Consider the following 143,765-nt stretch of genomic DNA (forward strand, 5'->3'; position numbering starts at 1 on the left):
CCAGGTCCACTGCCGCCATCCCCGACTTCAGATTAGTGAAGGGCCTCGAGCCCCGCTCATTCTTTTCTAGGTCTGCTCAGGTTCCGACTCCTTCCAGGTCCGCCACTACCATCCCCGATTTCAGATTAGTGAAGGGCCTCGAGCCCCCTTCATTCTTTTCTCGGTCTGCTCGAGTCCCGACTCCTTCCAGGTCCGCTACTGTCATCCCCGATTTCAGATTAGTGAAGGGCCTCGAGACCCCCTCATTCTTTTATAGGTCTGCTCGAGTCCCGACTCCTTCCAGGTCCATTGCCGCCCTCCCCAATTTCAGATTAGTGAAGGGCCTCGAGCCCCGCTCTTTTCTCGGTCTGCTCGGGTCCCGACTCCTTCCTGGTCCGCTGCTGCCGTACCCGATTTCAGAATAGTGAAGGGCCTCGAGCCCCCCCTCATTCTTTTATAGGTCTGCTCGAGTCTCAACTCCTTCCAGGTCCGCTACTGCCATCCCCGGACTGCAGATTAGTGAAGGGCCTCGAGCCCCGCTCATTCTTTTATAGGTCTGCTCGAGTCCCGACTCCTTCCAGGTCCGCTACTGTCATCCCCAATTTCAGATTAGTGAAGGGCCTCGAGCCCCGCTCATTCTTTTATAGGTCTGCTCGAGTCACGACTCCTTCCTGGTCCGCTGCTGTCATCCCTGATTTCAGATTAGTGAAGGGCCTCGAGCCCCCCTCATTCTTTTATAGGTCTGCTCGAGTCCCGACTCCTTCCAGGTCCGCTACTGTCATCCCCAATTTCAGATTAGTGAAGGGCCTCGAGCCCCCCTCATTCTTTTATAGGTCTGCTCGAGTCCCGACTCCTTCCAGGTCCGCTACTGTCATCCCCAATTTCAGATTAGTGAAGGGCCTCGATCCCCCCTCATTCTTTTATAGGTCTGCTCGAGTCCCGACTCCTTCCAGGTCCGCTACTGTCATCCCCAATTTCAGATCAGTGAAGGCCCTCGAGCCCCCCTCATTCTTTTATAGGTCTGCTCGAGTCCCGACTCCTTCCAGGTCCGCTACTGTCACCCCGATTTCAGATCAGTGAAGGGCCTCGAGCCCCCCTCATTCTTTTATAGGTCTGCTCGAGTCTCAACTCCTTCCAGGTCCGCTACTGCCATCCCCGGACTTCAGATTAGTGAAGGGCCTCGAGCCCCGCTCATTCTTTTCTCGGTCTGCTCGGGTCCCGACTCCTTCCAGGTCCGCTACTGCCATCCCCGGACTTCAGATTAGTGAAGGGCCTCGAGCCCCGCTCATTCTTTTCTCGGTCTGCTCGAGTCCCGACTCCTTCCAGGTCCGCTACTGTCATCCCCGATTTCAGATTAGTGAAGGGCCTCAAGCCCCCCTCATTCTTTTATAGGTCTGCTCGAGTCCCGACTCCTTCCAGGTCCGCTACTGTCATCCCCGATTTCAGATTAGTGAAGGGCCTCGAGCCCCCCTCATTCTTTTATAGGTCTGCTCGAGTCTCAACTCCTTCCAGGTCCGCTACTGCCATCCCCGGACTTCAGATTAGTGAAGGGCCTCGAGCCCCGCTCATTCTTTTATAGGTCTGCTCGGGTCCCAACTCCTTCCAGGTCCGCTGCTGCCGTCCCCGATTTCAGATTAGTGAACGGCCTCGAGCCCCGCTCTTTTCTCGGTCTGCTCGAGTCCCGACTCCTTCCTGGTCCGCTGCTGCCGTCCCCGACTTCAGGTTAGTGAAGGGCCTCGAGCCCCGCTCTTTCTTTTATAGGTCTGCTCGGGTCCTGACTCCTTCCAGGTCCACTGCTGCCGTCCCCGATTTCAGATTGGTGAAGGGCCTCGAGCACGCTCTTTCTTTTCTAGGTCTGCTCGAGTCCCGACACCTTCCAGGTCCGCTGCTGCCGTCCCCGACTTCAGATTAGTGAAGGGCCTCGAGCCCCGCTCATTCTTTTCTCGGTCTCTCGAGACCCGACTCCTTCCAGGTCCGCTGCTGCCGTCTCCGGACATCAGATTAGTGAAGGGCCTCGAGCCCCGCTCATTCTTTTCTCGGTCTGCTCGGGTCCCGACTCCTTCCAGGTCCGCTACTGCCCTCCCCGGACTTCAGATTAGTGAAGGGCCTCGAGCCCCCCTCATTCTTTTCTAGGTCTGCTCGAGTCCCAACTCCTTCCAGGTCCGCCACTACCATCCCCGACTTCAGATTAGTGAAGGGTCTCGAGCCCCGCTCATTCTTTTTTCGGTCTGCTCGGGTTCCGACTCCTTCCAGGTCCGCCACTACCATCCCCGATTTCAGATTAGTGAAGGGCCTCGAGCCCCGCTCTTTTCTCGGTCTGCTTTGGTCCCGACTCCTTCCAGGTCCGCTATTGCCATCCCCGACCTCAGATTAGTGAAGGGCCTCGAGCTCCGCTTTTTTCTCGGTCTGCTCTGGTCCCGACTCCTTCCAGGTCCGCTATTGCCATCCCCGACCTCAGGTTAGTGAAGGGCCTCGAGCCCCGCTCTTTTCTCGGTCTGCTTTGGTCCCGACTCCTTCCAGGTCTGCTGCCGCCATCCCCGGACTTCAGATTAGTGAAGGGCCTCGAGCCCCGCTCATTCTTTTATAGGTCTGCTCGGGTTCGAACTCCTTCCAGGTCTGCTGCCGCCATCCCCGGACTTCAGATTAGTGAAGTGCCTCGAGTCCCCCTCTTTTTTAGGTCTGCTCGGGTTCCGACTCCTTCCTTGTCCGCTGCCGCCGTCCCCGGACTTCAGGTTCGATCCTGGCAATTTATCCACTTTCAGTGATTTCAGACCCTCAAGTACTTCCTCTCTCATTATGCTTATTGTATCTAATATTTCATACTCCACCTCTTTAGCTACAATGTCTGCATCAACCCTCTCCTTTGTGAAGACAGAGACAAAAAACTCGTTAAGAACCCTGCCCACATCTTCTGCATCCACGCATAAGTTCCCTTGTATATCTCTGAAAGACCTTACCCTTTCCTTCGTTACCATCTTGCTCTTAATGTACTGATAAAACATCTTGGGGTTTTCCTTGATTTTACCTGCCAATAATTTTTCATGTCCTCTCTTTGCTTTTCTAACTTTCCTTTTTACTTCACCCCTGCACTTTCTATACTCCTCTAGGCATTCTAAAGTATCAAGATATTTGAGATAGTCAGAAGCTTTCTTTTTTTGCTTTAATTTACCCTGTAAGCTTTTAGATGACTAGGGGCTCTAGATTAGGCAGTACCACCCTTTATCTTTGAGGGGACACGCCTGCACTGTGCCCGTAGTATCTCGCTCTTGAAAGCCTTTTTCTTTATTCATTCATGGGATGTAGGGTTCACTGGCCAGGCCAGCATTTATTGCCCATCCCTAATTGCCCTTTGAGAAGGTGGTGGTGAGCTGCCTTCTTGAATCGCTGCGGTCCATTTGTGGTAGGAAGACCCACAGTGCTGTTAGGAAGGGAGTTCCAGGATTTTGACCCAGCGACAGTGAAGGAACGGCAATATAGTTCCAAGTCAGGATGGTGTGTCACTTGGACGGGAACTTGCAGGTGGTAGTATTCCCATGTATTTGCTGCCCTTGTCCTTCTCGTTGGTAGAGGTCGTGGGTTTGGAAGGTGCTGTCTAAGGAGCCTTGGTGCATTGCTGCAGTGCATCTTGTAGATGGTACACACTGCTGCCACTGTACGTCGGTGGTGGAGGGAGTGAATGTTTGTAGATGGGGTGCCAATCAAGCAGGTTGCTTTGTCCAGGATGGTGTCGAGCTCCTTGAGTGTTGTTGGAGCTGCACCCATCCAGGCAAATGGAGAGTATTCCATCACACTCCTGACTTGTGCCTTGTAGATGGTAGTCAGGCTTTGGAGAGTCAGGAGGTGAGTTACTCACCTCAGGATTCCTAGCCTCTGACCTGCTCTTGTAGCCATGGTATTTATATGGCTACTCCAGTTCAGTTTCTGGTCAATGGTAACCCCTAGGATGTTGATAGTGGGGGATTCAGCGATGGTAATGCCATTGAATGTAAAGGGGAGATGGTTAGATTCTCTCTTGTTGGAGATGGTCATTGCCTGGCACTTGTGTGGTGCGAATGTTTCTTGCCACTTATCAGCCCAAACCTGGATATTGTCCAGGTCTTGCTACATTTCTACACGGACTGCTTCAGTATCTGACGAGTTACAAATGGTGCTGAACATTGTGCAATCATCAGCGAACATCCCCACTTCTGACCTTATGATTGAAGGAAGGTCATTGTTGAAGCAGCTGAAGATGGTTCGGCCTAGGACACGACCCTGAGGAACTCCTGCAGTGATGTCCTGGAGCTCAGATGATTGACCTCCAACAACCACAACCATCTTCCTTTGTGCTAGGTATGACTCCAGCCAGCGGAGGGTTTTCCCCCTGATTCCCATTGACCTCAGTTTTGCTCGGGCTCCTTGATGCCATACTCGGTCAAATGCTGCCTTGATGTCAAGGGCAGTCACTCTCACCTTACCTCTGGAGTTCAGCTCTTTTGTCCATGTTTGAACCAAGGCTGTAACGAGGTCAGGAGCTGAGTGGCCCTGGCGGAACCCAAACTGAGCATCACTGAGCAGGTTATTGCTGATCTGCCCAAATCCCTGGTATAATTATTTATGGAATTAGTTCCCATCTCTGAGCGAAGACATTTCTCCCATCTCCCCCGTACATCTTTTACCCATGATTTTAAATCCATGGCCTCTCGTTTTTGACTCACTCTCCAGAGTTTGTCTCTGTCGTCTATGACTCTAGCAGATCCTCTCATCATTTTGCAAACCTCTGGCAGGTCACTTCACAACTTTCTCTGAAGCTGAGTGGCCCTGGCGGAACCCAAACTGAGTGTCACTGAGCAGGTTATTGCTAAGCAAGTGCCACTTGATGGCACTGTCGATGACACCTTCCATCACTTTACTGATGATTGAGAGTAGGCTGATGGGGCGGTAATTGGCCGGGTTGGACTTGTCCTGCTTTTTGTGTACAGGACATACCTGGGCAATTTTCCACATTGCAGGGTAGATGCCAGTGTTGTAGCTGTACTGGAACAGCTTGGCTAGGGGCACGGCAAGTTCTGGAGCACAGGTCTTCTGTACTATTGCCGGAATGTTGTCAGGGCCCATAGCTTTAGCAGTATCCAGTGCCTTCAGTTGCTTCTTGATATCACATGGAATAAATCGAATTGGCTGGAGTCTGGTATCTGTGATGCTGGGGACTTGAGGAGGAGGTCGAGATGGATCATCAACTCGGCACTTCTGGCTGAAGGTTGTTGCAAATGCTTCAGCCTTATCTTTCGCACTGATGTGCTGGTTTACCCCATCATTGAGGATAGGGATATTTGTGGAGCCACCTCCTCCAGTTAGTTGTTTAATTGTCCACCACCATTCATGGCTGGATGTGGCAGGACTGCAGAGCTTAGATCTGATCCGTTGGTTATGGGATTGTTTAGCTCTGTCTATCGCATGCTGCTGACGCAGTTTGGCATACAAGTCGTTCTGGGTTGTAGCTTCACCAGGTTGACACCTCATTCTGAGGTATGCCTGGTGTTGCTCCTGGCATGCCCTCCTGCACTCTTCATCGAACCAGGGTTGGTTTCCGGCTTGATGGTAATGGTAGAGTGGGGGATATGCCAGGCCATGAGGTTACAGATTGTGGTTGAGTACAATTCTGCTGCTGCTGATGGCCCACAGCGCCTCATGGATGCCCAGTTCTGCATTGCTAGATCTGTTCGAAATCTATCCCAATTAGCACGGCGATAGTGCCACACAACACAATTGACGGTATCCTCAATGTGAAGACGGGACTTTGTCTCCACAAGGCCTCCCACTGGTTTGCCACTGATGTTCCTTCAAGTAGCTGTATCCAGTCCACCTTCACCAGGTCACCTCTCAGTGCCATAAAATTTGTCTTCCCCCAATTTAGAACCTTTGCCTCTGTTTTATCTTTGTCCTTTTCCACGATTATGCGAAAACTTACTGTATTATGGTCACTATTTCCAAAATGGTCACCCACTGTTACTTCTTCCACTTGCCCAGCTTCATTACTGAAGACTAGATCTAGAATTGTGCCCCCTCTCGTTGGGCTTGTTACATGCTGGCTAAAAAAGTTCTCTTGAACATAGTTCAAGAATTTGTCCCCTCTGTGGCCTTCACACTGTTTGTATCACAGTTGATATTGGGGTAGTTGAAATCCCCAACTATTATTGCTGTAAGGTTTTTGCACTCAGAAATTTGTCTGCATATTTGTTCTTCTATCTCCCTCTCACTATTTGGGGTCTATAGTACACTCCAAGTAACGTAACTGCCCCCTTTTTATTTCTGAGCTCTGCCTCATTGGATGATTCATTTAGCATATCATCCCTCCTCAAAGCTGTTATTGATTCTTTAACTAATAATGCTACACTCCCTCCTTTTTTATCTCCCTCTCTATCACACCTGAAAACTCTATATCCAGGGATGTTGAGCTGCCATTCTTGCCCCTGTTTAAGCCAAGTTTCCGTTATAGCAACGATATCATGTTGCCATGTGTCTATTTGTGCCCTCAACTCATCAGCTTTATTTACTATACTCCTTGCCTTTAAATAAATACCCTCTAACACTGCCAAATTTCTGTGCTACACACTTTTTAACCTTTGCTTCTTCTGCCTTTCAGAGTCACTCGCTAATTTTCTGCGTCCTGTTCCCTGCCCTGAAAATGTCCTATCTAAGACCGCGCTGAGGTTCCCAACCCCCAGCCATCTAGTTTAAACCATCCCCAACAGCACTAGCAAGCCTTCCTGCAAGGAATTTGTCCCAGTCCTGTTCAGGTGCAGACTGTCCGGCTTGTACAGGTCCCACTTTCCCCAGAACGGGTCCCAATGCCCTAGAAATCTGAAGCCCTCCCTCCTGCACCATCTTTCCAGCCAGGCATTCATCTGGTGTATTTTCCTATTACTGTACTCACTAGCATGTGGCCTTGGGAGTAATCTGGAGATTATTACCCTTGAGGTCCTGCTTGCTAATCTCTTTCCTAACTCCCTAAACTCAGCCTGCCGGACCGTATCCTTCTTACTTGCTATATCGTTGGTAACAATGTGGACCACGACCTCCGACTGCGCACCCTCGCCCTCCAGAATGTTCTGTAGCCGCTCGGTAATATCCATGTCCCTTGCTCCAGGGAGGCAACATACCATCCTGGAATCACGTCTGCAACCACATAAACGCCTATCTATTCCTCTAACCATAGAATCCCCTATCACTATTGCTCTTTTGTCCTTTCTCCTCCCTCCATGCACAGCTGAGTCACCCATGGTGTTCCGATCATGACTCTCTTTGCACTCTACAGAGGAACCCTCCTTCCCATCAGTACTCAGAACTGGATACCGGTTAGAAAGTGGGATGCCCTCCAGGGACTCCTGTACTACCTGCCCTGACCTCCTTGTCTGTCTGGCAGCTATCCAGTCCCTCTCTGTACTTTGTTAAACACCGGTTGACTACCTCCTGAAACATGCTATCCATGAAGTCCTCCACCTCACGGATGTGCCACAGTGGCTCCAGCCGCCGCTCGAGCTCCGAATCCCAAAGCACAAGCTTCTGCAGCTGGAGGCACTTCCTGCAGATGTGCTTGTCAAGGACACATGGTGCATCCATGACTTCCCACATAACACAGGTGACACATTCCACTTGACTTGTGCTGCCTTGCCATTACTTAGCTTTACAATCAATGATTGCTAGTGCAATAAGTGTAATAGCTTACTAGTTATTTACAATCAGCTTTATCCCCTGCACCGTGGAGGCTGAAAAGGCAGAAAAGAAAGAGACCAAAGAGCGCCTCCCCCGCCAGCCAGCGAAATCCCCCACACAAATCACAGTCTCACGCTGTACAAACAGCACTATTCCAGCTAGTCGTCGTCTTCTTTGGCCTCCTTGTCTCGAGAGACAATGGTTAAGCGCCTGGAGGTGGTCAGTGGTTTGTGGAGCAGTGCCTGGAGTGGCTATAAAGGCCAATTCTAGATTGACAGACTCTTCCACCGGCGCTGCAGATAAAATTGGTTGTCAGGGCTGTTACACAGTTGACTCTATCCTTGCACTTTTGTCTTTTTTCCTGCCAACTGCTAGGTCTCTTCGACTCGCCGCACTTTAGCCCCGCCTTTATGGCTGTCCGCCAGCTCTGGCGATCACTGGCAACTGATTCCCACGACTTATGGTCAGTGTCACAGGACTTCATGTCGCGTTTTCAGACGTCTTTAAAGCGGAGACATGGACGGCCAGTGGGTTTGATACCAGTGATGAGCTCGCTTTACAATGTATCCTTGGGGATCCTGCCATCTTCCATGCGGCTCACATGGCCAAGCCATCTCAAGCGCCGCTGGCTCAGTAGGGTGTATATGCTGGGGATGTTGGCCGCCTCGAGGACTTCTGTGTTGGAGATACGGTCCTGCCACCTGATGCTAAGGATTCTCTGGAGGCAGCGAAGATGGAATGAGTTGAGACGTCGCTCTTGGCTGACATACGTTGTCCAGGCCTCGCTGCCGTAGAGCAAGGTACTGAGGACACAGGCTTGAAACACTTGGACTTTTGTGTTCCGTATCAGTGCGCCATTTTCCCACACTCTCTTGGCCAGTCTGGACATAGCAGTGGACACCTTTCCCATGCACGCTTGTTGATTTCTGCATTGAGAGACAGGTTGCTGGTGATAGTTGAGCTGGGTAGGTGAACTCTTGAACCACATCCAGAGCGTGGTCGCCAATATTGATGGATGGAGCATTTCTGACGTCCTGCCCCATGATGTTCGTTTTCTTGAGGCTGATGGTTAGGCCAAATTCATTGCAGGCAGCCGCAGTCCTGTCGATGAGGCTCTGCAGACACTCTTCAGTGTGGGAGGTTAATGCAGCACCGTCAGCAAAGAGGAGTTCCCTGATGAGGACTTTCCGTACTTTGGTCTTTGCTGTAAGATGGGCAAGGTTAAACAACCTGCCATCTGATCTTGTATGGAGGAAAATTCCTTCTTCTGAATATTTGAACGCATGTGAGAGCAGCTGTGAGAAGAAGATCCCAAACAGTGTAGGTAGGAGAACACAGCCCTGTTTCACGCCACTCAGGATAGGAAAGGGGTCTGATGAGGCACTGCTATGCTGAATTGTGCCTTTCACATTGTCATGGAATGAGGTAATGATACTTAGTAGCTTTGGTGGACATTCGATCTTTTCTAGTAGTCTGAAGAGACCACGTCTGCTGACGAGGTCAGAGGTTTTGGTGAGATCTATGAAAGCAAAGTAGAGGGGCATCTGTTGTTCACGGCATTTCTCCTGTAGCTGACAAAGGGAGAAAAGCATGTCAATGGTGGATCGCTGCTCGAAAGCCGCATTGTGCCTCGGTAGACACGTTCAGCCAGCTTCTGGAGCCTGTTTAAAACGACTCGAGTGAAGACTTTCCCCGCTATGCTGAGCCAGGAGATTCCACGGTAGTTGTTGCAGACACCGTGGTCACCCTTGTTTTTATAGAGGGTGATGATATTGGCATAGCGCATGCCCTGTGGTACTGCTCCCTCGTCCCAGCACAGGCAAAGCAGTTCATGGAGTGCTGAGAGTATAGCAGGCTTGGCACTCTTGATTATTTCAGGGGTAATGCCGTCCTTTCCGGGAGATTTTCCACTGGCGAGAGAATCAATGTCATCACTGAGATCCGATTTTGTTGGCTGTTCGTCCAGCTCATCCATGACTGGCAGAGACTGGACTGCATTGAGGGCGGTCTCAGTGACACCATTTTCCCTGGAGTACAGTTCTAGGTAGTGCTCAACCCAGCGGTCAATTTGCTTGCGTTGGTCAGTGATCATTTCCACTGATTTAGATTTGACGGGGGGGGCGCGATCTTGATGGTTGGCTCAATGCCATCATACATTCCTCTGATGTCTCCGGTGTTGGAGGCCAGCCGAATACGACTGCATAGGTGTTGCCAGTAGTCAATTTGCACAGCGCCTGGCTGTTCTTTGTGCAGTGCTTCTGGCTACTTTAAGTGCTACGGATGTTAACTCGCTGGGGGCTTTCTTATAATTCAACAGTGCAGTGCGCTTAGCGGCTATGACAGGTTCCAGCTCTTCAAAGTGAGATTGAAACCAGTCTGCATTTTGCTTCTCACGTTTGTCAAATGTGGTCATTGCTGAGTCATAGATGGCATCTCTGATGTGGGCCCACTTGGTCTCTGCATCCCCTGCAGGAGTGTTTTGAAGGGCTTTTTCAAGTGAATTTAGAAACTTATGTAACGGCTGTGGATAAGAAATTCTTTTCGTGTTGATGCGCGGGCGACCCTTCTGCTTGGAGTGATGTAGCTTCTTTGATTTGAGTCTAACTTTGCTGCACACCAGGGAGGGGTCGGTGTCGCAGTCCACACTGTGGAAGCTGCGTGTGATTTGGACACTGTCACAAGGCGAGCCTCTATAAACAATGAAGTCCAGCTGGTGCCAACAACGTGATCTTGGGTGTCTCCATGAAAGCTGGTGACAGGCTTTAGTATGAAAGAACAAGTTGGTGGTGTAGAGGTTGTGATAGGTACACAACTCCAGCAGTCTCTGTCCATTCTCATTCATCCTTCCAATGCCATAGCGCCCAAGGCAGGAGGGCCATGAGTCATGGTCAGCCCCAACCCTGGCGTTAAAGTTCCCCAGCAGGAACAAATGTTCCAGCTAGTAATTACTAATAAATTACAGGTAGCTATCCTAGGGCTTTATTTAAAAAGAACCTTTTATTTACTCTGCTCTATCTAAGCTATCCACAGGCAACAGCTGCCACCTACCGACCAATCAGCCAACAGAATTTCAGTGATGTCACTGGTAGTTTATTCTCACTTATCAAACAGAGCGCGCACCAACACAGCCAGAGAGCCTGCCGCTGCCCCGGACATCTGGTAAGTGAGGGCCTCGAGCATCGCTCTTTATTTATATGGTTCTGCTCGGTCCCGGCGTCCTCGCAGGTCCGCCGCTGACTGCCACTGCCCCGGACGTCTGGTAAGTGAAGGCCTCGAGACCTGCACTTTATTTATATGGCTGTGCTCAGTCCCGGCGTCCTCGCAGGTCCGCCGCTGACTGCCGCTGCCCCGGACATCTGGTAAATGAGGGCCTCCAGCCCCGCTCTTTATTTTGTTAGACCGACTGCTCAAGTCAAAGCCCCCAATCAAAATATACGATTCTGATTGTTGTGGGAGAGATGCACTGTTAGTTCAATCCCATCCCGCCACAGATCGCTTAACATATCGTTTTAAACTTTCCAAATTATGGAATTTGGAAGGCCCAGCCAAATTGTATCCGCTATTAACCTCTGAATGAGGCTAATCAAACCAGGTGTCTTCAAATCAGCAAATTAACTGTTTAATTAGAAAAACTATATTCTTAAACACTATGAAGATATAAACAACATTTAAAATAGAAAAAATTAGAGTCCTTGCAGATTTATGCTCCTGCCGGATGTGGAACAGTCCGAGGTTGCTTGAAGTCCTCACAGCCGTCCAATAGGGGGGAAAAAAAGGTTCTTCAACAGTAGAACAGTCCGTAGTCTAATATAGAAGTCAAAATTGTTGCTTTCCTTCTCCAGCGATGAATTTCAACAATTAACAACTTGCAAACACTTTTTAATGAATCAATTTGGCTTTAGAGTTTTTGAGGGATAAAAGATTGTCACAGTCTGATTTCCCTTCCTTCAGTTTAAATTCTCAGAGATCTGTGTTTCGGCATGACCTTTTAGAATTTTGAGAGAGAAAAATAATCAGACTAAATCTCTTCCTTCAGTTTAAATGGTCTGAGAGCTCTCCTTTTAGGTGCTAACACACAGCTGTCTGTTTCTCTGAGTTTGAACAGTCTGGTTCCACTATAAGCCAGTTCAAAATTAACGTATCTCTCGATCTCTGGTCCTGAATGTATCCCGGGCAACGGGAATGCACTCTTTGACTCAGTTTTTAGAACTTGCTGCCTTAAAGCAGTACTGCTCCCTTTCCAGCCTTAAAGGCACACCGCATTCTTCCCGGAAAAAAAAACTACAGGATCCTAACAATTTATATAGCTCCGCTCGGTCCCGGTTCCTCGCAGGTCCACTGCTGACTGCCGCTGCCCTGGACGTCTGGTAAGTAGAAATAAGTATAAAGTATTGCAGTCTCTTTTTAATGTTACCATTTGTGTTTTTGTCCTTTTCCAGATTTGAAGATAACTACTTTGAAAGTGCTAGTCAGACAGGTTTGAATATTTTGGGAAGTGTTCACTTGGTTTGATTTAATGTGTAGTTTTGCAAGATGCATACAGCCATTCATGCTGACTGTTGACCGGGGCTGTGCAGCAGCTCTGGTAGCTCGGCCTCGATAAGATCCTGTATGCATGTCAGCCCTCACTTTTTCTGATAAAGTTACTGGGGGAGCTGTCTGGCAATTGGCGTGCAGGGATCTAGCTGAGCTTTAGTCAGATCCCTGAATTTAGTCTCTGTCCACTTGTAATGAATTGTTTAAACATGGCTGGCAGAATGGGTCTCGATTGTGGACAGCACAGCTTCCTCAGGTGCATAGAATGCCATGTTCTCATGACAGAGAACCAGTATCCAAATCCACTTCTTAGGCTTGACCCTAAGAACATTCAAGAAACTTTGTATTTTCCTGAATCGATTACAGTTGGCAAACTGTGCTGCACACTCAGTAGCATTTGCTAAAGCTCCTCCTTTATCTTCTTTTGTGGGCCTGACAGATGCTTTCCCAAGGGATCTATCGAGAAAGCCCTCCAATGTGGGGAAAGATGGTTGTTGTTGATCTGACTCTATATTTCCGCACTGAACTGACAAGTCCATTCCTCGTCATCGATGGTATCCAGAGCTCTGGGCAAGAGCAGCAATAATGTCCCCTCCCATTCCCATTGGGCCAGAAGCTCCTCAAAATTCTTCGGTAATTCATCAATCAATGAGGGAGGCTCCTCTTTCCACAGCCTCACTGTTGCTGGGTGGCTCAGAACTTGCATTAGCCTCAGTGCTGCTGCTCCTCAGCCTCCTCCCTGATATGGGCAACAAGACACTCCGAGGAGCTGAGTCAGCAGTGCCTGGTGTCTTTAGGGAGGTTGGCATTTTCATAGTAAATAAGGAAAAAGCTTTCACTGATTGCTTGTAGTTTATTTTACCCAAGATATGCCAAACAACTGTAGATGATTGTTAAAGTCTTGCTGTAGGGAGCGTAGTGACAAATGGCAGTAAGCATGGCCAGTGACACCCTCCATCCTCACTGCAGTTGTCAAACACACCTTGCTGGACCGTGACAAATATTACCCGGGCAATGGGCTCTTCTCCTGGTTGCTGCTCTTGTTCAGGATCACTGGTTTTGCGGCTGAGCCTTCATTCCCCTTGATATGCTGAGGAGCCTCAGCACGCTGAGTGTTCCTACTCTCACTTGTCCATCTGGGATAAAAGGAATATCACTGGAACTGAATTTGAAGGAATAAGCTGGGGCCAAAACTCTGAAACAGCAAAGACTTTTATTGTGTTTCTTCACAGCAAGATGGTTATTAGACTCCATCGAAACATATATCTGCTGGTGGAGACTTTTAAATAAATTGTCCATCTATGTTTTCAGCCCCAGATTCCTCATCTCTCTGCAATATCCAGTACCTGATATACACATTCTGTGATGGAAAGATGACTTGGTTGTTTCTTGTAGAGAGACAAGAGTTTACCTGAGCAGCTCTTCCTCCAGTGTGTCCTTGGGCAGAAGGGAGATGACATAGCCCAGAGCTTCCACTATTAGAATTTTTTTTTAAATATTCGTTTCATGGGATGTGGGCGTCACTGGAGAGGCCAGCATTTATTGCCCATCCCTAATTGCCCATGAGAAGGTGGTGGGGAGCTGCCTTCTTGAACTGTTGCAGTCCATGTGGGGTAGGTACAGCCCCAATGCAATTAAGAAGGGAGTTCCAGGATTTTGACCCAGGGACAATGAAGGAACGGTGACATAGTTCCAAGTCAGGATGGTGTGTGGTTTGAAAGGAAATTTGCAGGTGGTGGTGTTCTCACGCATCTGCTGCCCTTGTCCTTCCAGGTAGTAGAGGTCACAGGTGCATTTTGTAGATGGTACACACTGCTGCCACTGTGCGTCAGTAGTGGAGGGAGCAAATAAGAACATAAGAAATAGGAGCAGGAGTGGGTCATTCGGCCCCTCAAGCCTGCCGCACCATTCAATAAGATCATGGCTGATCTGCCTCGGACCTAACTCCTCTTTCATGCCAGCTCCTCACAGCCCTCAACTCCCTGATATTTCAAAAATCTATCTACCTCCTCTTTAAATACTTTCAGTGATCTAGCCTCCACAACTCTCTGGGGTAGAGAATTCCAGACATTCACTACCCTCTGAGAGAAGAATTCCTTTGCATCTCAGTTTTCAATGCGTGTCCCCTTATTCTGTAATTATGTCACCTACTTTGAGATTCCCCCACAAGTGGAAACATCTTAACATCTACCCTGTCGAGCCCCCTCAGAATCTTGTACTTTTCAATAAGATCACCCCTCATTCTTCTAAACTCTAATAAATAAAGACCTAACCTGTTTAGCCGTTCTTGATAAGTCAACCCCTTCATCCCAGGAATCAACCGAGTGAATCTCTTTTGAACTGCCTCCAATGTTGGTATATCCTTTCTTAAATACAGGGACCAAAACTGTACACAGTACTCCAGGTGCAGCCTCATCAACACCCTGTGCAGTTGTAACAAGACTTCCCTACTTTTAAACTCCAATCCCCTGGCAATAAAGGCCAAAATTCCATTTGCCTTCCTAATTACTTGCTGCACCTGCATGCTAACTTTTTGTGTTTCATGTACAAGAACACCCAGATCCCTCTGAGCTGCACTTTTTCAGAGTCTCTCTCCATTTAGATAATAGTCTGCCTTTTGATTCTTACTACCAAAGTGCATGACCTCACACTTTCCTACATTAAACTCCATCTGCCAAGTTTTTGCCCACTCACACAACCTATCTTTATCCCTTTGCAGATTCCTTATGTCCTCATCACAGCATGCACCCCCACCTATTTTTATATCATCAGCAAATTTGGATATATTACACTCTGCCCCTCCTCCAAGTCAGTGATATAGTTAGTAAGTAATTGAGGCCCTAGGACTGATCCTTGTGGCACTCCACCAGTTAAATCTTTCCAATCTGAAAAAGATCCATTAATCCCGACTCTCTGTCTTCTGTGAGTTAACCAATCCTAAATCCATGCTAATACATTACCCCCAATACCGTGAGCTCGTATCTTGTGCAATAATCTTTTATCTGGCAGCTTATCGAATGCCTTCTGAAAATCCAAATACTGTACATCTACCAGTTCCCCTTTATCAACTCTGCTTGTTATATCCTCAAAGAACTATGGCAAATTTGTCAAACATGATTTCCCTTTCACAAAACCATGTTGACTCTGTTTGATTGTGTTAAAAGATTTTCTAAATGTCCTGCTATTTCTTCTTTAATAATGGACTCTAGCATTTTCCCAATGACTGATGTTAGACTGCCTGGCCTATAGTTTCCTGCTTTTTGTCTCCCTCCTTTCTTGAACAGGGGCGTCACATCATCAATTTTCCAATCCGCTGGGACCCGCCCGGAATCCAGTGAGATCTGGAATATTTCGACCAATATCTCCACTATCTCGGCAGCCACTTCCTTTAAAACCCTTGGATACAGGCCATCAGGCCCTGGCGACTTGTCTGCCTTTAGTCCCATTAGTTTGTCAAATACTTTGGCACTCGTTACAAGATCTTTCCTCCCATTAGCTCCTTGCTCATCTGATATCTTGGGATGTTTATAGTGTCCTCCACCGTGACGACAGATGCAAAATATTGGTTTGTTATCTGCCATTTCCCTGTTCCCCGTTATCAGCTCTCCAGTCTCATCCTCCAAGGGTCCCACGTTCACTTTCTCTCTTTTTATATATCTGTAGAAGCTCTTGCTGTTTGTTTTTATATTTCTTGTCAATTTACTTTCATAATCTATTTTCTCCCTCTTTATTAGCTTTTTAGTCATCCGCTGCTGGTTCCTAAAAAAATTCCCAATCCTCTGGCCTACCACTAGTTTTCGCCGCTTTGTATGCCTTAGGTTTTGATTGGATACTCTCCTTGACCGTCTTTATTATCAACAGGTGGTTCATCCTTCTCATGGAGTCCTTTTTGACCCGGATAAATTTTTGCTGAGCTTTATGAAATATCTGCTGAAATGTCTGCCACTGCTCATCCACTGACTTTCCCCTTAGTCTATCTTCCCAGCCCGTTTTAGACAACTCTTTCTTCATACCTTTGTAATTGCCCTCGTTTAAGTTGAAGACACTGGTTTGAGAGCTGAGTTGCTCACCCTCAAACTGAATTTGAAATTCTACCATGTTGTGATCGCTACCCCCTAGAGGATCCTTAACTACAATATCTCTTATTAATCCTACCTCATTACACATTACTAGATCTAAAATAGCCTGCTCCAGGGTAGGTTCTGCAATTGTATTGCTCTAAGTAACAATCCCTGATGCACTCTACAAATTCATCTTCCATGTTACCTCTGCCAATCTGATTTGTCCAGTCAATATACAGATCAAAATCACCCATGACAATTGTAGCACCCTTCTTACACACCTCCGTTATTTCCTGATTTATACTTTGTACTACAGCGAGGCAACTCTCGGGGGGTCTATAGACGACTCCTACCTGTGACTTCTTCCCCTTGCTATTCCTTATTTCCACTCAAACTGATTCCACGTCACGATCTATTGCACCTAAATCACTACTCACCACCGCACTGATACCTTCTTTTATTAATAAAGATACTCCACCTCCTTTTCCTTTTTGCTTATTTTTCCAGAACATCGAATACCCTTGAATATTGAGTTACCAGTCTTGGTCACTCAGCAACCACGTCTCTGTAGTAGCTATCGAGTCATATTCATTTATTTCTGTTTGTGCTGTCAACTCATCTATCTTGTTACAAATGCTGTGTGCTTTCAGATAAAGAGCCTTAAGCTTGACTTGTTACAGTTGTTACTCATTCTGGTGCTAATTTCTGCCGCACTCTTCTTATATTTTCTGCCCCTTCCTGTCACACTTTGATTACTGTTCACCTCTTCACTATCCTGCACCTTTGCACTCTGGTTTCTTTTTGACTTTTTAAACTTCCCTTTAGTTGAACCCCACCCACCCCCCCCACTAATTAGTTTAAAGTCCAATCTACAACCCTAGTTATACGATTCACCAGGACACTGGTCCCAGCATGGTTCAAATGAAGCCCATTCCAACGGAACAGCTCTCTCCTTCCCCAGTACTGGTGCCAGTGCCCCATGAATTGCAACCCATTTCTCCCACACCAGCCTTTGAGCCACGCGTTTACCTCTCTAATCTTATTTACCCTACGCCAATTTGCACGTGGTTCAGGTAGTAATCCAGGGATTATTACTTTTATGGTTCTGCTTTTTAATTTAGCTCCGAGCTGCTCATAGGCCCTCAGCAGAACCTCTTTCCTAGTCCTGTCTATGTCATTGATAACAACGTGGACCACGACAACTGGATCCTTCCCCTCCCACTCCAAGTTCCTCTCCAGCCCAGAAGAGATGTCCTTAACCTTGGCACCAGGTAGGCAACACAGCCTTTGGGACTCTCTATCTTTGCTGCAGAGAACAGTATCTATTCCCCTAACTATGCTATCCCCTATTACTACTACATTTCTCTTTACTCCCACCACTTGAATGGCACTCTGAACTACAGTGCTGTTGTCAGTTCACTCATCCTTCCTGCAGTCTGTGCCCTCGTCCACACCAGGAGCAAGAACTTCGTACCTATTGGATAAGGGCACTGACTGAGGCTCCTACAAAGCTAAATTCTGGATCCCCATACCTGCCTCACTCGCAGTCAAACCCTCCTGTCCCTGACCACAGTCCAAATTTGATGTAATTAATCTAAGTGGTGTGACTGTCTCCTGAAACACAATGTCCAGGTAACTCTCCCCCTCCCTGAAGTGTCGAGGTGTCTCCAGCTCGGACTCCAGCTCATAAACTCTGAGCCGAAGCTCCTTGAGCAGCCAACACTTGCTGCAGATGTGGTCACTGTGGATCGCACCAGCATCCACCAGCTCCCACACGCTACACCTGCAACACATCACCTGCCCAGCCATCTCTATTCTATTTAATTAATTAATTTGGATGTTAAATATTTTTGAAGTGAATTTCTTAACTGTTCTCTTCAGCTGTAACAACGTCTCTTGATTTAAACCACTTGGCCAAAAAGAGACACGGAAGAGATACCCACCAATCACCTACCTGTTTTCCTGTGACGTTACACCTTGACTCTGACCAGTAGAAACAGGTAGAAGGGGTTCTCTGCCGCCAGTTTTTATCTCCCACCACCGCTGCCCTTCTCAGTACATAGACTTAAATGTTAGAGATTTCAACCCTCTCAGCTCCTGAAGATAAGTGCAGGCCTCGAGCCTGGCGCTGTATGTGTTCCCTCCCAGGTCTCACTGCTTCCTCGCAGGTCTGGTTCCAGCCCTCTCAGCTCCTGAAGGTCAGTTCAGGCCTCAAGCCTTGCGCTGTATTTATTCTCTCCCAGATCTCGCTGCTTCTTCGCAAGTCTGATTCAAACCCTCTCAGCTCCCGAAGGTCAGTACAGGCTCGAGCCTGGCGCTGTGTTTATTCTCTCCCAGGTCTAGCTGCTTCCTCGCAGGTTCGATTCCAGCCCTCTCAGCTCCCAAATGTTTGTAGATGGGGTGCTAATCAAGCGGGCTGCTTTGTCCTGGATGGTGTCGAGCTTCTTGAGTGTCATTGGAGCTGCACCCATGCAGGCAGGTGGAGATCATTCCATCACACTCCTGTCTTGTGCCTTGTGGACAGCCTTTGGAGTGTCAGGAGGTGAGTTACTCGCCGCAGGATTCCTAGCCTCTGACCTGCTCTTGTCGCCACGGTATTAATATGGCTACTCCAGATCAGTGTCTGGTCAATGGTAGACCCCAGGAGGTTGATCGTGGGGTATTCAGCGATCATAATGTCATTGAATGTCAAGGGGAGATGGTTAGATTCTCTCTTGTTGGAGATGGTCATTGCCTGGCACTTGTGTGGCGCGAATGTTACTTGCCACTTATCAGCCCAAGCCTGGATGTTGTCCAGGTCTTGTGCATTTCTACACGGACTGCTTCAGTATGTGAGGAGTTGCGAATAGTGCTGAACATTGTGCAATCATCAGCGAACATCCCCACTTCTGACCTTGTGATTGAAGGAAGAACATTGATGAAGCAGCTGAAGATGGTTGGGCCCAGGACACCACCCTGAGGAACTCCTGCACTGATATCCTGGAGCTGAGATGATTGACCTCCAACAACTACAATCATCTTCCTTTGCTCTAGGTACGATTCCAACCAGCGGAGAGTTTTCTCCCTGATTCCCATTGACCTCAGTTTTGCTAGGGCTCCTTGTTGCCATACTTGTTCAAATGCTGCCTTGATGTCAAGGGCAGTCACTCTCACCTCACCTCTGGAGTTCAGCTCTTTTGTCCATGTTTGAACCAAGGCTGTAATGAGGTCAGGAGCTGAGTGGCCCTGGCGGAACCCAAACTGAGCATCACTGAGCTAAGCAAGTGCTGCTTTGACACCTTCCATCACTTTACTGATGATTGTGAGTAGACTGATGGGGCAGTAATTGGCCGGGTTGGATTTGTCCTGCTTTTTGTGTACAGGACATACCTGGGCAATTTGCCACGTTGCCGGGTAGATGCCAGGGTCATAGCTGTACTGGAACAGCTTGGCTAGGAGGGCGGAAAGTTCTGGAGCACAGATCTTCAGTACTTCTTCTTTTGGGCCTCCTTATCTCGAGAGACAATGGATACGCGCCTGGAGGTGGTCAGTGGTTTGTGAAGCAGCGCCTGGAGTGGCTATAAAGGCCAATTCTGGAGTGACAGGCTCTTCCACAGGTGCTGCAGAGAAATTTGTTTGTTGGGGCTGTTGCACAGTTGGCTCTCCCCTTGCGCCTCTGTCTTTTTTCCTGCCAACTACTAAGTCTCTTCGACTCGCCACAATTTAGCCCTGTCTTTATGGCTGCCCGCCAGCTCTGGCGAATGCTGGCAACTGACTCCCACGACTTGTGATCAATGTCACACGATTTCATGTCGCGTTTGCAGACGTCTTTATAACGGAGACATGGACGGCCGGTGGGTCTGATACCAGTGGCGAGCTCGCTGTACAATGTGTCTTTGGGGATCCTGCCATCTTCCATGCGGCTCACATGGCCAAGCCATCTCAAGCGCCGCTGACTCAGTAGTGTGTATAAGCTGGGGATGTTGGCCGCTTCAAGGACTTCTGTGTTGGAGATATAGTCCTGCCACCTGATGCCAAGTATTCTCCGAAGGCAGCGAAGATGGAATGAATTGAGACGTCGCTCTTGGCTGGCATACGTTGTCCAGGCCTCGCTGCCGTAGAGCAAGGTACTGAGGACACAGGCCTGATACACTCGGACTTTTGTGTTCCGTGTCAGTGCGCCATTTTCCCACACTCTCTTGGCCAGTCTGAACATAGCAGTGGAAGCCTTACCCATGCGCTTGTTGATTTCTGCATCTAGAGACAGGTTACTGGTGATAGTTGAGCCTAGGTAGGTGAACTCTTGAACCACTTCCAGAGCGTGGTCGCCAATATTGATGGATGGAGCATTTCTGACATCCTGCCCCATGATGTTCGTTTTCTTGAGGCTGATGGTTAGGCCAAATTCATTGCAGGCAGACGCAAACCTGTCGATGAGACTCTGCAGGCATTCTTCAGTGTGAGATGTTAAAGCAGCATCGTCAGCAAAGAGGAGTTCTCTGATGAGGACTTTCCGTACTTTGGACTTCGCTCTTAGACGGGCAAGGTTGAACAACCTGCCCCCTGATCTTGTGTGGAGGAAAATTCCTTCTTCAGAGGATTTGAACGCATGTGAAAGCAGCAGGGAGAAGAAAATCCCAAAAAGTGTGGGTGCGAGAACACAGCCCTGTTTCACACCACTCAGGATAGGAAAGGGCTCTGATGAGGAGCCACCATGTTGAATTGTGCCTTTCATATTGTCATGGAATGAGGTGATGATACTTAGTAGCTTTGGTGGACATCCGATCTTTTCTAGTAGTCTGAAGAGACCACGTCTGCTGACGAGGTCAAAGGCTTTGGTGAGATCAATGAAAGCAATGTAGAGGGGCATCTGTTGTTCACGGCATTTCTCCTGTATCTGACGAAGGGAGAACAGCATGTCAATAGTCGATCTCTCTGCACGAAAGCCACACTGTGCCTCAGGGTAGACGCGCTCGGCCAGCTTCAGTACTATTGCCAGCATATTGTCAGAGCCTGTAGCCTCTGCAGTATCCAGTGCCTTCAGTCATTTCTTGATATCGAGCAGAGTGAATCAAATTGGCTGAAGAGTGGCGTCTGTGATGCTGGTGACTTCAGGAGGAGGCCGAGATGGATCATCCATTCGGCACTTCTGGCTGAAGATTGTTGCAAATGCTTCAGCCTTATCTTTCGCACTGATGTACTGGACTCCCCCATTGTTGAGAACTGGAATATTTGTGAAGCCACCTCCTCCTGTTGGTTGTTTAATTGTCCACCACCATTCAAGCCTGGATGTGATTGGACTGCAGAGCTTAGATCCGATCCATTGGCTGTGGGTTCGCTTCGCTGTGTCTATCGCATGCTGCGTACGCTGTTTGGCATTCAAGTAATCCTGGGTTGTATCTTCGCCAGATTGACACCTCATTTGAGTATGCCTGGTGCTGCTCCTGGCATGCCCACCTGCACTCTTCATTGAACCAGGATTGATCCCCCTGCTTGATGGTAATGGTAGAGTGGGGGATATGCTGGGCCATGAGATTACAGATTGTGGTTGTGTAAAATTCTGCTGCTGCTGATGGCCCAAAGCGCCTCACGATGCCCGCTGGGTTGATCAATCCAGAGAATTCCTTCTCAAGCCACACCTTGAATAACACACTATGGACAGCATTGATCATGATGGAGAAAGTCTCTTTAGTCACTGGAGGGTCTGGGGCTTTCTCCATGTTTCCCAGATAGCTGATGCTCTTGATGAAATTTCCCAGTGTTGAGGCAAATGCAGACTTCAGCTCAGCCTCTTTCGAACATAGAAAAATAGGAGCAGGAGTAGGCCATTCAGCCTTTTGAGCCTGCTCCGCTATTCAATACGATCATGGCTGATCATCCAAACTCAGTACCCAGTTCCCACTTTCTCCTGTATCCCTTGATCCCTTTAGCCCTAAGAATTATATCTAATTCTTTCTTGAATATATTTAATGATTTGTCCTCAACTGCATTCTGTGGTGGAGAATTCCACAGGTTCACCACTCTCTGGGTGAAGAAATCCCTCCTCATCTCAGTTCTAAATGGCTTGCCCCTTATCCTTAAACTGTGACCCCTGGTCCTGGACTCCTCCTCCATCAGGAACATCTTTCCTCCATCTAGTCTGTCCAGTCCTGTTAGAATTTTGTAGGTTTCTATGAGATCCCCCCCTCACTCTTCTAAACTCTAGCGAATACAAGCCTAATCGACCCAATCTCTCTACATACGTCAGTCCTGCCATCCCAGGAATCAGTCTGGTGAACCTTCGCTGCACTCCCTCCATAGCAAGAACATCCTTCCTCAGATAAGGAGACCAAAACTGCACATAATACTCCAGATGTGGTCTCACCAAGGCCTTGTATAATTGCAGCAAGACATCCCTGCTCCTGTACTCGAATCCTCTCACTATGAAGCCCAACATACCATTTGCCTTCTTAACTGCCTGCTGCACCTGCATGCTTACTTTCAGCGACTGGTGTATGAGAACACCCAGGTCTCGTTGCACCTCCTCCTTTCCCAATCAATCATCGTTCAGATAATAATCTGCCTTTCTGTTTTTGCTACCAAAGTGGATAACCTCACACTTATCCACATTATACTGCATCCGCCATGTATTTGCCCACTCACTCAACTTGTCCAAATCACACTGGAGCTTCTCTGCATCCTCCTCACAGCTCACCCAGCTTTGTGTCATCTGCAAACTTAGATATAATTACATTTAATTCCCTCATCTATATCATTAATATATATTGTGAATAGCTGTGGTCCTAGCACTGATCCCTACAGTACCCCACTAGTCACTGCCTGCCACTCGGAAAAAGATCCGTTTATTCCTACTCTTTGTTTCCTGTCTGCCAACCAGTTCTCTATCCATGTCAGTACCTTACCCAATCCCATGTGCTTTAATTTTGCATGCTAATCTCTTATGTGGGACCTGATCGAAAGCCTTCTGAAAGTTCAAATGCGCCACATCCACTGGTTCTTCCTTGTCTATTCTACGAGTAACATACTCAAAAAATTCCAGTAGATTTGTCAAGCATGATTTCCCTTTCGTAAATCGAAATTGACTTTGTCCGATCCTGTCACTGTTGTACAAGCGCTCTGCTATTACATCTTTTATAATGGACTCTAGCAAATTCCCCACTACTGATGTCAGGCTAACTGGTCTATAATTCCCTGTTTTCTCTCTACCTCCTTTTTTAAATAGTGGGGTTACATTAGCTACCCTCCAATCCGTTTGAACTGTTCCAGAGTCTATAGAATTTTGAAAATTGATCAGCAATGCATCTACAATTTCTAGGGCCACTTCCTTAATTTCCCGTCAATTTCCCTAACTCCATTTCCCTACTAATACTGTTTTCATACAGTTCCTCCTTCTCACTAGACCCTATGTTCCCCAACATTTCTGGGAGGTAATTTATGTCCTCCTTTGTGAAGACCGAATCAAAGTATGTATTTAATTGGTCTGCCATTTCTTTGTACCCCATTATAATTCCCCCGTTTCTGACTGTAAGGGACCCACATTTGTCTTCACTAATCTTTTTCTCTTCGCATATCTATAGAAGCTTTTACAGTCAATTTTTAATGTTCTCTGCAAGGTTACTCTCATACTCTATTTTGCCCTTCTTAATCAATCCCTTGGTCCTCCTTTGCTGAATTCTAAACTGCTCCTAATCCTCAGGTTTGCTGCTCGTTCTGGCCATTTTATATTTCTCCTCCTTGGATCTAATACTAGCTCTAATTTGTTCTGTAAGCCACAGTTGAGCCACCCTTTCTGTTTTATTTTTGCGCCAGACAGGAATGAATAATTGTTGTAATTCATCCACGCACTCTTTAAATGTTAGCCATTGCCTATCCACTGTCAACCCTTTAAGTAATGTTCCCCAATCTATCATAGTCAACTCATGCCTCATACCTTAATAGTTTCCTTTATTTAGATTCAGGACCCTAGTCTTGGAATCAACTCTCTCACTCGCCATCTTAATGAAGAATTCTGTCATGTTATGTCATCAGTGTTCCCCAAGGGACCCCGCACAACAAGATTGTTAACTAATCCTTTCTCGTTACACAACACCCAGTCTAGAATGGCCTGTTCTCTAGTTGGTTCCTCAACGTATTGGTCCAAAAGGCCACCACGTACGCACTTCAGGAATTCCTCCTCTACAGTATTATTGCTAATTTGGTTTGCCCAATCTATATGTAGATTAAGGTCACCCATAATTACAGTTGTACCCTTATTGCATGCATCTCTAATTTCCTGTTTAATGCCATCCTGTACATCACCACTGCTGCTGGGGGGTCTCCAAACAACCACCGCCGTTTTCTGCCCTTTGGTGTTTCTTAGCTCCACCCATACAGATTCCACATCAGGATTCTCTGAGCTCAGATTGTATTGATTTCCTTTTTTTACTAACAACGCTACTCCGCCTCCTTTCCCTTTTTGCCTGTCCTTTCTAAATATTGAATACCCCTGGAGGTTCAGTTCCCATCCTTGGTCACCCTGCAGCCATGTCTCCGTAATGGCAACTATAGCGTATTCATTTACATGTATTTGCGCGGTTAATTCGCCGACCTTATTGCAAATACTATGCGCATTGAGACACGATGCCTTTAGGCTTGTCTTTTTAACCATCTTTGTCATCTTAGCATTATTTCGCATTATGACCTTATTTGTTTCTTGCCTTTGATTTCTATGCCGTCCACTTTTGCCTTTTTGTTTCATGTCTTTCGTTTCTAACCTTGTTTCCTTCTCCTCCTCAGTCTCCCTGCTCAGCTTCCCATCCCCTGCCATTCTAGTTTAAATCCTCCCCAACAGCACTAGCAAATGTCCCTGTGAGCACATCGGTTCTAGTCCTGCCTGGATGTAACCCGTCCCGCTTGTACAGGTCCCACCTTCCCCAGAACAGGTCCCGATGTCCCAGGAGTCTAAATCCCTCCCTCCCTCCTGCACCATTTCTCCAGCCACACATTCATCTGGTCTATTCCCCTATTCCTATACTCACTAACACGTGGCACAGGAAGTAATCCTGAGCTTACTACCTTTGAGGTCCTTTTTAATTTAGCTCCTAACTCCTTACATTCATCTTGCAGGACCTCATCTCTTTTTCTGCCTATGTTGTTGGTACCGACATGTACCACAAGCACTGGCTGTTCACCCTCCCCCTTCAGAATGTCCTGCAGCTGCTCCGAGTCATCCTTGACCCTAGCACCAAGGATGCAACATACCATCCTGGAGTCTCGTTTGCAGCCATAGAAATGCCTGTCTGTTCCCCTTACAATTGAATCTGCTATCACTATGGCTCTCCCAGTTTTTTTCCCTCCCTCCTGTGCAGGGAACCATGAATTGGCTGTTGCTGCTTTCCCCTGGGCGGCCACCCCTCTCCCCCCACCCCCCCCCCCCCACCCCCACTGCCCAACAGTATTCAAAGTGATATATCTGTTTGAGAGGGGGATGACCACAGGGGACTCCTGCACTACCTGCCTGTGCCTACTACTCCTACTACTCCACCTGGTGGTCAATCCCTTTTCTGCCTATTGCCTGTGCAGCCATTACTTGTGGTGTGACCACTTCGCTAAACATGCTATCCACGACTTCCTCCTCAGTATCGCAGATGCTCCACAGTGAATCCACACGCAGCTCCAGCTCCGTAATGCAGGTAGCCAGTAGCTGCAGATGGATACATTTCCTGCACACATGGTCGTCAGGGACACTGGAAGCGTCCCTGATTTCCCACATAGTGCGGGAGGAGCAGATCACGGGTGCGAGCTTGCCTGCCATGACTTACCTTCAGGTTACTTTAAAAAATACTAATTACAGTAGGGGCATTGTTCTACTCCAAACACTACCCACTACAATCTAAAGTCCTTAATAAATTACACTAATTTTAAAAAAAAACTTTAATAGTACTCATCGTATCACTGAAATGGTAGGTTTTGAGGTTTTTTTTCCCAAAAAAAAGTCCCCTTTTTCTTAAGCTATTTAAGTGCACTAACAGCTGTTACTTACCCAACCAAACAGCTTACAGGTTTCCCATGATGTCACTGTAAGTCTTTTTTTCCTCTTTTAAATCTCAGCGCGCGGAGACACAGACAGAGCGAAAGAGAGAGAGCCTGCCACCGCTCTGGTCTTCAAATAGGTAAGGGCCTTGAGCCCCACTCTCTCTTTATTCAGGTCCCGCTCCGGATCAGCCTCCTCCCAGGTCCGCCTGCCGCCGCTCCAGTCTTCAGGTAAGTAAGGGCCTCAAGCCCCGCTCTTTCCCTTTCAGGTCCCGCTCCGGATCAGCCTCCTCCCAGGTCCGCCTGCCGCCGCTCCAGTCTTCAGGTAAGTAAGGGCCTCAAGCCCCGCTCTTTCCCTTTCAGGTCCCGCTCCGGATCAGCCTCCTCCCAGGTCCGCCTGCAGTCGCTCCAGTCTTCAGGTAACTCCACTGAACACTGGAATCGTGATGCCTAAGATAGATTTTAGTAAAGGCACCATGCTGGTACGTTTTCCGTTACCATTTTTGTTAAGGTCTTCACCAGCCACAAATGTGGAAGGTGTCCTTGTGAGAAACTCTTTGTTATCAACTGGACAACTTTATTTCTGAACCTGAAGCTGAGGTTAACCAGGAGATTGCTGGCAGCTTCTGTTCCTGTTAACGTTGTCATCCACAAAGCAGACAAGATCATTTTTCCAGCCAGTGCTGGGCTAATTTATCCAAAAAAAAGGGCATCCTTGATAATCATCACCATGTTCTCAGTATTATAACGCCCTGTGGAGCTGTCTGCATGGAGGGGGGTGGCACAGATAGTCATGACAGCTCCTTAACACTACTTCTGGGTGCTGACACCCCTGTATATGCAGGAGCTTTGATATTTTTTGCTGGCCATTTTCTTCTTCATCAGGGTATCTGTGAATGATTCGATGCTGAGAAACATTGAATCAGTCTTTCCAGAGCTCACTGGAAGTTGTTAAAGCTCACTTCTGGATGAGACATTGTTCCTTCCCTCTCTCTCGGCTGTCTGATAGACTCGCAGCAGCTCAGTCCTGTTATTTACACTAAATTCTATGATTCTTAATCCAACGGCTCTTCAATATGAAGAAATAGTTTAACCAATTAGTTTCTGAGAGTGATGAACGATTGAAGAGTACCTTTGCTCACTCACTCAGTTGAAATCAAATAGCTGCTTAACTGACTCTCCTCTCTGACTACTTTCTCTTCAATAATGAACACTTCCTTTGCGCAGTGTTTCTGTTCTCCGGTGAGCTTGCACGGGTTGATGGATTTGCTGAGTGCACTTGTCATTAAACTCTGTCCTTATTACTCTCTCATTGTTGTATTGTGTCCACCCCTGTGAGTTCTGTATTGTCACAGTTTTCACTGTGAGGCCAGGTTATATAACCCCTCAGTTGTGAGGTGGCCCGGGGTCATGTGCCCATATAAGTCCTGCCAGCTGTTTGTGCCAGTTTAAGCTGGATGGTGGGAGCTAAGACCCAGACCTGAGATACAGACCATACGGACAAAACAACATGCACAACCCTTGGCAGCCATGTTGGATCAAGCAGCTATTTGTTCCTAATAAAGATTCTAGCACACCACAGACTCGTAAACTTGGCAAACGATGTAGAAATGGGAATGTAGGACAGACATTTCCAGCGGCATTGCCCCAAATTAAGATGTTCATGTGACTCAAATCAATTTGAAATACACCAGAAATAAAAGATTTGGAATCATGAGATCATTCCGTGACTAGAATGGGGAAGCATCATTTCCAGCTCATCCATGCTTGGTGTTTCGCCTGGTGCAAACTCCGACTTGATCAATCCCAGTTGATCGTCAGATCTGGCTGGACCACATCAAGCACTGTTGGGTCCTGCTGTCCTCTGCCAGGCTAATCATCCTGGAATGCAAAGATAGTCTGAACTTCTCTTCTTCAGTACCAACCATCTTCGTAAACTCCAACCCCCTGTCCGCCCTCCACCCTCATAAACAACAAGTTGGAGGAGCCCATGGATTTCTTTGTCACTAAGATTTGAGACATCCAATTAGCTGCCCCTGACATTTCCCTCCCTTCCCCTAGCCCACCGGGGCAGATTTCCTCTAACGTTCCTCCTGCCCTAGCCCTGAACTCACATCTTGATTTAGTTTCTCTCCTATCTCCCCTCACTCCTTCTCTGAGCTCATTTTGTGCATGCAAGACACTTTCTGCTCTCACTGCAGATACTTAATGTGTGTAGTAGGATGGTCTGAGTGTCTGTGTATCTTTGGCGGGGGTTTAGGGTTGATGCTAAGCGTTTCTGTGCCGGTGGCAGGTTTAAACAATAGAAACTGTCAGCATGTCGGGAAACCAGCAGCAACCTGCTGACTTCTGCCGTTAACTTGAATATGTTCTTCCTCATGTGGGAAACCCCTGTGGGTCAGGCGGGTCCGGCATTTAAATATATTAAGTGGTCATTAACTGCTACTTTAACCCTGGATTTTGACTTTAACTCTGAGTGCACGGGTTTCCTGGAGCTCTTCGGGTGAAACAAGGCGAGTGAGCAGTGGAGGTTGATGGGGCTGAGCAACTGAGAGGCAAAGAAAGGTTTTGAATACTGAGACGTGGCAGCTGAGTCCTTGCCAAATTGCTCACAGGTCTTGCTCTGAGTGTGTGCTTCCACTGCTTTGAGGGTGATTTCTGCTCACCAGGAGTTTTTTGCCTTTGATCTGCACTTCACAGCTCAGCCGAACGGAATCGGCCGATGCAGCTCTACCTTGGACCTCTGATGACAAACAAGAGGAGCAGCAGCAGCAACACCAACAGCAGCAGCTGCCTTCTCAACCACCTGCCACTCAACAGGACAGAAGCGATGGACTCAGAGCTCCAGCTCGCCGGAGACAATAACCCCAACACACGGTTATACAGATAGGGGATTAGCTTTCTGGACATGACTGAACAGCAGTGCCTCAGGAGGCTCAGACTTTCCCATCAAATCGTTGCTGGCATTTTCCGTTACTTGGAAGAAGACCTCCTTCCAAGTGGACCTGCCCTTCTGTCCATCCCTGGCTGCTTTCAGGGATCTGCTTGTGCCATTTGGCGAATCTCTCAATCTTGCCCACAAGTGCTGCTCCGGGGTGATGGATGCCACGTTTGCCAGGAAGCGTGCACTTCGCTACTGCTGAGGGCAGTCAGAGAGGGTCCTCAGATCTGTTGTTCTGGCTGGATTCACACAGGTCCAGGGAGTCATGGAGTGCACATGTGGCAGTCAAGGCTGTCTCAGGTCACATAAGGATGTGGCTGATGACGCCTGTAAGGAGCTCTACAGCCGACACCCTGGACAGAGTCATACAGCACTGAAACAGGCCCTTCGGCCCATCGTGTCTGTGCCGGCCATCAAGCACCTACCTATTCTAATCCTGTTTTCCAGCACTTGGCCCGTAGCTTATGGCGTATCAAATGCTCAGCTAAATACTTCTTAAATGTTGCAATGGTTTCTGCCTCTACCACCTCTTCAGGCAGTGCGCTCCAGATTCCAACCACCCTCTGGGTGAAAAATATTTTCTTCAAATCCCCTCTAAACATCCTGCCCCGTACCTTAAATCTATGCCCCCTGGTTATTGACCCTTCCGCTAAGGGAAAAAGTTTCTTTCTATCTGATCTATCAATGCCCCTCATAATTTTGTATACCTCAATCATGTCCCCCCTCAGTCTTCTTTGCTGTAAGGAAAACACCCCGAGCCTTTTTAGTCTGTCTTCATAGCTGAAACACTCCAGCCCAGACCACACGCTGGTGAGCCTCCTCTGCACCCTCTCCAGTGCAGCACATCCTTCCTTTAGTGTGGTGACCAGAACTGTACACAGTACTGCAGCTATGGCTTAACTAGTGCTTTATACAGCTCCATCCCTGCTCATATTATATGCCTCAGCTAATAAAGGCAAGTATCCCATATGCCTTCCAAACCGCCTTATCTACCTGTGCTGCTGCCTTCAGTGATCTATGGACAAGCAACCCAAGGTCCCTCTGACCTTCTGTACTTCCTAGGGTCCTACCATCCATTGTATATTTCCTTGCCTTGTTAGTCCCCCCAAAATGCATCACCTCACACTTCTCAGGATTAAATTCCATTTGCCACTGCTCCGCCCATCTATATCGTCCTGTAATCTAAGGCTTTCCTCCTCACTATTTACGACACCACCAATTTTCGCGTCATCTGCGAACTTACTGATCATACCTCCTATATTCACGTCTAGATCATGAATGTACACGACAGACAGCAAAGGTTCCAGCACCGATCCCTGTGGTACACCACTGGTCATAGGCGTCCACTCGCAGAAGCAACCCTCGACCATCACCCTCTGCCTCCTGCAACTAAGCCAATTTTGGATCCAATTTGCCAAATTGCCCTGGATCCCATGGGCTCTTACCTACTTAACCAATCTCCCTTATCAAAAGCCTTACTGAAGTCCATGCAGACTACATCAACTGCTTTACCCTCATCGACACATCTCATCACCTCCTCGAAAAATTCAATCAAGTTAGTAAGACATGCTCTCCCCCTGACAAAGCCATGCTGACTATCCCTGATTAACCCTTGCCTCTCCAAGTGGGGATTAATCCTGTCCCTCAGAATTTTTTCCAATAGCTTCCCAACCACTGATGTTAGACTCACTGGCCTGTAATTACCTGGTTTACCCTGGCTACCCTTCTTGAATAATGGTACCATATTCGCTGTCCTCCAGTCCTCTGGTATCTCTCCTGTGACCAGAGAGGATTTGAAAATTTGTGTCAGAGCCCCTTCTATCTCCTCCCTTGCCTCTCATAACAGCCTGGGATAAAGCTCATCTGGGCCTGGAGATTTATCCACTTTTAAGCCCACTAAAACAGCTAATACTTCCTCTCTTTCAATCCTAATATGTTCAAGTATATCACAATCCCCCTCCCTGATCTCTACACCAACATCGTCCTTCTCCATAGTGAACACAGATGAAAAGTAATCATTTAAAACCTCACCTATGTCCTCCGGCTCCACACACAGATTGCCACTATGGCCCCTAATGGGCCCTACTCTTTCCCTGCTTATCCTCTTACCCTTAATATACTTATAAAATGCTTTAGAATTTTCCTTTATTTTGCCCGCCATTGTTTTTTCATGTCCTCTCTTCGCTCTCCTAATTACTTTTTAAAGTAACCCCCTACACTTTCTATACTCCACTAGTCCCCCCGCTGTGTTCAGCGCTCTGAATCTGCCATAGCCTCCTTTTTTTTCCCCCTGATGCAATCCTCTATATCCCTTGAGATCCAGGGTTTCTGGTCTTATTGGTCCTACCCTTCACCTTAACAGGTACATGTTGACTCTGAATTCTCAATATTTCCTCTTTGAATGACTCCCACTGATCTGATGTAGACTTTCCTACAAGTAACTGCTCCCAGTCCACTTTGGCCAGATCCTGTTTTATCATACTGAAATCGGCCTTCCCCCAATTCAGTGCCTTTATTTCCGGTCCATCTTTGTCCTTTTCCATAACTACTTTAAATCTTAAAGTTATGGTCACTTTCCCTGAAATGCTCCCCCACTGACACTTCTACCACTTGTCCAGCTTCATTCCCTAGGATTAGTTCCAGTACTGCTCCTTCTGTTGTAGGTCTTTCTACGTACTGGCTCAGGAAAAAGCTCTCCTGCATACATTTTAAGAATTCTGCCCCCTTTAAACCTTTTGCACTAAGACTATTCCAGTTGATATAAGGGAAGTTGAAATCCCCTACTATTATTACCTTATTATTTTTACAGCTGTCTGAGATTTGCCTACGTATCTGCTCCCATATCTCTCCCTGACTGTTTGGAGGCCTGTAGTACACTCCCAGCCAAGTGGTTGCCCCCTTTTTGTTTTTAAGTCCAACCATATGGCCTCATTGGAGGAAGCTTCTCAGATATCATCTCTCCTTACTGCAGTAATTGACTCATTGATCAACAGTGCAATGCCACCTCCTCTTTTATCCCCTCCCCTGTCACGCCTGAAGATTCTATACCCTGGAATATTGAGCTGCCATCCCTGCCCCTCCCTCAACCAGGTCTCTGTGATAGCAATAATATCATAATCCCATGTGTTAATCAATGCCCTCAATTCATCTGCCTTACTAGTAAGACTCATTGCATTAAAATAGATGCAATCCAGCCTTTCATTTTTCACTTGTACCTTAAGAGGTCGATATTTGCTCTGCCTTCCAGACTGATTTAATTTCTCTTCTATATTTGACTGTGCATCACCCCCTACTGTACCTCCACTCTGTATCCCTTCCCCCTGCCAAATTTGTTTAAACCCCCCCCCCCCCCACCCCCCCAATAGCACTAGCAAACCTCCCAGTAAGGATGCTGGTCCGGTTCAGGTGCAACCCATCCAACTTGTGCAGGTCCCACCTTTGCCAGAAGCTGTCCCAGTGATCCAGGAAACTAAAGCCCTCCCTCCTGCACCATCTGCTCAGCCACGTATTCATCTGCTCTATCCTCCTATTCCTATACTCACTAGCACGTGGCACCGGGAGTAATCCAGAGATTACAACCTTTGAGGTTCTGCTTTTTAATCTGCTACCTAGCTCCCTAAATTCTTGTTGCAGGACCTCATTCCTCTTTCTGCTTATGTCATTGTTACCAATGTGTACCACGACCTCTGACTGTTCACCCTCCCCCTTCAGAATGTCCTGCACCCGCTCTGTGACATCCGTGACCCTAGCACCAGGGAGGCAACATACCATCCTGGAGTCACATTTCAGTCACAGAAACGCCTATCTGTACCCCTTACAATAGAATCCCCTATCACTATAGCTCTCCCACTCCTTTTCCTCCCCTCCTGTGCAGCTGAGCCACCCGTGGTGCCACAGACTTGGCTCTTGCTGCATTCCCCTGAGAAGCTATCTCCCCCAACAGTATCCAAAGTTGAAAATCTGTTAGGAAGAGAGATGGAGCCAGGGGACTCCTGCACTACCTGCTTAATTCATCTACTCTGCCTGGCGGTCACCTATTCCCTTTTTGTCTGAGCAGTCTTTACATGCAGTGTTTCCACCTCCCTGTAAGTGCTATCCACGATGTTCTCAGACTCGTGGATGTTCCACAGTGTCTCATTAGATAGGTACAACAGAAGCCACGTGAGCGCATGAGTTGTAATTGAGTTAGCAGTTGGGATGCTGAAGATGCGATTCAGGTGCCTGGGTGGATCTGGGGACACCCTTCACTATGCAGAAGCAAGGGTTACCAGAATGATCTGCTGTGCCTTGTATAACATTACACAGCGACAAGGACTGGAGCTTCAGGAGGACGAGGGTGATAAGCGCTCTGCATGTTCAGAGGAGAAGGAGTTTGAGGGAGGAGAAGCTTGATGTGGCGAGGGCACCCGTAACCGCTAACTAGCTGCCGGGAATGCCTAAGAAGGCCTGATTCAGTCACGTTTCAAACCATCTGAGGCAGTGCAGCCAGCATCCATTCCTGTCGCAGACGCTATTGCTTGTCTTACTCCTCATACCATTTCTCACAAGGCTGAAAGCCACTTGGCAGGTGGCAGGTAAAACTGGGAAGGACAGGACAGTGGAGCTTTGAAATAAAAGCTTATGGTTTGTAAATGTATCGCAGAAATGTGACAATGTAACATAATGTTAAACATCTGAGTGAATACCCTTGTGCAACCTTTTCCTTCCTCTTCCTCCTTTGTGGTGCAACTTGGAGCTGTGCTCCTTCCTGCTTCTGCACTAATGCACCAAGCATCTCAGTGTGCACGCTCATCAGTGCAGTTGTCTGCAACCTTGCCCAAAGTATCATATCCCAATAGCCTGGCTACAATCCACTCATGCCCAGTCACTCACCAGGTGAACATCCCGAATCTACACTAGCCTCTAAAGTTCGTGCAGTGCCAGTGTCTGAGCTGGTGGCTGCGTGTGTAAGGTCAAGCGACAGTGTTTCTGCAGGAGAGGTCAAGTGTATAGACAGGTGTCCTTCGCCCTTCCTCATGGGGCTGCAGTAGCCGGCCAGGGGATAGTCCTGGGGATTTGAAAGTAGAAATGCAGAAGTGGAGGGTTGGGGTGAAGGCAAGCAAGAGGCTGCCTGGTGATGGACGCCTGGCCAACCAATGCAGCCTCATCCTAAAAGGCACAAGAAAGAGCGCACGTTGGTTGCAAAAACATGGTTACTTCATCTGCACTGACAGCCACAAGCTCAAATACTGGCACTTCAGAGGCTAGTGTAGCAGTGGAATCAGCATATGGTGAATCACGAGTTCCTGTGCCAGCTCACTGGACGATGGGGTGCAGACGGGTTCTGCAGATGAGGACTTCAGTAAGCAGCCTACAGGGGAATGCTGATGGACATACACACAGAGATGCTTGCTGTACTGACAGGCCAGCCACAGAGCCTATTGTCATTGTCAAGGAGCAGGGAGAGGTCCCGCTTCAAATTGGTACAGGGCATCCATCACACAGAGCTATACTTCCAGTGTGGAAGTACAGTCAACTCCGTGACAGCACTTGTGGACACACCTGTCCATGATGCAGCGTCTGGTGGCCATTGCCTCAGCTTCCATTGCAGCACAGGCAGATGCCACCCAATGCCTGAGTGTTACAGTGGAAGCTCAGACGGAGGTCATGAGATTCACGGCTGCTGCCATACATGCTCAGACTGCTGCCATCATGGCTTCGGATCTGGGTCGCGGAGGTGGTAGGAACGTGTCGGGAAGATTCTGGTGGGGTGGGGGGGAGGGGCGGGGTTCCTCCACTATTTAGTGAAGATCAGGGAAGGTGGTTGGGGATAGCCGCCATTTTGTATGGATTGGGAAGGCCCCCATTTTGTGCGAATCGGGGAGGGCCTCCATTTTGTGAAGGCCGGGAAAGGTTTTCTGAGGGATTTGTCATTTTGTTGGGTTGGTAGGGCTGGCATTTTGTGAGGGTGGGTGGAGGGGGGATGTTGATTAGATGGTGGTCTCTACCAAGAGCAGAGCAGGACAAAGAGCGAGGAGCAGAGCAGGACAAAGGGCTATCTTGGTCCTGTCGTACAGATCGGAGCATCAGGAAGACACAGGCCCTGAGGCCGGTGTTGTGTGTCCCCCAGGACCCCTCATAGAGCTGGTAGACTTGGAGCAGGCTTTCAGCTACCCCTTCAAGAACACCCTGACTCAGATCCACATGGCCTGCATCCGGGCTGTCCAGCTGGACATGCTGGCCGTGTGTGTGTATTAGTCCCCGTGCTTGTAGCGGAACCTGGTCTCCAATCATCTCAGCCAGCCCTGCCATTGCTTCGCTTGGACCATGTGGTAGTCGGTGTGCAACGGCCACCCCATGTTAGAAGAACCTACACATGGGCATCTTCCACCCCCTCAAAATGAACTTTGAGACCCGAAATATCAGGACTCTTATGGACAACCCCAAAGGCGACAGATCTGAACGTCGCACCACTATCATAGCCCGGCTGTTCTGCCGCCACAACATTGATATCGCTGCCCTGAATGAAACATGGTGGGCAGGAGCAGGCCAGCTCAAGGAACAAGGTGGTGGATACACCTCCTTCTGGAAAGGTAAACCAGAAGAGTGTGGACTCCACCGGGTGTTGGCTTCACCATAAAACTGAACTTGCCGACTGCCTCAGCAAGTTCCCTTGTGGGATAAATGAGCATCTCATGACCCTTTGGCTCACCTTAGCCCAGAAGCAGCACGCCACAGTCGTCAGTGCGTATGCCCTAACCCTAGAAGCAGGAAACGAGGCCAAAGAGGAATTCTGCTCCAGCCTTGATCGCTTGCTGTCCTGTGTTCCCAAGGAAGACAAGCTCGGAGATTTCAATGCCAGAGTTGGGAGGAACACAAACCTTTGGAAAGATGTGACTGGCAAGGAAGGTGTTGGCAGGGCGAACACCAACAGAGTCCTTCTTCTGACGAAGTGCCTTGAAATGGTCTGATCATAACGAACACCCTATTTTGTCAAAGAGACAACTACAAGACCTCATGGCAGCACCCTCGCTCCAGGCATTGGCATTTGCTTGATGAAATCATCATCCGAGCGAAGGACCACAAGGGTGTTCGCATCACCCATGCTTTGATAGGAGCCGATGACTGCTGGACCAACCATCACATAATCCGAGCTACTATCTCCATGAACCCAGTCTAAAAACGGCCGTAGCAGAAGCACGGCCGCAGGAATATCAATGTCGATGATATCAAGGACTCTGCGAAGAAAGACCTCCTCAGGCAGCATCTTACAAGCAACTTGGCGACGCTCAATGAACAGGAACCACAGAATGTCCACAATGCCTGGTCTGTCCTCAAAGCTACCATAATCAGCACTTACAAAGATTTTCTTGGTTTCTCGATCAGGAAACATCAAGACTGGTTTGATGAGAAAAACCAGGAGATCCAGGAGCTACTACATTGCAAGCACAAGGGGTTTCTGAACTGGAAGCATCACCAAAATTTGAGGGAAAAAAGCAGGTATACAGGCGATTGAAGGCCGAGGTCCAACAAAAAGCCTGTGACCTAAAGAACAGCTGGTGGGCTGAAAGAGCACAGGAAGTACAGCAATTCGCCGACAGCCACGACATGCATGGATTCTTGAGTGCGGTCAAGACCATTTACGGTCCTAGCACCCAAGGACCTATCCCACTGAGAGCAGAAATTGGAGCGGTGCTGATCACGGACAGAGAAGCAGTTAGCACTCATTGGAAGGAGCACTTTGAAGATTTCCTCAATCGCGTCTCAGTCCTTGATGCGAATGCCCTCGACCACATTCCACAGCATGCTACACAGCACGACCTCAGCACAATTCCAGCCCGTCATGAGATTGAAAAGGCCATATGACAGCTAAAATAACAGTAAGGCATAGACGGAATTCCTGCCGAAATTTTAAAATACAGCGGAGAGACACTCTTAACGCAAATACATGGTCTCATCTCCCTCATCTGGAAGGAGGAGAGCATGCCAGGGGATCTCCGAGACACCATAATCGCGACCATCTTCAAAAAAGGTAACAAGACCGACTGTGGTATCTACAGAGGGGTATCCCTGCTGTCCGCCACAGGGAAGGTCATCGCAAGAGTCCTTCTCAACCACCTCCTCCCCGTGGCTGAAGAGCTCCTACCAGAATCACAACGTGGATTCCCTCCATCAAGAGGCACAGTGGACATGATCTTCACAGCAAGACAACTCCAAGAGAAATGTAGGGAGCAGCAGCAACCTTTATACATGGCCGCCTTTGACCTCACAAAGGCCTTCGACTCTATCAACCAGGAAGGATTTTGGAATAGCCTCCTCAAATTTGGTTGCCCGGAGAAATCCGCCACCATCCTCCACCTGCTGCACAACGACATGCAAGCTGTAATCCTTGCCAACAGCTCTGCCGTTGACCCAATCCGAGTACAAACTGGGGTCAACCAAGGCTGTCATTGCACCAATGCTCTTTTCCATCTTCCTCACTGCAACACTCCACTTCATCTCCATGATGCTCCCTGCTGGAGTAGATCTACTCTGCAGGATGAACGGGAAGCTATTTAACCGACGTTGCCTCCAGTCCATAACCAAGATCACCCCAACCTCTGTCATTGAGCTACAGTGTGTTGTATGTGCATGCTCAGAGGCTGAGCTTCAAACCCTCGTCGATGCATTTACATAGGCATATGAAAGAATGGGCTTTAAGCTAAACATCCGGAAGACAAAGGTTCTCTACCAGCCTGCTCCCACAGCACAACACTGCCCCCCTGAATATCAAGATCCACACTGAACCATGGAACAAAGTGGATCACTTGTCATACCTTGGGAGCCTCCTCTCAGCAAGGGCAAACACCGACAATGAAACTCAGCATCGCCTCCAGTGTGCCAGCACATCCTTTGGTCATCTGAGGAAAAGAGTGTTTGATGACAAAGATCTCAAATCTGGCACTAAGCTCATGGTCTACAGGGCCGCAGTGTTATCTGCCCTCCTATATGCATCAGAAACATAGACCCTGTACAGCAAATATCTCAAAACCCTGGAGAGATATCAGCAGCGGTGCCTCCGCAAGTTCCTGCAAATTCAGTGGCACAACAGACACTCCAATATCAGTGGCCTCTCTCAGGCCAGCACCCCCAGTATCAAGACAGTAGTCATGGCTAGTCAGTTTTGTTGGGCGGGCCAGATCGTCCACATGCCTGACACAAGACTCCCAAAACAAGCTTTCTACTCCAATTCCATCAAGGCAAGAGGTTACCAGGAGGGCAGAGGAAACACTTCAAGGATGTTTTTAAAGCCTCCCTGAAAAAATGTGATCCAGTCACCCAAGGACCCGCAACCTAGGAGCGGAAGAAAGTCATCCTCATTCCCGAGGGACTGCCTAAGAAGTAAGAAGAAGGATCTCGGTGCTTAAAGGCACATGCAGGCTCTCACAGCGGGCCAGTAATCTGTGCACCAGCTTATTATGAAGATCACTGAATTGCTCCCCTCCTCGTTTCTATAAAAATAGACAGACTAAAACTGTGGTTGTGGAGTTAGGAGGTGTATGTTTATAATGTGTAACACTTTCAATAAATATAAAAGTGTGTAAAGATTGGTTCCATTTCTATCCTTTGCCAACTGGCTTTCTAGAATAGAACATGCAAGCAGAGAATGGTTGCCTAAATATGAAGGTTGGAAGCTCAGGAAAAAAAAGTTTCACACAGAAAACTACAATCCTAATAGCCATGGTGAAAATTGGCAGAAAGTAAGTGCAAATTGTCAGGGTAGGATTACCTCCAATGTTATCGTCTTAGAGTCATCAGGGCACGGAAGAAAGCCATATGGTCCATTAAGTCCATGCCACCTCTCTCTAGAGCAATTCAGTCAGTACCGTTTCTCCTGTTCTGGCCCTGTAGACTTGCAAGTTTATTTCCCGCAAGCACCTATCCAGTTTCCTTATAAAATAATTGAGTTCTCCATTTCCACCATCCTTGTAGGCAGCAAGTTCCAAGTCATTATCACTCATTGCATTAAAATGTTCTTCCTCACATCTTCCCATGAATCTGCGTCCCCTAGTTCTTGTCCCATCAGCTAATGGGAACAGCTTTTCTTTGTCTATCTAAATCTTATACACCTCTATCAAATCCCCCTCAATCTCCTTTGCTGTAAGGAGAACAAGCCCCACTTCTCCAACCTAACCTTGTAACTAAAACTCCCCGTCCCTGCAGGAAGACCCATAAGAATAAAAGCAAAGTGAATGGTCCTGCCCTGTGCCCCACCTCCCCAAGGAGGATGTGAAAACAGCTCTGTGTTCTAGATTCCCTAGCCAGGAGAAGCAATCTCTCAGTGTCTACCCTGTCAAGCCATTTCAGAATCTTGTTTTAATGAGATGACCTCTAATTCTTCTAAACTCCAACAAGTATGTGCGCAATTTAGTCCGCATAGGACAGCCTTCTCATCTCAGGAAACAGTCTAGTGAACCTTTGCTGTACCGCCTCTAAGGGAAGTATATCCTTCCTTAGATATGGAGACCAAAACTGCACACAGTACTCCAGATGTGGTCTCACCAAAGCCTTGACCAGTTGTAACAAGACTTCCTTATTCTTGTGCTCCAATCCTCTTGCAATACACGCCATTTGCCTTCCTAATTGCTTGTACCTGCACGATAACATTCTGTGTTCCTAGTTTGAGTACACCCAAGTGTCTCTGTACATCAATATTTACATGTTCCACGCCTTTTAAAAAGTATTCTGCTTTTCTACTGTTACTACTAAAGTGAATAACCTCACACTTCCCCACATTATACTCCATCTGCCACCTTGTTGCCAATTCAGTTGACCCCTGTCTAGATCTCTTTGCAGGCTCTCTGTGTCCTCCTCACAGCTGACATTCCCACCAAACTTTGTATTGTCAGCAAACTTAGATACATTGCTCTCAATCTCTTTGACTAAGTCATTAATATAGATTGTAAATAGCTGAGACCTCAGCAGCGATCCTTGCAGCATTTCACTAGTTACAGCCTGCCAACTTGAAAATGCCCCGTTTATCCCCACTTTCTACTTCCCATCCATTAACAAATCTGCCATCCATGCTAATATATTACCCCCAATTCCGTGAGCCCTTAGCTTGCATGTTAACCTTTTGTGTGGCACCTTATCAAATGCCTTTTGGAAATCCAAGTATACTCCATCTATTGGTTCCCCTTTATCTTCATGACTAATTACATCCTCAAAAAACTAATACATTTGTCGAACACTATTTCCATTTGTGGAAGGTGAGGTGAGAGTGACTGCGCTTGATATCAAGGCAGCATTTGACCAAGTATAGCATCAAGGAGCCCTGGCAAAACTGGTGTCAATGGGAATCAGGGGGAAAACTCTCCGCTGGTTGGAATCGTACATAGCGCAAAGGAAGATGGTTGTGGTTGTTGGAGGTCAATCATCTCAGCTCCAGGACATCATTGTAGGTTTCCTCAGGATAGTGTCCTGGGCCCAACCATTTTCAGCTGCTTCATCAATGACCTTCCTTCAATCATAAAGTCAGAAGTGGGGATGTTCGCTGATTGCACAATTTTCAGTACCATTCGCGACCCCTCTCATACTGAAACAGTCTGTGTAGAAATATCCAGGCTTGGACTGATAAGTGGCAAGTAACATTCACGCCACACAAGTGCCAGGCAATGACCATCTCCAACAAGAGAAAATCTAACCATCTCCCCTTGACATTCAATGGCATTACCATTGCTGAATTCCCCCAGTAACAACATCCTAGGGGTTACCATTGACCGCAAACTGAACTGGAGTAGCCGTATAAATACCATAGCTACAAGAGCAGTTCAGAGGCTAGGGATTAAGATTTGGATGTAAAATTAGGGGACACGATCAAGAAGTTTGCAGACGACACAAAGATTGGCTGTGTGGTAGATAGCAAGGAGGATAGCTGTCGGCTGCGGGAAGATAGTGATGGTCTGGTCACATGGCCAGAAAATTGGCAAATGGAATTCAACTTGGAGAAGTGTGAGATGATGCATTTGGGGAGGTCAAACAAGGCAAAGGAATGCACAATTAATGGGAAAATACTGAGAAGTGTAGTGAAAGTGAGGGACCTTGGAGTGAATGTCCACAGATCGCTGAATGTAGCAGGACAAGGTGGTTAAGAAGATATATGGAATCCTTTCCTTTATTAACGAGGTTTAGAATATAAGAGCAGGGAGGTTATGCTAGAACTGTATAACTCATTGGTTCGGCCACAACTTGAGTACTGTGTGCAGTTTGGGTCACCTCCTTACAGAAAGGATGTAATTGCGCTAGGGAGGGTACAGAGGAGATTTACGAGGATGTTGCCAGGACTGGAAAAATGCAACTATGAAGAAAGATTGGATAGACTGGGGATGTTCTCCTTGGAACAGAGAAGGCCGAGGGGAGATCTGATTGAAATGCACAACATTTTGAGGGGCCTGGATCGAGTGGAGGTGAAGGGTCTATTCACCTTAGCAGAGAGGTCAGTGACGAGGGGGCATAGATTTAAAGTGATTGGTAGAAAAATTAGAGGGGAGATGAGGAAAACATTTTCACCCAGAGGGTGGTGGGGGTCTGGAACTCACTGCCTGAAAGGGTAGTTGAGGCAGAGACCCTTAATTAATTCAAAAGGAGTCTGGATATGCACCTCAAGTACTGAAATCTGCAGGGCTACGGACCAAATGCTGGAAAGGTGGGATTAGAATAGGTGGATCGTTTTTCGGCCAGCACAGACATGATGGGCCAAGTGGCCTCTTTCTGTGCCTTAAAAGTTCGATGATTCTATGACTCCTGCAGCAAGTAACTCACCTCCTGACTCTCCAAAGCCTGTCCACCATCAATACTGTCCACTTGCCTGGGATAGGTGGAGCTCCAACAACACTCAAGAAGCTCAACACCATCCAGAACAAAGCAGCCAGTTTGATTGGCACCTCATCCACCACCTTCAACATTCACTCCCTCCACCGCCGATACATAGTGGCAGCAGTGCGTACCATCTACAAGGTGCACTGCAGCAAGGCACAAAGGCTCCTCAGGCAGCACCTTCCAAACCCGCAACCTCTACCACCTAGAAGGGCAAGAGCAGCAGATGTGTGGCATCACCACTACCTGCAAGTTCCCCTCCAAGCCAAACACCATCCTGACTTGGAACTATATCGCAGTTCCTTCACTGTCGCTGGATCAAACTCCTGGAACTCCCTCCCAAACAGCAATGTGTGGGTACCTACCTCACACGGACTGCAGCGGTTCAAGAAGGCAGCTCACCACCTTCAGTTGAAAATGAGGGATGGACAATAAATGCTGGCCTGGCCAGCGATGCCCACATCCCATAAAACATTTTTTTTTAAACCATGTTGACTTTGTCTGATCATCCAATGATTTTCTAGGTGCATTGTTAAGACTTCCTTGATAATAGATTCCAGCATTTTTTCAACAACTGATGTCAGGCTACTTAGCCTGTAGTTCCCTTTGTTCTCTCTCCCTCCTTTCTTGAATAGCGGAGTTACACTTGCTAACTTTCAATATGCTGGGACTGTTCTAGAATCTAGGGAATTTTGGAAAATCATAACCAGTGCATCCATTATTTCTGCAGTTACCTCTTTTAGAACCCTTGGATGTAGGCTATCAGGTCCTGGGATTTGTCAGCTTTTAGTCCCTTAAGTTTTTCCAATACTTTTTCTCTATAATATTACTTGCCTTAACTTCCTCACTCTTATTAGCTCCTTGGTTACCCTCTATTTCTGGTAAGTAATTTGTGGCTTCTACTGTGAAGACAGATACAAAAAAATATTTTATTCATTCATGGGACATGGGCGTCGCTGGCCAGGCCAGCATTTATTGCCCAACTCTAATTGCCCTTGAGAAGGTGATGGTGAGCTGCCTCCTTGAACCACTGCACTCCATGTGAGGTAGGTACACCCAGTGCTGTTAGAAAGGGAGTTCCAGGATTTTGACCCAGCGACAGTGATATAGTTCCAAGTCAGGATGGTGTGTGGCTTGGAGGGGAACTTGCAGGTAGTGGTGATGCCACACATCTGCTGCCCTTGTCCTTCTAGTTGGTAGAGGACGTGGGTTTGGAAGGTGCTGTCTAAGGAGCCTTGGTGAGTTGCTGCTGTGCATCTTGTAGATGGTACACACTGCTGCCACTCTGCGTCGGTGGTGGAGGGAGTGAAAGTTTGTAGATGGGGTGCCAATCAAGCGGGCTACTTTGTCCTGGATGGTGTCGAGCTTCCTGAGTGTTGTTAGCGCTGCACCTATCCAGGCAAGTGGAGAGTATTCCATCACACTCCTGACTTGTGCCTCGTAGATAGTGGACAGGCTTTGGGGAGTCATCAGAACCTTCTGATGAAAGGTCGCAGGCCTGAAACGTTAACTCTGCTTCTCTCTCCACAGATGCTGCTAGACCTGCTGAGTATTTCCAGTATTTTTGTTTTTATTTACCTGAGTTAAATTGTTTCATATTAACCTGATGAAGCTTTTTCAGCCCACAAGCAGATCGAGGAGACAACAGGCCACGATTATGATCATAATTAGGATGCAGTCAGTCTACTGGGATGATATGGAGGAAATGCCCAATGTCATGCCTCCCCAGGTACAGTATCATCCAGGTGTAGATGGACAGGGCACGGGAGCTGTACAAACTTCTGCCCTGGGTCCGGAGCTACCTTCCGCCCACAGATGAGACCCACAGATTTTTATCACCCCGTGACATAGTCAAAGAAAGAAAATGACACCCCTGAAATTTAGACTTTATCAGAAAGTAATGAGGGAATTTACAGATGCCTAAGTCTTAAGTGTGGTAACCGGTGGGTTCAAGTCGGATGACCTGGATAGCTTGTCCATGGCTCAAGAGATTGGAAGGGATGTGACCAGCTGTATGATGGTATAGCAACAATAACAGTGTTGTCACCTATCACATAAAAGGATGTCGTGATAGGAATGTGGTCATACATGCAGTTGAATTAAAGGTTCGTCTGAAAATCCCTCTCCCAATGAATCTTCTTCTTCTTCTTCTTCTTCTTCTTTGGCCTCTTGTCTCGAGAGACAATGGGTAAGCGCCTGGAGGTGGTCAGTGGTTTGTGGAGCAGTGCCTGGAGTGGCTATAAAGACCAATTCTAGAGTGACAGGCTCTTCCACAGGTGCTGCAGAAAAATTTGTTTGTCGGGGCTGTTACACAGTTGGCTTTCCTCTTGCGCATCTGTCTTTTTTCCCTGCCAACAGCTAAGTCTCTTCGACTCGCCACACTTTAGCCCCGCCTTTACGGCTGCCCGCCAGTTCTGGCGATCGCTGGCAACTGACTGCCACGACTTGTGATCAATGTCACAGGACTTCATGTCGCGTTTGCAGATGTCTTTAAAGCGGAGACATGGACGGCTGGTGGGTCTGATACCAGTGGCGAGCTCGCTGTACAATGTGTCTTTGGGGATCCTGCCATCTTCCATGCGGCTCACATGGCCAATCCATCTCAAGCGCCGCTTGCTCAGTAGTGTGTATAAGCTGGGGATGTTGGCCGCCTTGAGGACTTCTGTGTTGGAGATACGGTCCTGCCACCTGATGCCAAGTATTCTTCGGAGGCAGGGAAGATGGAATGAATTGAGACGTCGCTCTTGGCTGTCCAGGCCTCGCTGCCATAGAGCAAGGTACTGAGGACACAGGCTTGATACACTCGGACTTTTGTGTTCCATGTCAGTGCGCCATTTTCCCACACCCTCTTGGCCAGTCTAGACATAGCAGTGGAAGCCTTTCCCAAGCACTTGTTGATTTCTGCATCTAGAGACAGGTTACTGGTGATAGTTGAGCCTAGGTAGGTGAACTCTTGAACCACTTCCACAGCGTGGTGGCTGATCTTGATGGATGGAGCATTTCTGACGTCCTGTCGCATGATGTTCGTTTTCTTGAGGCTGATGGTTAGGCCAAATTCGTTGCAGGCAGCCGCAAACCTGTCGATGAGACTCTGCAGACACTCTTCAGTGTTAGATGTTAAAGCAGCATTGTCAGCAAAGAGGACATCCCTGATGAGGACTTTCCGTACTTTGGTCTTCGCTCTTAGATGGACAAGGTTGAACAACCTGCCCCCTGATCTTGTGTGGAGGAAAATTCCTTCTTCTGAAGACTTGAACGCATGTGAAAGCAGCAGAGAGAAGAAAATCACAAACAGTGTGGGTGCGAGAACACAGCCCTGTTTCATGCCACTCAGGATAGGAAAGGGGTCTGATGAGGTGCCGCTATGCTGAATTGTGCCTTTCATATTGTCATGGAATGAGGTGATGATACTTAGTAGCTTTGGTGGACATTCGATCTTTTCTAGTAGTCTGAAGAGACCACGTCTGCTAACGAGGTCAAAGGCTTTGGTGAGATCAATGAAAGCAATGTAGAGGGGCATCTGTTGTTCGCGGCATTTCTCCTGTATCTGATGAAGGGAGAACAGCATGTCAATGGTCGATCTCTCTGCACGAAAGCCACACTGTGGACAAATAAGACAAAGGAATGACAACAAAAAAACCCGGTTGTCCACCCCAAATATACCCAGGACCAACAAATGAACTGGTGCTAGTCCCAACCTGAATGATATTACAACATGATGTGCATCAAGTGATGGTGCCTGTTAGGGTTAGGGTTGCTGGAATGGTGCAAGTCTAAGACCATACAACTGTATGGACCATTAATGCATAAATTAATGGAGGAATTTCACAAAAGCACACTGGCAGAGGAGAATTTAGAGATCCTATATCACAGAAAAGTTCCAAATTATCATAGGGTGAATGCTTGCTCCAAAACTACTAATACCCAGACTATGAAAGGAACTGGGAAGGGAAATAATGATATGTGGCATACCAGGTGGTGCTTAAATGATGTTACAACCACCCTTAACACTGGTACTTCCTTTATCAATACTCTTGATCTGGCCACATTAAAAGGCTTGGTTAAACAGTTGGAAACCTCTTGATAATCCTGAATGAGATGAACACTTTGCAACAGGGAGAATTGAAGGAGGATGGAATTATGACTATCCACGTTCAAGATATAGTCAAGTATGTAGAGTCCCTTGCTAAAAGAATGAATAAAATTTTACAAGTAAACCATGATGCCTTTGACAAGACCATGCGAAACGATGTATGTATAATGTCAGTTGGCAGAACAAGCCAGGGAAAACCTGCAGCGAATGGCTGAGGGGAAGCTTCCCTTATGGGTGACTGATCAACATTTAAAGGCTATGCTCCCCTGCCAACTTAATCTGATTATATGTCAGGTCAGGAAATTGGTGCAGGCATACTCGGGGAAACATTACTGTGACTGGCTAGAGCAGAGGGATGTCACGCTGTTGGATTCGGTACTGTATTATCCTGTTCTGCAGGAGCGTATAACCGCTATTTTATGTGGAAAACATAGGGGTATGCTGGGGAGGCTATTTAGTATGGTGAACCCCCAAAGTATGTGGCCTGAGGATCATGTATTTGGCCCCAGACCTCACTGGTTGCACCCGAGTCTGGGATGCGTTCATTTGCCTCATGACCTGGCAGAGCATGTAGCCCTCCACTTGCGGGTTTAAGTGGGATCATGTGGCATGTAATTGCGCCATGAAGGTGACAGGGGGAGCACTTCCCAATGAGATCATCATATTGGGAAAAAGGGGTATATTGTGTCACCTTTATACACTGGGGATACCTGTACGGTAATCTGAAATGTCCTATTGCGACAGGAACATTTTGTTTTACTCCGGTCAGACCTTTAACGATTGGAGTGTGGGTGATAATATATATTTAGCTGTTTGGTAGTAGAGAACTTGAGTGTTGCTGAAAATAGAGACATTTTGTCAAAGCTTTTCATCTTGCACTCATCAGGACAATTCGCAAGAATACCAATGTACCAAGGTACATTACCAATACATTGGTATTCTTGCGAATTGTCCTGATGAGTGCACGATGAAAAGCTTTGACAAAGTGTCTCTATTTTCAACAATACTCAAATATAAATTTACATGACCAACTAACCATCGCAGTGGAAGATGAGTTCAAAGAGCAGTTGCATCAATGTCACTAGATTTAGATACAACATACCACCCCTGCCTGAGCATCTGACGGAGTTACTGAAACAGATTAATCACTCTCAAAAATGTTACTACGTTCTGACCCAGAGAAATCATGAAGTAAGAAAGGAAATACCGAAGGGCGGGGATGATTAATCTCGGTGGGATAGTGACATGAATATTGAGGTCCATCCACGGATAAGAATTATCTCCCATGTTTGAGTTGTTGCTCAGCTGGTAGTTGTGTTTTACCTGTTCACAATAGCTTGCCATGACAAGAGATGGTACCAGCAACAAAAAAACAGGCTGCTACAGAAACACAGGGTGCTCTCGAGTAAGTACCTGCAACCCAAAATCTGGGCGTACACGCACTTGAGGATGGATTGTAAGAATGTACAGAGCCTGAGCTCTTGTGGATATTAAAATGCTTTTCCCGACCAAAAGACTTTTTGAAGTAAAAGAGAGCTGATGAATGTAGCGAGCTGCCTTCCAGTGATAAAAGGAGAATAAGCTCATTCTTTATGTGCTACTCTGAGGATTTACTGGAGATGGATAACAAACTTTGATGAATGAAGGCCAAGAGCCTGACTAAATTCACCAGTATGCTTTGAGAACTGATGGGTAAATTCGTTTTGGAAAACTTTCTGTATTGTGGAAGTTGTATTAAACTCATTTTCTAAATGGTTAATAAAGCCAGACAATGCAAGCAGCTTGGATGGCACCATGGGGTTTATGAAACAAGACATCTGCAACTGAGAGGAGATCTGCAAGACAGAACACAAGTTAAAAACAAGTTTTGCACAATGTGTATTGTGACTGAGCAACTCGGGGTCTCGTAAGGCGAGTGAGCAAATTGACAACTCATGACAACTGAAGGTGAGGGGGAGGGCAAAGCCCCTCACAGCCTCTGCATGATGGGAATTTACTGAGCAGGACAAGAACTGTATGCAAGATAGTGACAAAGCAATATCAGCACTGCAGTCAGAAGAGGTGGCCTGGCACTTCATCTCACCTCTGAGGATCTATAACCCATGCTAGTTTGGTCATCTGAGTGGTGGTTGTCTTATTATTGTAACATTATCGCTGTACTGCTCGAATTCATAGCAATAGTGATAGAGGTTTTGAATCTATCTTAAGGACAATAAAATCTTAAAGACAGACCTTGTGTAATTTCCTCAACTCAAGTACGAATCAGTAACCTGTCAGTCTTGGGAGAGAGGTCTTACAATACGAGCTAATAGAAGAGATTAGTGCAAAGTGTGCAATCTGTCAAAAGTATCGGAGGACACCATTCAGTCCAATTGTACATGACTTCAACAAGGTAGTTACCATGGATCTAAAGTTATGGGATAAAGAAAGAAATATTTTCATTTTACATTTTGTAGAACTAGACTTAGTCTTGCTGCAATAATACCTAGTAAGGACAAAATAGGTTATTATAGATAAAATCATGGGTAGGGACTGAACGTGGAGCACCAGTGAAGTTATGACTGGTAATGGTGGGGAATTTGCTGATAATGAATTCAGAGACATGTGTTATGAATGGTTATGAATACGGCAGCTGAAGGTTATTACATCAGTTGTCTCTGTGAAAGGAATCATGTGATCATTGATGAAATCCTGCATAAACAGACTGCAAGTTGACAACTGCCCTGGCATGGGAGGTCTACACAATTGATCCTCTCCAGATGGTTGGAAGGTTTAGTCCCTATCAATGAGTCAATGGGCAAAATTCCAGATTGCCACCTTTGCTGCGCGCTTGATCTCCTGCTCTCGAAGATACTACAATTAGTTCTACTTTCTTCTGCAGCTTTTCATGTGGGGAGACAGGCTTTCATCAAGGCTGAGATCATGGAAAAAATTCGGAGAGCTCTGACGCATCTTATACGACCATCTGAGACGGAATTTAATTCAGGAGCTTTGGTGCATTATAAAGGAGAGAGGGTCACATCCAAAGGCCAAATGCCCAATGTGGGTACCTGGATGACATATTCCAGGTGGATCTAGCGAATGGAGGGATGCGATAATTGTGGGACATGCAGGAAAAGCTACTGGCAAGTTTAAACAATGGTTGAATTTTCAGGATGCTGGCCAAGAAGTGAGGTCCATTGACTGGTAAAATGGGGTGAAAGAGTGGAGTGGGAAAGCACCGTGCGAGTACTGATAGTGGGTTCAGAAGTGACTTGTTGCATCAGAAAAGCACCACATAGTAACGACCCTCCAATAGTGCTGGATTACAATCTCACAGTAGTAGTCACCATAGGCTTACATAAAAATGCAGCAAAGGCCTGAACTTGCTACGGTGATACAATGACAATACAAGGGCAATAGAACAGTCTCAGGACAGAACTGGATACAGAAGTCCTCATGATGGTGATGAACTAATAAGGAGGCAAAGGGAGTTAGATAGTTGGAGAGAGTTTGGAATTTATTCTGAGGTCCAGATAGAAGCTACCAGCTTTGTCAGATCGGTGGATTTGAACTTGAGACTTCTCACGTGTCAATTACTGTAATTTCACCCCAAACCAAGGAATTGCAGGCGAGGGAGCCGCGCAGCCGTTGCATAAAAGTGCTGCCCCCCACAGCCGATCAGTCCGCTTCTGTTGATGCAGTCTGGGCTCCTATTGTCAAGTACAGTAATGATGAGGTTGTACAGTAAATATTTCGAGCCAACATTATCAGCCTCTCTTTAGAAAATTCGATTTGAATGCAGGAGTTTAACTTAACTGAGTCACTCAGTCTGTCTGCGGGCTGGTGGATCTGACAATGTGTTACAATCTTAATACATACGGCGGCCGGTTAGCTCAGTTGGTTAGAGCGTGGTGCTAATAACGCCAAGGTCGCGGGTTCGATCCCCGTACGGGCCATTCGTTTTATAAATGGTCTCTGAGGCTATTTTTACCAGCAATGTCATGTCCGCATTACTGCTTCCTACACTGTGCAACACAGCTTTACATCGAGGCATTGCATTTCTGGAATCTCCCTCGGGCGCTTGTCTGCTGATTTGCATTAATGTCAGGATTCTTTTTGCCACTGCCTCTCTTTGCATCTCCCTTTCCTCCTTTTTCTTTTGAAACTGAAACTCCATTTCTTCCTTTTTTTCACATGTAATTGTATTCCAGCTAGAATTACTTTTTCAGATTCTGATTCTGGTTAAGGGGTAAGTTTAAAACGGTTGGCTAGACTTTTCACCAGTTTGGGTGCCTTTGCTTTTTGTCTGAAAGTGATTCCCACCTCTGCAGCTAAGCTCCTTAAATCCTCAACACTTAATTTGTTTAACTAATCATGGAAACAATAATTTGGGACCAATGGACAAATGCGGGTTAATTAAAGAAAGCCAGCACGATTTGTTAAAGGAAAATCATGTTTAACTAACTTGCTGGAGTTTTTTGAGGAGGTAACAGAGAGGGTTGATAAAGGCAATCCTTTGACGTGGTGTACATGGACTTTCAAAAGGCGTTTGATACAGTGCCCCACAACAGACTTGTGAACAAAATTATAATTCGTGGAACGAAAGAAACAGCAGTAACATAGATATGAAATTGGCTGAGTGACAGGAAACAGAGAGTAGTGGTTAATGGATGTTTTTTCGGGCTGGAGGAAGGTTTGTAGTGGAGTTCCCCAGTCAGTGTTGAGAGCTTTGCTTTTCCTGATATATATTAATGACCTAGACCTTGGTGTGCAGGGCCACAATTTCAAAGTTTGCAGATGATACGAAACTTGGAAGCATTGTGAACTGTGAGGAGGATAGTGGAGAACTGCAAAAGGACATAGACAAGTTGGTGGAATGGGCGGACAGGTGGCAGATGAAGTTCAATGTGGAGACGTGTGAAGTGATTCATTTTGGTAGGAAGAACATGGAGAGATAATAGAACATAAAGGGTACAACTCTAAAGGGGGTGCAAGAGCAGAGGGACCTGGGGGTATATGTGCATAAGTCATTGAAGGTGACAGGAGAGGGCTGTTGTTATGACCAGGTGAGAAAGGGGTCTAGGGTTCCCTTTCAGCCTTCACCTGGTCTTTCTGTAATAGGGTTTATTTTTAAACACACTGTTTTTAGCTCCCCCTTGGTGAATCCTTGTTCACCGCTTTCCAATTATAAGACAAAGAAATGAGCACAAACAGGTTTAAAGAAGAAAGGTGAAATTTTATTAAACTTAAACTCTAATTTGGTTGACGTATGCAGATACACAACGTGCCCATGCTAGCATGCATATGTGATACACACATGCAAATAGAGACAGAAAAGAGCAGAAGAAAAAATAAAGTGGAAAGGTTTGAGACGATATCTGAAGAGTTGTTGTTACAGTTCTTTGAGCTCACTGTAGAGTAGATCTCGCTTTTCGTTGGGGCCCACTATTCTTCTTGAACCTTGTTCACTGTAGGAGACTTTTCTCTCTTGGGGTTCATGTGGCTTCAGTCGGTTTTTGGAGTTCTGTGAGAAAGAGATGGGAGCAGACAGGACAGGAGAGGAGGTCTGCTTCAGTCCAGCAGCAAATGGCTTTCTCCCAGTTCAAACACTGTCTCTCCAATTTAAAACTCCCCAGGTTGGCCAGCAGGGTAGTCACGTGACCGGTATAACCACTTCTGGCTTTGTGTATTGTGTGTGTCAGGGCATGGGCATTTGTCTACACGCACTGTCTGTTAATATGCAAAAATGTCTTTCCAGCCAAGGGCCTGACAACCCCTTGTAACAGGCCTTCTCTCCTTCCCAGCAGCAATTTGAAATTTAATGTCCATGTGGCAAAATTAATGTGCCTCATTCTTGGCAGGTGGGGGCCTGGATGACGGCGGTTAATAAAGCATACAGTATCCTGGGCTTTATTAATAGGGGCATAGAGTGCTAGAGCAAGGAAGTTATGTTAAACTTGTGTAAGAAATTAGTTCAGCCTCAGCTGGAGTATTGTGTCCAGTTCTGGGCTCCGCACCTTATGAAAGATGTGAGGGCATTGGAGAGAGTACGGAAAAGATTCACGAAAATAGTTTCAGGGATGAGGAATTTAAGGTATGAAGGCAGATTGGAGAAGTTAGGACTGTTTTCCTTGGAGAAGAGAAGGCTGAGAGGTAATTTGATAGAGGTATTCAAAATCACGAGGAGTCTGGACAGAGTAGATAGAGAGAAACTGTTCCTACCTGTGACAGGATCAAGAACGAGAGGGCACAGATTTAAAGTATTTGGTAAAAGAAGCAAAAGTGACACGAGGAAAAGCTTTTTTCACGCAGCGAGTGGTTAGGATCTGGAATGCGCTGACAGAGAGTGTGGTGGAGGCAGGTTCAATTGGGGCAGTCAAAAGGGAATTAGACTGTTATCTGAAAAGGAAGAATGTGCAGGGTTACGGGGAGAAGGCAGGGGAATGGCAATAGGTGAATTGCTCATTCGGCGAGCCGGTGCAGACACGATGGGCCGAATGGCCTCCTTCTGTGCTGGAACAATTCTGTGATTCTGTGAATACCTCTCTCCCTGCTCTACAAACTCTTTGGTAATAAATGTGGCCATGTCTGTAGTATTGTAGAGAAAAACCTGAAGAATCCATGAAAACCTGTCTGTTTATTTCTCCATAATTTTAGAGGTCAGTTTTCCGCCCATCTTCCAAATCTCTTGTTTATCTGGCGGTTCAGATCCCGGCTTCGAGCCCCAATTTGTTACGGCCACAGGGTGTCACATGGGTGGTTCCCACAGTTCAATTCCCCAACTGACTGCAACAAATGTATTTGTATTAGAGTTTAGCCCCTTGGTAATTTTATTTTGCAAATAAATAGACAGAAATATGTTTTCTTGCAGGTTTTAAAAATCAGAAAGTCAATTGATTGTTGAATAATATGCCTTATCCCTGAAATTGTTGCAACTGCATCCACTCACATTCGCTTGCACGCACGCACACACACACAAGAAGAAACAGATAGCAAAGGGAAAAAGGAAGGTGCTTTTTAGTGGGGAGAAAGGTTATGATAAACCTGTTGAATTTTCTTGAAAATCAAGTTCCAGATGGGTGCAGGCCTGAGATGATTGTAGATTTGTCTCTAGATTGAAGGTCCTGTTGAAGATGGTGGGTTACTTCTAGCTCTCGCTGCTGTATACTGTAGCTGTTGATTTTTTTTCAGTAGGGCACTGCGCTTCCTGGCTTGGCTGGAACTCAAGCTGTTACAAATAGCTTCACCTTCTGGATAGTCTCTCTCTCTCCCTCTCTCTGGCTGTCTTTTTTTTTTAAGGTAAAACTGTGTCACCTCTCATCTCCTGGGAGAAAACATTCTCATCCCTTCCCCATGATGATGGCACAATGGCCCAGGATGTGGCTACTTTGTTTCAGAAGAAGATGTGGAGTTCTGGAACATTTTAGGATATGTGTAAGGTGAATTCCATTTACATCCTTTGGCTTTGAAGATTGTCCATTGTCTTCGTCATATTTGAATATGCCAAAGGCCACTCCCCTTTTCATCAATGCTCCTTTTGGATTGTTGTTCACTTTTTAAAATAAAGGTTCATTTTTTTAAAGACAAAGTCCATTTTCATAACTCTTCAGAGTTAGTCTGTGATGTATCATCACACTTCCAGTGGTGTGTAACAGTGGTACATATTTATTATCTAAACTTAAATGTAGGGAGCATGATTAAGAAACTTGCAGATAGTTGTTTGCTCGTACAGAACTTGAATATTCAGCCAATTCGATTCACTCCACATGATATCAAGAAACAGCAGAATGCACTGGATGCAGCAAAGGCTAATGGTCCTGACAACACCCCTGCTTTAGTCCTGAAGATTTGTGCTCCAGAACTAGCTGTGCTCCCTTGAGGGCCGATGCCTGCTCCTGTGTTACAGCCTGAAGATGCTGAACAGCCTCCAGCTATTATTATGTAAGAGGTTCGAGCAGGTGAAGAACTTCCTCGTCGGAACATAGAAATGTAGAAAATTAGCAATGGAGGCCATTTGTCCCATCATGTCTGTGCTGGCCCAAAAAGAGATATCGCACCTTCCAGCTCTTGGTCTGTAGGCCAGTCAGTGACAGCACTTCAAGTGCATTTCCAAGTGTTCTCGTACACCAGTTGCTGAAGGTAAGCATGCAGGTGCAACAGGCGGTAAAAAAGGCACGTGGTATGTTGGCCTTCATAGCGAGAGGACTCGAGTACAGGAGCAGGGATGTCTTGCTGCAATTATATTGGGCCTTGGTGAGGCCACACCTGGAATATTGTGTGCAGTTTTGGTCTCCTTATCTGAGGAAGGATGTTCTTGCTATAGAGGGAGTGCAGCGAAGGTTTACCAGACTGATTCCTGGGATGGCGGGACTGACGTATGAGGAGAGATTGAGTCGGTGAAGATTATATTCACTGGAGTTCAGAAGAGTGAGGGGGGATCTCATAGAAACCAATAAAATTCTAACAGGACTTGACAAGGTAGATGCAGGAAGGATGTTCCCAATGGTGGGGGAGTCCAGAACCAGGGGCATAGTCTAAGGATACGGGGTAAACCTTTCAAGACTGAGATGAGGAGAAATTTCTTCACCCAGAGAGTGGTGAGCCTGTGGAATTACCACAGAAAGCAGTTGAGGCCAAAACATTGTATGTTTTCAAGAAGGAGTTAGATATAGCTCTTGGGTCTAAAGGGATCAAAGGGTATGGGGGGGGGGGGGGGGGGGAAAGTGGCAACAGGCTACTGAGTTGGATGATCAGCCATGATCATAATGAATGGCGGAGCAGGCTCGAAGGGCCGAATGGCCTACTCCTGCTCCTTGGTCGTCCAAGGTCAAAACACATCGCGTAGTGGATTTAACGCTATGCACGTTAATCGAAGCAATCTTTATACTCATTTTAAAGTTGGGTATTGCTTCCCACACCATTTGTCCTTGCTAGTCCCAGTTCTTTGGTATGTTCCTACATACCCATAGTGTACACAAGCTGTTTCACATTTGTTGGGCTCAAAAACCCCTCCTAGTTACTAAGCGGGGGTGACATTGGTGGGGGGGGCGGGGTCCAGTAGGCAGCAAAGCTTGGGTCATCCTCTGCTGGTGTCGTCTTTCACCTCTGTTCCACCTCGAAGACATCACTGCTCCCGGCTTCCCAGAGCCGGAGTGCGCCCGACGCTTCACTACTCTCGGTCTCCCGGAGCTGGGATGCGCTGGGCATCTCGCTGGGTTCGGCACTTTGGGTTTGGGGCGTGCCAGGCCCATCACAGCTTCCAGTGCCCGTGGGCTAGGGGGCTTTATCTTCCAGCTCCTTTGAGTTCTGCCGCCTCTTTTGAAGGGGCCGTCATTCCGGCCCTTCCTCGTCCAGTGAAGAGGAGCTGTTGTAGTCTGTCTCAGACAGTAGCCTCCTCTTGGTTTGGGTGGTGGCCTGTTCTGCTTTAGGTGGTTTTTTTCTTTGTGGTTTTCCTTTGTACCACTTGCCATTGACCAGTTTGTCCATCTGCTGCCTCCTCCTCCATTGATTCTGTCTGTGGAGGAGGGGTTTCCAGGCACAGGGCAGGTGTTGGGTTGCTGGTTTCAGCTGCTTCCCCTTTCTTCTCCTTCTCAGGTAGACTTTCCTCGCTGTGGAGAGGATTGCTTGTTTCCTTCCCAGCACCAGATGCATTCGCCGTTCCTTCTCCCAGTCTTTCCTTGGACCTTGCCACCTGAGTATAACTGAGGCAGTGTTTGGGGCAGGTTTTGTAGAGGTGGCCTGCCTCACCGCACAGGTTGCAACACTTAGTCTGCTTACAGTCCTTGGTCTGATGGCCTTCCTTCTTGCAGTTCTTGCAGACGACTGTGTTGCAGTTGGCCGCCACGTGACCAGATTTGCCACAGGTGCGACAAACTCTGGGCTGCCCAGCGTAGACCAAGAATCCTCGACTTCCCCCGATAGCGAAGCTGGAGGGAGGACGGACGATGGCTCCGTTGACATCGACCTTCAAGGTCACCTTGACCTGCCGCTTGCTGGTCCAAATCCCAAATGGGTCCTTGACATCAGTGCTGCTGCCGACCACCTCGATGTACCTGGTGAGAAAGGTGAGTACATCCACCACAGGAACATGGGGGTTGTAGAGGTGAATCGTCACCACCCAGTCACGTTGTGATGGCAGCGTGAAGAGTGGCTCCACTGTGAGGATCGACAGCGGCGCCCGGTCCCCTTTCTCCTTGAACGCCTTCAGGAACTTGATGCCTGGCAAGTCATGTTGCAGCTGTACAGAACCTTAGTTAGGCCACACTTAGAATATTGCATGCAATTCTGGTCGCCACACTACCAGAAGGACGTGGAGGCTTTGGAGAGGGTACAGAGAGGTTTACCAGGATGTTGCCTGGTCTGGAGGGCATTAGCTATGAGGAGAGGTTGGAAAAACTCGGATTGTTTTTACTGGAACGACGGAGGTGGAGGGGCGACATGATAGAGGTTTACAAAGTTATGAGTGGCATGGACAGAGTGGATAGTCAGAAGCTTTTTCCCAGGGTGGAAGAGTCAGTTACGAGGAGACATAGGTTTAAGATGCGAGGGGCAAAGTTTAGAGGGGATGTGCGAGGCAAGTTTTTTACACAGAGGGTGGTGAGTGCCTGGAACTTGCTGCCAGGGGAGGTGGTGGAAGCAGATACGATAGCGACGTTTAAGAGACATCTTGACAAATATATGAATAGGATGGGAATAGAGGGATATTGCCCCCGGAAGTGCAGAAGGTGTTAGTTTCGGCAGGCATCAAGATCGACGCAGGCTTGGAGGGCCGAATGGCCTGTTCCTGTGCTGTACTGTTCTTTGTTCTTTGTTCATCCCGCCACGTTCTTAAACGTCACGTCGAAATATCCACTGCTGGGGAAATCCTGCAGGCAGAAGATGTCTGCAGCTTGGAATCCACAGCAATCAATAAGGATTTTCTTAATGAAGAAGGTACAGTCAACCGTAGGCACCACCTTCCTTATCCTTCACCACCCGAACGGTGTTACACACTCCCTGGCCTGAAGCTCTAGAATTGGTTACAGCCATCTTACTCAAAAACTTACCTTGGACAGGATCTAAGGACACTGATCATGGTCTCTTCCCAGCCAGGTAAGTATTCAACCAATGTCCAGTACAGCTGTAGCAAGTCACTACCGCCCTGTACAACTGTAACAAGTCACTACCGCCCTGTACAGCTGTAACAAGTCACTACCGCCCTGTACAGCTGTAGCAAGTCACTAACACCCTGTACAGCTGTAGCAAGTCACTAGCGCCCTGTACAACAGTAGCAAGTCACTACCGCCCTGTACAGCTGTAGCAAGTCACTAGCGCCCTGTACAGCTGTAGCAAGTCACTACCGCCCTGTACAACTGTAACAAGTCACTACCGCCCTGTACAACTGTAACAAGTCACTACCGCCCTGTACAGCTGTAGCAAGTCACTAGCGCCCTGTACAACAGTAGCAAGTCACTACCGCCCTGTACAGCTGTAGCAAGTCACTAACACCCTGTACAGCTGTAGCAAGTCACTAGCGCCCTGTACAACAGTAGCAAGTCACTACCGCCCTGTACAGCTGTAGCAAGTCACTAGCGCCCTGTACAGCTGTAGCAAGTCACTACCGCCCTGTACAACTGTAGCAAGTCACTACCGCCCTGTACAACTGTAACAAGTCACTACCGCCCTGTACAGCTGTAGCAAGTCACTAGCGCCCTGTACAACAGTAGCAAGTCACTACCGCCCTGTACAACTGTAGCAAGTCACTACCGCCCTGTACAACTGTAGCAAGTCACTACCGCCCTGTACAACAGTAGCAAGTCACTAGCGCCCTGTACAGCTGTAGCAAGTCACTAGCGCCCTGTACAGCTGTAACAAGTCACTACCGCCCTGTACAGCTGTAACAAGTCACTACCGCCCTGTACAGCTGTAGCAAGTCACTAGCGCCCTGTACAACAGTAGCAAGTCACTACCGCCCTGTACAGCTGTAGCAAGTCACTAGCGCCCTGTACAACAGTAGCAAGTCACTAACACCCTGTACGGCTGTAGCAAGTCACTAGCGCCCTGTACAACAGTAGCAAGTCACTAACACCCTGTACAGCTGTAGCAAGTCACTACCGCCCTGTACAACTGTAACAAGTCACTACCGCCCTGTACAGCTGTAGCAAGTCACTAGCGCCCTGTACAACAGTAGCAAGTCACTAGCGCCCTGTACAACTGTAGCAAGTCACTACCGCCCTGTACAACTGTAGCAAGTCACTAGCGCCCTGTACAACTGTAGCAAGTCACTAGCGCCCTGTACAACTGTAGCAAGTCACTACCGCCCTGTACAACAGTAGCAAGTCACTACCGGCCTGTACAACTGTAGCAAGTCACTACCGCCCTGTACAACAGTATCAAGTCACTACCGCCCTGTACAACTGTAGCAAGTCACTAGCGCCCTGTACAACTGTAGCAAGTCACTACCGCCCTGTACAACTATAGCAAGTCACTACCGCCCTGTACAACAGTAGCAAGTCACTACCGGCCTGTACAACTGTAGCAAGTCACTACCGCCCTGTACAACTGTAGCAAGTCACTACCGCCCTGTACAACTGTAACAAGTCACTACCGCCCTGTACAACTGTAGCAAGTCACTACCGCCCTGTACAACTGTAGCAAGTCACTACCGCCCTGTACAACTGTAGCAAGTCACTAGCGCCCTGTACAACTGTAGCAAGTCACTAACACCCTGTACAACTGTAGCAAGTCACTAACACCCTGTACAACAGTAGCAAGTCACTAACACCCTGTACAACTGTAGCAAGTCACTAGCGCCCTGTACAACTGTAGCAAGTCACTAACACCCTGTACAACTGTAGCAAGTCACTAGCGCCCTGTACAACTGTAGCAAGTCACTAACACCCTGTACAACTGTAGCAAGCCTGTCCATGTCCTCTTGAAGTTTCTCACTATCCTTCTTACAGTTTACAATACTTCCAAGTTTTGTGTCATTGACAAATTTTGACATTGTGCCACCCAAGTCTAGGTCATTAATATATATCCGGAAAAACAGGAGTACAAACACCAAGCCCTGGGGAACCCAACGACATCCCTTCCTTGTTCCTGCCGTCAGATAAACAACCCTTTCTGTTTCCTGTCACTCAGCCAATGCTCCCACCGTCCCTTTCATGGCAGAGCCTTTAAACTTTGCAGACAAGCCTGTTAAGTGACGCTTTAACAAACGCCTTTTAAAAGCCCATGATAGATAGAATATGACTTTAACCGGGATTAAATAGCGGGTCAGCTTGAATATTTTTTGTGGCGTTAACCAAAACCGTGTGCATCCGCCCCCCCCGGGAGGATGAAGCAACCCTGCCATCCACAACGCTCACACTTGAGCTGGCAACAACAACAAAAAAAAGTGATGCCACCCACAGCCGATCAGCCCGCTCCTGTGGACGCAGTCTGGGCTCCTATTGCCATCTAACAGCAATGATGTGGAGTAAATATTTCGAGCCAGCAATATCAGCCCTCTCTAAGAGACTTGGCTGAGTCAGTGAGTCTTGTCTGCGGGCTGGTTGATCCGCCAACTTGTTACAATAGGTTGATGCACATGGCGGCCGGTTAGCTCAGTTGGTTAGAGCGTGGTGCTAATAACGCCAAGGTCGCGGGTTCGATCCCCGTACGGGCCATTGATATTTTATAAAGGGTCACCGAGACCGTTTTTTTATATATATCAGCAATGCCATGTGAGCATTGCTGCTTCCTCGACTGTGCAACACAGTTTTTTTTTTAATGAGAAGCAATAAAGTTCTGGAACCTCTCCATGTGAGTATTTTATATTAGTGTCAGGTATTGGTGCCTGTATTGCTATGTGGCTGCGATGGCCGAGTGGTTAAGGCGTTGGACTCGAAATCCAATGGGGTTTCCCCGCGCAGGTTCGAACCCTGCTCGCAGCGACCTGCAAATTTTCTTTAACTCAACCCGCACCCATCCACCTCTGTTCTGCTTTCTCACGGCAAACACGCGTTCATTTGATGAGGCATCTCTTTGATACCGTGCTTTTTTTTTTTATTTAAACAAAGATGCGAAGACGAGCTTGGGAAACGCGTTTTGACAAGCAGCCCTGTTCAGTTGCATTCAGCTGAAGCAGATCTCTGTGCCCCCCAACTCCTCCAACTCTCTGCAACTCTCTTTGCCTATTAACCACCCCTCCCAAAACAAATCTGCAAGGAAATTACAGAGGGGTGCAAGAATTGTAGTGAAAATGGGAGACTTAAACTATCCTAAAAAGACTTGTAAAGGGCAGAGAGGGGACAGAGTTTCTGGAGTGTGTTCTGGAGAATGTGCTACGTGTTTCCAGTATTTGTCCCAAAAGTTCACTTTATTCATAAAATTTGTAAAAACAATTCAAACCCAGACATTTCAGAAAGTGCAATACAGATTATTTCACAGAAGGTCCACTCGACTGATATCTGGGATGGGGAGGGAGTCTGAGATGGGAAGAAAGGTGGAGCAGGTTGGGCTGATACTCATTGGAGTTTTGAAGAATGAGAGGTGATCTTATTGAAACATGTAAGATCCTGAGGGGATTTGATAGGGTGGATACTGAGAGGATGTTTCCCCTTGTGTCCTCGCGTACACGGTTTAAAAATAGGGGTCACCCATTTAAGATGCAGACTTTTTCTCTCAGAGGGTTGTGAGTCTGTGGAACTCTCTTCCCCAGAGAGTAGTGGAGGCTGTGTCATTGAATGTTGTTATGTCGGAGGCGGATAAATTCTTGGCTAACAAGGGAGTCAAAGGATATCGGGGGTAGACGGGAAAGTGAAGTTGAGGCCGCAATCAGATCAGCCATGGTCTTATTAAATGGCAGAGCAGGCTCGAGGGGCCGAATGGCCTACTCCTGCTCCTATTTCTTATGTTCGTAATACATAACATGAGATGCATCACCACATTACCATTTGCATTACATACCAGAAACATTCTGTGGTGCATAAAGCCTAAGGGGGTTTTACACAGGTTCCACCCCCCTCGGTTCACTATGACAGCAGGGCCTTACACAGTGGTCTTTCCCCATTGAACCTTTGCTGCGGCTGCCCCAAGCTTTAGTGCGTCCCTCAGCACGTAGTCCTGGACCTTGGAATGTGCCAGTCTGCAACACTCGGTCGTGGACAACTCTTTGCGCTGGAAGACCAGCCAGTTTTGGGCAGACCAAAGTGCGTCTTTCACCGAATTGATAGTCCTCCAGCAGGACTATCTCGGTGTGTGTCCCTGGGAACAGCCCGTAGAGCACAGACTCCTGTGTTACCGAGCTGCTTGCGATGAACCGCGACCAAAAACCACTGCATCGCTTTCCACACCTGCTTTGCAAAGACATGTGTTGGGTTCAGGTCGGGTCGGGTCTCTCTTCTGGGGTCTGGCATTCGGGCTCGGGTCGGATCGGGTCAGGTCGGACACAGGGACAGCCAGGACGTCAGAGCGGCAAACACTCCGCACTAGTCTGCAGTGAGCGATTGCATCCAAGGTAGAGCACAACCTCTTCAATAAAGTTGATTATATTCCGGTGGTTGGGTTGGGGTCGGGTCGGGCGCGGGAAAAAATGAAAGGACTTGGGTCAGGTCGGATGTGGAAAGGACTTGGGTCAGGTCGGATGTGGAAAGGACTTGGGTCAGGTCGGATGTGGTTCTGTTGGGCTCGGGTCGGATTTCATTTGCAGACCTGATTAGGCCTTTAGGCTGGTGGGACGGGCGGACAAGTGGTGGATGAAATTTAATGCAGAAAAGTGTGAAGTGATTCATTGTGGTAGGAAGAATGAGGAGAAGCAATATAAAATAAAGGATATAATTCTAAAGGGGGTTCAGGAGCAGAGGGACCTGGGGGGTATATGTGTACAAATCATCAAAGGTGGCAGGGCAGGTTGAGAAAGTGGTTAATAAATCACACGGGATCCCGGGCTTTATAAATAGAGGCAGAGAGTACAAAAACAAGGACGTTATGATAAACCTTTATAAAACACTGGCTCGGCCTCAACTGGAGTATTGTGTCCAATTCTGAGCCCCGCACTTTAGGAAGGAGGTTAAGGCATTAGAGAGGGTGTAGAAAAGATTCAGGAGAATGGTTCCAGGGATGAGGAACTTCAGTTACGACGATAGATTGGAGAAGCTGGGGCTGTTCTCCTTGAAGAAGAGAAGGCTGAGAGGAGATTTGATAGAGGTGTTCAAAATCACGAGGGGTCTGGACAGAGTAGATAGGGAGAAACTATCTGTCCAGAACCACAGGACACCGATTTAAGGTGATTAACAAAAGAAGCAATCAGGAAATATTTTTTCACACAGCGAGTGGTTCGGATCTGGAATGCACTGCCTGAGAATGCGGTGAAGGCAGATTCAATCGAGGCCTTCAAAAGGGAATCGGATAATTATCTGAAGAGGGAAAATTTGCAGGGCTACGGGGGAAAAGGCCGGGGAGGGGGGTAGTGGGATTAGGTGGGTTGCTGTTGCAGAGAGCCGGCACGGAGACGACATTATTACAGAGCAGAAGGAGGCCATGCGGCCCATCGTGTCTACACTGGCTCTCCGAGCGAGCGATTCACTGCGTGAAGAAGTTTTCTCTCGGGGTGCCGCTGCCTTTTTTTTTTTGACAATTGTTTTAAATCTGTGCTGTGCCCATTCCAAGATTCTACAATCTTCAAAAGGAATTTATTGGCTGCATGAAAAGTGCTCTGGGAGTGAAACAGGCAAAAATAAAAGCTTCAAAAGGGACTGGCCCGTACGGGGATCGAACCCGCGACCTTGGCGTTATTAGCACCACGCTCTAACCAACTGAGCTAACCGGCCAGATTGCAAAATTTGCTTTATGTCAAACACAAAACTTTAGCAGACAGCTCAAAGATGATAGTATTTCTGGTCACAGTGCAGGGGATGGAAGACACAAACGTTCCTCACCTTCCCCTTACTGAACTAGTGACAATAAAACGTAGTCACTATCAATAAATAACCAATCTATTCACCTTTGATACAACCTCCCCCATATGGGGAATATAAGACAGCTTCATGTAACGTGGCTCTGTGGCGCAATGGATAGCGCGTTGGACTTCTAGTCAATAGTCGATAGGACATTCAAAGGTTGTGGGTTCGAGTCCCACCAGAGTCGGGTTTTAGGTCAAGTTGCGGGACATTTTGCAACAAGTCAGTCAAGTGTAAAAAAACTTTGCCTGCACTTTCCTGGTACAAGGGCTGCCTCCAATAATGTGGTTAAGAAGGCACATGGATACCTTTCCTTTAGTGGCCGAGCTGTAGAATATGAGAGCAGGGAGGTTGTGCTGGAATTAGAAACAAGAGAAGTGCTGGAAATATTTGGCAGCATCTGGGCAGAGAGAAGCAGAGTTAACGTTTCAGGTCAGTGACCCTTCGCCAGAACTGGCAAATGTTAGAAATGTAAAAGGTTTTAAGAAAGTAAAGCGGGGGGAGGTAAGAGATAACAAAAGAGAAGGTGTTGATAGGACAAGGTCACAGAGTGGCTGACCAGAAGGTCGTGGAGCAAAGGCAAACAATATGTTAATGGTGTGTTGAAAGACAAAGCGTTCGTGCAGATAGGGTGTTAATAGACTGTAAACTGAACAGCCCCAAGCACAAACACGAAAAATCACAGTGTGGTAGGCATAGTAGAAACAAACTAAACAAACTAAAATAAAATTAAAACAGAAAAAATAACAAAAAACGAAAAGGGGGGGCCCGTCATGCTCTGAAATTATTGAACTCTGTGTTCAGTCCGGCAGGCTGTAGTGTGCCTAATCGGTAAATGAGATACTGTTCCTCAAGCTTGCGGTGATGTTCACTGGAACACTGCAGCACGCCCAGGACAGAGATGTGAGCATGAGAGCAGGGGGGAGTGTTGAAATGGCAAACAACCGGAAGCTCAGGGTTCTGCTTACGGACTGAGCGGAGGTGTTCCGCAAAGCGGTCACCCAGTCTGCATTTGGTCTCTCCAATGTAGAGGAGACTGCATTGTGAGCAGTGAAGGGGAAGGGGAAGGGATGAGGGTAGAGGTGCGGGAAATGGGCCAGACACGGTTGAGGACCACAGTGGGGGGGAGGGGGGGGGGGGGATCCTCGGCTGACGAAAATGGAAGAGATATCGGAAGTGATGTCATGGAAGGTAGCATCATCAGAGCAGATGTGTTGGAGACGGAGAAACTGGGAGAATGGAATGGAGTCCTTACAGGAGGCAGGGTGTGAAGAAGTGTAGTCGAGGTAGTTGTGCGAGTCGGTGGGCTTATAATAGATATTAGTAGACAGGCTATCCCCAGAAATGGAGACAGAGAAGTCAAGGAAGGGAAGGGAAGTGTCGGAGATGGACCATGTAAAGGTGAGAGAAGGGTGGAAATTAGAAGCAAAGTTGATAAAGTTTTCCAGTTTGGGGCGGGAGCAGGAAACGGCACCAATATAGTCATCAATGTACCAGTTATGCTGGAACTGGTATATCGCATTGCTTAGTAAAGCCTGGTGTCCAGGCCCGAACGCGACCAAACCTGACTACATGTATCCTGTTCGGGTCGGGTTGGGTCTCAATCCAGAGTCCAGCATTCGGGCTCAGATTGTGTCAGGCTGGACTGCACTGTTTTGTTCCGTATTTTTTTTGTTTTAGTCAAGATCTTTTACTGTTTCCAAAATATGTTCATTATCTTCGGGATGGGTCGGGCATTTAAAAAAATTAAAGGACTCAAGCCCGGGTCAGGTTCGGGTTGGCTGTTGTCGAGTCGGGCACGGGTCAGGTTTTAATTTTATACCCGAGCCAGACTTTATTGTTTAGGCCACAAGTTGAGTGCTGTGTGCAGTTCTGGTCACCTCATTACAGAAAATATGTCAGTGCATTAGAGAGGGTACAGAGGAGATTTACCAGGATGTTGCCAGGACTGGAAAAATGCAGCTATAAGGAAAGATTGGATAGACTGGGGTTGTTCTCCTTAGAACAGAGAAGGCTGAGGGGAGATCTGATTGAAATGTGCAACATTTTGCGGGGCCTGGATAAAGTGGAGGTGAAGGGTCTATTCATCTAAGCAGAGAGGGGCGTAGATTTAAAGTAGAAAGATTAGAGGGGAGATGAGGAAAAAGCTTTCACCCAACGGGTGGTGGGGGTCTGGAACTCACTGCCTGAAAGGGTAGTTGAGGCAGAGACCCTCAACTTATTCAAAGGGAGTCCGGATATGCACCTCAACTGCCGTAATCTGCAGGGCTACGGACCAAATGCTGGAAGGTGGGATTAGAATGGGTGGCTCGTTTTTCAGCCAGCACAGATACGATGGGCCAAGTGGCCTCTTTTTTGTGCCGTAAACTTTCTATGATTTGCTGCACGTCCATAATCTTTCATAGATGGCAGGTGCCGACCACAATCCATAATTGCAAAAGCGGTAGCGGGGAGGGGGGGGGGTTCACCCCAGTGTCCTGAGGCCAATATTTACCCCTCAACTAGCATCACAGATTAGGCACTCTGCAGCCTGCCAGACTGAACATTGAGTTCAATAATTTCAGAGCTTGACGAGCACCCCCCCCCCCCATTTTATGTTTAGTTTTTAAAAAATTTATTAGTTGGTTATTTTATTTTAGCTTGGTTAGTTTGTTTTTACTGTGCCTACCCATTGTTCTGTTCTTTTAAAAAAAAAGTAATGTTTGTGCTTGGAGTGCTTTGTGCTTTACAGTCTATTAACACCCTCTCTGTACTAACGCTTTGTCTTTCAGCACACCATGGAGCCTTTGCTTCATGATCTTCTGGTCAGCTCTTCTGTGAACTTGGCCTATCAATAGCTAATCTTGTGTTATCTCTCAAGACAAGTCTCCCCCCCCACAGTCAGTAAAATGATGAATAGCCAGTACGGGGATCGAACCCGCGACCTTGGCGTTATTAGCACCACGCTCTAACCAACTGAGCTAACCGGCCAGTACACTGGATACGTTTGACACCGTCCCGGAAACCTGCAAGTAAACATTCAGCTTTCAATCAGATACAGTCCTTTTCCATTCAGACTTTCACAGGGCAACTTTTCTCATTCGCCGCCTGCTCTGGGGCGCAGCATTAAAGGTTTAGCCGGACCTGCGTGAGGAGACAGGGCCCTCAGGCACCCTCTCGTCCTGCACACATGCAGCCTCCCCCAGCTGAACAGCCATCCCGACCTGCAAACTCTTTCCAGAAGGTAGCTTGACTCAGGACCCCAACATTTTTTTTTTTACAGACACCCTGCAATTTAAAGGAAGAGGCTGTTTGACAATTTAAAAAGAAAATGAATGACTGCAGGTAGTGAGCCCCACAGAAAGTCATCAGGATAACTGCAGGTTTCATCCCTGACCTGGCGAATCTCAGCCACTGAGCCCCAGACACAGAGATATGGGGAGTGTCCGACAAGGTGCAGCTGCCCTGGGATGAAAAGGAGTGGCCCGTACGGGGATCGAACCCGCGACCTTGGCGTTATTAGCACCACGCTCTAACCAACTGAGCTAACCGGCCGCCATACATAACACATTTTACACTCGAATATATTGTCATTCATGTACTTTTCAGCAGGAAAGATACACTCCCTATGCCCTCCTTTTATACAAGTGCTTCCAATCACACTCACATTTCCCTCTCAGCTACTTGGCCAACTACCTTTTTTTTTTATTCATTCATGGGATGTGGGCATCACTGGCCAGGCCAGCATTTATTGCCCATCCCTAATTGCCCCTTGAGAAGGTGGTGGTGAGCTGCCTTCTCGAACCGCTGCAGTCCATATGGGGTAGGTACACCCACAGTGCGGTTAGGGAGGGAGTTCCAGGATTTTGACCCAGCGACAGTGAAGGGACGGCCGATATAGTTCCAAGTCGGGATGGTGTGTGGCTTGGAGGGGCACTTGCAGGTGGTGGTGTTCCCATGCATTTGCTGCCCTTGTCCTTCTAGGCGGCAGAGAGAATATACAATGGATGGTAGGACCCTAGGAAGTACAGAGGGTCAGAGGGACCTTGGTGTACTTGTCCATTGAACACTGAAGGCAGCAGCACAGGTAGATAAGGTGGTTAGGAAGGCATATGGGATACTTGCCTTTATTAGCCGAGGCATAGAATATAAGAACAGGGAGGTTATGATGGAGCTGTATAAAACACTAGTTAGGCCACAGCTGGAGTACTGTGTACAGTTCTGGGCACCACACTATAGGAAGGATGTGATTGCACTGGAGAGGGTGCAGAGGAGATTCACCAGGATGCTGCCTGGGCTGGAGCATTTCGGCTATGAACAGACACTGAAAAGGCTCGGGTTGTTTTCCTTGGAGCAGAGAAGGCTGAGGGGGGACATGATTGAGGTATACAAAATTATGAGGGGCATAGATAGGTTAGATAGGAAGAAACTTTTTCCTTTCGCGGAGGTGTCAATAACAAGGGGGCATAGATTTAGCGAAAGGGGCAGGAAGTTTGGGGGGATCTGAGGAAAAATCTTTTCACCCAGAGGGTGGTTGGAATCTGGAACGCACTGCCTGAAGGGGTGGTAGAGGCAGGAACCCTCACAACATTTAAGAAGTATTTAGCTGAGCACTTGAAACGCCATAGCATACAAGGCTACAGGCCAAGTGCAGGAAAATGGGATTAGAATAGATAGGCTTGATGGCGGGCACAGGCATGATGGGCCGAAGGGCCTGTTTCGGTGCTGTATAACGCTATGACTCTATGAGCTGCCGCTGTGAACTGCTGCAGTCTATCAGCGTTTCATTTGAAGGGAGAGTTTTCTGTTTCCAGTGGTACACTTGATATAGATTCTGCACCAGAACAGGACCAGGTTTGTTAATGTACTTCCTTAGTAAGCCAACTGATGGAAATTTCTGAATGAGGTTTCATTTTTTAAACATTGTTGCACTGTTTCTTTCAATGTTTCCCACTGTTTATTTACCGCTGTACCTTTCAGTCTATTTACCCCATCAATCTTCGCTCTCTCCTTATTCCTAAGTTTTTTTATTTGTTCATGGGATGTGGGCATCGCTGGCGAGCATTTATTACCCACTGAAGGCATTTAAGAGTCAACCACATTGCTGTGGGTTTACAGTAACATGTAGGCCAGACCTTTCCTTCCCTAAAGCACATTAGTGAACCAGATAGGTTTTTGCAACAATGGTCTATGGTCATCATTTGACTAGCTTTTAATTCCAGATTCATGAATTAAATTTAAATTTCACCATTTGATGTGAAGTTAATGCCATTAATGCTCCCAGAGCCTTAGGCTAGGGAGCTGACTTACTGACATTACCACTACACCACCATCTCCCCTCATTGGCTTTGTTCAAGTTTAAGGTTCGTATTTGGGACTGGAGTATGTCGCTCATCACTTTCCTGTGGAACCGGCTCTAAGCGCAAATCAGGCATACGCCTGCTCCTGTGCAACAGGCTCGAGGGGCTGAATGACCTCTAACTATTCCTGTGGGAACTGACGCAAGGGTTTGAATGGGCTCCTCTTGGTCCTGTACAATCGGCTCAAGAAATCAGAATGGGCATCTCCTGTTCCTGTTAAACATGCCCAAAGGGAATAAGTAGCACGGAATCCAGTACTGCTTCTACAGAGTATTAAACTTGGGGAAGTTTGCCAACTGAGGGAATTTCAAGGCTTTTAATGGTTGATCTCTTTATAAATTTTAGTTAAGCTTTGTATTTAGCTTTTAACTTAACTTCAAGTGGATTCTTTCACGGTGTTAGTGTTAAGCTGCCTGCTAGTTGCAGTTATAAAGTCATAAAGGCACAGAATGAGGCAATTCGGCCCATCAAGTCTGTGCTGGCTCTCTGCAGAGCAATCCCGTCAGTCCCGCTCCCCCTCTCAATCCCCATAGCCCTCAAGTGCCCATCCAATTTCCTTCTGAAACCATTCATTGTCTCCACTTCCACCTTAGTAATCAGTGAGTTCCAGGTCATTACCATCGGCTGCTTAAAAAATTGCTTCCTCACATTCCCCCTCTATCTCTTGCACAAAACCTTCAATCTGTGTTCCCTAGTCCTTGTACCATCAGTTAATGGGAACAGTCTTTCTTTATCTACCCTGTCGTAATCTTGTACACTTCGATCAAATCTCCCCTCAATCTCCTTTGCTCCTGGGAGAACAACCCCAGCTTCTCCAACCTAACCTTGTAACGAAAATCCCCCATCCCTGGAACCATTCTGGTAAATCTCCTCTGCACCCTCTCAAGGACCCTCACATCCTTCCGAAAGTGTGGTGACCAGAACTGGACACAATACTCTAGTTGGGGCCTAACCAGAGCTTTATAAAGGTTCAGCATAACATCCCTGCTTTTGTACTCAATGTCTCTATTTATGAAGCCCAAGATCCCATATACTTTACTAATCACTCTCTCAATATGTCCTGTCACCTTCAAAGATCGATGCACATGAACCCCCAGGTTCCTCTGTCCCTGCACACTCTTTAGAACTGTGCTATTAAGTATCTATTGCCTAAATGCATCACCTCGGACTTGTCTGTATTAAATTCCATCTGTCACCTCCCTGCCCATTCTGTCAGCCTATCAATGTCATGTTATAGGCGGTTTGTATTATGCTTACTGTCAGCAGGCGGTGGGTTAGGGAGTGGGGGGGAATGGGCCTGGGTTCCATTGCAGCTGCTGCTTCAGACAGTGGACAGTTGCCACATTGCGTTCCAACAACACGTGCATACACAGTCCCATCCATCCTCCTCATGGCCAGCTTTCACTTGTTCTTCTCCTTTTTGAGGTGAAACTTCCATTTACTTCATGCAATGCCGAAACCACATCCTGTCTGATTGTCATTGCAGAACCATTGCATTTTCAGTCTCAGCTTCCAGCTCCCAACACTCTACATCGCAGAACTCCAACAACGGGTGAGATTTAGCCCCTCTGTATGATCAAAAAAACCTTTCGCAGTCAAGTGTCAGTCAAGTGCTATGTTGTTAAAGTCAACATTAGATGTCGAGGCCTCGGAGAGGGTGCGGAGGGAGATTTACCAGAATGGGAGCAGGGACGAGGGACTTCATTTAATGTGGAGAGACTGGGAGAAGCTGGCATTGTTCTCCTTAGAGCAGAGAAGGTTAAGGGGTGATTTAATCGGAGCGTTCAAAATCAGGAAGGGAGTAAATAAGGAGAAACTGTTTCGACTGGCAGGAGGGTCGGTAACCAGAGGGACACAGATTGAAGATAATTGGTTAAAGAACCAGAGGGGGGGAGAGGAGGAGAATGTATTTTTAACGCAGCGAGTTGTTGTGATCTGGAACGCGCTGCCTGAAAGGGCGGTGGAAGCAGATTCAATAGTCACTTTCAAACGAGGGAAAATATTTACAGGGCCATGTGGAATGAGCAGGAGAGCAGAATTAATCAGATAGCTCATTCAAAAAACCAGCACAGGGCTATGGGGAGAGAACAGGGAAGTCAGATTAGCTTGATACAGCACTATGGGCAGAGAGTGGGGCAGCATGATTAGTTTGGGATTGATAAAGAGCTTTGGGCAGAGAGTGGGGCAGCATGATTAGTTTAGGATTGATAAAGAGCTTTGGGGAGAGAGTGGGGCAGCATGATTAGTTTGGGATTGATAAAGAGCTTTGGGGAGAGAGTGGGGCAGCATGATTAGTTTAGGATTGATAAAGAGCTTTGGGGAGAGAGTGGGGCAGCATGATTAGTTTGGGATTGATAAAGAGCTTTGGGGAGAGAGTGGGGCAGTGGGATTAGTTTGGGATTGATAAAGAGCTTTGGGGAGAGAGTGGGGCAGTGGGATTAGTTTAGGATTGATAAAGAGCTTTGGGGAGAGAGTGGGGCAGCATGATTAGTTTGGGATTGATAAAGAGCTTTGGGGAGAGAGTAGGGCAGTGGGATTAGTTTGGGATTGATACATGGCTAAGGGGAGAGAGCAGCACAGTGGGATTAGTTTGGGATTGATACAGGGCTATGGGGAGAGAGTGGGGCAGTGGGATTAGTTTTTGATTGATACAGGGCTATGGGGAGAGAGCGGGGCAGTGCGATTAGTTTGGGGATTGATACAGGGCTATGGGGAGAGAGCAGGGCAGTGGGATTAGTTTTTGATTGATACAGGGCTATGGGGAGAGAGCGGGGCAGTGCGATTAGTTTGGGGATTGATACAGGGCTATGGGGAGAGAGCAGGGCAGTGGGATTAGTTTTTGATTGATACAGGGCTATGGGGAGAGAGCGGGGCAGTGCGATTAGTTTGGGGATTGATACAGGGCTATGGGGAGAGAGCAGGGCAGTGAGATTAGTTTGGGATTAAAACAGGGCTATGGGGAGAGAGCGGGACAGTGAGATTAGTTTGGGGATTGATTTTGGGCTATGGGGAGATAGCAGCACAGTGGGATTAGTTTGGGGATCGATACAGGGCTATGGGGAGAGAGCGGGGCAGTGAGATTAGTTTGGGGATTGATACAGGGCTATGGGGAGAGAGCGCGATAGTGGGATTAGTTTGGGGATTGATACAGGGATATGGGGAGAGAGCGGGGCAGTGGGATTAGTTTGGGGATTGATACAAGGCTGTGGGGAAAGAGCGGGGCAGTGAGATTAGTTTGGGATTAAAACAGGGCTATGGGGAGAGAGTGGGGCAGTGAGATTAGTTTGGGGATTGATACAGGGCTATGGGGAGAGAGCGCGACAGTGGGATTAGTTTGGGGATTGATACAGGGATATGGGGAGAGAGCGGGGCAGTGGGATTAGTTTGGGGATTGATACAGGGCTGTGGGGAGAGAGCGGGGCAGTGAGATTAGTTTGGGATTAAAACAGGGCTATGGGGAGAGAGTGGGGCAGTGGGATTAGTTTGGGATTGATACAGGGCTATGGGGAGATAGCAGGGCAGTGGGATTAATTTGGGATTGATACAGGGCTATGGAGAGAGAGCGGGGCAGTGAGATTAGTTTGGGGATTGATACAGGGTTATGGGGAGAGAGTGGGTCAGTGAGATTAGTTTGGGATTGATGCAGGGCTATGGGAGAGAGAGTGGGGCAGTGTGTTTAGTTTGGGGATTGATGCAGGGCTATGGGGAGAGAGTGGGGCAGTGAGATTAGTTTGGGGACTGATACAGGGCTATGGGGAGAGAGTGGGGCAGTGAGATTAGGTTGGGGATTGACACAGGGTTATGGAGAGAGAGCGGGGCAGTGGCAATAGTTTGGGGACTGATACAGGCCTATGGAGAGAGAGCGGGGCAGTGAGATTAGTTTGGGGACTGATGCAGGGCTATGGGGACAGAGTGGGGCAGTGGGATTAGTTTGGGGATTGATACAGGGCTATGGAGAGAGAGCGGGGCAGTGAGATTAGTTTGAGGACTGATACAGGGCTATGGGGAGAGAGTGGGTCAGTGAGATTAGTTTGGGGACAGATACAGGGCTATGGAGAGAGAGCGGGGCAGTGGGATTAGTTTGGGGACTGATGCAGGGCTATGGGGAGAGAGTGGGTCAGTGAGATTAGTTTGGGATTGATACAGGGCTATGGGGAGAGAGTGGGGCAGTGGGATTAGTTTGGGATTTATACAGGGCTATGAGGAGAGAGTGGGGCAGTGAGATTAGTTCGGGGATTTATACAGGGCTATGGGGAGAGAGTGGGGCAGTGGGGTTAGTTCGGGGATTTATACAGGGCTATGGGGAGAGAGTGGGGCAGTGGGATTAGTTCGGGGATTTATACAGGGCTATGAGGAGACAGTGGGGCAGTGGGATTAGCTTGGGATTGATACAGGGCTATGGGGGGAGCGGGGCAGTGAGATTAGTTTGGGATTGATACAGGGCTATGGGGAGAGCGGAGCAGTGAGATCAGTTTGGGGATTCATACAGGGCTATGGGGAGAGCGGGGCAGTGGGATCCGTTTGGGGATTGCGACAGGGCTATGGGGAGAGAGCAGGGCAGTGGCATTCGTTTGAGATTGATATAGGGCTAAGGGGAGAGAGTGGGGCAGTGGGATTAGTTTGGGATTGATACAGGGCTATGGGGAGAGAGCGGGGCAGTGGGGTTAGTTTGGGAATGATACAGGGCTATGGGGAGAGAGTGGGGCAGTGGGATTAGTTTGGGATTGATACAGGGCTATGGAGAGAGAGCGGGGCAGTGGGATTAGTTTGGGAATGATACAGGGCTATGCGGAGAGAGCGGGGCAGTGGGGTTAGTTTGGGATTGATACATGGCTAAGGGGAGAGAGCAGGACAGTGGGATTAGTTTGGGATTGATACATGGCTAAGGGGAGAGAGCAGCACAGTGGGATTAGTTTGGGATTGATACAGGGCTATGGGGAGAGAGCGGGGCAGTGCGATTAGTTTGCGATTGATACAGGGCTATGGGGAGAGAGCAGGGCAGAGGGATTAGTTTGGGATTGATACAGGGCTATGGGGAGAGAGCGGGGCAGTGGGATTAGTTTGGGGATTGATACAGGGCTATGGGGAGAGAGTGGGGCAGTGCGATTAGTTTGGGGATTGATACAGGGCTATGGGGAGAGAGCGGGGCAGTGAGATTAGTTTGGGGATTGATACAGGGCTATGGGGAGAGAGCGGGGCAGTGAGATTAGTTTGGGGATTGATACAGGGCTATGGGGAGAGAGCAGCACAGTGGGATTAGTTTGGGATTGATACAGGGCTATGGGGAGAGAGCAGGGCAGTGGGATTAGTTTTTGATTGATACAGGGCTATGGGGAGAGAGCGGGGCAGTGCGATTAGTTTGGGGATTGATACAGGGCTATGGGGAGAGAGCGGGGCAGTGAGATTAGTTTGGGGATTGATACAGGGCTATGGGGAGAGAGCGCGATAGTGGGATTAGTTTGGGGATTGATACAGGGATATGGGGAGATAGCAGCACAGTGGGATTAGTTTGGGGATCGATACAGGGCTATGGGTAGAGAGCAGGGCAGTGGGATGAGTTTGGGATTGATACAGGGCTATGGGGAGAGAGCGATGCAGTGAGATTAGTTTGGGGATTGATACAGGGCTATGGGGAGAGAGCGCGATAGTGGGATTAGTTTGGGGATTGATACAGGGATATGGGGAGAGAGCGGGGCAGTGGGATTAGTTTGGGGATTGATACAGGGCTGTGGGGAGAGAGCGGGGCAGTGAGATTAGTTTGGGATTAAAACAGGGCTATGGGGAGAGAGTGGGGCAGTGAGATTAGTTTGGGGATTGATACAGGGCTATGGGGAGAGAGCGCGACAGTGGGATTAGTTTGGGGATTGATACAGGGATATGGGGAGAGTGCGGGGCAGTGGGATTAGTTTGGGGATTGATACAGGGCTGTGGGGAGAGAGCGGGGCAGTGAGATTAGTTTGGGATTAAAACAGGGCTATGGGGAGAGAGTGGGGCAGTGGGATTAGTTTGGGATTGATACAGGGCTATGGGGAGATAGCAGGGCAGTGGGATTAATTTGGGATTGATACAGGGCTATGGAGAGAGAGCGGGGCAGTGAGATTAGTTTGGGGATTGATACAGGGTTATGGGGAGAGAGTGGGTCAGTGAGATTAGTTTGGGATTGATGCAGGGCTATGGGAGAGAGAGTGGGGCAGTGTGTTTAGTTTGGGGATTGATGCAGGGCTATGGGGAGAGAGTGGGGCAGTGAGATTAGTTTGGGGACTGATACAGGGTTATGGAGAGAGAGCGGGGCAGTGGCAATAGTTTGGGGACTGATACAGGCCTATGGAGAGAGAGCGGGGCAGTGAGATTAGTTTGGGGACTGATACAGTGCTTTGGAGAGAGAGCGGGGCAGTGAGATTAGTTTGGGGACTGATGCAGGGCTATGGGGACAGAGTGGGGCAGTGGGATTAGTTTGGGGATTGATACAGGGCTATGGAGAGAGAGCGGGGCAGTGAGATTAGTTTGGGGACTGATGCAGGGCTATGGGGAGAGTGGGTCAGTGGGATTAGTTTGTGATTGATACAGGGCTATGGGGAGAGAGTGGGAGAGTGAGATTAGTTTGGGGACAGATACAGGGCCATGGAGAGAGAGCGGGGCAGTGGGATTAGTTTGGGGACTGATGCAGGGCTATGGGGAGAGAGTGGGTCAGTGAGATTAGTTTGGGGACTGATACAGGGCTATGGAGAGAGAGCGGGGCAGCGGGATTAGTTTGGGGACTGATGCAGGGCTATGGGGAGAGAGTGGGTCAGTGGGATTAGTTTGGGATTGATACAGGGCTATGGGGAGAGAGTGCGGCAGTGGGATTAGTTTGGGGACTGATACAGGGCTATGGAGAGAGAGCGGGGCATTGAGATTAGTTTGGGGATTGATGCAGGGCTATGGGGAGAGAGTGTGGCGGTGAGATTAGTTTGGGGATTGATGCAGGGCTATGGGAGAGAGAGTGGGGCAGTGAGATTAGTTTTGGATTGATTCAGGGCGATGGGAGAGAGAGTGGGGCAGTGTGTTTAATTTGGGGATTGATGCAGGGCTATGGGGAGAGAGTGGGGCAGTGAGATTAGTTTGGGGATTGATACAGGGTTATGGAGAGAGAGCGGGGCAGTGGGATTAGTTTGGGGACTGATACAGGGCTATGGAGAGAGAGCGGGGCAGTGAGATTAGTTTAGGGACTGATGCAGGGCCATGGGGAGAGAGCGGGGCAGTGAGATTAGTTTGGGGACTGATACAGGGCGATGGAGAGAGAGCGGGGCAGTGAGATTAGTTTGGGGACTGATGCAGGGCTATGGGGAGAGAGTGGGTCAGTGAGATTAGTTTGGGGACTGATGCAGGGCTATGGGGAGAGAGCAGAACAGTGGGATTAGTTTGGGGATTGATACAGGGCTATGGGGAGAGAGCAGGACAGTGGGATTAGTTTGGGGCTTGATACAGGGCTATGAGGAGAGAGCGGGGCAGTGAGATTAGTTTGGGACTGATACAGGGCTATGGGAAGAGAGCGGGGCAGTGAGATTAGTTTGGGGATTGATGCAGGGTTATGGGGAGAGAGTGGGTCAGTGAGATTAGTTTGGGATTGATGCAGGGCTATGGGGAGAGAGTGGGGCAGTGAGATTAGTTTGGGGATTGATACAGGGTTATGGAGAGAGAGCGGGGCAGTGAGATTAGTTTGGGGACTGATACAGGGCTATGGAGAGAGAGCAGGGCAGTGAGATTAATTTGGGGACTGATACAGGGCTATGGAGAGAGAGCCAGGGAAGTGAGATTAGTTTGGGGACTGATACAGGGCTATGGAGAGGGAGCGGGGCAGTGAGATTAGTTTGGGGACTGATACAGGGCTATGGAGAGAGAGCGGGGCAGTGAGATTAGTTTGGGGACTGATACAGGGCTATGGAGAGAGAGCAGGGCAGTGAGATTAGTTTGGGGACTGATACAGGGCTATGGAGAGAGAGCGGGGCAGTGAGATTAGTTTGGGGATTGATACAGGGCTATGGGGAGAGAGTGGGTCAGTGAGATTAGTTTGGGGACTGATACAGGGCGATGGAGAGAGAGCGGGGCAGTGAGGTTAGTTCGGGGACTGATGCAGGGCTATGGGGAGAGAGCGGGGCAGTGAGGTTAGTTTGGGGATTGATACAGGGCTATGGGGAGAGAGTGGGGCAGTGAGATTAGTTTGGGGATTGATGCAGGGTTATGGGGAGAGAGTGGGTCAGTGAGATTAGTTTGGGATTGATGCAGGGCTATGGAGAGAGAGCGGGGCAGTGAGATTAGTTTGGGGACTGATACAGGGCGATGGAGAGAGAGCAGGGCAGTGAGATTAGTTTGGGGACTGATACAGGGCTATGGAGAGAGAGCAGGGCAGTGAGATTAGTTTGGGGACTGATACAGGGCTATGGAGAGGGAGCGGGGCAGTGAGATTAGTTTGGGGACTGATACAGGGCTATGGAGAGAGAGTGGGTCAGTGGGATTAGTTTGGGGACTGATACAGGGCTATGGAGAGAGAGCGGGGCAGTGAGATTAGTTTGGGGATTGATGCAGGGCTATGGGGAGAGAGTGTGGCGGTGAGATTAGTTTGGGGATTGATGCAGGGCTATGGGAGAGAGAGTGGGGCAGTGAGATTAGTTTTGGATTGATTCAGGGCGATGGGAGAGAGAGTGGGGCAGTGTGTTTAGTTTGGGGATTGATGCAGGGTTATGGGGAGTGAGTGGGTCAGTGAGATTAGTTTGGGATTGATGCAGGGCTATGGAGAGAGAGCGGGGCAGTGAGATTAGTTTGGGGACTGATACAGGGCTATGGAGAGAGAGCAGGGCAGTGAGATTAGTTTGGGGACTGATACAGGGCTATGGAGAGAGAGCAGGGCAGTGAGATTAGTTTGGGGACTGATACAGGGCTATGGAGAGGGAGCGGGGCAGTGAGATTAGTTTGGGGACTGATACAGGGCTATGGAGAGAGAGTGGGTCAGTGGGATTAGTTTGGGGACTGATACAGGGCTATGGAGAGAGAGCGGGGCAGTGAGATTAGTTTGGGGATTGATGCAGGGCTATGGGGAGAGAGTGTGGCGGTGAGATTAGTTTGGGGATTGATGCAGGGCTATGGGAGAGAGAGTGGGGCAGTGAGATTAGTTTTGGATTGATTCAGGGCGATGGGAGAGAGAGTGGGGCAGTGTGTTTAGTTTGGGGATTGATGCAGGGCTATGGGGAGAGAGTGGGGCAGTGAGATTAGTTTGGGGATTGATACAGGGTTATGGAGAGAGAGTGGGGCAGTGGGATTAGTTTGGGGACTGATACAGGGCTATGGAGAGAGAGCGGGGCAGTGAGATTAGTTTAGGGACTGATGCAGGGCCATGGGGAGAGAGCGGGGCAGTGAGATTAGTTTGGGGACTGATACAGGGCGATGGAGAGAGAGCGGGGCAGTGAGATTAGTTTGGGGACTGATGCAGGGCTATGGGGAGAGAGTGGGTCAGTGAGATTAGTTTGGGGACTGATGCAGGGCTATGGGGAGAGAGCAGAACAGTGGGATTAGTTTGGGGATTGATACAGGGCTATGGGGAGAGAGCAGGACAGTGGGATTAGTTTGGGGCTTGATACAGGGCTATGAGGAGAGAGCGGGGCAGTGAGATTAGTTTGGGACTGATACAGGGCTATGGGGAGAGAGTGGGGCAGTGAGATTAGTTTGGGGATTGATACAGGGCTATGGAGAGAGAGCGGGGCAGTGAGATTAGTTTGGGGATTGATGCAGGGTTATGGGGAGAGAGTGGGTCAGTGAGATTAGTTTGGGATTGATGCAGGGCTATGGGGAGAGAGTGGGGCAGTGAGATTAGTTTGGGGATTGATACAGGGTTATGGAGAGAAAGCGGGGCAGTGAGATTAGTTTGGGACTGATACAGGGCTATGGAGAGAGAGCAGGGCAGTGAGATTAGTTTGGGGACTGATACAGGGCTATGGAGAGAGAGCAGGGCAGTGAGATTAGTTTGGGGACTGATACAGGGCTATGGAGAGGGAGCGGGGCAGTGAGATTAGTTTGGGGACTGATACAGGGCTATGGAGAGAGAGCGGGGCAGTGAGATTAGTTTGGGGATTGATACAGGGCTATGGGGAGAGAGTGGGTCAGTGAGATTAGTTTGGGGACTGATACAGGGCGATGGAGAGAGAGCGGGGCAGTGAGGTTAGTTTGGGGACTGATGCAGGGCTATGGGGAGAGAGCGGGGCAGTGAGGTTAGTTTTGGATTGATTCAGGGCAATGGAGAGAGAGTGGGGCAGTGAGGTTAGTTTGGGGACTGATGCAGGGCTATGGGGAGAAAGCGGGCAGTGAGGTTAGTTTGGGGATTGATGCAGGGCTATGGGGAGAGAGTGTGGCAGTTCGATTAGTTTGGGGATTGATGCAGGGCCATGGGGAGAGAGTGGGGCAGTGAGATTAGTTTGGGGATTGATGCAGGGCCATGGGGAGAGAGTGGGGCAGTGAGATTAGTTTTGGGATTGATAAAGGGCTATGGGGAGAGCGGAGCAGTGAGATCAGTTTGGGGATTCATACAGGGCTATGGGGAGAGCGGGGCAGTGGGATACGTTTGGGGATTGCGACAGGGCTATGAGGAGAGAGCAGGGCAGTGGCATTAGTTTGGGATTGATGCAGGGCTATGGGGAGGGAGTGGGGCAGTGAGATTAGTTTGGGGACTGATACAGGGCTATGGGGAGAGAGCAGCACAGTGGGATTAGTTTGGGATTGATACATGGCTAAGGGGAGAGAGCAGCACAGTGGGATTAGTTTGGGATTGATACAGGGCTATGGGGAGAGAGCAGCACAGTGGGATTAGTTTGGGGATTAATACAGGGCTATGGGGAGAGAGTGGGGCAGTGCGATTAGTTTGGGGATTGATACAGGGCTATGGGGAGATAGCAGCACAGTGGGATTAGTTTGGGATTGATACAGGGCTATGGGGAGAGAGCGCGACAGTGGGATTAGTTTGGGGATTGATACAGGGCTATGGGGAGAGAGCGGGGCAGTGGGATTAGTTTGGGGATTGATACAGGGCTGTGGGGAGAGAGCGGGGCAGTGAGATTTGTTTGGGATTAAAACAGGGCTATGGGGAGAGAGTGGGGCAGTGGGATTAGTTTGGGATTGATACAGGGCTATGGGGAGATAGCAGGGCAGTGGGATTAATTTGGGATTGATACAGGGCTATGGAGAGAGAGCGGGCAGTGAGATTAGTTTGGGGATTGATACAGGGCTATGGGAGAGAGAGTGGGGCAGTGTGTTTAGTTTGGGGACTGATGCAGGGCTATGGGGAGAGAGCGGGGCAGTGAGATTAGTTTGGGGATTGATACAGGGTTATGGAGAGAGAGCGGGGCAGTGGCAATAGTTTGGGGACTGATAAAGGCCTATGGAGAGAGAGCGGGGCAGTGAGATTAGTTTGGGGACTGATACAGGGCTATGGAGAGAGAGCTGGGCAGTGAGATTAGTTTGGGGATTGATGCAGGGCTATGGGGAGAGAGTGGGTCAGTGGGATTAGTTTGGGATTGATACAGGGCTATGGGGAGAGAGTGGGTCAGTGAGATTAGTTTGGGGACTGATACAGGGCTATGGAGAGAGAGCGGGACAGTGGGATTAGTTTGGGGACTGATGCAGGGCTATGGGGAGAGAGTGGGTCAGTGGGATTAGTTTGGGGACTGATACAGGGCTATGGAGAGAGAGCGGGGCAGTGAGATTAGTTTGGGGATTGATGCAGGGCTATGGGGAGAGAGTGTGGCAGTGAGATTAGTTTGGGGATTGATGCAGGGCTATGGGAGAGAGAGTGGGGCAGTGAGATTAGTTTTGGATTGATTCAGGGCGATGGGAGAGAGAGTGGGGCAGTGTGTTTAGTTTGGGGATTGATGCAGGGCTATGGGGAGAGAGTGGAGCAGTGAGATTAGTTTGGGGATTGATACAGGGTTATGGAGAGAGAGCGGGGCAGTGGGATTAGTTTGGGGACTGATACAGGGCTATGGAGAGAGAGGGGGCAGTGAGATTAGTTTGGGTACTGATGCAGGGCCATGGGGAGAGAGTGGGTCAGTGAGATTAGTTTGGGGACTGCTACAGGGCTATGGAGAGAGAGCGGGGCAGTGAGATTAGTTTGGGGATTGATACAGGGCTATGGGGAGAGAGTGGGTCAGTGAGATTAGTTTGGGGACTGATACAGAGCGATGGAGAGAGAGCGGGGCAGTGAGATTAGTTTGGGGACTGATGCAGGGCTATGGGGAGAGAGTGGGTCAGTGAGATTAGTTTGGGGACTGATACAGGGCTATGGGGAGAGAGCAGAACAGTGGGATTAGTTTGGGGATTGATACAGGGCTATGGGGAGAGAGCAGGACTGTGGGATTAGTTTGGGGCTTGATACAGGGCTATGAGGAGAGAGCAGGGCTGTGAGATTAGTTTAGGACTGATACAGGGCTATGGGGAGAGAGTGGGGCAGTGAGATTAGTTTGGGGATTGATACAGGGCGATGGAGAGAGAGCGGGGCAGTGAGATTAGTTTGGGGATTGATACAGGGTTATGGGGAGAGAGTGGGTCAGTGAGATTAGTTTGGGATTGATGCAGGGCTATGGGGAGAGAGTGGGGCAGTGAGATTAGTTTGGGGACTGAAACAGGGCTATGGAGAGAGAGCGGGGCAGTGAGATTAGTTTGGGGACTGATACAGGGCTATGGGGAGAGAGTGGGTCAGTGAGATTAGTTTGGGGACTGATACAGGGCGATGGAGAGAGAGCGGGGCAGTGAGGTTAGTTTGGGGACTGATGCAGGGCTATGGGGAGAGAGCGGGGCAGTGAGGTTAGTTTGGGGATTGATACAGGGCTATGGGTAGAGAGTGGGTCAGTGAGATTAGTTTGGGGATTGATGCAGGGCTTTGGGGAGAGAGTGGGGCAGTTCGATTAGTTTGGGGATTGATGCAGGGCTATGGGGAGAGAGTGGGGCAGTGAGATTAGTTTGGGACTGATACAGGGCTATGGGGAGAGAGTGGGGCAGTGAGATTGGTTTGGGGATTGATGCAGGGCTATGGGGAGAGAGTGGGGCAGTGAGATTAGTTTGGGACTGATACAGGGCTATGGGGAGAGAGTGGGGCAGTGAGATTAGTTTGGGGATTGATGCAGGGCTATGGGAAGAGAGCGGGGCAGTTAGATTAGTTTGGGGATTGATACAGGGCTATGGGGAGAGAGTGGGGCAGTGAGATTAGTTTGGGAATTGATGCAGGGCTATGGGGAGAGAGCAGGACAGTGGGATTAGTTTGGGGCTTGAGACAGGGCTATGAGGAGAGAGCGGGGCAGTGAGATTAGTTTGGGATTGATGCAGGGCTATGGGGAGAGAGCGGGGCAGTGAGATTAGTTTGGGGACTGATACAGGGCTATGGAGAGAGAGCAGGGCAGTGAGATTAGTTTGGGGACTGATACAGGGCTACGGAGAGAGAGCGGGGCAGTGAGATTAGTTTGGGGATTGATACAGGGCTATGGGGAGAGAGTGGGTCAGTGAGATTAGTTTGGGGACTGATACAGGGCGATGGAGAGAGAGCGGGGCAGTGAGGTTAGTTTGGGGACTGATGCAGGGCTATGGGGAGAGAGCGGGGCAGTGAGGTTAGTTTGGGGATTGATACAGGGCTATGGGGAGAGAGTGGGGCAGTGAGATTAGTTTGGGGATTGATGCAGGGTTATGGGGAGAGAGTGGGTCAGTGAGATTAGTTTGGAATTGATGCAGGGCTATGGGGAGAGAGTGGGGCAGTGAGATTAGTTTGGGGATTGATACAGGGTTATGGAGAGAGAGCGGGGCAGTGAGATTAGTTTGGGGACTGATACAGGGCTATGGAGAGAGAGCAGGGCAGTGAGATTAGTTTGGGGACTGATACAGGGCTATGGAGAGAGAGCAGGGCAGTGAGATTAGTTTGGGGACTGATACAGGGCTATGGAGAGGGAGCGGGGCAGTGAGATTAGTTTGGGGACTGATACAGGGCTATGGAGAGAGAGCGGGGCAGTGAGATTAGTTTGGGGACTGATACAGGGCTATGGAGAGAGAGCAGGGCAGTGAGATTAGTTTGGGGACTGATACAGGGCTATGGAGAGGGAGCGGGGCAGTGAGATTAGTTTGGGGACTGATACAGGGCTATGGAGAGAGAGCGGGGCAGTGAGATTAGTTTGGGGATTGATACAGGGCTATGGGGAGAGAGTGGGTCAGTGAGATTAGTTTGGGGACTGATACAGGGCGATGGAGAGAAAGCGGGGCAGTGAGGTTAGTTTGGGGACTGATGCAGGGCTATGGGGAGAGAGCGGGGCAGTGAGGTTAGTTTGGGGATTGATACAGGGCTATGGGGAGAGAGTGGGGCAGTGAGATTAGTTTGGGGATTGATGCAGGGCTATGGGGAGAGAGTGGGTCAGTGAGATTAGTTTGGGGATTGATGCAGGGCTTTGGGGAGAGAGTGGGGCAGTTCGATTAGTTTGGGGATTGATACAGGGCTATGGGGAGAGAGTGGGGCAGTGAGATTAGTTTGGGGATTGATAAAGGGCTATGGGGAGAGAGTGGGGCAGTGAGATTAGTTTGGGGATTGATGCAGGGCTATGGGGAGAGAGCAGGACAGTGGGATTAGTTTGGGACTGATACAGGGGTATTGGGAGAGAGTGGGGCAGTGGGATTAGTTTGGGATTGATACAGGGCTATGGGGAGAGAGTGGGGCAGTGGGATTAGTTTGGGATTGATACAGGGCTATGGGAAGAGAGCGGGGCAGTGGGATTAGTTTGGGATTGATACAGGGCTATGGGAAGAGAGCTGGGCAGTTAGATTAGTTTGGGGATTGATACAGGGCTATGGGGAGAGAGCAGGACAGTGGGATTAGTTTGGGGCTTGATACAGGGGTATTGGGAGAGAGTGGGGCAGTGGGATTAGTTTGGGATTGATACAGGGCTATGGGGAGAGAGTGGGGCAGTGGGATTAGTTTGGGGCTTGATACAGGGGTATTGGGAGAGAGTGGGGCAGTGGGATTAGTTTGGGATTGATAAAGGGCTATGAGGAGAGAGCGGGGCAGTGAGATTAATTTGGGACTGATACAGGGGTATTGGGAGAGAGTGGGGCAGTGGGATTAGTTTGGGATTGATACAGGGCTATGGGGAGAGAGTGGGGCAGTGGGATTAGTTCGGGGATTTATACAGGGCGATGAGGAGAGAGTGGGGCAGTGGGATTAGCTTGGGAATGATACAGGGCTATGGGGGGAGCGGGGCAGTGAGATTAGTTTGGGATTGATACAGGGCTATGGGGAGAGCGGAGCAGTGAGATCAGTTTGGGGATTCATACAGGGCTATGGGGAGAGCGGGGCAGTGGGATACGTTTGGGGATTGCGACAGGGCTATGGGGAGAGAGCAGGGCAGTGGCATTAGTTTGGGATTGATGCAGGGCTATGGGGAGGGAGTGGGGCAGTGAGATTAGTTTGGGGATTAATACAGGGCTATGGGGAGAGAGCGGGGCAGTGCTATTAGTTTGGGGATTGATACAGGGCTATGGGGAGAGAGTGGGTCAGTGAGATTAGTTTGGGGATTGATACAGGGCTATGGGGAGAGAGCGGGGCAGTGGGATTAGTTTGGGGATTGATACAGGGCTGTGGGGAGAGAGCGGGGCAGTGAGATTTGTTTGGGATTAAAACAGGGCTATGGGGAGAGAGTGGGGCAGTGGGATTAGTTTGGGATTGATACAGGGCTATGGGGAGATAGCAGGGCAGTGGGATTAATTTGGGATTGATACAGGGCTATGGAGAGAGAGCGGGGCAGTGAGATTAGTTTGGGGATTGATACAGGGCTATGGGAGAGAGAGTGGGGCAGTGTGTTTAGTTTGGGGATTGATGCAGGGCTATGGGGAGAGAGTGGGGCAGTGAGATTAGTTTGGGGATTGATACAGGGTTATGGAGAGAGAGCGGGGCAGTGGCAATAGTTTGGGGACTGATACAGGGCTATGGAGAGAGAGCTGGGCAGTGAGATTAGTTTGGGGACTGATGCAGGGCTATGGGGCCAGAGTGGGGCAGTGGGATTAGTTTGGGGATTGATACAGGGCTATGGAGAGAGAGCGGGGCAGTGAGATTAGTTTGGCGACTGATGCAGGGCTATGGGGAGAGAGTGGGTCAGTGGGATTAGTTTGGGATTGATACAGGGCTATGGGGAGAGAGTGGGGCAGTGAGATTAGTTTGGGACTGATACAGGGCTATGGGGAGAGAGTGGGGCAGTGAGATTAGTTTGGGACTGATACAGGGCTATGGGGAGAGAGTGGGGCAGTGAGATTAGTTTGGGGATTGATACAGGGCTATGGGGAGAGAGTGGGGCAGTGAGATTAGTTTGGGAATTGATGCAGGGCTATGGGGAGAGAGCAGGACAGTGGGATTAGTTTGGGGCTTGATACAGGGCTATGAGGAGAGAGCGGGGCAGTGAGATTAGTTTGGGGATTGATACAGGGCTATGGGAAGAGAGCGGGGCAGTTAGATTAGTTTGGGGATTGATACAGGGCTATGGGGAGAGAGTGGGGCAGTGAGATTAGTTTGGGAATTGATGCAGGGCTATGGGGAGAGAGCAGGACAGTGGGATTAGTTTGGGGCTTGATACAGGGCTATGAGGAGAGAGCGGGGCAGTGAGATTAGTTTGGGGATTGATACAGGGTTATGGGGAGAGAGTGGGTCAGTGAGATTAGTTTGGGATTGATACAGGGCTATGGGAGAGAGAGTGGGGCAGTGTGTTTAGTTTGGGGATTGATGCAGGGCTATGGGGAGAGAGTGGGTCAGTGAGATTAGTTTGGGATTGATACAGGGCTATGGGGACAGATTGGGGCAGTGGGATTAGTTTGGGGATTGATACAGGGCTATGGAGGGAGAGTGGGGCAGTGAGATTAGTTTGGGGACTGATACAGTGCTATGGAGAGAGAGTGGGGCAGTGGGATTAGTTTGGGGACTGATGCAGGGCTATGGGGAGAGAGTGGGTCAGTGGGATTAGTTTGGGATTGATACAGGGCTATGGGGAGAGAGTGGGTCAGTGAGATTAGTTTGGGGACTGATACAGGGCTATGGAGAGAGAGCGGGGCAGTGGGATTAGTTTGGGGACTGATGCAGGGCTATGGGGAGAGAGTGTGGCAGTGAGATTAGTTTGGGGATTGATGCAGGGCTATGGGAGAGAGAGTGGGGCAGTGAGATTAGTTTTGGATTGATTCAGGGCGATGGGAGAGAGAGTGGGCCAGTGTGTTTAGTTTGGGGATTGATGCAGGGCTATGGGGAGAGAGTGTGTCAGTGAGATTAGTTTGGGGATTGATACAGGGTTATGGAGAGAGAGCAGGGCAGTGGGATTAGTTTGGGGACTGATACAGGGCTATGGAGAGAGAGCGGGGCAGTGAGATTAGTTTGGGGACTGATGCAGGGCCATGGGGAGAGAGTGGGTCAGTGAGATTAGTTTGGGGACTGATACAGGGCTATGGAGAGAGAGCGGGGCAGTGAGATTAGTTTGGGGATTGATACAGGGCTATGGGGAGAGAGTGGGTCAGTGAGATTAGTTTGGGGACTGATACAGGACGATGGAGAGAGAGTGGGGCAGTGAGATTAGTTTGGGGACTGATGCAGGGCTATGGGGAGAGAGTGGGTCAGTGAGATTAGTTTGGGGACTGATGCAGGGCTATGGGGAGAGAGTGGGTCAGTGGGATTAGTTTGGGGACTGATGCAGGGCTATGGGGAGAGAGTGGGTCAGTGGGATTAGTTTGGGATTGATACAGGGCTATGGGGAGAGAGTGCGGCAGTGGGATTAGTTTGGGGAAAGATTCGGGGCTATGGGGAGAGAGTGGGCAGTGAGATTAGTTTGGGGATTGATGCAGGGCTATGGGGAGAGAGTGTGGCAGTGAGATTAGTTTGGGGATTGATGCAGGGCTATGGGAGAGAGAGTGGGGCAGTGAGATTAGTTTTGGATTGATTCAGGGCGATGGGAGAGAGAGTGGGGCAGTGTGTTTAGTTTGGGGATTGATGCAGGGCTATGGGGAGAGAGTGGGGCAGTGAGATTAGTTTGGGGATTGATACAGGGTTATGGAGAGAGAGCGGGGCAGTGGGATTAGTTTGGGGACTGATACAGGGCTATGGAGAGAGAGCGGGGCAGTGAGATTAGTTTGGGGACTGATGCAGGGCCATGGGGAGAGAGTGGGTCAGTGAGATTAGTTTGGGGACTGATACAGAGCTATGGAGAGAGAGCGGGGCAGTGAGATTAGTTTGGGGATTGATACAGGGCTATGGGGAGAGAGTGGGGCAGTGGGATTAGTTTGGGGATTGATACAGGGCGATGGAGAGAGAGCGGGGCAGCGAGATTAGTTTGGGGACTGATGCAGGGCTATGGGGAGAGAGTGGGTCAGTGAGATTAGTTTGGGGACTGATGCAGGGCTATGGGGAGAGAGTGGGTCAGTGAGATTAGTTTGGGGACTGATGCAGGGCTTTGGGGAGAGAGCAGAACAGTGGGATTAGTTTGGGGATTGATACAGGACTATGGGGAGAGAGCAGGACAGTGGGATTAGTTTGGGGCTTGATACAGGGCTATGAGGAGAGAGCGGGGCAGTGAGATTAGTTTGGGACTGATACATGGTTATGGGGACAGAGTGGGGCAGTGAGATTAGTTTGGGATTGATACAGGGCTATGGGGACAGAGTGGGTCAGTGAGATTAGTTTGGGATTGATACAGGGCTATGGGGACTGATTGGGGCAGTGGGATTAGTTTGGGTATTGATACAGGGCTATGGAGGGAGAGTGGGGCAGTGAGATTAGTTTGGGGACTGATGCAGGGCTATGGGGAGAGAGTGGGTCAGTGGGATTAGTTTGGGATTGATACAGGGCTATGGGGAGAGAGTGGGTCAGTGAGATTAGTTTGGGGACTGATACAGGGCTATGGAGAGAGACCGGGGCAGTGGGATTAGTTTGGGGACTGATGCAGGGCTATGGGGAGAGAGTGGGTCAGTGGGATTAGTTTGGGATTGATACAGGGCTATGGGGAGAGAGTGGGTCAGTGAGATTAGTTTGGGGACTGATACAGGGCTATGGAGAGAGAGCGGGGCAGTGGGATTAGTTTGGGGACTGATGCAGGGCTATGGGGAGAGAGTGCGGCAGTGGAATTAGTTTGGGGACTGATACAGGGCTATGGAGAGAGAGCGGGGCAGTGAGATTAGTTTGGGGACTGATACAGGGCTATGGAGAGAGAGCGGGGCAGTGAGATTAGTTTGGGGATTGATACAGGGCTATGGGGAGAGTGTGGGTCAGTGAGATTAGTTTGGGGACTGATACAGGGCTATGGAGAGAGAGCGGGGCAGTGAGATTAGTTTGGGGATTGATACAGGGCTATGGGGAGAGAGTGGGTCAGTGAGATTAGTTTGGGGACTGATACAGGGCGATGGAGACAGAGCGGGACAGTGAGATTAGTTTGGGGACTGATGCAGGGCTATGGGGAGAGAGTGGGTCAGTGAGATTAGTTTCGGGACTGATGCAGGGCTATGGGGAGAGAGCAGAACAGTGGGATTAGTTTGGGGATTGATACAGGGCTATGGGGAGAGAGCAGGACAGTGGGATTAGTTTGGGGCTTGATACAGGGCTATGAGGAGGGAGCGGGGCAGTGAGATTAGTTTGGGGATTGATGCAGGGCTATGGGGAGAGAGTGGGTCAGTGGGATTAGTTTGGGATTGATACAGGGCTATGGGGAGAGAGTGGGTCAGTGAGATTAGTTTGGGGACTGATACAGGGCTATGGAGAGAGAGCGGGGCAGTGGGATTAGTTTGGGGACTGATGCAGGGCTATGGGGAGAGAGTGGGTCAGTGGGATTAGTTTGGGATTGATACAGGGCTATGGGGAGAGAGTGGGGCAGTGAGATTAGTTTGGGGACTGATGCAGGGCTATGGGGAGAGAGTGGGTCAGTGGGATTAGTTTGGGATTGATACAGGGCTATGGGGAGAGAGTGCGGCAGTGGGATTAGTTTGGGGAAAGATTCAGGGCTATGGGGAGAGAGTGGGCAGTGAGATTAGTTTGGGGATTGATGCAGGGCTATGGGGAGAGAGTGTGGCAGTGAGATTAGTTTGGGGATTGATGCAGGGCTATGGGAGAGAGAGTGGGGCTGTGAGATTAGTTTTGGATTGATTCAGGGCGTGGGAGAGAGAGTGGGGCAGTGTGTTTAGTTTGGGGATTGATGCAGGGCTATGGGGAGAGAGTGGGGCAGTGAGATTAGTTTGGGGATTGATACAGGGTTATGGAGAGAGAGCAGGGCAGTGGGATTAGTTTGGGGACTGATACAGGGCTATGGAGTGAGAGCGGGGCAGTGAGATTAGTTTGGGGACTGATGCAGGGCCATGGGGAGAGAGTGGGTCAGTGAGATTAGTTTGGGGACTGATACAGGGCTATGGAGAGAGAGCGGGGCAGTGAGATTAGTTTGGGGATTGATACAGGGCTATGGGAAGAGAGTGGGTCAGTGAGATTAGTTTGGGGACTGATGCAGGGCTATGGAGAGAGAGCGGGGCAGTGGGATTAGTTTGGGGACTGATGCAGGGCTATGGGGAGAGAGTGGGTCAGTGAGATTAGTTTGGGGACTGATACAGGGCTATGGGGAGAGAGTAGGTCAGTGGGATTAGTTTGGGATTGATACAGGGCTATGGGGAGAGAGTGCGGCAGTGGGATTAGTTTGGGGAAAGATTCAGGGCTATGGGGAGAGAGTGGGCAGTGAGATTAGTTTGGGGATTGATGCAGGGCTATGGGGAGAGAGTGTGGCAGTGAGATTAGTTTGGGGATTGATGCAGGGCTATGGGAGAGAGAGTGGGGCAGTGAGATTAGTTTTGGATTGATTCAGGGCGATGGGAGAGAGAGTGGGGCAGTGTGTTTAGTTTGGGGATTGATGCAGGGCTATGGGGAGAGAGTGGGGCAGTGAGATTAGTTTGGGGATTGATACAGGGTTATGGAGAGAGAGCAGGGCAGTGGGATTAGTTTGGGGACTGATACAGGGCTATGGAGTGAGAGCGGGGCAGTGAGATTAGTTTGGGGACTGATGCAGGGCCATGGGGAGAGAGTGGGTCAGTGAGATTAGTTTGGGGACTGATACAGGGCTATGGAGAGAGAGCGGGGCAGTGAGATTAGTTTGGGGATTGATACAGGGCTATGGGGAGAGAGTGGGTCAGTGAGATTAGTTTGGGGACTGATGCAGGGCGATGGAGAGAGAGCGGGGCAGTGAGATTAGTTTGGGGACTGATGCAGGGCTATGGGGAGAGAGTGGGTCAGTGAGATTAGTTTGGGGACTGATGCAGGGTATGGGGAGAGAGCAGAACAGTGGTATTAGTTTGGGGATTGATACAGGGCTATGGGGAGAGAGCAGGACAGTGGGATTAGTTTGGGGCTTGATACAGGGCTATGAGGAGAGAGCGGGGCAGTGAGATTAGTTTGGGACTGATCCAGGGTAATGGGGAGAGAGTGGGGCAGTGAGATTAGTTTGGGGATTGATACAGGGCTATGGGGAGAGAGTGGGGCAGTGAGATTAGGATTGGATTGATTCAGGGCTATGGGAGAGAGAGTGGGGCAGTGTGTTTAGTTTGGGGATTGATGCAGGTCGATGGGGAGAGAGTGGGGCAGTGAGATTAGTTTGGGGATTGATACAGGGCTATGGAGAGAGAGCGGGGCAGTGAGATCAGTTTGGGGACTGATGCAGGGCTATGGGGACAGAGTGGGGCAGTGGGATTAGTTTGGGGATTGATCCAGGGCTATGGAGAGAGAGCGGGGCAGTGGCAATAGTTTGGGGACTGATACAGGGCTATGGAGAGAGAGCGGGGCAGTGAGATTAGTTTGGGGACTGATACAGGGCTATGGAGAGAGAGCGGGGCAGTGAGATTAGTTTGGGGACTGATGCAGGGCTATGGGGACAGAGTGGGGCAGTGGGATTAGTTTGGGGATTGATCCAGGGCTATGGGGAGAGAGTGGGTCAGTGAGATTAGTTTGGGATTGATACAGGTCGATGGGGACAGAGTGGGGCAGTGAGATTAGTTTGGGATTGATACAGGGCTAAGAGGAGAGAGCGGGGCAGTGAGATTAGTTTGGGACTGATACTGGGGTCTGGGGAGAGAGTGGGGCAGTGAGATTAGTTTGGGGATTGATACAGGGCTATGGAGAGAGAGCGGGGCAGTGAGATTAGTTTGGGGATTGATACAGGGTTATGGGGAGAGAGTGGGTCAGTGAGATTAGTTTGGGATTGATACAGGGCTATGGGGAGAGAGTGGGTCAGTGAGATTAGTTTGGGGACTGATACAGGGCTATGGAGAGAGAGCGGGGCAGTGGGATTAGTTTGGGGACCTTTGCAGGGCTATGGGGAGAGAGTGGGTCAGTGGGATTAGTTTGGGATTGATACAGGGCTATGGGGAGAGAGTGGGTCAGTGAGATTAGTTTGGGGACTGATACTGGGCTATGGAGAGAGAGCGGGGCAGTGGGATTAGTTTGGGATTGATACAGGGCTATGGGGAGAGAGTGCGGCAGTGGGATTAGTTTGGGGAAAGATTCAGGGCTATGGGGAGAGAGCGGGACAGTGAGATTAGTTTGGGGATTGATGCAGGGCTATGGGGAGACAGTGGGGCAGTGAGATTAGTTTGGGGATTGATACAGGGTTATGGAGAGAGAGCGGGGCAGTGGGATTAGTTTGGGGACTGATACAGGGCTATGGGGAGCGAGCGGGGCAGTGAGATTAGTTTGGAGATTGATGCAGGGCTATGGGAAGAGAGTGGGGCAGTGAGATTAGTTTGGGGATTGATGCAGGGCTATGGGAAGAGAGCGGGGCAGTGAGATTAGTTTGGGGATTGATGCAGGGCTATGGGAAGAGAGCGGGGCAGTTAGATTAGTTTGGGGACTGATGCAGGGCTATGGGAAGAGAGTGGGGCAGTGAGATTAGTTTGGGGATTGATGCAGGGCTATGGGAAGAGAGCGGGGCAGTTAGATTAGTTTGGGGATTGATGCAGGGCTATGGGAAGAGAGTGGGGCAGTGAGATTAGTTTGGGGATTGATGCAGGGCTATGGGAAGAGAGCGGGGCAGTGAGATTAGTTTGGGGATTGATGCAGGGCTATGGGAAGAGAGCGGGGCAGTTAGATTAGTTTGGGGATTGATGCAGGGCTATGGGAAGAGAGTGGGGCAGTGAGATTAGTTTGGGAATTGATGCAGGGTTATGGGGAGAGAGTGGGTCAGTGAGATTAGTTTGGGATTGATACAGGTCTATGGGGACAGAGTGGGGCAGTGAGATTAGTTTGGGATTGATACAGGGCTATGAGGAGAGAGCGGGGCAGTGAGATTAGTTTGGGACTGATACTGGGGTCTGGGGAGAGAGTGGGGCAGTGAGATTAGTTTGGGGATTGATACAGCGTTATGGGGAGAGAGTGGGTCAGTGAGATTAGTTTGGGATTGATACAGGTCTATGGGGACAGAGTGGGGCAGTGAGATTAGTTTGGGATTGATACAGGGCTATGGGGACAGAGTGGGTCAGTGAGATTAGTTTGGGATTGATACAGGGCTATGGGGACAGATTGGGGCAGTGGGATTAGTTTGGGGATTGATACAGGGCGATGGAGAGAGAGTGGGGCAGTGGGATTAGTTTGGGATTGATACAGGGCTATGGGGAGAGAGTGGGTCAGTGGGATTAGTTTGGGGAAAGATTCAGGGCTATGGGGAGAGAGTGGGCAGTGAGATTAGTTTGGGGATTGATGCAGGGCTATGGGGAGAGAGTGTGGCAGTGAGATTAGTTTGGGATTGATACAGGGCTATGGGGAGAGAGTGCGGCAGTGGGATTAGTTTGGGGAAAGATTCAGGGCTATGGGGAGAGAGTGGGGCAGTGAGATTAGTTTGGGGATTGATGCAGGGCTATGGGAGAGAGAGTGGGGCAGTGAGATTAGGTTTGGATTGATTCAGGGCGATGGGAGAGAGAGTGGGGCAGTGTGTTTAGTTTGGGGATTGATGCAGGGCTATGGGGAGAGAGTGGGGCAGTGAGATTAGTTTGGGGATTGATACAGGGTTATGGAGAGAGAGCGGGGCAGTGGGATTAGTTTGGGGACTGATACAGGGCTATGGAGAGAGAGCGGGGCAGTGAGATTAGTTTGGGGACTGATGCAGGACCATGGGAGAGAGAGTGGGCAGTGAGATTAGTTTGGGGACTGATGCAGGGCTATGGGGAGAGAGCAGAACAGTGGGATTAGTTTGGGGACTGATACAGGGCTATGGAGAGAGAGCGGGGCAGTGAGATTAGTTTGGGGAATGATGCAGGGCTTTGGGGAGAGAGTGGGGCAGTGGGATTAGTTTGGGGACTGATACAGGGCGATGGAGAGAGAGCGGGGCAGTGAGATTAGTTTGGGGAATGATGCAGGGCTATGGGGAGAGAGTGGGTCAGTGAGATTAGTTTGGGGACTGATGCAGGGCTATGGGGAGAGAGCAGAACAGTGGGATTAGTTTGGGGATTGATACAGGGCTATGGGGAGAGAGCAGGACAGTGGGATTAGTTTGGGGCTTGATACAGGGCTATGAGGAGAGAGCGGGGCAGTGAGATTAGTTTGGGACTGATACAGGGCTATGGGGAGAGAGTGGGGCAGTGAGATTAGTTTGGGGATTGATACAGGGCTATGGAGAGAGAGCGGGGCAGTGAGATTAGTTTGGGGATTGATACAGCATTATGGGGAGAGAGTGGGTCAGTGAGATTAGTTTGGGATTGATGCAGGGCTATGGAGAGAGAGCGGGGCAGTGAGATTAGTTTGAGGATTGATGCAGGGCTATGGGGAGAGAGTGGGTCAGTGAGATTAGTTTGGGATTGATGCAGGGCTATGGAGAGAGAGCGGGGCAGTGAGATTAGTTTGGGGATTGATGCAGGGCAATGGAGAGAGAGTGGGGCAGTGAGGTTAGTTTGGGGACTGATGCAGGGCTATGGGGAGAAAGCGGGCAGTGAGGTTAGTTTGGGGATTGATGCAGGGCTATGGGGAGAGAGTGTGGCAGTTCGATTAGTTTGGGGATTGATGCAGGGCCATGGGGAGAGAGTGGGGCAGTGAGATTAGTTTGGGGATTGATGCAGGGCCATGGGGAGAGAGTGGGGCAGTGAGATTAGTTTTGGGATTGATAAAGGGCTATGGGGAGAGAGTGGGGCAGTTAGATTAGTTTGGGGATTGATGCAGGGCTATGGGGAGGGAGTGGGGCAGTGAGATTAGTTTGGGGATTGATAAAGGGCTATGGGGAGAGAGTGGGGCAGTTAGATTAGTTTGGGGATTGATGCAGGGCTATGGGGAGAGAGTGGGTCAGTGAGATTAGTTTGGGGATTGATGCAGGGCTATGGGGAGAGAGTGGGGCAGTGAGATTAGTTTGGGAATTGATGCAGAGCTATGGGGAGAGAGCGGGGCAGTGAGATTAGTTTGGGACTGATACTGGGGTCTGGGGAGAGAGTGGGGCAGTGAGATTAGTTTGGGGATTGATACAGGGCTATGGGGAGAGAGCGGGTCAGTGGGATTAGTTTGGGGATTGATACAGGGTTATGGGGAGAGAGTGGGTCAGTGAGATTAGTTTGGGGATTGATACAGGGTTATGGGGAGAGAGTGGGTCAGTGAGATTAGTTTGGGATTGATACAGGTCTATGGGGACAGAGTGGGGCAGTGAGATTAGTTTGGGATTGATACAGGGCTATGGGGACAGAGTGGGGCAGTGAGATTAGTTTGGGTTTGATACAGGGCTATGGGGACAGAGTGGGTCAGTGAGATTAGTTTGGGATTGATACAGGGCTATGGGGACAGATTGGGGCAGTGGGATTAGTTTGGGGATTGATACAGGGCTATGGAGAGAGAGTGGGTCAGTGAGATTAGTTTGGGGACTGATGCAGGGCTATGGGGAGAGAGTGGGTCAGTGGGATTAGTTTGGGATTGATACAGGGCTATGGGGAGAGAGTGGGTCAGTGAGATTAGTTTGGGGACTGATACAGGGCTATGGAGAGAGAGCGGGGCAGTGGGATTAGTTTGGGGACTGATGCAGGGCTCTGGGGAGAGAGTGGGTCAGTGGGATTAGTTTGGGATTGATACAGGGCTATGGGGAGAGAGTGGGTCAGTGAGATTAGTTTGGGGACTGATACAGGGCTATGGAGAGAGCGGGGCAGTGGGATTAGTTTGGGGACTGATGCAGGGCTATGGGGAGAGAGTGGGTCAGTGGGATTAGTTTGGGATTGATACAGGGCGATGGGGAGAGAGTGCGGCAGTGGGATTAGTTTGGGGAAAGATTCAGGGCTATGGGGAGAGAGTGGGCAGTGAGATTAGTTTGGGGATTGATGCAGAGCTATGGGGAGAGAGTGTGGCAGTGAGATTAGTTTGGGGATTGATGCAGGGTTATGGAAAGAGAGCAGGGCAGTGGGATTAGTTTGGGGACTGATGCAGGGCTATGGGGAGAGAGTGGGTCAGTGAGATTAGTTTTGGATTGATTCAGGGCGATGGGAGAGAGAGTGGGGCAGTGTGTTTAGTTTGGGGATTGATGCAGGGCTATGGGGAGAGAGTGGGGCAGTGAGATTAGTTTGGGGATTGATACAGGGTTATGGAAAGAGAGCAGGGCAGTGGGATTAGTTTGGGGACTGATGCAGGGCTATGGGGAGAGAGTGGGTCAGTGAGATTAGTTTGGGGACAGATGCAAGGCTATGGGGAGAGAGCAGGACAGTGGGATTAGTTTGGGGCTTGAGACAGGGCTATGAGGAGAGAGCGGGGCAGTGAGATTAGTTTGGGACTGATACAGGGCTATGGGGAGAGAGTGGGGCAGTGAGATTAGTTTGGGGATTGATACAGGGCTATGGAGAGAGAGCGGAGCAGTGAGATTAATTTGGGGATTGATACAGGGTTATAGGGAGAGAGTGGGTCAGTGAGATTAGTTTGGGATTGATGCAGGGCTATGGGGAGAGAGTGGGTCAGTGAGATTAGTTTGGGGACTGATACAGGGCTATGGAGAGAGAGTGGGGCAGTGAGATTAGTTTGGGGATTGATACAGGGTTATGGAGAGAGAGCGGGGCAGTGGCAATAGTTTGGGGACTGATACAGGCCTATGGAGAGAGAGCAGGGCAGTGAGATTAGTTTGGGGACTGATGCAGGGTTATGGGGAGAGAGTGGGTCAGTGGGATTAGTTTGGGATTGATACAGGGCTATGGGGAGAGAGTGGGTCAGTGAGATTAGTTTGGGGACTGATACAGGGCTATGGAGAGAGAGTGGGGCAGTGAGATTAGTTTGTGGACTGATGCAGGGCTATGGGGACAGAGTGGGGCAGTGGGATTAGTTTGGGGATTGATACAGGGCTATGGAGAGAGAGCGGGGCAGTGAGATTAGTTTGGGGACTGATGCAGGGCTATGGGGAGAGAGTGGGTCAGTGGGATTAGTTTGGGATTGATACAGGGCAATGGGGAGAGAGTGGGGCAGTTCGATTAGTTTGGGGATTGATGCAAGGCTATGGGGAGAGAGTGGGGCAGTTCGATTAGTTTGGGGATTGATGCAGGGCTATGGGGAGAGAGTGGGGCAGTGAGATTAGTTTGGGGATTGATGCAGGGCTATGGGGAGAGAGTGGGGCAGTTCGATTAGTTTGGGGATTGATGCAGGGCTATGGGGAGAGAGCGGGGCAGTGAGATTAGTTTGGGGATTGATAAAGGGCTATGGGGAGAGAGTGGGGCAGTGAGATTAGTTTGGGGATTGATGCAGGGCTATGGGAAGAGAGCGGGGCAGTTAGATTAGTTTGGGGATTGATAAAGGGCTATGGGGAGAGAGTGCAGGGCAGTGAGATTAGTTTGGGGATTGATAAAGGGCTATGGGGAGAGAGTGGGGCAGTGAGATTAGTTTGGGGATTGATGCAGGGCTATGGGAAGAGAGCGGGGCAGTTAGATTAGTTTGGGGATTGATAAAGGGCTATGGGGAGAGAGTGCAGGGCAGTGAGATTAGTTTGGGGATTGATGCAGGGCTATGGGAAGAGAGCGGGGCAGTTAGATTAGTTTGGGGATTGATAAAGGGCTATGGGGAGAGAGCGGGGCAGTGGGATTAGTTTGGGGATTGATGCAGGGCTATGGGAAGAGAGCGGGGCAGTTAGATTAGTTTGGGGATTGATAAAGGGCTATGGGGAGAGAGCAGGGCAGTGGGATTAGTTTGGGGATTGATGCAGGGCTATGGGAAGAGAGCGGGGCAGTTAGATTAGTTTGGGGATTGATGCAGGGCTGTGGTGAGAGTGGGGCAGTGAGATTAGTTTGGGATTGATACAGGGCTGTGGTGAGAGTGTGACAGTGGGATTAGTTTGGGGATTGATACAGGGCTGTGGTGAGAGTGTGACAGTGGGGTTAGTTTGGGATTGATACAGGGCTGTGTTGAGAGTGTGACAGTGGGATTAGTTTGGGGATTGATACAGGGCTGTGGTGAGAGTGTGACAGTGGGATTAGTTTGGGGATTGATACAGGGCTGTGGTGAGAGTGTGACAGTGGGATTAGTTTGGGGATTGATACAGGGCTGTGGTGAGAGTGTGACAGTGGGATTAGTTTGGGGATTGATACAGGGCTGTGGTGAGAGTGTGACAGTGGGATTAGTTTGGGGATTGATACAGGGCTGTGGTGAGAGTGTGACAGTGGGATTAGTTTGGGGATTGATACAGGGCTGTGGTGAGAGTGTGACAGTGGGATTAGTTTGGGGATTGATACAGGGCTGTGGTGAGAGTGTGACAGTGGGATTAGTTTGGGATTGATACAGGGCTGTGGTGAGAGTGTGACAGTGGGATTAGTTTGGGATTGATACAGGGCTGTGTTGAGAGTGTGACAGTGGGATTAGTTTGGGATTGATACAGGGCTGTGGTGAGTATTGGGGAGTATTGCTGTGACAAAGACCCAGAATTGTCACGAAAATAAAAGCAAATACTGCGGATGCTGGAAATCTGAAATAAAAACAAGAAATCACTCAGCAGGTCTGACAGCATCTGTGGAAAGAGAAGCAGAGTTAATGTTTCGGGTCAGTGACCCTTCATCCCAGAATTGTCACAATGGGCCAAATGGCCTGCTTCTGTTCTGCAAATATCTATTGTTCTGGACCTCACATCTTATTTTATAATTTCACCATTTGGTGTATGCTTCCTCTCCATATTCTTCCTGTCTGAATGTTTCCTGATAATTTCCTTCGCAGCTACCCAGACTCCTTACTTTTGTCTCAACCACAAATGCTGAAGCTACTGCCTCCTCTACCCACATCCATATTGCTGAAATATCAAGATAGGTAAATGATCTGAGCAGTGACTCAGGGCGGTCCTGCTATTTTACCTCCTTCAGTCCAGGAAGCGTCCATTGGCCATTTGCCACTGCACCCTGATCCTTGTCCTGTAACCAGCTTCTCATCCCTTCATTTCATCTACAAGTCTGCTTTGGTAGGTTATCATGAAGCCTTTTCAAACTCCATAAACTCAGCCTTCATTTCCTGTATCGATACACTGCTAGTTTCTCAAACATGTCTATTATATTTCCCTTCATTTGAATTTCTAGATGATCCTTAATTTTATCCCATTTCTTGGCTCTCGAGGCAGTCCCCAATACCGATGTTAGGATGACTGGGAATCACCCAATGCCGATGTTAGGATGACTCTCCTGCAGTTATGTTATTCATCCCTTTTAGCTCTTTCTCAACCAAGTGGTTATATTGGTAACTGCAGGGATCTGGCACTTCTTCCATATCCAAGGCCTCCATAGGAATTTTAGAGCACAAAAAACAGGCCATTCGGCCCAGCTGGTTTGTGCTGGTGTTTATGCTCCACATGAGCCCCTTCCCACCCTTCTTCATTACATCCTATCAACATATCCTTCCATTCTTTTCTCTTTCATGTGCTTACACATGAGCATAAGAAATAGGAGCAGGAGAAGGCCATTCGGCCCATCGAGCCTGCTCCACCATTCAATAAGATTATGGATGATCTGATTGCGGCCTCAACTCCACTTTCCTGCTTGTCCCCCATGACCCTTGACTCCCTTGTCAATTAAAAATCTATCTAACTCAGCCTCCACTGCTCTCTGGGGGAAGGGAATTCCAAAGATTGACAACCCTCTAAGAGAAGAAATTCCTCCTCATCTCTGTCTTAAAAGGGAGACCCCTTATTCTGAAATTGTGCCCCCTAGTTCTAGATTCCCCCCATGAGGGGCAACACCCTCTCAGCATCCACCCTGTCAATCCCCCTCAGAATCTTATACTTTCAATAAGATCACCTCTCATTCTTCTAAACTCCAATGAGTATAGGCCCAACCTGCTCAACCGTTCCTCATAAGACACCCCCTTCATCCCAGGAATCAGCCTAGTGAACCTTCTCTGAACTGCTTCCAATGCAAGTATGTTCCTCCTTAAGTAAGGAAACCAAAGCTGTACTCAGTACTCTAGGTGTGGTCTCACCAATGCCCTGTATGGTTGTAGCAAGACTTCCCTACTTGTGTACTCCATCCCCCTTGCAATAAATGGCGACATTCCCTTTGCCTTCCCAATTACTTGCTCTACCTAATGTTTTGTGATTCATGTACAAGAACACCTCTGGACCGCAGCATTCTGCACTCTCTTTCCTTGTAAATAATATTCTGCTTTTCTACTCTTCCTGCCAAAGTGGACAACCTCACATTTTCCCACATTATACTCCAACTGCCAAATTTTTCCACACTCACTTAACCCTATCTATATCCCTTTACAGACACTTTGCTTTCGAAACATAGAAAGTAGGAGCAGGAGTAGGCCATCTGGCCCTTCGAGCCTGCTCCACCATTCAAAAAAGATCATGGCTGATGGTCTAATTCAGTACCCTGCTCCCGCTTTCTCCCCATCTCCCTTGATCCCTTTGGCATTAAGAAATATATCTATCTCCTTCTTGAATATATTTAATGACTTGGCCTCCCCTGCCTTCTGCGGTAGAGAATTCCACAAGTTCACCACCCTCTGAGTGAAGAAATTTCTCCTCATCTTGGTTCTAAATGGTCTACCCCGTATCCTGAGACTGTGACCCCTGGTTCTGGACTCCCAGCCATTGGGAACATCCTCCCTGCATTGAGCCTGTCTAGTCCTGTTAGAATGTCATAGGTTTCTATGAGATCCCCTCTCATTCTTCTAAACTCTAGTGAATATAGGCCTAGTTGGCCCAATCTCTCCTCATACGTTAATCCTGCCATCCCAGGAATCAGCCTAGTAAATCTTCTTTGCACTCCCTCCATGGCAAGAACATCCTTCCTCAGATACGGAAACCAAAACTGCACACAATACTCCAGACGTTTCACCAAGGCTCTGTATCACTGTCGTAAGACATCCTTGCTCCTGTACTCAAATCCTCTTGCAATGAAGGCCAACATACCATTTGCTTTCCTAACTGCTTGCTGCACCTGAATGCTTACTTTCAGCGACTGGTGTACAAGGACACCCAGGTCTCGTTGCACCTCCCCCTTTCTCAATCTATCACCATTCAGATAATAATCTGCCTTTCTGTTTTTACAACCAATGTGGATAACCTCACATTTATCCACATTATACTGCACCTGCCATTCATTTGCCCACTCACCCAACTTTGGAGCCTCTTTGCAACCTTCTCTTTACAGCCTCCTCACATATGTTCCTCGCAAGTTTACTCTCATACTCAATTTTCTCTGCTTAATCAGCCTCTTTGTCCTCCTTTGCTGAATTCTAAACTGCTCCCAATCATCAGACTTGCTGCTTTTTCTGGCAATTTTATATGCCTCCTCTTTGGATCTAATACTATCCCTAATTTCTTTTGTAAGCCACCTTTCCGGTTTTATTTTTGCGCCAGACAGGAATGAATAATTGTTGTAATTCATGCATATGTTCTTTAAATATTATCCATTGCCTATCCACCATCAACCCTTTTCGTAAAGTTCCTCAATCTACCATAGCCAACTCGTGCCTCATACCTTCATAGTTTCCTTTATTTAGATTCAGGAGCCTAGTTCCAGATTCAACTACTGCACTCTCCATCTGAATGAAGAATTCTATCATGTTATGGTCACTCCTCCCCAAGGGACCCCGCACAACAAGATTGTTAATTAGTCCTTTCGCATGGCACAATACCCAGTCTAGGATAGCCTGTTCTTTAACAAAAACAAGAAATGCTGGATTCACTCAGCAGGTCTGGCAGCATCTGTGGAAAGAGAAGCAGAGTTAACGTTTCGGGTCAGTGACCCTTCTTCCGAAGAAGGGTCACTGACCCGAAACGTTAACTCTGCTTCTCTTTCCACAGATGCTGCCAGACCTGCTGAGTGAATCCAGCATTTCTTGTTTTTGTTTCAGATTTCCAGCATCCGCAGTATTTTGCTTTTATTTTAGCCTGTTCTTTAGTTGGTTCTTCAACGTATTGGTCTAAAAACCATCACATACACACTCCAGGAAATTCTCCTCCACAGTATTATTGCTAATTTGGTTTGACCAATCTATATGTAGATTAACGTCACCCATGATTACATTTGTACCCTTATTGCATGCATCTCTAATTTCCTGTTTAATGCCATCCCTTACATCTGCACTACTGTTTGGGGGCCTATAGACAACACCCACCAATGTTTTCTGCCCCTTGGTGTTTTTTAACTCCACCCATACAGGTTCCACATCATGATTTTCTGAGCCAATATCCTTCCTGACTATTGCATTGATTTCCTCCTTTACTAACAATGTTACCCCTCCTCTTTTCCCTTTTTGCCTGTCCTTTCTAAGTATTGAATACCCCTGGATGTTCAGTTCCCATCCTTGGTCACCTTGCAGCCATGTCTCCGTAATCGCTACTATATCATAACCTTTTATATCTATTTGCACTGTTAATTCATCTACCTTATTGCGAATACTCCGTGCATTAAGACACAATGCCTTTAGACTTGTCTTTTTAACATTGTTAGTCATCTTAGCTTTATTTTGCGCTATGGCCCCATTTGTTTCTCATCCTTGTTTTCTCTATCTTCCACTTTTGCTTCTTACCGTTCTGTCTTTCATTCCTATCCTTGTTTCCCTCTCCTCTGTTTCCCTGCTCAGATTCCCATCCCCCTGCCATTCTAGTTTAAACCCTCCCCGACAGCTCTAGCAAACAGCACCCCGACCCCTCAAGGAAATTGGTTCCGGTCCTGCCCAGATGCAACCCGTCCAGCTTGTACTGGTCCCACCTTCCCCAGAACTGGTCCCAATGTCCCAGGAATCTGAATTTCACCCCCCGCCCCCCCGCCCCACCCCCCCAACAACACCATTTCTCCAGCCACGTATTCATCTGATATCTCCTGCTATTTCTGCTCTCGCTAGCATGTTGCGCTGGTAGTAATCCTGAGATTACTACCTTTGAGGTCCTACTTTTTAATTTACGTTCTATCTTCCTATATTCAGCTGTAGGGCCTCATCCCTTTTTCTACCTATGTCGTTGGTACCGATATGTACCACGACAACTGGCTGCTCACCCTCCCCCCTCAGAATGCCCTGCAGCCACTCAGAGACACCCTAGCACCAGGGATGCAACATACCATCCTGGAGTCTCTTTTGCGGCCGCAGAAAAGCCTGTCTGTTCCCCTTATGATTGAATCCCCTATCACTATAGCCCTGCCACTCTTCTTCCTCTCCTCCTGTACAGCAGAGCCACCCATGGTGCCATGAACTTGGCTGTTGCTGCTTTCCCCTGCGCCATCTCCCCCAACAGTATCCAAGATGGTATATCTGTTAGAGAGGGGGACAGTCACAGGGGACTCCTGCACTACCTGCCTTCCTCTACACTGCCTGGTGGTCACCCATTCCCTTTCTGCCTTTGCAGCATTTGCCTGCGGTGTGACCACCTCACTAAACGTGCTATCCATGATGGCCTCAGCATCACGGATGCTCTACAGTGAATCCTCCCACAGCTCCAGCTCCGTAATGTGGGTAGCCAGTAGCTGCGGATGGATACACTTCCTGCACACATAGTCGTCATGGACACTGGAAGCGTCCCTGATTTCCCACATAGCGCAAGAGGAGCATATCACGGTTGCAAGTCCTCCTGCCATGACTTACCTTTAGATTACTTAGTCACTCCCTTTAATTAAAAAATACTAATTACGCTAGGGGCCTTGTTCTACTCCAAACACTACCCACTACAATCTAAAGTCCTTACCTTAATTTTTGAAGCTACTGATAAAATCCTACTAAAAATCAATACAGTTGACTAGTTAAAATAAACCTTACTCAAAAAAAAAGCTACTCACTCATTCCTTATTATTAAGCTATTTACACACGCACCCTAACACTGGTGTACTAACTCAGCTATTTAGAGTCATTCCCTAACAGGGGTTACTCACCAACCAATCACCTTGCAGCTTTCCTGTGACGTCACTGCTCACTTTGTTTCCGAACTCCGGCGCGCCCGGACTCCTCTCCGCTGCTCTCCCAAAAGGTAAGTGATCCAGGCCGTGATCCTCGGGCTCTATTTTTTTTAATTCATTCACGGGATGTGGGCGTCGCTGGCCAGGCCAGCATTTATTGCCCATCCCTAATTGCCCTTGAGAAGGTGGTGGTGAGCTGCCTTCTTGAACCGCTGCAGTCCATGTGGGGTAGGTATACCCACAGTGCTGTTAGGAAGGGAGTTCCAGGATTTTGACCCAGCGTCAGTGAAGGAACAGCTCCAGCGACCCGGGTTCAATTCTGGGTACTGCCTGTGTGGAGTTTGCAAGTTCTCCCTGTGTCTGCGTGGGTTTTCTCCGGGTGCTCCGGTTTCCTCCCACAAGCCAAAAGACTTGCAGGTTGGTAGGTAAGTTGGCCATTATAAATTGCCCCTAGTATAGGTAGGTGGTCGGGAAATATAGGGACAGGTGGGGATGTGGTAGGAATATGGGATTAGTGTAGGACTAGTATATATGGGTGGTTGATGGTCGGCACAGACTCGGTGAGCCGAAGGGCCTGTTTCAGTGCTGTATCTCTAAAACTAAAAATCAACGTTCACATAGTTCCAAGTCAGGATGGTGTGTGAACTGGAGAGGAACTTGCAGGTGGTGGTGTTCCCATGTATTTGCTGCCCTTGTCCTTCTGGTTGGTAGAGGTCGCGGGTTTGGAAGGTGCTGTCTAAGGAGCCTTGGTGCATTGCTGCAGTGCATCTTGTAGATGGTACACACTGCTGTCACTGTGCGTCGGTGGTGGAGGGAGTGAATGTTTGTAGATGGGGTGCCAATCAAGCGGACTGCTTTGTCCTGGATGGTGTTGAGCTTTTTGAGTGTTGTTGGAAATGCACCCATCCAGGCAAGTGGAGAGTATTCCATCACACTCCTGACTTGTGCCTTGTAGATGGTGGACAGGCTTTGGGGAGTCAGGAGGTGAGTTACTCGCCTCAGGATTCCTAGCCTCTGACCTGCTCTTGTAGCCACAGCATTTACATGGCTGGTCCAGTTCAGTTTCTGGTCAATGGTAGCCCCTAGGATGTTGATAGTGGGGGATTCAGCGATGGTAACGCCGTTGAATGTCAAGGGGAGATGGTTAGATTCTCTCTTGTTGGAGATGGTCATTGCCTGGCACTATTTATCCGCTCCTCGCTCCGTGTTCTTCCCGCAGGTCCGCTCCTCTCCCGGAAGGTAAGCCTTTCCTACCTATCTTTGTATCACGAGCAGATTTATCTACAATACACTCGGTCCCTTCATCCAAGTCATTAATATTGATCGTAATATAGATTATCATTAATATAAGTCCACTAGTTACAATTTTCCACCCGGTAAATGACCCATTCATCCCGACTCTCTGCTTCCTGTTAGCTAGCCAATCCTCTATCCATGCTAATATATTACCCCCAACACCATGAGATTTATATTGTGTAGTAACCATTTATGTGGCACCTTATCGAATGCCTTTTGGAAATACAAATGCACAACATCTACTGGTTCCTCTTTATCAACCCTGCTCGTTAAACCCTCAAACAAATCTGTCAAACACAGCTTCCCCTTAAATGTATCTCTGCCAGTCACCTCAACCACTCCCTGTGGTAGCGAGTTCCACATTCCCACCACTCTCTGGGTGAAGAAGTTTCTCCTGACTTCCCCATTGGATTTATTAGTGACTCTCTTATATTGATGGCCCCCTAGTCCTGGTCTCTCCACCAAGTGGAAAAAGCTTCTCTACGTCGACCCTACCGAACCCCTTTCATCATTTTAAAGACCTCGATCAGGTTGCCCCGAGAAAAGAGCCCCAGTCTGTTCAACCTTTCCTGATATTTCTAACTGCTCAAGTGCTGGTGTCATGCTTCCAAATCTTTTTTCCACCTTCTGCAGTGCCTCAATTTTCTATTTTGTAATGTGGACACCAGCACCATGCACAAGATGCATCATCAGTGGCCTTGGGGCTTTTTAACTTCAATACAAAGAGAATGGCGACTTTAATGAGAAAGTAGCTGTGGCCGAGTATCAGAGGTATTAAATATGGGGATGTTGTTTCAGAACAGTGGTGAAGAGCAGTAGCTGTGGTGAAATGATTTGTTTAATTTCTATTGAAATGACAATGTGAACCGTCTCTCGCTTGTTGCATTGTGACAGGGGCGGAGAAAATACACCTCAAGCCGACGGCACTTTTCTCAAGCAACCTCCCGCCAAACATCTGGAGCTTCGGATAGAAGGCTGAGCCTGAGATGTTGAGAATAGCCATTGGCTGGCCACTGCTTCTCTGTGCCCTCTCCTGCAATGTGCCCACCGTGCCCGGCTACAGTTTCAATAACTGCATTCAGGATGCCAATCACCAGGGTACCTTCCAGTGCATCCACCGCTTCCTGACGCAGGTCTCCGCCGCCGTGTCGGACCTCCCGGCCAGCACCATGCACTTGAACATCTCCCACAACCTGTTTAGCCAACTGGGAGCGGGCAGCTTCCGCAGCCTGCCCAAGCTCAACACCCTGCGACTGGATTACAATCGGATTGAGAGAGTTCGTCAAGGGGCATTCAGCAACCTCACCAACCTGCTGGTCCTCAACCTGTCCTGCAACTGCATCAGTCATCTGACACCTCTGGGCTTCTCCGGACTCGGAGGGTTAGCTCACCTCCTGCTGCACCACAACCGCTTGACCACCATTGTACCCCTTGCCTTTGCCCCACTGGCAAACCTACAAACACTCGTCTTGCGTTCCAACCATCTCCACAACTTCTCCCATCTGGTGAGTGCCGTCACTGCCCTCAGTAACCTGACACTCCTAGATCTGAGCAATAACCACCTGGACTCCCTACAACATTCCACCACCCTCCCACCCTCTCTCCAGTCCCTCTACCTCTGTAACAACTTGCTCACAATCTTTCACTGCAAAAGAAATTTCCTCCACAATGTCTCCACCTTGAATCTGTCCAATAACAAACTCTCCAATGCGTTGGAATTTTCCAAAGTTGACCTGAGAAACATTTCCAATTTGATCCTCAAGAACAACCCCTTAAACATCACTGAGTTTCTCAAATATGGAGAGGTGGACTTGCAGAAGGTACAATACTCGGGCTTAGGGTTGCACAGCCAGAGGCAGCTGTCCAACCTGTGCCATCACCTGGGTAACAAGACCATGAAACGCCTGGTTCTTCAGAGCAATAAAATCTCATCCCTCACTGCCCATTCCCTATCCCAGTGTCCGCCGATCACCAGCTGGGATTTGTCCCACAATCTCCTCACTTCCGTCGGCTGCCTTGAGTTTGCATCCAAAAGGAAGCAAGTCGTTTCGTTCATTCTGGAACACAATAGAATCCAGACATTACCTTCCTGCTACAAAGATGGGAAGGCGGAGCCTGTTTTTCCAAAGCTGTTGTACCTATCCTTTCGCTACAACAGGATTTTCACCATTTCCAGTCACGCCTTCGCCTACGCCCTCCATCTCCAGACCCTGATGTTGAACATTAACAACATCGCTGTCATCAAAAAGACCGCCTTTTCCAACCTCACCAGCCTACAGCTACTCCGACTCGACAACAACCTCATCACGGACATCTACGAAGACACCTTCAGCGACCTCAGAAGTCTCCGGATCCTCAACCTCAGAAACAACAGGATCTCAATTGTCTTCAGCAAAGTCTTTGCAAACCTCAACAACCTGGAAATTTTGGACTTGGGAGGCAACAAAATCCGAAGCCTCACCAATCTGTCTTTCAGTGGATTATACAACCTGACAAAGCTTTATCTTGATAGGAACTACATAATCCATATCAGCAGGGATATTTTCAGCAATCTTCTGTTATTAAAAGTGTTGGACTTGACCAGTAATCAGATCAGGTACAATACTGGCTTGATCACAACATCTCCATTTGTTAACCTGACACATCTCCACAGCCTCAAACTACAAGCCCAGCAACCCCATGGCATTAACATTATTCCTCCAGAGTTTTTCAAAGGCCTCGTCTCTTTAAGTGATCTGTATATAGGCGGGAATAAACTGTCGCTGTCCAAAGATGTATTCGAAGACCTGAACAAATTGCGATTCCTCTCTATGCCTGATACTTGCAATGGGATCCATAGTTTGAGTCCGGGAATCTTCAAGAATCTCCAGAATCTAGAGAGACTCGACCTGGAAAATGTCGGCCTCCGATCCATGTCTCTTGACATTCTTGGAAACCTTTCTAACCTCAGGACATTGGTCTTGGGGAAAAACGCCATTCAGACCGTCAACAGCACAGTGGTGGAACACCTACCCTCCCTCACATACCTGGATTTACGGAAGAATCCCTTCCCCTGTACCTGTGCCAACAGCTGGTTCCAGAACTGGTCCCTGACCAACCCCAGGGTCCAAGTTGTCTATTTTTACAACCAGACCTGTGCAGACCGGCCGACCGAATACTTGTACAAATTCAACAATCAGGTTTGCTACTTGGACATTGGGCATCTCATGTTCCAAATAACCATGCCAGTCTTGATCATATTCATGTTCATCCCCATATTCTACGACAAAGGATACTGGCACATCAAGTATGGGTTTTATATTTTTCGCTCCTGGTTGAATGACTACAGGTGGCGAGAAGAGAGTCAGCAGAACTACATGTACGATGCATTCATCTCCTATAACTCCAACGACGAAGACTGGGTTCTGCAAGAGTTGGTGCCCAACCTGGAGACGAAAGGACCGCAGGGCTTCAAGCTCTGCCTCCACCACCGGGATTTTGAGCTGGGCAAATACATTGTTGACAACATCGTGGACAGCATCTACCAGAGCAGGAAGACCATCTGCGTGATGAGTCGCAACTACCTGGACAGCGAGTGGTGCTCGATGGAACTGCAGCTGGCGAGTTACAGGCTCTTTCATGAGTTGAAAGACATCGTCATACTCATCTTCTTGGAGAAGGTTCCGGACGCCGAGCTCTCAGCCTACCACAAGATGAGGAAGGTCATGAAAAAGAAGACCTACATCCAGTGGCCATCAGACATGGAAGCTCAGAAACTCTTTTGGGTCAAAGTGAGGGAAGCCATTAAAGGCAGCAGCTGCGCCAAAGAGGGGGAACCCGCCGTTGAAAGTTGAACTTCAAGTTTCTAAAAGCCCCCGCTGGTTTCCAGTTCCCTCTGATCTCAGAATTCGCTGCCTTGTGTCTTCATCCCCCTCCTACAGTCCCTCCTTATTGTTAATCTTGTCATTACTATTGTAGTGACCCAGGATAAGGTTAAAGAGACAGACGTAAAATGTAAGCACAGGATAAAGTTAATAATGTGGAACATCTGGCCCCCTATGACAGCTCCATATTGTCTTTCCATCCAGGATCTAGGCCAGACTTCATGTGGTGCATCTCCCTTTCACACCCCTCTCAGTCCGAAAGGGCCAACCCCTTATTCTGAGACTGTGACCCCTATTTCTAGATTCCTCAGGCAGGGAAACATCCTCCCAACACCTACCAGGTCAAGACCCTTAAGAAATTTATATGTTTCAATGAGATCACCTCCCATTCTTCTAAACTCCAGAGAATATAGGCGTAGTCTACTCAATGTCTCCTCACAGGGCGAGCCCCTCATCCCATGAATCTGTCTAGTGAACCTTCATTGCACTCCCTCTAAGATAAGTATTTCCTTCCTTTTGAGGAGAGATCAAAACTGTACACAATACTCCAGATATGGGGATCACACCGAGGCCCTATATAATTGCAGAAAGACCTCTTTACTCCTGTATTCCAATCCCTTTGTAATAAAGGTTAACACACCATTTGCTTTCCTAATTGCTTGCTGTACCTGCATGTTAATTTTCTGCGATTCGTGTACAAGGAAACCCAGGTCCCCCTAAATACCAACATTTCCCAATCATTCACCATTGAAAAAAATATTCTGCTTTTCTATATTTCCCACCAAAGTGAACAACTTCACACTTCCCCACATTATACTCTGTTTACCACGTTCTCGCCCATTCACTTAACCTGTCTATATCCCTTTGCAGTCTCATTGTGTCCTCCTGACAGTTTACTTTCCCTCCTAACTTTGTACCATCAGTAAACTTGGATACATTACACTCAGTCCCTTCATCTAAGTTGCTGATATAGATTATAAATAGCTGAGGCCCTGGCGCTGATAGAATCAGCACGGAAAGAGGCCATTCGGCCCATTGCGTCCATGCCAGCTCTCTGCAAGAGCAACTCACCTAGTCCCGCTCCCCCGCCTTTTCCCCTTAGGCTTTCAGATTTGTTCTCTTCTTATCCAATTACCTCTTAAAAGCCATGGTTAGATCCGCCTCCACCACATTTTCAGGTAGGGCATTTTTGAAGACCTCTATCAAATCTCCTCTCAATCTTCTCTTGTAAAGGAGAGCAGCCCCAGCTTCTCTGATCTAAAGATGTAACTGAAGTCCTTCGTCCCTGGAAACAGTCTTGTGAATCTTTTCTGCGCCTTATCTAATGCCGTCACATCTTTCCTAAAGCGCGGAGCCCAGAATTTGACGCAATACTCCAGCTGAGGCCGAAACATGCTCTTTGAAAGCTCACCAGAACTTCCTTGCTTTTGTACTCCATGCCTCTATTTATAAAGCCCAGGATCTTGTATTAACCACGCTCTCAGCCTGTCCTGCCACCTTCAACGACTTATGCAAATCTGATCAATGTGAAACCACTTGAGCAGCTCGACTGCATACACCCTACATTGGTTCAAACACTCCCATTCTAGCATAATTTCGAAACTAGATCTCCCACACCCCGCTGCTGAGGTTTCAGTGGTTCCAAGTTCAGACGGTTCCGCTGGTGACTGTGACCTATAGTTGTTGCGGCGTTGAGATACAGGGAACGCAATGTCTGCCACAACTCAGCTGTAAATTTGTCCTTGGCCACTTCCCTGACCTGTGTCTCGGTTAAGGGGTAGGCACCAGTAGATGCACTGGCGTTCTCATCTGACGTCCAGTGACTAGTTCATGAGGGGATACCCCGTCACTTTGCATCTTGTACCTTGTATACCCATGAGTATCAGTGGGAGGACTTCATTCCACTTATGGTCCTGAGCAAGGAGATTTTTATGGATAGGATTTTTGAGGGTACGGTTCATGCATTCCACAATACCTGAAGACTGGGGGTTGTACGCAACAAATCCCTAATAGCTTTAAGGTAACCTGCATTACCTGCCCTGCGAAGTGATCTGACTCCACCATCTACAGTAGCCCCCATCGAGAAAACACTTCCCTAACTAGGGTGTTACGACCGGGTGAGGAAGGGGTCTCAGGCTCCCCCATTCGCCTCTTTCCTGGTTGGCCAGGGTTTAACTTTTAAAACTCTATTTTTTTAGCTTCACCTTGGCCAGTCCTCACTCACTGCCCTCTAATTGCTAACGCAAAATAAACCAATCAGACAGGTTTTCTTATGTTTAAACAAAAAAGGTGTGTGTTTATTAGCCTTAACACTCTAACTCAGTTAAAATTATTCAAAATACATGATGCAACCATGCTAGCATGCATACGAGATAAACATACACACAAATGGATACAGAGGGGGAGAAAGAATAAAAAAGGGGGGGTGTTGGAGTAGTAAATGGAATTCAGTTACCGTCTTTAGTTTGGATGTAAAGTCCTTGATTGGAGTTACGTCTTGCAGTTCACGTTGGGGCCCAGTGTACACTTTCAAACTTGTTTCACTGGTACCAGAAGGCTGAAGAGGTCCTCTGTCTTGCGGCTTAAGCTGCTTCCATGGGTCCCTGGGACTTTACTTGAGAGAGAGGCGGGGAGAGAGCGGCGCTTTCTTCTTTAAAGTTCAGTTGAAGTCTGCCTTTCTGTGAGGCACAATTCAATCAATTCCCAGGTTGGCCAGCAGGTTAGTCATGTGACCAGCTCTTTGTTTGAAACAGCATTGCCTGAGAGGGTTGTTGATTCTTCAAAGCTTACTGGACACACTTGGTGGGTGTGGGGGATGGAGCAGGATGGGAAGGCGGCGGGGCAGAGTGCTAGCTATTACACAGACAATGGCTCTCAATGTCTTTTGATCATCACTATTGACAAAACCCATCCCGCTAATTGAATCACTGTCTCTATGCAACTGTCTCTCAGAATACAAATGTGCAGCCATGTTTTCAGCCGTTCAGCTCTGTGGTCTTTTTAAACAAGTTATGTTCAATGTCCAGTAAAAGTTCAAATAGTGTTCCGTATGATGAAATTTATATGTTTCATTTGGCAGGTGTGGTTTCCATCACAGGGGTCTTGGCAGTCCACAATGCAGTGGCTTCCACCCACTTGGTGAAATTGTCGACTAAAACAAGACACAACTTGTTACCTTTCTGCGTGGTAGGTCGGGACCAATAAAATCAATCTGAACACCCTATCAGGGTCCCTCTATGTGCCTGGTATGACTCATGGAAACCTTGCAATGGTGAGGATCAGGATTCTTCGCTGCATAGACCAAACAGGCTTTACAGTGGTTGACAACGTCCTGGCAGACATTGGGCCATCTAGCCACAGGCCTGATCCATTCCCAGGTAGTCTCGGGGCCGGGGTGACTGGTCCCGGACACCATGTACGAGATTAATAAGCTCTTGATGATATCTCTTGGGGACAACCCACCTATCATCTTGAAACAACATTTCTTCCCCAAATGGCCCTCACACACTGAATATCCCTCCTCTACCTCAGTGAGGATCCTCGACGCGTACGCTACTGGCCGCTGGAGCCTGTGTACCTCCTGTGTTAGGACTGCGCGTAGGCTGGTGTAACTTGCAGCAACTTCCAAAGTGAATTCCTTGCTTGGGTCCACCATACCCAGTGCAGGGGCTGACTGTAAATCTCCCTTCAATTGGACAAAAGCCTCCTCACATTGCGGTGTCCACTCCCAGTCTACTCCCTTCTTAAGCAAGGTTAACAGTGGCACTGACCCGTCCCCCTGGTCTGATCATCAAGCCTAGTAACTGGACTTCCTTCTGTCCTATCTGCAGCTTCTTGGGGTTTACTTTAAAACCTGCCTTTCTGAACAAAACCAGCAATTCTGCCAGGAGCTCCTTATGGTCCCCCTTTAGTCTTAGAGAAGAGGAGCAAGTTGTCCACATATTGGACGAGGTGGCCCGGACAACTAAATCCTTTCAGGACATCAGCGATACGCTGGTGGTAGATGGAGGGTCAGTAATGGAAACCCTGGGGCAAACATGCCCAGTTATACTGCTGACCATTAAATCCGAAGCGAATTTGTACTGATGGACAAATGGACCAAAACCCATTCGATATATGGAAAACAGTAAAAATCGGGGCATCGACTGGGATAGTAGCTATCCAGTCTGCCACAGCAGCAACCATGGGGGCAAAGGCTGGGACATTCTTATTCAAGAAAAAGTGTGCTTATGTCAGATGCCAGGTAGAAAATACTGTTGAGAACCAGGCTGAATATAGACGGTCCCGAGGGGAAGTGAAAAAGCAAATAAGAGAAGCAAAGAGAGAGCATGAAAAGAGACTGGCAGCGAACATTGAAGGAAATCCAAAGTTTTCTATAGGCATATAAATAGTAAAAGGGTGGTAAAAGGAGGAGTGGGGCCAATTAGGGACCAGAAAGGGGATTTACACATGGAGGTAGAGGGCACAGCTGAGGTATTAAATGAATACTTTGCATCTGTCTTTACCAAGGAAGAAGATGCAAACCAGGCAATGTTGAAAGAGGAGGTAAGTCAGACCCTAGAGGGGTTTAAAATTGATAAAGAGGAAGTATTAGATAAGTTGTCTGTACTTAAAGTGGATAAAGCACCAGGACCAGATGAGATGCACCCAAGTATACTAAGGGAAGTGTGGGTGGAAATTGCAGAGGCACTGGCTATAATTTTTCAGTTTTCCTTAGACTCAGGGGTGGTGTGAGAGGACTGGAGAATTGCAAACGTTACACCCTTGTTCAAAAAAGGGTGTAAAGATAAGTCCAGCAATTATATGCCAGTCAGTTTAACTTCGGTGGTGGAAAAACTTGTAGAAAAAATAATTCGGGACAAAATCAATAGTCACATGGACAAATACGAGTTAATTAAGGAAAGCCAGCATGGATTTCATAAGGAAACAAAATGTTTAACTAACTTGCTGGAGTTTTTTGAGGAGGTAACAGAAAGGGTTGATGAGGGCAATGCAGTTGATGTGGTGTACATGAACTTTCAAAAGGCATTTGATACAGTGCCACACAGCAGACCGATGAGCAAACTTGTAGCTCATGGAATAAAAGGGACGGTAGCAACATGGATACGAGATTGACTGAGTGACAGGAAACAAGAGTAGTGGTTAATGAATGTTTTTTCGGGCTGGAGGAAGGTTTGTAGTGGAGTTCCCCAGGGATCAGTGTTGGGACCCTTGCTTTTCCTGATATATATTAATGACCCAGGCCTTGGTGTACAGGGCACACTTTCAAAGTTTGCAGATGATACAGATGGAAGCATTGTGAACTGTGAGGAGGATAGTGTAGAACTTCAAAAGGACATAGATAAGTTGATGGAATGGGCAGACAGGTGGCAGATGAAGTTCAATGCAGAGAAATGTGAAGTGATTCATCTTGGTAGGAAGAACATGGAGAGACAATATAAAATAAAGGGTACAATTCTAAAGGGGGTGCAGGAGCAGAGGGGCCTGGGTGTATATGTGCATGAGTCATTGAAGGTGGCAGGACAGGTTGAGAGAGCGGTTAATAGGGACATAGAGTACAAGAGCAAGGAAAGTTATGTTGAACTTGTATAAGACACTAGTTTGGCCTCAGCTGGAGTATTGTGTCCAGTTCTGGGTGCCGCACTTTAGGAAAGACGTGAGGGCATTGGAGAAAGTACAGAAAAGAATGGTTCCAGGGATGAAGAATGTCAGTTATGAAGATAGGACTGTTTTCCTTGGAGAAGAGAAGGCTGAAAGATGATTTGATAGAGGTATTGAAAATCATGAGGGGTCTGGACAGAGTAGATAGAGAGAAACTGTTCCCATTCATGAAAGGATCAAGAATGAGAGGGCACAGATTTAAAGTATTTGGTAAGAGAAGCAAAAGTGACATGAGGAAAAATTGTTTCGTGCAGCGAGTGGTTGGGGTCTGGAATGCGCTGCCCGAGAACGTGGTGTAGGCAGGTTCGACTGAAGCATTCAAAAGGCAATTAGACAGTTCTATGAAAAGGAAGAATGTGCAGGGTTACGGGGAGAAGGCAGGGGAATGGTGCGAATATGATGGGCCGCCTTCTGTACTCTAACAATTCTGTGTGTGACACATTCAGTTTCTTCACAGGTCAAATGGGGGAACTGACGTGGGGAGCTATTGGTCAGAGAACTCCCTGTTCCACTAGGGATTTCACTGCTTTCTCGAAGTTGTCCTCTGCCTCTTTTTGGGAAGGTGTATTGCTTCTGGGGTCACACCATAGCTTCCCCATCGACCTGTACCCCCATCGCAGTCACCCTCCCACAATCATGTTTATATGTGGTGAACGAGGCCCTTTGTCAATTAAATCTTTATATTCGAAAGGGTTATGGGATCTCAATGAGGTGATGGGCCGCCTTTTCCGGGTTCTCCCCGGGAAGACCATAACCTCGTCTTCTCCGACTACCCCACCCCACAAGCAACTATTCCCCATATCTACTCCTGTGTCTCAGCACTTGGCCAGAATATTGGTCCATCAAGTGGTCAGAGATCCGACCCAGACGGCTAAGGGTTTGGATATAGCCCCACAGATCAGTCACCTGTGAAACTCTCTAAAGTGTAGAGATCTCCACTGGACCGTGGAGATTTGAGGGGGAAACAAGGGTAGACACTATGTGGGAAGCTCCCTTATCAACCAGGCACCTAGCCTCCTGCGCCTCCAACCAAATCTTCACACAGGGTCTCCTGTACTCGTCGTACCTGAGTGGACACAGATACCCAAGCTGGGCAAAGTCCTGTCAACTCCGATCCCCCTCAAGGGTGCCGGCGTCATTCCTCAAGTTGCCCTCTTGCTGCCTCCTTTCTAGAGCAGCTAGACCTCCCAGGATGGCACTTCTATGGGCACTTTATCAGGCGCTTCTCCTGCCTGCTCAGCTTTTATTCTTCACTTGTTCGAAGGGGTTTCTTACATTCCCATTTAAAGGGAGCCTTAACCCCACAGTGGGAGCAGTCCGGGGCTCTCGATTCTCGCCTCCCTTTTGACGCCGACTTTCCCATTGATCTCGTGGACTTTCCCCTTTTCCAGAGGGAATTCCCCTTTAGTTGCCTGTTCCCCCTATCTCCTTTCAAATCCAAGGGTCATTTTCCATAGGACTCCTGCCTCCATATTGTTATCAACTTCTACGTCAAAGAGCACAAAGGCTGCCTGCAGATAGGGTAGAGAGTGGGTTATAATCTGCAGACAGGGTAGAGAGTGGACTCCAACCTGCAGATAGGGTAAAGAGTGGGTTATAATCTGCAGATAGGGTCGAGAGTGGACGACAACCTGCACACAGGGTAGAGAGTGGGTTATGATCTGCAGATAGGGTCGAGAGTGGACGACATCCTGCACACAGGGTAGAGAGTGGGTTATGATCTGCAGATAAGGTAGAGAGTGGATTACAACTTGCAGATAGGGTAGAAAGTGGACGAGAACCTGCAGATAGGGTAGAGAGTGGGTTATAACCTGCAGATAGGGTATAGAGTGGGTTATAACCTGCAGATAAGGGAGAGAGTGGACTATAACCTGCAGACAGGGTAGAGAGTGGGTAATAAACTGCAGATAGGGAATAGAGTGGACTATAACCTGCAGACAGGGTAGAGAGTGGACTATAACCTGCAGATAGGGTAGAGAGTGGACTATAACCTGCAGATAGGGTAGAGAGTGGGTTATAACCTGCAGATAGGGTATAGAGTGGGTTATAACCTGCAGATAAGGTAGAGAGTGGACTAAAACCTGCAGATAAGGTAGAGAGTGGACTAAAACCTGCAGATAGGGAATAGAGTGGGTTATAACCTGCAGAAAGGGTATAGAGTGGGTTATAACCTGCAGATAGTGCAGAGAGTGGACTATAACCTGCAGAAAGGGTAGAGAGTGGGTTATAACCTGCAGATAAGGGAGAGAGTGGACTATAACCTGCAGATAGTGCAGAGAGTGGACTATAACCTGCAGATAGTGTAGAGAGTGGACTATAACCTGCAGATAGTGTAGAGAGTGGACTATAACCTGCAGATAGGGTAGAGAGTGGGTTATAACCTGCAGATAGTGTAGAGAGTGGACGATAACCTGCAGATAGGGTAGAGAGTGGGTTATAACCTGCAGATAGGGAAGAGAGTGGACTATAACCTGCAGATAGTGCAGAGAGTGGACTATAACCTGCAGATAGGGTAGAGAGTGGACTATAACCTGCAGATAGTGTAGAGAGTGGACTATAACCTGCAGATAGTGTAGAGAGTGGACTATAACCTGCAGATAGTGTAGAGAGTGGACTATAACCTGCAGATAGTGTAGAGAGTGGGTTATAACCTGCAGATAGTGTAGAGAGTGGACTATAACCTGCAGATAGGGTAGAGAGTGGACTATAACCTGCAGATAGTGTAGAGAGTGGACTATAACCTGCAGATAGGGTAGAGAGTGGACTATAACCTGCAGATAGGGTAGAGAGTGGACTATAACCTGCAGATAGTGTAGAGAGTGGACTATAACCTGCAGATAGTGTAGAGAGTGGACTATAACCTGCAGATAGGGTAGAGAGTGGACTATAACCTGCAGATAGTGTAGAGAGTGGACTATAACCTGCAGATAGTGTAGAGAGTGGACTATAACCTGCAGATAGGGTAGAGAGTGGACTATAACCTGCAGATAGTGTAGAGAGTGGACTATAACCTGCAGATAGGGTAGAGAGTGGACTATAACCTGCAGATAGGGTAGAGAGTGGACTATAACCTGCAGATAGTGTAGAGAGTGGACTATAACCTGCAGATAGTGTAGAGAGTGGACTATAACCTGCAGATAGTGTAGAGAGTGGACTATAACCTGCAGATAGGGTAGAGAGTGGACTATAACCTGCAGATAGTGTAGAGAGTGGACTATAACCTGCAGATAGGGTAGAGAGTGGACTATAACCTGCAGATAGGGTAGAGAGTGGACTATAACCTGCAGATAGGGTAGAGAGTGGACTATAACCTGCAGATAGTGTAGAGAGTGGACTATAACCTGCAGATAGTGTAGAGAGTGGACTATAACCTGCAGATAGGGTAGAGAGTGGACTATAACCTGCAGATAGTGTAGAGAGTGGACTATAACCTGCAGATAGGGTAGAGAGTGGACTATAACCTGCAGATAGTGTAGAGAGTGGACTATAACCTGCAGATAGGGTAGAGAGTGGACTATAACCTGCAGATAGTGTAGAGAGTGGACTATAACCTGCAGATAGGGTAGAGAGTGGACTATAACCTGCAGATAGTGTAGAGAGTGGACTATAACCTGCAGATAGGGTAGAGAGTGGACTATAACCTGCAGATAGTGTAGAGAGTGGACTATAACCTGCAGAGAGTGTAGAGAGTGGACTATAACCTGCAGATAGTGTAGAGAGTGGACTATAACCTGCAGATAGGGTAGAGAGTGGACCATAACCTGCAGATAGGGTAGAGAGTGGACCATAACCTGCAGATAGGGTAGAGAGTGGACTATAACCTGCAGATAGTGTAGAGAGTGGACTATAACCTGCAGATAGTGTAGAGAGTGGACTATAACCTGCAGATAGTGTAGAGAGTGGGTTATAACCTGCAGATAGTGTAGAGAGTGGACTATAACCTGCAGATAGGGTAGAGAGTGGACTATAACCTGCAGATAGTGTAGAGAGTGGACTATAACCTGCAGATAGTGTAGAGAGTGGGTTATAACCTGCAGATAGTGGAGAGAGTGGACGATAACCTGCAGATAGGGTAGAGAGTGGGTTATAACCTGCAGATAGGGTAGAGAGTGGGTTATAACCTGCAGATAGTGTAGAGAGTGGACTATAACCTGCAGATAGGGTAGAGAGTGGACTATAACCTGCAGATAGTGTAGAGTGGACTATGACCTACAGATAGGGTAGAGAGTGGGTTATAACCTGCAGATAGTGTAGAGAGTGGACTATAACCTGCAGATAGTGTAGAGAGTGGACTATAACCTGCAGATAGGGTAGAGAGTGGACTATAACCTGCAGATAGGGTAGAGAGTGGACCATAACCTGCAGATAGTGTAGAGAGTGGACTATAACCTGCAGATAGTGTAGAGAGTGGACTATAACCTGCAGATAGTGTAGAGAGTGGACTATAACCTGCAGATAGGGTAGAGAGTGGACCATAACCTGCAGATAGTGTAGAGAGTGGACTATAACCTGCAGATAGTGTAGAGAGTGGACTATAACCTGCAGATAGTGTAGAGAGTGGACTATAACCTGCAGATAGTGTAGAGAGTGGACCATAACCTGCAGATAGTGTAGAGAGTGGACTATAACCTGCAGATAGTGTAGAGAGTGGACGGGAACCTGCAGATAGGGTAGAGAGTGGACCATAACCTGCAGATAGTGTAGAGAGTGGACTATAACCTGCAGATAGGGTAGAGAGTGGACTATAACCTGCAGATAGTGTAGAGAGTGGACTATAACCTGCAGATAGGGTAGAGAGTGGGTTATAACCTGCAGATAGTGTAGAGAGTGGGTTATAACCTGCAGATAGGGTAGAGAGTGGACTATAACCTGCAGATAGTGTAGAGAGTGGACTATAACCTGCAGATAGTGTAGAGAGTGGACTATAACCTGCAGATAGTGTAGAGAGTGGACTATAACCTGCAGATAGTGTAGAGAGTGGACTATAACCTGCAGATAGTGTAGAGAGTGGGTTATAACCTGCAGATAGTGTAGAGAGTGGACTATAACCTGCAGATAGGGTAGAGAGTGGACTATAACCTGCAGATAGTGTAGAGAGTGGACTATAACCTGCAGATAGTGTAGAGAGTGGGTTATAACCTGCAGATAGTGGAGAGAGTGGACGATAACCTGCAGATAGGGTAGAGAGTGGGTTATAACCTGCAGATAGGGTAGAGAGTGGGTTATAACCTGCAGATAGTGTAGAGAGTGGACTATAACCTGCAGATAGGGTAGAGAGTGGACTATAACCTGCAGATAGTGTAGAGTGGACTATGACCTACAGATAGGGTAGAGAGTGGGTTATAACCTGCAGATAGTGTAGAGAGTGGACTATAACCTGCAGATAGGGTAGAGAGTGGGTTATAACCTGCAGATAGTGTAGAGAGTGGACTATAACCTGCAGATAGGGTAGAGAGTGGACTATAACCTGCAGATAGGGTAGAGAGTGGGTTATAACCTGCAGATAGTGTAGAGAGTGGACTATAACCTGCAGATAGGGTAGAGAGTGGACTATAACCTGCAGATAGTGTAGAGTGGACTATAACCTGCAGATAGTGTAGAGAGTGGACTATAACCTGCAGATAGTGTAGAGAGTGGACCATAACCTGCAGATAGTGTAGAGAGTGGACTATAACCTGCAGATAGTGTAGAGAGTGGACTATAACCTGCAGATAGGGTAGAGAGTGGACTATAACCTGCAGATAGGGTAGAGAGTGGGTTATAACCTGCAGATAGTGTAGAGAGTGGACTATAACCTGCAGATAGGGTAGAGAGTGGACTATAACCTGCAGATAGTGTAGAGTGGACTATAACCTGCAGATAGTGTAGAGAGTGGACTATAACCTGCAGATAGTGTAGAGAGTGGACCATAACCTGCAGATAGTGTAGAGAGTGGACTATGACCTACAGATAGGGTAGAGAGTGGGTTATAACCTGCAGATAGTGTAGAGAGTGGACTATAACCTGCAGATAGTGTAGAGAGTGGACTATAACCTGCAGATAGGGTAGAGAGTGGGTTATAACCTGCAGATAGGGTAGAGAGTGGACCATAACCTGCAGATAGTGTAGAGAGTGGACTATAACCTGCAGATAGTGTAGAGAGTGGACTATAACCTGCAGATAGTGTAGAGAGTGGACTATAACCTGCAGATAGGGTAGAGAGTGGACCATAACCTGCAGATAGTGTAGAGAGTGGACTATAACCTGCAGATAGTGTAGAGAGTGGACTATAACCTGCAGATAGTGTAGAGAGTGGACTATAACCTGCAGATAGTGTAGAGAGTGGACCATAACCTGCAGATAGTGTAGAGAGTGGACTATAACCTGCAGATAGTGTAGAGAGTGGACGGGAACCTGCAGATAGGGTAGAGAGTGGACCATAACCTGCAGATAGTGTAGAGAGTGGACTATAACCTGCAGATAGGGTAGAGAGTGGACTATAACCTGCAGATAGTGTAGAGAGTGGACTATAACCTGCAGATAGGGTAGAGAGTGGGTTATAACCTGCAGATAGTGTAGAGAGTGGGTTATAACCTGCAGATAGGGTAGAGAGTGGACTATAACCTGCAGATAGTGTAGAGAGTGGACTATAACCTGCAGATAGTGTAGAGAGTGGACTATAACCTGCAGATAGTGTAGAGAGTGGACTATAACCTGCAGATAGTGTAGAGAGTGGACTATAACCTGCAGATAGAGTAGAGAGTGGGTTATAACCTGCAGATAGTGTAGAGAGTGGACTATAACCTGCAGATAGGGTAGAGAGTGGACTATAACCTGCAGATAGTGTAGAGAGTGGACTATAACCTGCAGATAGTGTAGAGAGTGGGTTATAACCTGCAGATAGTGGAGAGAGTGGACGATAACCTGCAGATAGGGTAGAGAGTGGGTTATAACCTGCAGATAGGGTAGAGAGTGGGTTATAACCTGCAGATAGTGTAGAGAGTGGACTATAACCTGCAGATAGGGTAGAGAGTGGACTATAACCTGCAGATAGTGTAGAGTGGACTATGACCTACAGATAGGGTAGAGAGTGGGTTATAACCTGCAGATAGTGTAGAGAGTGGACTATAACCTGCAGATAGGGTAGAGAGTGGGTTATAACCTGCAGATAGTGTAGAGAGTGGACTATAACCTGCAGATAGGGTAGAGAGTGGACTATAACCTGCAGATAGGGTAGAGAGTGGGTTATAACCTGCAGATAGTGTAGAGAGTGGACTATAACCTGCAGATAGGGTAGAGAGTGGACTATAACCTGCAGATAGTGTAGAGTGGACTATAACCTGCAGATAGTGTAGAGAGTGGACTATAACCTGCAGATAGTGTAGAGAGTGGACCATAACCTGCAGATAGTGTAGAGAGTGGACTATAACCTGCAGATAGTGTAGAGAGTGGACTATAACCTGCAGATAGGGTAGAGAGTGGACTATAACCTGCAGATAGGGTAGAGAGTGGGTTATAACCTGCAGATAGTGTAGAGAGTGGACTATAACCTGCAGATAGGGTAGAGAGTGGACTATAACCTGCAGATAGTGTAGAGTGGACTATAACCTGCAGATAGTGTAGAGAGTGGACTATAACCTGCAGATAGTGTAGAGAGTGGACCATAACCTGCAGATAGTGTAGAGAGTGGACTATGACCTACAGATAGGGTAGAGAGTGGGTTATAACCTGCAGATAGTGTAGAGAGTGGACTATAACCTGCAGATAGGGTAGAGAGTGGACTATAACCTGCAGATAGGGTAGAGAGTGGGTTATAACCTGCAGATAGTGTAGAGAGTGGACTATAACCTGCAGATAGTGTAGAGTGGACTATAACCTGCAGATAGTGTAGAGAGTGGACTATAACCTGCAGATAGTGTAGAGAGTGGACCATAACCTGCAGATAGTGTAGAGAGTGGACTATAACCTGCAGATAGTGTAGAGAGTGGACTATAACCTGCAGATAGTGTAGAGAGTGGACCATAACCTGCAGATAGGGTAGAGAGTGGACCATAACCTGCAGATAGGGTAGAGAGTGGGTTATAACCTGCAGATAGTGTAGAGAGTGGGTTATAACCTGCAGATAGGGTAGAGAGTGGACTATAACCTGCAGAGAGGGTAGCGAGTGGGTTATTACCTGCAAATAGGGTAGAGAGTGGACGATAACCTGCAGATAGGGTAGAGAGTGGATTATAACCTGCAGATAGTGTAGAGAGTGGGTTATAACCTGCAGATAGTGTAGAGAGTGGACTATAACCTGCAGATAGTGTAGAGAGTGGACTATAACCTGCAGATAGTGTAGAGAGTGGACGATAACCTGCAGATAGGGTAGAGAGTGGACGATAACCTGCAGATTGGGTAGAGAGTGGATTATAACCTGCAGATAGTGTAGAGAGTGGACTATAACCTGCAGATAGTGTAGAGAGTGGACTATAACCTGCAGATAGTGTAGAGAGTGGACTATAACCTGCAGATAGTGTAGAGAGTGGACTATAACCTGCAGATAGGGTAGAGAGTGGACTATAACCTGCAGATAGTGTAGAGAGTGGACTAAAACCTGCAGATAGTGTAGAGAGTGGACTATAACCTGCAGATAGTGTAGAGAGTGGACTATAACCTGCAGATAGGGTAGAGAGTGGACTATAACCTGCAGATAGGGTAGAGAGTGGACAATAACCTGCAGATAGGGTAGAGAGTGGACTATAACCTGCAGATAGGGTAGAGAGTGGATTATAACCTGCAGATAGTGTAGAGAGTGGACTATAACCTGCAGATAGTGTAGAGAGTGGACTATAACCTGCAGATAGTGTAGAGAGTGGACTATAACCTGCAGATAGTGTCGAGAGTGGACTATAACCTGCAGATAGTGTAGAGAGTGGACTATAACCTGCAGATAGGGTAGAGAGTGGACTATAACCTGCAGATAGTGTAGAGAGTGGACTATAACCTGCAGATAGGGTAGAGAGTGGGTTATAACCTGCAGATAGTGTAGAGAGTGGACTATAACCTGCAGATAGGGTAGAGAGTGGACTATAACCTGCAGATAGTGTAGAGAGTGGACTATAACCTGCAGATAGTGTAGAGAGTGGACCATAACCTGCAGATAGGGTAGAGAGTGGACCATAACCTGCAGATAGGGTAGAGAGTGGGTTATAACCTGCAGATAGTGTAGAGAGTGGGTTATAACCTGCAGATAGGGTAGAGAGTGGACTATAACCTGCAGAGAGGGTAGCGAGTGGGTTATTACCTGCAAATAGGGTAGAGAGTGGACGATAACCTGCAGATAGGGTAGAGAGTGGACGATAACCTGCAGATAGGGTAGAGAGTGGACGATAACCTGCAGATAGGGTAGAGAGTGGATTATAACCTGCAGATAGTGTAGAGAGTGGGTTATAACCTGCAGATAGTGTAGAGAGTGGATTATAACCTGCAGATAGTGTAGAGAGTGGACCATAACCTGCAGATAGTGTAGAGTGGGTTATAACCTGCAGATAGTGTAGAGAGTGGACTATAACCTGCAGATAGGGTAGAGAGTGGACTATAACCTGCAGATAGTGTAGAGAGTGGACTAAAACCTGCAGATAGTGTAGAGAGTGGACTATAACCTGCAGATAGTGTAGAGAGTGGACTATAACCTGCAGATAGGGTAGAGAGTGGACTATAACCTGCAGATAGGGTAGAGAGTGGACTATAACCTGCAGATAGGGTAGAGAGTGGACTATAACCTGCAGATAGGGTAGAGAGTGGATTATAACCTGCAGATAGTGTAGAGAGTGGACTATAACCTGCAGATAGTGTAGAGAGTGGACTATAACCTGCAGATAGGGTAGAGAGTGGACTATAACCTGCAGATAGTGTAGAGAGTGGACTATAACCTGCAGATAGTGTAGAGAGTGGACTATGACCTGCAGATAGGGTAGAGAGTGGACTATAACCTGCAGATAGTGTAGAGAGTGGACTATAACCTGCAGATAGTGTAGAGAGTGGACTATAACCTGCAGATAGTGTAGAGAGTGGACTATAACCTGCAGATAGTGTAGAGAGTGGACTATAACCTGCAGATAGTGTAGAGAGTGGACTATAACCTGCAGATAGTGAAGAGAGTGGACTATAACCTGCAGATAGTGTAGAGAGTGGATTATAACCTGCAGACAGTGTAGAGAGTGGACTATAACCTGCAGATAGTGTAGAGAGTGGACTATAACCTGCAGATAGGGTAGAGAGTGGACTATAACCTGCAGATAGTGTAGAGAGTGGACTATAACCTGCAGATAGGGTAGAGAGTGGACTATAACCTGCAGATAGTGTAGAGAGTGGATTATAACCTGCAGATAGTGTAGAGAGTGGACTATAACCTGCAGATAGTGTAGAGAGTGGACTATAACCTGCAGATAGTGTAGAGAGTGGACCATAACCTGCAGATAGGGTAGAGAGTGGACCATAACCTGCAGATAGTGTAGAGAGTGGACTATAACCTGCAGATAGGGTAGAGAGTGGACTATAACCTGCAGATAGTGTAGAGAGTGGATTATAACCTGCAGATAGTGTAGAGAGTGGGTTATAACCTGCAGATAGTGTAGAGAGTGGACTATAACCTGCAGATAGTGTAGAGAGTGGACTATAACCTGCAGATAGTGTAGAGAGTGGACTATGACCTACAGATAGGGTAGAGAGTGGACTATAACCTGCAGATAGTGTAGAGAGTGGACTATAACCTGCAGATAGTGTAGAGAGTGGATTATAACCTGCAGATAGTGTAGAGAGTGGGTTATAACCTGCAGATAGTGTAGAGAGTGGACTATAACCTGCAGATAGTGTAGAGAGTGGACTATAACCTGCAGATAGTGTAGAGAGTGGACTATGACCTGCAGATAGGGTAGAGAGTGGACTATAACCTGCAGATAGTGTAGAGAGTGGACTATAACCTGCAGATAGTGTAGAGAGTGGACTATAACCTGCAGATAGGGTAGAGAGTGGACTATAACCTGCAGATAGTGTAGAGAGTGGATTATAACCTGCAGATAGTGTAGAGAGTGGACTATAACCTGCAGATAGTGTAGAGAGTGGATTATAACCTGCAGATAGTGTAGAGAGTGGACTATAACCTGCAGATAGGGTAGAGAGTGGACTATAACCTGCAGATAGTGTAGAGAGTGGACTATAACCTGCAGATAGGGTAGAGAGTGGACTATAACCTGCAGATAGTGTAGAGAGTGGATTATAACCTGCAGATAGTGTAGAGAGTGGACTATAACCTGCAGATAGTGTAGAGAGTGGATTATAACCTGCAGATAGTGTAGAGAGTGGGTTATAACCTGCAGATAGTGTAGAGAGTGGACTATAACCTGCAGATAGTGTAGAGAGTGGATTATAACCTGCAGATAGTGTAGAGAGTGGGTTATAACCTGCAGATAGTGTAGAGAGTGGACTATAACCTGCAGATAGTGTAGAGAGTGGATTATAACCTGCAGATAGTGTAGAGAGTGGGTTATAACCTGCAGATAGTGTAGAGAGTGGATTATAACCTGCAGATAGTGCAGAGAGTGGGTTATAACCTGCAGATAGGGTAGAGAGTGGGTTATAACCTGCAGATAGTGTAGAGAGTGGGTTATAACCTGCAGATAGGGTAGAGAGTGGACTATAACCTGCAGATAGTGTAGAGAGTGGACTATAACCTGCAGATAGTGTAGAGAGTGGACTATAACCTGCAGATAGTGTAGAGAGTGGACTATAACCTGCAGATAGTGTAGAGAGTGGACTATAACCTGCAGATAGTGTAGAGAGTGGACTATAACCTGCAGATAGGGTAGAGAGTGGGTTATAACCTGCAGATAGTGTAGAGAGTGGACTATAACCTGCAGATAGGGTAGAGAGTGGACTATAACCTGCAGATAGTGTAGAGAGTGGACTATAACCTGCAGATAGTGTAGAGAGTGGACCATAACCTGCAGATAGGGTAGACAGTGGACCATAACCTGCAGATAGGGTAGAGAGTGGGTTATAACCTGCAGATAGTGTAGAGTGTGGGTTATAACCTGCAGATAGGGTAGAGAGTGGACTATAACCTGCAGAGAGGGTAGCGAGTGGGTTATTACCTGCAAATAGGGTAGAGAGTGGACGATAACCTGCAGATAGGGTAGAGAGTGGACGATAACCTGCAGATAGGGTAGAGAGTGGACGATAACCTGCAGATAGGGTAGAGAGTGGATTATAACCTGCAGATAGTGTAGAGAGTGGACTATAACCTGCAGATAGTGTAGAGAGTGGACTATAACCTGCAGATAGTGTAGAGAGTGGACTATAACCTGCAGATAGTGTAGAGCGTGGACTATAACCTGCAGATAGGGTAGAGAGTGGACTATAACCTGCAGATAGTGTAGAGAGTGGACTAAAACCTGCAGATAGTGTAGAGAGTGGACTATAACCTGCAGATAGTGTAGAGAGTGGACTATAACCTGCAGATAGGGTAGAGAGTGGACTATAACCTGCAGATAGGGTAGAGAGTGGACTATAACCTGCAGATAGGGTAGAGAGTGGACTATAACCTGCAGATAGGGTAGAGAGTGGATTATAACCTGCAGATAGTGTAGAGAGTGGACTATAACCTGCAGATAGTGTAGAGAGTGGACTATGACCTGCAGATAGGGTAGAGAGTGGACTATAACCTGCAGATAGTGTAGAGAGTGGACTATAACCTGCAGATAGTGTAGAGAGTGGACTATAACCTGCAGATAGGGTAGAGAGTGGACTATAACCTGCAGATAGTGTAGAGAGTGGATTATAACCTGCAGATAGTGTAGAGAGTGGACTATAACCTGCAGATAGTGTAGAGAGTGGATTATAACCTGCAGATAGTGTAGAGAGTGGACTATAACCTGCAGATAGGGTAGAGAGTGGACTATAACCTGCAGATAGTGTAGAGAGTGGACTATAACCTGCAGATAGGGTAGAGAGTGGACTATAACCTGCAGATAGTGTAGAGAGTGGATTATAACCTGCAGATAGTGTAGAGAGTGGACTATAACCTGCAGATAGTGTAGAGAGTGGATTATAACCTGCAGATAGTGTAGAGAGTGGGTTATAACCTGCAGATAGTGTAGAGAGTGGACTATAACCTGCAGATAGTGTAGAGAGTGGATTATAACCTGCAGATAGTGTAGAGAGTGGGTTATAACCTGCAGATAGTGTAGAGAGTGGACTATAACCTGCAGATAGTGTAGAGAGTGGATTATAACCTGCAGATAGTGTAGAGAGTGGGTTATAACCTGCAGATAGTGTAGAGAGTGGATTATAACCTGCAGATAGTGCAGAGAGTGGGTTATAACCTGCAGATAGGGTAGAGAGTGGGTTATAACCTGCAGATAGTGTAGAGAGTGGGTTATAACCTGCAGATAGGGTAGAGAGTGGACTATAACCTGCAGATAGTGTAGAGAGTGGACTATAACCTGCAGATAGTGTAGAGAGTGGACTATAACCTGCAGATAGTGTAGAGAGTGGACTATAACCTGCAGATAGTGTAGAGAGTGGACTATAACCTGCAGATAGTGTAGAGAGTGGACTATAACCTGCAGATAGGGTAGAGAGTGGGTTATAACCTGCAGATAGTGTAGAGAGTGGACTATAACCTGCAGATAGGGTAGAGAGTGGACTATAACCTGCAGATAGTGTAGAGAGTGGACTATAACCTGCAGATAGTGTAGAGAGTGGACCATAACCTGCAGATAGGGTAGAGAGTGGACCATAACCTGCAGATAGGGTAGAGAGTGGGTTATAACCTGCAGATAGTGTAGAGTGTGGGTTATAACCTGCAGATAGGGTAGAGAGTGGACTATAACCTGCAGAGAGGGTAGCGAGTGGGTTATTACCTGCAAATAGGGTAGAGAGTGGACGATAACCTGCAGATAGGGTAGAGAGTGGACGATAACCTGCAGATAGGGTAGAGAGTGGACGATAACCTGCAGATAGGGTAGAGAGTGGATTATAACCTGCAGATAGTGTAGAGAGTGGACTATAACCTGCAGATAGTGTAGAGAGTGGACTATAACCTGCAGATAGTGTAGAGAGTGGACTATAACCTGCAGATAGTGTAGAGCGTGGACTATAACCTGCAGATAGGGTAGAGAGTGGACTATAACCTGCAGATAGTGTAGAGAGTGGACTAAAACCTGCAGATAGTGTAGAGAGTGGACTATAACCTGCAGATAGTGTAGAGAGTGGACTATAACCTGCAGATAGGGTAGAGAGTGGACTATAACCTGCAGATAGGGTAGAGAGTGGACTATAACCTGCAGATAGGGTAGAGAGTGGACTATAACCTGCAGATAGGGTAGAGAGTGGATTATAACCTGCAGATAGTGTAGAGAGTGGACTATAACCTGCAGATAGTGTAGAGAGTGGACTATAACCTGCAGATAGGGTAGAGAGTGGACTATAACCTGCAGATAGTGTAGAGAGTGTACTATAACCTGCAGATAGTGTAGAGAGTGGACTATAACCTGCAGATAGTGTAGAGAGTGGACTATGACCTGCAGATAGGGTAGAGAGTGGACTATAACCTGCAGATAGTGTAGAGAGTGGACTATAACCTGCAGATAGTGTAGAGAGTGGACTATAACCTGCAGATAGTGTAGAGAGTGGACTATAACCTGCAGATAGTGTAGAGAGTGGACTATAACCTGCAGATAGTGTAGAGAGTGGACTATAACCTGCAGATAGTGTAGAGAGTGGATTATAACCTGCAGATAGTGTAGAGAGTGGACTATAACCTGCAGATAGTGTAGAGAGTGGATTATAACCTGCAGATAGTGTAGAGAGTGGACTATAACCTGCAGATAGGGTAGAGAGTGGACTATAACCTGCAGATAGTGTAGAGAGTGGACTATAACCTGCAGATAGGGTAGAGAGTGGACTATAACCTGCAGATAGTGTAGAGAGTGGATTATAACCTGCAGATAGTGTAGAGAGTGGACTATAACCTGCAGATAGTGTAGAGAGTGGATTATAACCTGCAGATAGTGTAGAGAGTGGGTTATAACCAGCAGATAGTGTAGAGAGTGGACTATAACCTGCAGATAGTGTAGAGAGTGGACTATAACCTGCAGATAGTGTAGAGAGTGGGTTATAACCTGCAGATAGTGTAGAGAGTGGACTATAACCTGCAGATAGTGTAGAGAGTGGATTATAACCTGCAGATAGTGTAGAGAGTGGGTTATAACCTGCAGATAGTGTAGAGAGTGGATTATAACCTGCAGATAGTGTAGAGAGTGGGTTATAACCTGCAGATAGGGTAGAGAGTGGACGATAACCTGCAGATAGGGTAGAGAGTGGACTATAACCTGCAGATAGGGTAGAGAGTGGACGATAACCTGCAGATAGGGTAGAGAGTGGACTATAACCTGCAGATAGTGTAGAGAGTGGACTATAACCTGCAGATAGTGTAGAGAGTGGACTATAACCTGCAGATAGTGTAGAGAGTGGACTATAACCTGCAGATAGTGTAGAGAGTGGACTATAACCTGCAGATAGGGTAGAGAGTGGACTATAACCTGCAGATAGGGTAGAGAGTGGACCATAACCTGCAGATAGGGTAGAGAGTGGGTTATAACCTGCAGATAGTGTAGAGAGTGGACTATAACCTGCAGATAGGGTAGAGAGTGGACCATAACCTGCAGATAGTGTAGAGAGTGGACTATAACCTGCAGATAGGGTAGAGAGTGGACCATAACCTGCAGATAGGGTAGAGAGTGGACCATAACCTGCAGATAGGGTAGAGAGTGGGTTATAACCTGCAGATAGTGTAGAGAGTGGACTATAACCTGCAGATAGGGTAGAGAGTGGACCATAACCTGCAGATAGTGTAGAGAGTGGGTTATAACCTGCAGATAGTGTAGAGAGTGGACTATAACCTGCAGATAGTGTAGAGAGTGGACCATAACCTGCAGGTAGTGTAGAGAGTGGGTTATAACCTGCAGATAGTGTAGAGAGTGGACTATAACCTGCAGATAGTGTAGAGAGTGGACTATAACCTGCAGATAGTGTAGAGAGTGGACTATAACCTGCAGATAGTGTAGAGAGTGGACTATAACCTGCAGATAGTGTAGAGAGTGGACCATAACCTGCAGATAGGGTAGAGAGTGGACCATAACCTGCAGATAGTGTAGAGAGTGGACTATAACCTGCAGATAGTGTAGAGAGTGGACTATAACCTGCAGATAGTGTAGAGAGTGGACTATAACCTGCAGATAGTGTAGAGAGTGGACCATAACCTGCAGATAGGGTAGAGAGTGGGTTATAACCTGCAGATAGTGTAGAGAGTGGACTATAACCTGCAGATAGGGTAGAGAGTGGGTTATAACCTGCAGATAGTGTAGAGAGTGGACCATAACCTGCAGATAGTGTAGAGAGTGGACTATAACCTGCAGATTGGGTATAGAGTGGACTATAACCTGCAGATAGTGTAGAGAGTGGACTATAACCTGCAGATAGTGTAGAGAGTGGACCATAACCTGCAGATAGGGTAGAGAGTGGGTTATAACCTGCAGATAGTGTAGAGAGTGGACTATAACCTGCAGATAGGGTAGAGAGTGGGTTATAACCTGCAGATAGTGTAGAGAGCGGACCATAACCTGCAGATAGTGCAGAGAGTGGACTATAACCTGCAGATTGGGTATAGAGTGGACCATAACCTGCAGATAGTGTAGAGAGTGGACTATAACCTGCAGATTGGGTATAGAGTGGACTATAACCTGCAGATAGGGTAGAGAGTGGGTTATAACCTGCAGATAGTGTAGAGAGTGGACCATAACCTGCAGATAGTGTAGAGAGTGGGTTACAACCTGCAGATAGGGTAGAGAGTGGACGAGAACCTGCAGATAGTGTAGAGAGTGAGTAATAACCAGCAGATAGGGTGCAGAGTGGACTAAAACATGCAGATAAGGTAGAGAGTGGGTTATAACCTGCTGATAGGGTAGAGAGTGGGTTATAACCTGCTGATAGGGTGGAAAGTGGAGTAAAACCTGCAGATAGGGTATAGAGTGGGTTACAACCTGCAGATAGGGTAGAGAGTGGAAAATAACCTGCAGATAGTGTAGAGAGTGAGTAATAACCAGCAGATAGGGTGCAGAGTGGACTAAAACATGCAGATAGGGTAGAGAGTGGACGATAACCTGCAGATAGGGTAGAGAGTGGACGATAACCTGCAGATAGGGTAGAGAGTGGACGATAACCTGCAGATAGTGTAGAGAGTGGACTATAACCTGCAGATAGTGTAGAGAGTGGGTTATAACCTGCGGATAGTGTAGAGAGTGGGTTATAACCTGCAGATAGTGTAGAGAGTGGACTATAACCTGCAGATAGGGTAGAGAGTGGACTATAACCTGCAGATAGTGTAGAGAGTGGACTATAACCTGCAGATAGGGTAGAGAGTGGACTATAACCTGCAGATAGGGTAGAGAGTGGACGATAACCTGCAGATAGTGTAGAGAGTGGACTATAACCTGCAGATAGTGTAGAGAGTGGACCATAACCTGCAGATAGGGTAGAGAGTGGACGATAACCTGCAGATAGTGTAGAGAGTGGACTATAACCTGCAGATAGTGTAGAGAGTGGACGATAACCTGCAGATAGGGTAGAGAGTGGACTATAACCTGCAGATAGTGTAGAGAGTGGGTTATAACCTGCAGATAGGGTAGAGAGTGGGTTATAACCTGCAGATAGTGTAGAGAGTGGACTATAACCTGCAGATAGTGTAGAGAGTGGACTATAACCTGCAGATAGTGTAGAGAGTGGACTATAACCTGCAGATAGTGTAGAGAGTGGACTATAACCTGCAGATAGTGTAGAGAGTGGGTTATAACCTGCAGATAGGGTAGAGAGTGGGTTATAACCTGCAGATAGTGTAGAGAGTGGACTATAACCTGCAGATAGTGTAGAGAGTGGACTATAACCTGCAGATAGTGTAGAGAGTGGGTTATAACCTGCAGATAGTGTAGAGAGTGGACTATCACCTGCAGATAGTGTAGAGAGTGGACTATAACCTGCAGATAGTGTAGAGAGTGGGTTATAACCTGCAGATAGGGTAGAGAGTGGGTTATAACCTGCAGATAGTGTAGAGAGTGGACTATAACCTGCAGATAGTGTAGAGAGTGGACTATAACCTGCAGATAGTGTAGAGAGTGGACTATAACCTGCAGATAGTGTAGAGAGTGGACGATAACCTGCAGATAGTGTAGAGAGTGGACTATAACCTGCAGATAGTGTAGAGAGTGGGTTATAACCTGCAGATAGGGTAGAGAGTGGGTTATAACCTGCAGATAGTGTAGAGAGTGGACTATAACCTGCAGATAGTGTAGAGAGTGGACTATAACCTGCAGATAGTGTAGAGAGTGGACTATAACCTGCAGATAGGGTAGAGAGTGGGTTATAACCTGCAGATAGTGTAGAGAGTGGACTATAACCTGCAGATAGTGTAGAGAGTGGACTATAACCTGCAGATAGTGTAGAGAGTGGACTATAACCTGCAGATAGTGTAGAGAGTGGGTTATAACCTGCAGATAGGGTAGAGAGTGGGTTATAACCTGCAGATAGTGTAGAGAGTGGACTATAACCTGCAGATAGTGTAGAGAGTGGACTATAACCTGCAGATAGTGTAGAGAGTGGGTTATAACCTGCAGATAGTGTAGAGAGTGGACTATAACCTGCAGATAGTGTAGAGAGTGGACTATAACCTGCAGATAGTGTAGAGAGTGGGTTATAACCTGCAGATAGGGTAGAGAGTGGGTTATAACCTGCAGATAGTGTAGAGAGTGGACTATAACCTGCAGATAGTGTAGAGAGTGGATTATAACCTGCAGATAGTGTAGAGAGTGGGTTATAACCTGCAGATAGGGTAGAGAGTGGACTATAACCTGCAGATAGTGTAGAGAGTGGGTTATAACCTGCAGATAGTGTAGAGAGTGGACTATAACCTGCAGATAGTGTAGAGAGTGGACTATAACCTGCAGATAGTGTAGAGAGTGGATTATAACCTGCAGATAGTGTAGAGAGTGGGTTATAACCTGCAGATAGTGTAGAGAGTGGACTATAACCTGCAGATAGTGTAGAGAGTGGACTATAACCTGCAGATAGTGTAGAGAGTGGATTATAACCTGCAGATAGTGTAGAGAGTGGGTTATAACCTGCAGATAGTGTAGAGAGTGGACTATAACCTGCAGATAGTGTAGAGAGTGGACTATAACCTGCAGATAGTGTAGAGTGTGGACTATAACCTGCAGATAGGGTAGAGAGTGGACCATAACCTGCAGATAGGGTAGAGAGTGGACTATAACCTGCAGATAGGGTAGAGAGTGGACGATAACCTGCAGATAGTGTAGAGAGTGGACTATAACCTGCAGATAGTGTAGAGAGTGGACCATAACCTGCAGATAGGGTAGAGAGTGGACGATAACCTGCAGATAGTGTAGAGAGTGGACTATAACCTGCAGATAGTGTAGAGAGTGGACGATAACCTGCAGATAGGGTAGAGAGTGGACTATAACCTGCAGATAGTGTAGAGAGTGGGTTATAACCTGCAGATAGGGTAGAGAGTGGGTTATAACCTGCAGATAGTGTAGAGAGTGGACTATAACCTGCAGATAGTGTAGAGAGTGGACTATAACCTGCAGATAGTGTAGAGAGTGGACTATAACCTGCAGATAGTGTAGAGAGTGGACTATAACCTGCAGATAGTGTAGAGAGTGGGTTATAACCTGCAGATAGGGTAGAGAGTGGGTTATAACCTGCAGATAGTGTAGAGAGTGGACTATAACCTGCAGATAGTGTAGAGAGTGGACTATAACCTGCAGATAGTGTAGAGAGTGGGTTATAACCTGCAGATAGTGTAGAGAGTGGACTATAACCTGCAGATAGTGTAGAGAGTGGACTATAACCTGCAGATAGTGTAGAGAGTGGGTTATAACCTGCAGATAGGGTAGAGAGTGGGTTATAACCTGCAGATAGTGTAGAGAGTGGACTATAACCTGCAGATAGTGTAGAGAGTGGACTATAACCTGCAGATAGTGTAGAGAGTGGACTATAACCTGCAGATAGTGTAGAGAGTGGACGATAACCTGCAGATAGTGTAGAGAGTGGACTATAACCTGCAGATAGTGTAGAGAGTGGGTTATAACCTGCAAATAGGGTAGAGAGTGGGTTATAACCTGCAGATAGTGTAGAGAGTGGACTATAACCTGCAGATAGTGTAGAGAGTGGACTATAACCTGCAGATAGTGTAGAGAGTGGACTATAACCTGCAGATAGGGTAGAGAGTGGGTTATAACCTGCAGATAGTGTAGAGAGTGGACTATAACCTGCAGATAGTGTAGAGAGTGGACTATAACCTGCAGATAGTGTAGAGAGTGGACTATAACCTGCAGATAGTGTAGAGAGTGGACTATAACCTGCAGATAGTGTAGAGAGTGGGTTATAACCTGCAGATAGGGTAGAGAGTGGACTATAACCTGCAGATAGTGTAGAGAGTGGACTATAACCTGCAGATAGTGTAGAGAGTGGACTATAACCTGCAGATAGTGTAGAGAGTGGGTTATAACCTGCAGATAGGGTAGAGAGTGGGTTATAACCTGCAGATAGTGTAGAGAGTGGACTATAACCTGCAGATAGTGTAGAGAGTGGACTATAACCTGCAGATAGTGTAGAGAGTGGGTTATAACCTGCAGATAGTGTAGAGAGTGGACTATAACCTGCAGATAGTGTAGAGAGTGGACTATAACCTGCAGATAGTGTAGAGAGTGGGTTATAACCTGCAGATAGGGTAGAGAGTGGGTTATAACCTGCAGATAGTGTAGAGAGTGGACTATAACCTGCAGATAGTGTAGAGAGTGGATTATAACCTGCAGATAGTGTAGAGAGTGGGTTATAACCTGCAGATAGGGTAGAGAGTGGGTTATAACCTGCAGATAGTGTAGAGAGTGGACTATAACCTGCAGATAGTGTAGAGAGTGGACTATAACCTGCAGATAGTGTAGAGAGTGGACTATAACCTGCAGATAGGGTAGAGAGTGGGTTATAACCTGCAGATAGTGTAGAGAGTGGACTATAACCTGCAGATAGTGTAGAGAGTGGACTATAACCTGCAGATAGTGTAGAGAGTGGACTATAACCTGCAGATAGTGTAGAGAGTGGGTTATAACCTGCAGATAGGGTAGAGAGTGGGTTATAACCTGCAGATAGTGTAGAGAGTGGACTATAACCTGCAGATAGTGTAGAGAGTGGACTATAACCTGCAGATAGTGTAGAGAGTGGGTTATAACCTGCAGATAGTGTAGAGAGTGGACTATAACCTGCAGATAGTGTAGAGAGTGGACTATAACCTGCAGATAGTGTAGAGAGTGGGTTATAACCTGCAGATAGGGTAGAGAGTGGGTTATAACCTGCAGATAGTGTAGAGAGTGGACTATAACCTGCAGATAGTGTAGAGAGTGGATTATAACCTGCAGATAGTGTAGAGAGTGGGTTATAACCTGCAGATAGGGTAGAGAGTGGACTATAACCTGCAGATAGTGTAGAGAGTGGGTTATAACCTGCAGATAGTGTAGAGAGTGGACTATAACCTGCAGATAGTGTAGAGAGTGGACTATAACCTGCAGATAGTGTAGAGAGTGGATTATAACCTGCAGATAGTGTAGAGAGTGGGTTATAACCTGCAGATAGTGTAGAGAGTGGACTATAACCTGCAGATAGTGTAGAGAGTGGACTATAACCTGCAGATAGTGTAGAGAGTGGATTATAACCTGCAGATAGTGTAGAGAGTGGGTTATAACCTGCAGATAGTGTAGAGAGTGGACTATAACCTGCAGATAGTGTAGAGAGTGGACTATAACCTGCAGATAGTGTAGAGTGTGGACTATAACCTGCAGATAGGGTAGAGAGTGGACCATAACCTGCAGATAGGGTAGAGAGTGGACTATAACCTGCAGATAGGGTAGAGAGTGGACGATAACCTGCAGATAGTGTAGAGAGTGGACTATAACCTGCAGATAGTGTAGAGAGTGGACCATAACCTGCAGATAGGGTAGAGAGTGGACGATAACCTGCAGATAGTGTAGAGAGTGGACTATAACCTGCAGATAGTGTAGAGAGTGGACGATAACCTGCAGATAGGGTAGAGAGTGGACTATAACCTGCAGATAGTGTAGAGAGTGGGTTATAACCTGCAGATAGGGTAGAGAGTGGGTTATAACCTGCAGATAGTGTAGAGAGTGGACTATAACCTGCAGATAGTGTAGAGAGTGGACTATAACCTGCAGATAGTGTAGAGAGTGGACTATAACCTGCAGATAGTGTAGAGAGTGGACTATAACCTGCAGATAGTGTAGAGAGTGGGTTATAACCTGCAGATAGGGTAGAGAGTGGGTTATAACCTGCAGATAGTGTAGAGAGTGGACTATAACCTGCAGATAGTGTAGAGAGTGGACTATAACCTGCAGATAGTGTAGAGAGTGGGTTATAACCTGCAGATAGTGTAGAGAGTGGACTATAACCTGCAGATAGTGTAGAGAGTGGACTATAACCTGCAGATAGTGTAGAGAGTGGGTTATAACCTGCAGATAGGGTAGAGAGTGGGTTATAACCTGCAGATAGTGTAGAGAGTGGACTATAACCTGCAGATAGTGTAGAGAGTGGACTATAACCTGCAGATAGTGTAGAGAGTGGACTATAACCTGCAGATAGTGTAGAGAGTGGACGATAACCTGCAGATAGTGTAGAGAGTGGACTATAACCTGCAGATAGTGTAGAGAGTGGGTTATAACCTGCAAATAGGGTAGAGAGTGGGTTATAACCTGCAGATAGTGTAGAGAGTGGACTATAACCTGCAGATAGTGTAGAGAGTGGACTATAACCTGCAGATAGTGTAGAGAGTGGACTATAACCTGCAGATAGGGTAGAGAGTGGGTTATAACCTGCAGATAGTGTAGAGAGTGGACTATAACCTGCAGATAGTGTAGAGAGTGGACTATAACCTGCAGATAGTGTAGAGAGTGGACTATAACCTGCAGATAGTGTAGAGAGTGGACTATAACCTGCAGATAGTGTAGAGAGTGGGTTATAACCTGCAGATAGGGTAGAGAGTGGACTATAACCTGCAGATAGTGTAGAGAGTGGACTATAACCTGCAGATAGTGTAGAGAGTGGACTATAACCTGCAGATAGTGTAGAGAGTGGGTTATAACCTGCAGATAGGGTAGAGAGTGGGTTATAACCTGCAGATAGTGTAGAGAGTGGACTATAACCTGCAGATAGTGTAGAGAGTGGACTATAACCTGCAGATAGTGTAGAGAGTGGGTTATAACCTGCAGATAGTGTAGAGAGTGGACTATAACCTGCAGATAGTGTAGAGAGTGGACTATAACCTGCAGATAGTGTAGAGAGTGGGTTATAACCTGCAGATAGGGTAGAGAGTGGGTTATAACCTGCAGATAGTGTAGAGAGTGGACTATAACCTGCAGATAGTGTAGAGAGTGGATTATAACCTGCAGATAGTGTAGAGAGTGGGTTATAACCTGCAGATAGGGTAGAGAGTGGACTATAACCTGCAGATAGTGTAGAGAGTGGGTTATAACCTGCAGATAGTGTAGAGAGTGGACTATAACCTGCAGATAGTGTAGAGAGTGGACTATAACCTGCAGATAGTGTAGAGAGTGGATTATAACCTGCAGATAGTGTAGAGAGTGGGTTATAACCTGCAGATAGTGTAGAGAGTGGACTATAACCTGCAGATAGTGTAGAGAGTGGACTATAACCTGCAGATAGTGTAGAGAGTGGATTATAACCTGCAGATAGTGTAGAGAGTGGGTTATAACCTGCAGATAGTGTAGAGAGTGGACTATAACCTGCAGATAGTGTAGAGAGTGGACTATAACCTGCAGATAGTGTAGAGTGTGGACTATAACCTGCAGATAGGGTAGAGAGTGGACCATAACCTGCAGATAGGGTAGAGAGTGGACCATAACCTGCAGATAGGGTAGAGAGTGGACGATAACCTGCAGATAGTGTAGAGAGTGGACTATAACCTGCAGATAGGGTAGAGAGTGGACTATAACCTGCAGATAGTGTAGAGAGTGGACGATAACCTGCAGATAGTGTAGAGAGTGGACTATAACCTGCAGATAGTGTAGAGAGTGGACTATAACCTGCAAATAGTGTAGAGAGTGGGTTATAACCTGCAGATAGTGTAGAGAGTGGACTATAACCTGCAGATAGGGTAGAGAGTGGACTATAACCTGCAAATAGTGTAGAGAGTGGGTTATAACCTGCAGATAGTGTAGAGAGTGGACTATAACCTGCAGATAGTGTAGAGAGTGGACTATAACCTGCAGATAGTGTAGAGAGTGGGTTATAACCTGCAGATAGTGTAGAGAGTGGACTATAACCTGCAGATAGGGTAGAGAGTGGACTATAACCTGCAGATAGTGTAGAGAGTGGACTATAACCTGCAGATAGTGTAGAGAGTGGGTTATAACCTGCAGATAGTGTAGAGAGTGGGTTATAACCTGCAGATAGTGTAGAGAGTGGACTATAACCTGCAGATAGGGTAGAGAGTGGACTATAACCTGCAGATAGTGTAGAGAGTGGACTATAACCTGCAGATAGGGTAGAGAGTGGACTATAACCTGCAGATAGGGTAGAGAGTGGACGATAACCTGCAGATAGTGTAGAGAGTGGACTATAACCAGCAGATAGTGTAGAGAGTGGACCATAACCTGCAGATAGGGTAGAGAGTGGGTTATAACCTGCAGATAGTGTAGAGAGTGGACTATAACCTGCTGATAGTGTAGAGAGTGGACCATAACCTGCAGATAGGGTAGAGAGTGGGTTATAACCTGCAGATAGTGTAGAGAGTGGACTATAACCTGCAGATAGTGTAGAGAGTGGACTATAACCTGCAGATAGGGTAGAGAGTGGACTATAACCTGCTGATAGTGTAGAGAGTGGACCATAACCTGCAGATAGGGTAGAGAGTGGGTTATAACCTGCAGATAGTGTAGAGAGTGGACTATAACCTGCAGATAGTGTAGAGAGTGGACTATAACCTGCAGATAGTGTAGAGAGTGGACTATAACCTGCAGATCGGGTAGAGAGTGGACTATAACCTGCAGATAGTGTAGAGAGTGGACTATAACCTGCAGATAGTGTAGAGAGTGGACTATAACCTGCAGATAGTGTAGAGAGTGGACTATAACCTGCAGATAGTGTAGAGAGTGGACTATAACCTGCAGATAGTGTAGAGAGTGGACTATAACCTGCAGATAGTGTAGAGAGTGGACTATAACCTGCAGATAGGGTAGAGAGTGGACGATAACCTGCAGATAGTGTAGAGAGTGGACTATAACCTGCAGATAGTGTAGAGAGTGGACCATAACCTGCAGATAGGGTAGAGAGTGGGTTATAACCTGCAGATAGTGTAGAGAGTGGACTATAACCTGCTGATAGTGTAGAGAGTGGACCATAACCTGCAGATAGGGTAGAGAGTGGGTTATAACCTGCAGATAGTGTAGAGAGTGGACTATAACCTGCAGATAGTGTAGAGAGTGGACTATAACCTGCAGATAGGGTAGAGAGTGGACTATAACCTGCTGATAGTGTAGAGAGTGGACCATAACCTGCAGATAGGGTAGAGAGTGGGTTATAACCTGCAGATAGTGAAGAGAGTGGACTATAACCTGCAGATAGTGTAGAGAGTGGACTATAACCTGCAGATAGTGTAGAGAGTGGACTATAACCTGCAGATCGGGTAGAGAGTGGACTATAACCTGCAGATAGTGTAGAGAGTGGACTATAACCTGCAGATAGTGTAGAGAGTGGACTATAACCTGCAGATAGTGTAGAGAGTGGACTATAACCTGCAGATAGTGTAGAGAGTGGGTTATAACCTGCAGATAGGGTAGAGAGTGGACCATAACCTGCAGATAGGGTAGAGAGTGGGTTATAACCTGCAGATAGTGTAGAGAGTGGACTACAACCTGCAGATAGTGTAGAGAGTGGACTATAACCTGCAGATAGTGTAGAGAGTGGACTATAACCTGCAGATAGTGTAGAGAGTGGACTATAACCTGCAGATAGTGTAGAGAGTGGACTATAACCTGCTGATAGGGTAGAGAGTGGACTATAACCTGCTGATAGGGTAGAGAGTGGACTATAACCTGCAGATAGGGTAGAGAGTGGACTATAACCTGCAGATAGGGTAGAGAGTGGACTATAACCTGCAGATAGTGTAGAGAGTGGACTATAACCTGCAGATAGTGTAGAGAGTGGGTTATAACCTGCAGATAGTGTAGAGAGTGGACTATAACCTGCAGATAGTGTAGAGAGTGGACTATAACCTGCAGATAGTGTAGAGAGTGGGTTATAACCTGCAGATAGTGTAGAGAGTGGACTATAACCTGCAGATAGGGTAGAGAGTGGACCATAACCTGCAGATAGGGTAGAGAGTGGACCATAACCTGCAGATAGGGTAGAGAGTGGACGATAACCTGCAGATAGTGTAGAGAGTGGACTATAACCTGCAGATAGTGTAGAGAGTGGACTATAACCTGCAGATAGGGTAGAGAGTGGACTATAACCTGCAGATAGGGTAGAGAGTGGACTATAACCTGCAGATAGTGTAGAGAGTGGACTATAACCTGCAGATAGGGTAGAGAGTGGACGATAACCTGCAGATAGTGTAGAGAGTGGACGATAACCTGCAGATAGTGTAGAGAGTGGACTATAACCTGCAAATAGTGTAGAGAGTGGGTTATAACCTGCAGATAGTGTAGAGAGTGGACTATAACCTGCAGATAGTGTAGAGAGTGGACTATAACCTGCAGATAGTGTAGAGAGTGGGTTATAACCTGCAGATAGTGTAGAGAGTGGACTATAACCTGCAGATAGGGTAGAGAGTGGACTATAACCTGCAGATAGTGTAGAGAGTGGACTATAACCTGCAGATAGTGTAGAGAGTGGGTTATAACCTGCAGATAGTGTAGAGAGTGGGTTATAACCTGCAGATAGTGTAGAGAGTGGACTATAACCTGCAGATAGGGTAGAGAGTGGGTTATAACCTGCAGATAGTGTAGAGAGTGGACTATAACCTGCAGATAGTGTAGAGAGTGGACTATAACCTGCAGATAGGGTAGAGAGTGGACTATAACCTGCAGATAGGGTGGAGAGTGGACGATAACCTGCAGATAGTGTAGAGAGTGGACTATAACCTGCAGATAGGGTAGAGAGTGGACTATAAACTGCAGATAGTGTAGAGAGTGGACTATAACCTGCAGATAGTGTAGAGAGTGGACTATAACCTGCAGATAGTGTAGAGAGTGGACTATAACCTGCAGATAGTGTAGAGAGTGGACTATAACCTGCAGATAGTGTAGAGAGAGGACTATAACCTGCTGATAGTGTAGAGAGTGGACTATAACCTGCAGATAGGGTAGAGAGTGGACCATAACCTGCAGATAGGGTAGAGAGTGGACCATAACCTGCTGATAGTGTAGAGAGTGGACCATAACCTGCAGATAGGGTAGAGAGTGGACCATAACCTGCAGATAGGGTAGAGAGTGGACCATAACCTGCTGATAGTGTAGAGAGTGGACTATAACCTGCAGATAGGGTAGAGAGTGGACCATAACCTGCAGATAGGGTAGAGATTGGACCATAACCTGCTGATAGTGTAGAGAGTGGACTATAACCTGCTGATAGTGTAGAGAGTGGACTATAACCTGCAGATAGTGTAGAGAGTGGACTATAACCTGCAGATAGTGTAGAGAGTGGACTATAACCTGCAGATAGTGTAGAGAGTGGACTATAACCTGCAGATAGTGTAGAGAGTGGACTATAACCTGCTGATAGGGTAGAGAGTGGACTATAACCTGCTGATAGGGTAGAGAGTGGACTATAACCTGCAGATAGTGTAGAGAGTGGACTATAACCTGCAGATAGTGTAGAGAGTGGACTATAACCTGCAGATAGTGTAGAGAGTGGACTATAACCTGCAGATAGTGTAGAGAGTGGACTATAACCTGCTGATAGGGTAGAGAGTGGACTATAACCTGCTGATAGTGTAGAGAGTGGGTTATAACCTGCAGATAGGGTAGAGAGTGGACTATAACCTGCAGATAGGGTAGAGAGTGGACTATAACCTGCTGATAGGGTAGAGAGTGGACTATAACCTGCTGATAGGGTAGAGAGTGGACTATAACCTGCAGATAGGGTAGAGAGTGGACTATAACCTGCTGATAGGGTAGAGAGTGGACTATAACCTGCAGATAGGGTAGAGAGTGGACTATAACCTGCTGATAGGGTAGAGAGTGGACTATAACCTGCAGATAGGGTAGAGAGTGGACTATAACCTGCAGATAGGGTAGAGAGTGGACTATAACCTGCAGATAGGGTAGAGAGTGGACTATAACCTGCAGATAGGGTAGAGAGTGGACTATAACCTGCTGATAGGGTAGAGAGTGGACTATAACCTGCAGATAGTGTAGAGAGTGGGTTATAACCAGCAGATAGGGTAGAGAGTGGACTATAACCTGCAGATAGTGTAGAGAGTGGACTATAACCTGCAGATAGTGTAGAGAGTGGGTTATAACCTGCAGATAGGGTAGAGAGTGGACTATAACCTGCAGATAGTGTAGAGAGTGGGTTATAACCTGCAGATAGGGTAGAGAGTGGGTTATAACCTGCAGATAGGGTAGAGAGTGGACTATAACCTGCAGATAGTGTAGAGAGTGGACTATAACCTGCTGATAGGGTAGAGAGTGGACTATAACCTGCAGATAGTGTAGAGAGTGGACTATAACCTGCAGATAGTGTAGAGAGTGGACTATAACCTGCAGATAGGGTAGAGAGTGGACTATAACCTGCAGATAGTGTAGAGAGTGGACTATAACCTGCAGATAGTGTAGAGAGTGGACTATAACCTGCAGATAGTGTAGAGAGTGGACTATAACCTGCAGATAGTGTAGAGAGTGGACTATAACCTGCAGATAGTGTAGAGAGTGGACTATAACCTGCAGATAGTGTAGAGAGTGGACTATAACCTGCAGATAGTGTAGAGAGTGGACTATAACCTGCAGATAGGGTAGAGAGTGGACTATAAACTGCAGATTGGGTAGAGAGTGGACTATAACCTGCAGATAGGGTAGAGAGTGGACCATAACCTGCAGATAGGGTAGAGAGTGGACTATAACCTGCAGATTGGGTAGAGAGTGGACTATAACCTGCAGATAGTGTAGAGAGTGGACTATAACCTGCAGATAGTGTAGAGAGTGGACTATAACCTGCAGATAGTGTAGAGAGTGGACTATAACCTGCAGATAGTGTAGAGAGTGGACTATAACCTGCAGATAGTGTAGAGAGTGGACTATAACCTGCAGATAGTGTAGAGAGTGGACTATAACCTGCAGATAGTGTAGAGAGTGGACTATAACCTGCAGATAGGGTAGAGAGTGGACTATAACCTGCAGATAGGGTAGAGAGTGGACTATAACCTGCAGATAGTGTAGAGAGTGGACTATAACCTGCAGATAGGGTAGAGAGTGGACTATAACCTGCAGATAGGGTAGAGAGTGGACCATAACCTGCAGATAGTGTAGAGAGTGGACTATAACCTGCAGATAGTGTAGAGAGTGGACTATAACCTGCAGATAGAGTAGAAAGTGGACCATAACCTGCAGATAGGGTAGAGAGTGGACCATAACCTGCAGATAGGGTAGAGAGTGGACTATAACCTGCAGATAGGGTAGAGAGTGGACTATAACCTGCAGATAGGGTAGAGAGTGGACGAGAACCTGCAGATAGTGTAGAGAGTGGAATATAACCTGCAGATAGGGTAGAGAGTGGACTATAACCTGCAGAAAGTGGAGAGAGTGGAATATAACCTGCAGATAGGGTAGAGAGTGGACTATAACCTGCAGATAGTGTAGAGAGTGGACTATAACCTGCAGATAGGGTAGAGAGTGGACTATAACCTGCAGATAGTGTAGAGAGTGGACTATAACCTGCAGATAGGGTAGAGAGTGGACTATAACCTGCAGATAGTGTAGAGAGTGGACTATAACCTGCAGATAGTGTAGAGAGTGGACTATAACCTGCAGATAGTGTAGAGAGTGGGTTATAACCTGCAGATAGTGTAGAGAGTGGACTATAACCTGCAGATAGGGTAGAGAGT

The 143,765-nt window shown here is 47.7% G+C and overlaps 2 protein-coding genes and 7 non-coding genes across 11 annotated transcripts in view; 5 read left to right on the forward strand and 4 right to left on the reverse strand.

Moving 5' to 3' along the window:
* The first annotated feature begins 49,993 nt into the window (after nt 1-49,993).
* On the forward strand, nt 49,994-50,067 carry trnai-aau (transfer RNA isoleucine (anticodon AAU)). The gene has a single exon. It is a non-coding gene; the product is annotated as a tRNA-Ile (tRNA).
* Nucleotides 50,068-59,686: 9,619 nt separating this feature from the next.
* Nucleotides 59,687-59,760, forward strand: trnai-aau (transfer RNA isoleucine (anticodon AAU)). The gene has a single exon. It is a non-coding gene; the product is annotated as a tRNA-Ile (tRNA).
* Nucleotides 59,761-59,945: 185 nt separating this feature from the next.
* trnas-cga (transfer RNA serine (anticodon CGA)) lies at nt 59,946-60,027 on the forward strand. The gene has a single exon. It is a non-coding gene; the product is annotated as a tRNA-Ser (tRNA).
* A 2,803-nt stretch (nt 60,028-62,830) lies between these two features.
* trnai-aau (transfer RNA isoleucine (anticodon AAU)) lies at nt 62,831-62,904 on the reverse strand. The gene has a single exon. It is a non-coding gene; the product is annotated as a tRNA-Ile (tRNA).
* A 225-nt stretch (nt 62,905-63,129) lies between these two features.
* Nucleotides 63,130-63,220, forward strand: trnar-ucu (transfer RNA arginine (anticodon UCU)). Its single transcript is given in 2 exon segments — nt 63,130-63,166; nt 63,185-63,220. It is a non-coding gene; the product is annotated as a tRNA-Arg (tRNA).
* A 2,709-nt stretch (nt 63,221-65,929) lies between these two features.
* Nucleotides 65,930-66,003, reverse strand: trnai-aau (transfer RNA isoleucine (anticodon AAU)). Its single transcript has one exon. It is a non-coding gene; the product is annotated as a tRNA-Ile (tRNA).
* Nucleotides 66,004-66,493: 490 nt separating this feature from the next.
* On the reverse strand, nt 66,494-66,567 carry trnai-aau (transfer RNA isoleucine (anticodon AAU)). The gene has a single exon. It is a non-coding gene; the product is annotated as a tRNA-Ile (tRNA).
* Nucleotides 66,568-69,843: 3,276 nt separating this feature from the next.
* Nucleotides 69,844-108,536, forward strand: tlr21 (toll-like receptor 21). Of its 3 annotated transcripts, XM_068022775.1 has the most exons (3): nt 69,876-69,924; nt 102,717-102,793; nt 104,913-108,536. In XM_068022775.1, the coding sequence occupies exon 3, from the start codon at nt 105,005-105,007 to the stop codon at nt 107,849-107,851; it is 2,847 nt and encodes a 948-aa protein (XP_067878876.1). In that variant the 5' UTR covers nt 69,876-69,924; nt 102,717-102,793; nt 104,913-105,004; the 3' UTR covers nt 107,852-108,536. The 3 variants fall into 3 exon arrangements, with proteins under 3 accessions (XP_067878878.1, XP_067878876.1, XP_067878877.1); XM_068022777.1 differs by lacking the exon at nt 102,717-102,793 and having other exon boundaries at nt 69,844-69,924; XM_068022776.1 differs by lacking the exon at nt 69,876-69,924 and having other exon boundaries at nt 102,688-102,793.
* Nucleotides 108,537-114,963: 6,427 nt separating this feature from the next.
* Nucleotides 114,964-143,765, reverse strand: part of LOC137356856 (LIX1-like protein) — a 93,886-nt gene continuing 65,084 nt past the window's right edge. The window contains exon 5 of the mRNA XM_068022697.1: nt 114,964-115,053. Within this exon, the coding sequence (XP_067878798.1) occupies nt 114,964-115,053 (90 nt within the window). The remainder of the gene's footprint in view (nt 115,054-143,765) is intronic.

Source organism: Heterodontus francisci, chromosome 46 (genome assembly GCF_036365525.1).
Source record: "Heterodontus francisci isolate sHetFra1 chromosome 46, sHetFra1.hap1, whole genome shotgun sequence".
Lineage (NCBI taxonomy): Eukaryota > Metazoa > Chordata > Chondrichthyes > Heterodontiformes > Heterodontidae > Heterodontus > Heterodontus francisci.

What these genes read in the sequence shown, in the direction of transcription:
- tlr21 (XM_068022777.1), top strand. Translation starts at nt 105,005, where the DNA reads ATGTTGAGAATAGCCATTGGCTGGCCACTGCTTCTCTGTGCCCTCTCC.